General features: G+C 38.7%; 2 protein-coding genes across 3 annotated transcripts; one reads left to right on the plus strand and one right to left on the minus strand.

The window, feature by feature from the left end:
• The first annotated feature begins 233 nt into the window (after nucleotides 1–233).
• Nucleotides 234–76,435, plus strand: coro2aa (coronin 2Aa). 2 transcript variants are annotated; one of them, XM_057843423.1, is made up of 12 exons: nucleotides 234–381; nucleotides 52,791–52,991; nucleotides 54,724–54,840; nucleotides 59,976–60,125; nucleotides 60,192–60,371; nucleotides 60,442–60,558; nucleotides 62,425–62,529; nucleotides 62,604–62,700; nucleotides 67,294–67,406; nucleotides 67,468–67,558; nucleotides 72,810–73,021; nucleotides 73,092–76,435. In XM_057843423.1, exons 1-12 carry the CDS (start codon nucleotides 367–369, stop codon nucleotides 73,227–73,229), a joined length of 1,536 nt encoding a protein of 511 aa, XP_057699406.1. In that variant the 5' UTR covers nucleotides 234–366; the 3' UTR covers nucleotides 73,230–76,435. The 2 variants fall into 2 exon arrangements, with proteins under 2 accessions (XP_057699406.1, XP_057699407.1); XM_057843424.1 differs by lacking the exon at nucleotides 234–381 and adding an exon at nucleotides 24,463–24,655.
• Nucleotides 76,436–85,462: 9,027 nt separating this feature from the next.
• On the minus strand, nucleotides 85,463–107,060 carry anp32b (acidic (leucine-rich) nuclear phosphoprotein 32 family, member B). The gene is made up of 7 exons (XM_057843941.1): nucleotides 106,866–107,060; nucleotides 100,559–100,708; nucleotides 100,379–100,501; nucleotides 95,504–95,693; nucleotides 93,528–93,652; nucleotides 93,391–93,457; nucleotides 85,463–86,169 (listed from the first exon to the last, which is right to left on the minus strand). Exons 1-7 carry the CDS (start codon nucleotides 106,917–106,919, stop codon nucleotides 86,087–86,089), a joined length of 792 nt encoding a protein of 263 aa, XP_057699924.1. The 5' UTR covers nucleotides 106,920–107,060; the 3' UTR covers nucleotides 85,463–86,086.
• Between the last annotated feature and the right edge of the window lie 11,817 nt (nucleotides 107,061–118,877).

Raw genomic sequence — 118,877 nt, forward strand, 5'->3', positions numbered from 1 at the left:
TGTATTGCTTTGTTACTGTATCTTCTGTGATATTTGAATTTCATATCATTTTTAAATCTTAAGACTTACCTTTTTTGTTTTAAATTACAAAGTGCCTTTTTTGAAATGGCGATTTTAATAATTAATAATCGTTGGAAGTAGAGGGAATAAAAGGCCTCGCCCAGCTCCTCTCCCCTCCCTCCCTCCCTCCCTCCTCCCTCAGTGCTCTCCTCATCCTCCCCCCGCCTGCTGCCCTAATCTCCCGGACTCATCAGCGTGTAGCACCGCCGAGAACCAGGATGACACCGGCTCTCCCCTGAAAGGGAATCCGCTTTCCACGGTGCCATCCGCGGGAGGGGGGGAACCGCTGTCCGCCGCCTCCGCCGCATGACCGTCACAAAGGTAAGTACTCTTCTGCCGTGGTTCGCGACAAAGACGACATTTTAGCGGCTGTTACTAAGCACTTTGGCCCACAAGAACCGAACGGAACACGTGCACCTGCTAACTTTAAATGAAGCCCGTTATATTTACAAAAATGAAAATTATCCTGTCATCTCTGCCGGTATGAGTACTTTGAATAAAGCCAAACTAAAAGTGTTTTGTGGTCGCTAGCCAACCATTTTTGTTTGAAAGAATATTTCACTTTTTTAGGGGTAGGAGCAAGGTAAACATTTGTACTTACACTGGCACAAGTAGAATTTTAATCTTAACATTTGAATAATAAAAGTTAGACGAATCCTTTTGACTCAAGAATCTTGAAATTCTGAGGCTTGAAGTTTAGGTAAGGTTTGGCTAGACCCTGTCATTTTTGTATATAGTGTCATTTGGGTCCCTACTATGAATTAAGCTGTATTTTCACTAAAGTTGGACGAATACTCATTCAACCTTTTATTGTGTATTACCAATAGCCATCTATTATAAATTCAAGGGTACAAGGTCTTAAGTTGTATTTATTTTGTTGTGTTGAGGTGGTTGCAGCCCAACGTTGCATTCGTAGGAAGAATTTACGGAGAATAAATTGTCTTTCAGCCAAAACTCAGCGTATTTAATTTCCATCGACATGCGGATACATCCTCTCTCATTGCTGTCTTCACACGCAATCCCACAAATCCAAGTAATCAAAGTCAAACAAAAAGTAATAAAAGTAGCACTTTAGACCAGGGGTCCCCAACGACCGGGCCGCGGACCGGTACTGGTCCGTGGCGCATTTGGTGCCGGGCTGCGCAGAAATAATAAATAATTTATTAACGACTGCGTTCTGGCCGATTGACTTTGGCCTGTGCCGCTTATTACACCAATATCCCTGTCTACTCTTGATATACTATACAACTATAGAATGGGAGGTTGTCGTAGAAATGCATTGATTGGACTGTTAGGAGTACGTCTTGTTTTGTACAGTGGGGAGAATAAGTATTTTATACACTGCCGATATGCTGGTTTTCCCACTTGCAAGCCATGTAGAGGTCTGTAATTTGTATCATAAGTTCTCTTCAACTGTGAGGGACGGAATCTAATACAAAAATCCAGAAAATCACATTGTATAATTTTTAAATAATAAATTTGTATTTAACTGCATGAAATAAGTATTTGATACATTACCAACTAGTAAATATTTCGGCTCTTAGTTCTTTTTTAAGAACCCCTCCTGTTCTCCACTCATTACCGGAAGTAACTGCAACTGTTTGAACTTGTTACCTGTATAAAAGACACCTGTTCACATGCTCAAACAAACAAACTCCAACCTCTCCACAATGGTCAAGACCAAAGAGCTGTGTAAGGACATCAGGGATAAAATAATAGACCTGCACAAGGCTGGGATAGGAAAATAAGCAAGCAGCTTGGTGAGAAGGTAACAACTGTTGGAGCGATTATTAGAAAATGGAAGAAGTTCAAGTTGACGGTCAATCTGCCTCGTTCTGGGGCTCCATGCGAGATCTCACCTCGTGGGGCATCACTGATTATAAGGAAGGTGAGGGATCAGCCCAGAACTACACGGCAGGACCTGGTCAATGACCTGAAGATAGCTGGAACCACAGTCTCGAAGAAAACCATCGGAAACACATTACGCCGTCATGGATTAAAATCCTACAGCGCACGCAAAGTCCCGCCGCTGAAGCCAGTGCATGTCCAGACACGTCTGAAGTTTGCCACTGACCATCTGGATGATCCAGAGGAGCAATGGGAGAAGGTCATGTGGTCGGATGAGACCAAAATTGAACTTTTTGGTCTAAACTCGGCTCGTCGTGTTTGGAGGAAAAAGAAGGATAAGTACAACCCCAAGAACACCATCCCAACTGTGAAACATGGAGGAGGAAACATCATTTTTTGGAGCTGCTTCTCTGCCAAGGGTACAGGACGACTGCACCGTATTGAGGGGAGGATGGATGGGGCTATGTGTCGCCAGATCTTGGCTGACAACCTCCTTCCTTCAGTGAGAGCCCTGAAGATGGGTCGTGGCTGGGTCTTCCAGCATGACAACGACCCAAAACACACAGCCAAGGCAACTAAAGAGTGGCTCCGTAAGAAGCATCTTAAGGTCCTGGAGTGGCCTAGCCAGTCACCAGATCTGAACCCTATAGAAAATCTATGGAGGGAGCTGAAAGTCCGTGTTGCCCGGCAGCAGCCCCGAAACCTATAGGCTCTGAAGAAGATCTGCATGGAGGAGTGGGCCAAAATCCCTGCTGCAGTGTGTGCAAACCTTGTCAAGGACAACAGGAAACGTTTGGTATCTGTAATAGCAAACAAAGGTTTCTGTACCAAATATTAAGTTTGAATTTTGTGATGTATCAAATACTTATTTCATGCAAATAAATGCAAATTTATTATTTAAAAATCATACGACGTGATTTTCTGTTTTTTTTTTTTGTATTAGATTCCGTCCCTGACAGTTGAAGAGAACTTATGATACAAATTACAGACCTCTACATGCTTTGCAAGTGAGAAAACCAGCAAAATCGGCAGTGTATCAAATACTTGTTCTCCCCACTGTAAGTTTTAATCGAGTTAATCACAGCTTAAAAATTAATGAATTGTAATCAATCACAATTCAAACCATCTCTAAAATATGCCATATTTTTCTGTAAATTATTGTTGGATTGGAAAAATAAGACACAAGACGGATATTTTCATTCTACATACTGTACATAAGTACTGTATTTGTTTATTGTAACAATAAATCCACAAGGTGGCATTAACATTCTTTCTGTTAGAGGGATCCACGGATAGAAAGACTTGTTCTTCAAAGATACATTTCAGTACAAGTTATAGTAATTTTATAATAAAACCCCTCTTAATGATTTCATTTTAAGAAAATTTGTTAAAGTTTCAATCAAAAAGTCACATCGGGCTTCCTGCCGTTCTTCCACAGTGTCTTTAACTACGTAAGGTAGTGATTGAAATACACCACAAGGTATCAATGGCGAGTTTTAAATTAGAGATCGAGCCAAGGCAAAGTCTGAGTAGGTTTTATGTGTATTTTGCATAGCTATTTTGATTGGGAATTCCAGTTCTCCTTGCATTGAGCGCTTTTCTTTTTGTGAGCATTATTTTTTTGAGAGATAAGAATTTTTGTTGTGCTTTCACTAAATGATACTGTAGCGACTTAACCGTTCCGCCCAAATGCATGATGGGAAGTTCGGCAACCATGACTGTCAGTTGTGGCTGCAAATGGTATACAGTTTGTTCTGCGTTGTGTTCAATTAGGTGTGTCAAGAAAAATAATCCTGCTCTGCCCAAATGCATGATGGGCAACCATAACTGTCAGTAGTGGCTGCAAATGGTATACAATATGTTCTACGTTGTGTTCAGTTAAGCATGTTATGGAAATGATCGTTTCTTGGTCCGCCCAAATGGATGATGGGAAGTTGGGCAACATTGACTGTTACTTGTAGCTGCCAAAGCTCAAGCCGATTAAAGGCGCAGTCCAATGAATGCGTGTGTCCACTCGCATTTTTCTGCCTTTTTGCTCTAAATGTGCTAAAACGGCGTCATTGTCAACTGTTTGAGGCAACGCATGAACGGGTCATTCCGTGCATGCGTTAATTGCATCAAATATTTTAACGTGATTAATTTTTTTAAAAAAATTACCGCCCGTTAACGCGATACATTTGACAGCCCTAGATGTTTCTAATTAAAATATTTATTATATGAAAATAGTTTTTTTCTGTTCATCACTGTCCACTCTGTTAGTTGTGTTAGTGTCCCTTTAAGAAAATTCCCCATTTATTAATGACATCAATCCTCTGCGATAACATCAAACCGGTGGCGGGAAATTCAACTTTTTTTAAGTTTTATGAAGTACGTTTCGTGTGGCTGATCATAACGTGTCCATTTTTTAAAAGCAATATATGTAATTAAATTGAAATATTTCAAAAGGTTTACTTTTAAAGTCATAGATTTCTCCTAAAATATTGGAACCCTTGGCGGGTCTGTATTATCCGGTATTTTTCTAGACATCAGTTCAACCACTGTCACAAATCACGCTTTTAAATTGAAAATTATCTGGACTTAAACAATCCATGAAAAACACTACTCGCCTATAAAAAAAAACTTGTTTACATTAACCAGACCGCTTTACCCGTTGAGGTTGTACTGATGGCATGTTCATGACATCCATTCTCTCCACCCCACGGGGGTGGTGGTGTTTTCCGCCAGACCACCAGTGGGGCAGATGCTCGGGGGTCCCTATTATGCGTCCCTGCTCGCTCATCTCGCGCCCATGTAAACAAACTTAAAGACAAAAGAACGAGCGGCGCGCGCGTGTAATGACCCGACGCTAACGCTACATCGTGTGGGCGGAGCCTGTTTGCGTACGCGCGTGTGTTTTGCCTCATTTGAACTCTGTCGCTCAACCAAAACGGCAGCACCTGCTGAGTTAATGCAACCCTTGGGTGTAGGAAGGGTAAGGAGCACCATAAATACTATACACACCCCAGCTTCCACCTATTTAACCTGTTGCCCTCTGGCAGGCGCTACAGGGCCGTAACGGCTAAAACAAAGAGACTGAAAAACGGTTGCTTTCTAAGAGCTGTCACTAAAGTTTACACTGAAATGTCATTGCACTCCTAATGCCAAAACATTGTCACAAGCATCTCACCAAGTATATGTTCTGAGACATTTGTCTCGATCTGGGTACTGCATATGCAAAATTTGCACAGTTACATTATAGCATTTTTTTGCATGGTTACATCAAAATTCATGCACAAACTGTCATTTGCACTTACATATCAAGTCAGCCATCTGCCTGCTAGTCTGAGTGCTGTAAATTTTCATATACGCACTGTTACCACAACATCACCACTTGCTGCTCGTCACTTATTCACTTTGTTCCCAATCTGTGTACACTCTAACCTGTGTTTTTATTAGGCATGTGCCGGTATGAGATTTTGACGGTATGATAACCTTAAGCAAAAATACCGCAGCGTCGCGGAGTTGCAATTATAGCTGTCAAATGTGTTATTTTCAGATATATGGGTTAAAAAACAAACTTTTTTCCATTTAACAGGATTTTAAAAATTTTAATGTCGAACTGGACTTGAACAATATATGATCAAATTGGTTTTATGTAAAACACTTGAAAAATATATGATCAAATTGGTTTTATGTAAAACACATACCACTACTACTATTAATTAGGGCTGTCAAAATTATCGCGTTAACGGGCGGTAATTATCACGTTAAAATATTAGACACAATTAACGCACATGTCCTGTTCAAACAGATTAAAATGTACAGTACAGTGTAATGTCCGCTTGTTACTTGTTTTTTGGTGTTTGGCGCCCTCTGCTGGCGCTTGGGTCCAACTGATTTTATGGGTTAGTATGAGTGAGCATTGTGTAATTATTGACATCAACAGTGGCGAGCTACTAGTTTATTTTTTTTGATTGAAAATTTTACAATAAACGAAAACATTAAGAGGGGTTTTAATACAAAATATCTATAACTTGTACTAACATTTATCTTTTAAGAACTACAAGTCTTTCTATCCATGGATCGCTTTAAGAGAATGTTAATAATGTTAATGCCATCTTGTTGATTTGTTATAATAAACAAATACAGTACTTATGTACCATATATTGAATGTATATATCCGTCTTGTCTTATCTTTCCATTCCAACTATAATTTACAGAATATGGCATATTTTATAGATGGTTTGAATTGTGATTAACTACGATTAATTAATTTTTAAGCTGCAATTAACTTGATTAAAAATTTTAATCGTTTGACAGCCCTACTATTAATATTAATAAGTTGAATATTAATGGAGAGCGAGTGTAAGAGACAGAGCGCGTGTGTATGACTCGTATCATTGTTTACAAATTGTACACTCTAGACATGTGCCAATTACCGGTTTCAAGGTAAACCGTGGTATGAAAACGTCACTGTTTCAAAACCACAAACATTTTCTGTCATATTGTCCCTACGGTATTAGCCATTTTTCATGTCCCAAAAAATGCAGGGAGAAATCCTTCGCCTGCAGCTACAAGGCTAAACCCTCCCCCACTGGTTATTGCTCAATGTCAGTGAGTCAGCTGTGCTACACGGTGGCTGTAGGAGGTGAAACTCCTGAACTTTTTTTACACCCATTGAAGAAAACGAAATCGCTGGTCGGGTAATAGCTCGGCGACAGAAAAGTTACAGACGGCCGCGGATTAGGGAAGGAAGGCAAACCGACATGTAAAACATATTTGCGAAGGTTGGCTGCCGAGGAGGCAATACCTCCAAGATGATTTCGCATTAATGCAAAATTAAGTTAAAAAGACTGTCATGTACGTTTCCCACGAGCTATGAATGTCAACTCCAGCATGTCTAGTGTGTCTAGCGAATGGTAAAATGTGTTTTTTTTCTCTCTGGCAACTATCTGTGTTGAGAAAGAGTGTGTGTGTGTATAATGTAAACAAGTTACGAGTCATACACACGTGCTTTTTATGGGGAACAAAATGTAATTATTTTTGTTCTGATAGTATTATTGTTGAGCTGTGGCTGTGGGTTTACGCTCACCTAAAGGACAGCATTTATATTAATTGTATTTAGAATATTTCAGTTTTGTTATTTTTTTAAATACTTATGTTCCAATTTACTAGTATGTTTTGAAAAATAAAAATCCTGTTCAATTGATTTTTTTTAACCCAGATATCTCAAAGTAAAACATTTTAGACCTGTAATTACAGTACAGTGGTACCGTAAAACTGTGATATTTTGGCTTAAGGTTATCATACCGTCAGAATCTCGTACTGGCACATGGCTAGTACACACCCACCCACACACCCTCTCTCAACACAGAAAGTCGCCAGAGAGAAAAAACACCACAGGCTCTATTATGAAAATATTATTTTGAACAGATGCTTATAATGGCGGAAGACTTAACAAAAGTAGGCTAATAGTAGAGAGGAAACTACCGTATTGGCCCGAATATAGGACGATGTTTTTTGCATTGAAATTAGACTGAAAAAGTGGGGTCGTTTTATATTAGCGGTCTAGACATTATACCCATTCACGACGCTAGATGGCGTCAGATATCATTGAATCGATGTTCTGTCATGACAGATCTCAGCTAAGTTTAACCAGTTTGCATTATTTTATTGCAGTGTTTTTCCTTATTCAGATTTGTTTCAAGACTACAGTTACAATTAGACTTCACTTTGATGGTGAATGCAGTTATTGCAATTTTTTTTGTTTATCACAATAGATTGGCTTCTGGATTTCGAAATGTAAATAAACCAATCATTTACGAATGTGATTGCACTTTAGTTTACATATTTAAATGTTCAGATATTAAGATTTGAATGAGGCAAAATAACATGCTTTTCCTCTCAAATATATTGTTATAATCATGTTTCAGATGTTCTGTAATTATTTTCTGTAGAAAAATTAATTTGGTGTTCAAAACGTCTTTTTTTCAAACTTGAGTCTTGAAAAAGAGGGGGTCGTCTTATCATCAGGGCCGTCTTATATTCGGGCCAGTACTGTAGTTAGCCGTCTTCACGTGCTAACTAGCCACGTTATCTGGCTCGTTAACAAGCTTATGTTATAGTATTTGCTTTACCATCGCTAGACTCACTAAACACTAGAGCTGGGAATCTTTGGGGACCTAACGATTCGATTACGATTACGATTCAGAGGCTCTGATTCGATTATAAAACGATTATTGATGCACCCCCCTCCTTTTTTTGTTTGTTTTTTTTTTTTTGTTCATTAGTTCCAAAATTGTTCAAAAATACTCTCAGGCTAAACCAAACTACTATTTCAGTATCAAGTTAACATATAGCAGTAAACAAATATACAAAAATAACATTAAATAAAAAAACTCCAGTCCCCATTCTGTATCAGCAGCTTTAAACTACATTCAATTAATTTAATGTTGTGAATCAACCTTTAAAGTTGTTAAAATTGCTCCCGTTATTCCATAATTTCCCTTTTGTCTACTTTTGACATGTGAAAGTTTTAAAACTATTTTAAAGATAGATTCAAGTCAATATTTTACCGATTTAGGAGTATTTTAGATAAAAAGTTAATTAGGTTTGCTTGGAAGGTTCGCTACAACAGCATTGCAGGGAAGTTTACTGCTTTAAGATGGCGGCCATTTACTAACGCCGGCATCTAGCTTTTTACAGATGTGCTGCTACCGCTACCGAGTCTATATTGCATCTAGTCCTATATAAATGATATCTACCATAACATTATGTAGCTGTACTTGTAGCAGCTTTTCGGCAGCAGTCAGGTATGTTGTTGTGTTTTTTTTTTTATCTCGTGGCATGAGTTGAGCTAGAGCCGTGAGTTGAGCGTTGGCATTACCCGAGGGGCCGGTTAATGAGAAGCATGATGTTTAGCTACTCCCGCTCCGTTCCGTCCCAAAGACCGCGCGGCTCGCTGAGTGTGTTGTACTTCCGCTTTACTCGGCATATTTCAATAATCGGAATTTGGATGTTTGTGAATCGTTCTCGAATCTTCCACGGCCGAATCGCGAATAATCTAAGAATCGGAAATTTTGCACACCTCTACTAAACACGCTGGAGTGAACTCTCGTAGCTGGTGGGAAATGTTCATTACAGTTTGCTTTCCTTAAATTTTGTAAAAAATGACAGATGATCGTCACGTAAATGTGAAATCACGTTGGAGGTGTTGCTTCCTCTGGCAACCACCTTCCGCAAGCATGTCGGCTGTCCTCCCTTCTTTAAGCCGCAGCCATCTGTTTCTATTCGGTAGCCGAAGTACTCCCATACTAGCGACTTTGTCTTTTTAGAGGCATTGTGTCTATTCTACAGCACAGCGACAGACTCACGACAGAGCAACAACCAGTGGGGGAGGGGTTAGCGCTGCGGCTCCAAGCCACAGATTTGTCACTGCATTTTTGGCATATAAAAAATAGCTGACGTGACGTTTTCATACCACGGTAAATCTTCAAACCGGTAACCGGCACATGCCTCGTTTTCATATTAGCATTACTGTACTCTAGGAATTTTAACTCTTAGCCAGATTGCCGGAATCCTGCTAGCCAAATTGCCGGAACCGCGCTTGCGCAATTCCAACGACCTGAGCCGGCACAACCCAACAATCCGGCCAAAAGGCCAAACTCCGCGCGTTCATCTTAGTTTTAACCCCTTGTATTGACTCCATTAAAAGCTGGAATAAGGCTTTGAAACTCAAGTTGACAATTTATTCCAAGTCGACGACAATCCGACAGCAAGGCAAAACAGCAAATTGACCCAGACGAAGAGGAATGCTGGCTCCATGGTCACCATATCACAAGTCAAGATTCCTAAGAAAAAGACCATGCTCTGGTGAGGCGGCTGTGGTCCTGAGGAAGCGTGTATTTGGGCGTTGTTTAGGATTATTGTCTGTTCTGGTTTGGACGGGAGAATTCGGGCGTTACTGTTGTCTGCGCTAAGAGAGTTGAGGATTTTGCCATCCTCAGAGCTGCGTGAGTTCTAAGGTGTTCACTTCTCGGTCGCGGGTTCCTCTGTTATCAGATGTTCCTTGTGGGAGAAGAGGATGTCCTTTCATTGTTCTGGACTGTCCATTGTTGGTTACCAAAAGAGCTAATAGCGTGATTTGGTGGTCCAAATGGGCTTTTAGATGTCTTGGCCATCACCTGCTTGTCTCATCCGTCAGCATGAGTCTCTCCCAGTCAGCTGCATGACTTGCACGTTGGGCTTCTGTAGTCAGCAGGCATCCTGTATCTGTAATGCCCTATCTGCCCATTGTCTTGGCGCTGCAAATTCCAATCACTCAAAGTCCCTACTACTCATAATATCAAATATATATGATGTAAAGTCTATTTATTTTATATTGGATGTGTTAGAGTAATACAAACGGTAAAAATGGGAAAGGATGCTATTCCCTTCAGTACTTTTGCTTTTGTTTTATGTGGTGTGTTATAGCAAAACTTTAAATCTCATTGTACTCTGTACGATGACGGTAAAGGCTTTCTAGTCTAGTCTCTCGTCTAATATAGAGCTTCTATTTCTGGTGTTTTTTCTATTGTAGCCACTTGTGTTTGGAGACTTAACTTCTAGCACTCCAGTTTCTTTCCCTACCGAGCAGCAGGTGCCACTGCCACCCTCATAAAGCACTCACAGGCAGACACACTTTGAGCTTCTCCTTAATGAAAGACTAGACTAGTAGACTAGACTAGTAGAAAGGCAATTTGACCTCATGTAAAAGCCATACAATTCTGTCTTTAGTTCCAAATTTGGAGGCCAAAACTCGATAAACGTAAGTTATCATAAACTTCGACACACCTCCCTATAAAAGTGGTACTCGGGCATCAGTTTCAACACGTTACTCAAACACCATGAGATAAGCTTCACCCTGAGTCAGGACATTTTTCTCCAGACCAGTGCTGACATGTTTTTTTTTTTTGCAATAAATGAGTCAAACGGTGTTAGGACACTCTCTGTTGACTGCAAGCAGTCTTAAGTTTATATTGTAGAATGGCAAATGTCATCTCACAACTGGACAAGAAATAATAAATCAATAAATACAAGGCGCACTTTCATGTGCGCTTGTAAAGGTTGATATGTGAGGCGTGTAGACTGCCAGGCTGTTAACGCATACCTGACATTCTCAAACTTTGTCTAAGCTATGACGCATGTCTTTAGCTATGTAACAAAAAACCAATGCTATAGATACTACCTTTCAGTCAAAATATTAGATATTCCATCTTGGACTGTAAAGTTTTAAAAGTATGCATCGTACTACTGTGTTTTGTGACAGTAGCTTCTCAGCTGCAGGCCCCGCCATTCCCGCACCACTTTTAACTCATCACATACATGATACTCCATGGGGGGGCGGCGAGGGTCAGTGGGATGTGCGGCTGGGAAGAACTTCCATGTAGTGGTCTCACTGCCCTTAGCCGGGCTCGCCTATTTTAATACATACACTGCACTACCTTCCCCTTTTGGTCCCCATTTGGCGACCTTGCATTCACAGTAATGGGGTGGTAGGTGGGTCCCACACTTTTTCTCTATGGCGCGGCCCCCTCTTTGCATGGCCGCTGGTTGCGGAGGACGGGGGGGTATCGAGGCTCTGGTCCTGCGGCGGCTTTTCAGTGCTCTCCTGCTTCCACCTTTTCTGCCCGGGTATCCTCCTTGGGGCCCGACGTGGGTCGCTGGCCGGGTGCCGGTGGGTCGGCGGTAGGAGTGGGAACCTCTTGTTACCTCACGATACGATACGATTTGCGATACAAAGCTCACGATAATGATGATCTGACGATATGGCGATACAACAATTATCGATACATTGGTCAGGTCATCACCCTGAACACACCATCCCCACTGTCAAACATGGTGGTGGCAGCATCATGGTTTGGGCCGGCTTTTCTTCAGCAGGGACAGGGAAGATGGTTAAAATTGACGGGAAGATGGATGCAGCCAAATACAGGAACATTCTGGAAGAAAACCTGTTGGTATCTGCACAAGACCTGAGACTGGGTTGGAGATTTATCTTCCAACAGGACAATGATCCAAAACATAAAGCCAAATCTACAATGGAATGGTTCAAAAATAAACGTATCCAGGTGTTAGAATGGCCAAGTCAAAGTCCAGACCTGAATCCAATCGAGAATCTGTGGAAAGAGCTGAAGACTGCTGTTCACAAACACTCTCCATCCAACCTCACTGAACTCGAGCTGTTTTGCAAGGAAGAATGGGCAAGAATGTCAGTCTCTCGATGTGCAAAACTGATAGAAACATACCCCAAGCGACTTGCAGCTGTAATTGGAGCAAAAGGTGGCGCTACAAAGTATTAACGCAAGGGGGCCGAATAATATTGCACGCCCCACTTTTCAGTTTTTTATTTATTAAAAAAGTTTAAATTATCCAATAAATTTTGTTCCACTTCACGATTGTGTCCCACTTGTTGTTGATTCTTGACAAAAAATTAAAATTTTATATCTTTATGTTTGAAGCCTGAAATGTGGCGAAAGGTTGCAAGGTTCAAGGGGGCCGAATACTTTTGCAAGGCACTGTAGTTAGTGTAGGCATTGACTGTATTTGTTCTTCTTTTCTGTCTCTCTCCTTTTCTAATTCCCTCCACAATTTCATTGTACAACTGTATAATGACAATAAAGGGCTATTCCATTCTATTCTATTGTATTCTATTCTATCTTCCCCCATGATTTGAGGAGAAGTTGTTCTCTTATTTTTCACAGAATGTTTATTTGGAAAACCTTGCAGTTGTTACATTTATCATTGTAAAGCATCCAGTGGGGCATCATAATACAATTAGCCAGATTATCTTCAGTCCACAGCCGCAAATTTTCAGTATTGATTTAAATATTAGTATTGGATATTTGGAGATGGACTATATCAGTTATGTATTAAAAACTAATTATCGGACAACTGTAGTTTTTAGATAGCGGTTTGAGCACACTTCAGAGCTTCAGGTATTATATAACTGGGTATTGTTGTTGGAACACACACAGTAGACCGGTTCCAGACGAACTTTGGGGTCGAGATGCTTCGTAGGGGTCAAACAAATCAAGCATGTATTTTGGTCCAAGGCCATTAACAGTTTTATACTATTGTATAGTATACAATATGTATAATTCAACGTACAAGAAGCCAGTGTAATGATTTCATAACTGGCGTAATATGGTCCACTTTCCCTGTGTTTGTAAGGACTATGGCAGCAGCTTCTCTATTAGCTGCAGCTTTCTGATTGATTTTTTGTGAAGACCTGTAAATATACCGTTGCAATAGTCCAATTGACTAAAAATGAATGCATGGATAAGTTTTTCCATCTCTTGTTTGGACAAAATTAAAGGAAACTCAAAGTAGTGCTATTTAATATTTATACCAAAAAAATGAGTATTTCAGTCTTTAATATGGACTAAATATGATTATTTTGGCAGTGTTCTGCCTCTTTGGTGCTGCTCGTGAGGTCATCCACAACTTGACAGCTGCGCCAGTGTATTTGCGGATTATCTGGTGCTACGCCCACGTGGCACGCACTGCCAGAGGATTACTGCAAATAAAAAAAATAGTGTGTGGATTAGGTCCATGTAGCACATTTGGGTTTGGGTTGGGGTTTTTGGGGGGGGCGGGAAAAAGCACCGTAATCGGATCAGATCTTCTGACGGTGTATCTTTTTCCTTATACCTCATTTACTGCCATCGACATCGATCAACGTCGATTACCCTGAAACATGATCTTTCCATGCCCTTGACTTTCGCCCCGCTTTGTATACAGTCCATATTGTAGCTCTCCAAGTACCATTAGCGAAGCTGTTAGCCGGCGCTTCCTGTATGTTGAGTATCACAAAACATTAATGCGTTTAGCTGATGGAGGAGATCTGATTAGCGTTCTGTGTGTTGTTTACCAGCGAGACCCAAGCCAGTGTAAAGACCGGCGTAGATAATCTCCCCGCCCCCCCTTTCCCGCCCTTGAGCCGCGGAAAGTGAAACTCACCTTGGCGACGGTCGCTATGGTTATCTTTTAGCAAGCTAATTGAAGCGTGGAAGGATGCTTGGTGTCTAATTTGACTTGGCGACCACCAGATTGATTTTTGGGATTGCCTTAGGGTGGCTAAAGTACATTTTCTGTAGGGTTTAAGTCTGGGGAATGACTTAGCAAACATAAAACCTCAACCGTTTTGTCACAAATCAACTTAAACAACTCCAAAACCCTGGATGTATGATTATTGTAAGAAGTGATGTCTCGTTGGCTGTCAAAATTCTCTCTACTCATTATACGCTGCCTTTTAGTGCTATCTATAGGTAAAATGGCGTCTTTATAGATTGAATGCGACAATGCGTGAGTGGGTCGTGCAGCGCATGCGTTAATTATTTAACGTGATTAGTTTAAAAAAATTAATTATCGCCGTTAACGCAATAAATTTGATAGCCCTACTTTAAGCCAAAACTACTCTGGATGAGTGTAAGACATTTTGTCTGTAACGTTAAATACAATTAAAAAAAGATTTAAATTTAAAAAAAAAAATTTTTTTTAAAAGGCATGTCTGATATTTTTTTGCCGATTCCGATACTTTGAAAATGACGTGATCTGACGGGACATCTTTAATTATATTAATAATTACCTTGAATCCTCAACCAAATCACTCTTGACACACTCCTGCCCGCTTTTATGCAGTAAAACCTTGGTCCTATTTCCACCTTAATTCGGCGTTAGAACACAGCATGTGTTTGAGTTTCACAGTGAAAGCCGACTCAACGATCTGCCTGGGTCAGCCCACTATGGGAAGGCGTGGCGCAATCGAGTCTATGCTCTACTGTAAATGCCACAAAAGAATGGCTGTGAATGCTCTAGTTTCAGTGCCATTGACGGCACTAGACGTCCAAACCATTCAAAATGAATTGGGCGTCTATTGCCATCAATGACAGCCAGTAAGCTAACATTTCCTTTTTATTTATTTTTTTAACAGTGACACCTTTTTAAAAGGACATATCGATTCTTGGTGGGAGCATATCGATAACCTTTTAGGCTACAAAGTATCGCAATATATCACGTTTTCAATACATTGTCACACCCCTACTGTCCAATATATGCATGTAATTGACTGGCGACCAATCACGATGGAAAATGAATGGATGGGATTGTTCCCTTCGTTTTCTCCTGAATAGGTAATGTAAAGTGCATTCTCGATTGTGTTCAAGTCTGGGGATTGATTTAGGAAAACCATTATATACAGTATCATTATATACAGTACCATTTACCAGTTCTAAGTTGGTTGTCTGTCTGCTCCACACAGTTGTCTAGCGACCAGTCTGTTATACCTTTCCGAACGGCATGTCAGCCACACTGTGAGATCATGCGTGCGTCATCATGGCTAGCGCTGCACAGGCACGCTAAGCGTAGGTAACTGGCAGGCGTAGCGGTGAGATCACGCTGACACGCTGTACTTTAGCCGTCAAAATGATGAAACGGAGCCTTTTATTTCAGGACTGGAATTCCTCGGCGATCAGGTCGACTCGGAGTTTCGTCACGTCTGTGGAAATTGTTCACAACTGTGATCAAAATCTCCATGTGGAATTTTTCGTTTATTCTTCTAACATTAGGACATTATAACATTATGTTTTCCAACTATGGTTCCTTAAAATGGTGATTTTACTCATAAAACTTTGGCGTGAGTATAAATCGCAATTTGAACAATATTATCACATAATTCTCTCTGTCAACAATGATTCTTAAAGGGATCCTCTATTTTTAAGACAAGTAATTCTTAAAAGATAAATGTTAGGATGAGTTATAATAATTTGATATTAAAACCCCTCTTAATGTTTTTGTCTTAATAAAGTTTTAAAAATTATTTTAATTGATAGGTCGCCATTCTTTTTACGTCGCAGTGCGTGACGTCACCGGTCCCGTTGCCGAAATTCCAGCGTGTCACCCGTTAGCTTTCCCAACATGTCGTCGGTTCTACCCTTCTTATTTGAACCAGATCTGAAAAGTGAAGAGCAGGACAGCACTGTCGGTCATTCACAAGACGAGCTTCAAGGAAAAATGCGTGCAGCAAATACCTGATTAGACAAAAGTTGGGCAAAACTGGTGATGCGAGAGAGTGCTGTTGTGTTGGGAACTCCGGTTGGGAGCGAGAGTGTACGCTGTCCGGTTTTATTAGCAGATATTCAAGGTAAGCATACTGCGTTTTCAAACTTATCCCAATATAATTATGTAGATTGTTAGCATCCAGAGCTGTCGCGTGCTTTACATACAGTACAGGCCAAAGAGCACACCTTGTGTAATCCATGTCTTGTACATTGTAACGCGTGGTAGCTAGGATACGTGTATAAAAGTACCAAAAAAGGGAGAACCTTCCACTATGCACATTTATTCACAAAAAAAAAAAAATTCCACCTTGACCACTCTTCACTCGGGAGCTCAGCAGTAAGCAAACACGCGTTCCCTGACGAACTCCAACATTGTTGTGAGGTCCACGTCAGAGTCACTGTCGTCACTGTAGCGTGCCGTAGTGCTTTAATTATTTAGTATGATTTGGGGAAAACTCCCACGAATAATAGTCAACATAAAAGATAGCAATAGTAATCCAAATCCGCGTTTTTTACTTACTCGAAGATCCAGGAATTAGACCGACGAATCAAAAAAATGGACAGATCCGAAACCAATATTGCAGACGTGGTGGGACTGTCGGATCCAGAAAATAGACGGATCCCTTACTTGACTGAGGATCCAGGAAAAATGTTCGGGCGCCAGTTGTAACGTGTGGTGGGTAGGATACGTGCATACAGGGACCAAAAAGGGGAGAAGCTTCCACTTTTGCACATTTATTCACTAAAAATAATAATTCCACCTTGACCACTTACTTCACTCCCCTTGTTTCCATTTGACTGGAAATTGCTTCCAAAAGCAGCAAATCGTGGCGTTTTACTTCGCGAGTTTAGGCAGCAATAAGCAATTGTTGGAACACGCAAGATACCAATGACGTCATGACTGCGAGCCCGCAAACCATGGCGCCAACTAACGGTCAAAATATGGACTAAATATTATAAAATATTGCCATTGATTTAACATTTTATGTGTTTCTAACAACATATTTTAGTACAAGAGAACAATTGTGGTTTATTAGAGCATACATGTATTTAAGTTAGAGGATCACTTTAAATGTTGAACTATAAAACTTAAGTCTAGCATATTCCAATCGACTTAAAATGACCATTCAATTGTTTCCTAAATGTATTAGTGCAATTTTATGAAAATCCTGTTAAATACACCATTGAGTTTAGTGCAACAGCTATTGATCGACCCCCTGCACTCCTCTCTTGTTTGATCGTGTGAAGGCCACCTCATTTTTTTTTTTTTTTTACACTGGCCTCATCCAGACCAATCAGCTGGCGTCCTCCAATGACCTCTTGCGTAACCTCTGGCTTTGACTGGCGGCCATATGGACAGGCGAGGTTAAGCGCGGGTCCGTTTTTGACTGTAATGATGCTGTTAGGGACACACTGGAACTATAAGTACAATAAGCGAGGTTGGTACGGGTACTTGAAATTCTTGAAAAGGCTTGAATTTTACTGTCGTGGTTTCAAGGTTGGAAAAATGTTTAAATTTTTCCTCTATAATGGAAGTGTTAGGAAAACAATGTTTCTCAGCACCCTGTCTAAAAACACAAATTATTAAATTCTGAAAATCAACTAAGTTGCTTTCCCTTGATTTCCAGCATCACATTGATTACAGTTCATTTGAGTCCGTGCGTGAGTAGGAACGCTTTAACACCGGATGTGACTGCGGCGACACGTTTACGCATATTATCTTTGAAGCCTCGTCACGTGTGTTATTTTGAGATGTGTGGGTTAAAAAAAAAAAACTTTTTTCCATTGAACAGGATTTTTTTTGGGGGGGGGGGGTATAGTATACATAAATTGTAACATAAGTACAATGTTGAGTTAAAATAAGTAAAAAAAATAAAAAATAAATGCAAACACTTTCAAAACAAACCATTACAACAACACTTTAATTAAACAAATACTCGAAGCTGCAAAATTCGATTTGAATGCTTTTTCTAATCGAATACTCGAGTTAATCGATAAATCGTTGCAGCATAATTAGAAACCAGAGCATTCGCAGTCGTTCTGTCCGATTTTCGGGGCATTTACAGGTCACTTGCTGTTCATTTACAGGTCATTTCCTGTTGAGTTTGAGTCACTGCCTATTCATTCGGGTGATTCCCTGGTCACCTCATGTTCTGTAACTCAAAATGAAAAGGAAGTGACCCATAAAATACCCCCAAATCAACAGGAAGTAACTGAAAATCAACAGTTAAATGACCTTAAATGGCCCAAAATGACCCCATTGCCTGGCATTGGCTGCCAATGACGGCCATAGACGTTCAATCCGTTTGAAGTGGGAGGGATGGCAGCGAATGAAGGAATGTTCATTCGCTGCCACCCTCCCAGTTCAAACCGATTGGACGTCTACTAGTGATAAACTCATTCCAATTCACAGCAGAAGCTTGTTTTTCTGTTTATTAGTTGTTTGTAGAATATCCTAGAATGATTTTCTGACCAATGTATCGATAATCGCTGTATCGTCGGATCATCGTTATCGTGAGCTTTGTATCGCAAATCGTATCGTATCGTGAGGTAACAAGAGGTTCCCACTCCTACAAAACACTACGGCTTTTGTCCACCAGTGTCGCTAAAATCAACCAAAACTCAAAAGTTACCCAGAGTCACTTTAAAGTGATCCTCTAACTTAAATACATGTAGGCGCTAATAAACCACAATTGTTCTCTTGTACTAAAATATGTTGTTAGAAACACATAAAATGTCAAATGAATGGCAATATTTTATAACATTTAGTCCATATTTTGACCGTCAGTTGGCGCCATGGTGTGTGGGCTCGCAGTAATGACGTCATTGCGATCTTTCCAAATGTGTAGCGTGTTCAACAATTGCTTATTGCTGCCTAAACCCCCCAAGTAAAATGCCACGACGTGCTGCTTTTGGATGCATTTTCCAGTCAAATGGAAACAAGGGTAGTGAAGTGAGTGGTCAAGATGGAATTATTATTTTTAGTGAATAAATGTGCATAAGTGGAAGCTTCTCCCCCTTTTTGGTCCCTGTATGCACATATCCTACCAACCACGCGTTACAACTGGCGCCCGAACATTTTTCCTGGATCCTCAGTCAAGTAAGGGATCCGTCTATTTTCTGGGTCCGACGGTCCCACCGCGTCTACAATATTGGTTTCGGATCTGTCCATTTTTTTGATTCGTCGGTCCGACAGCGGCTTTTCGGATCGATCTATTTTTTGGAATCGACGGCCTGATCGCGGCTGCGACATTGCCATGGGATCGGTCTAATTCCTGGATCTTCGAGTGAGTAAAAAACACGGATTTGGATTACTATTGCTATCTTTTATGTTGACTGTTCTTCGTGGGAGTTTTCCCCAAATCATACGAAATAATTAAAGCACTATGGCACGCTGCAGTGACGACCGTGACTCTGACATGGACCTTACAACAATGTTGGAGTTCGTCAGGGAACGCTTGTTTGCGTACTGCTGAGCTCCCGAGTGAAGAGTGGTCAAGGTGGAAATATTATTTTTTGTGAATAAAATTTGCATAGGGAAGCTTCTCCCCTTTTTGGTACTTTTATACACGTATCCTAGCTACCACGCGTTACAATGTACAAGACATGGATTACACAAGGTGTGCTCTTTGGCCTGTACTGTATGTAAAGCACACGACAGCTCTGGATGCTAACAATTAGGGTTGTTCCGATCATGTTTTTTTGCTCCCGATCCGATCGTTTTAGTTTGAGTATCTGCCGATCCCGATATTTCCCGATCCGATTGCTTTTTTTTGCTCCCGATTCAATTCCAATCATTCCCCATAATTTTTCCCGATCATATACATTTTGGCAATGCATTAAGAAAAAAATGAGTAAAACTCGAACGAATATATACATTCAACATACAGTACATAAAGACTATTTGTTTATTATGACAATAAATCCTCAAGATGGCATTTACATTCTTTCTGTGAGAGGGATCCACGGATAGAAAGACTTGTGACTTTGTATATTGTGATTAAATATTGCCATCTTGTGTATTTGTTGAGCTTTCAGTAAATGATACTGTAGCCATGCCCAAATGCATGATGGGAAGTGGAACCATTGCTGTGCGTAGTGCTACCAATTGATATATCTTCTCTGCGTTGGGAAATAACATAAGGTGTTAAGAAAAAGATCAGTTGCTACCTTGCTTCCCCTCATTACTTCCCATGATATTTCTAATCATAGGGAGAGGGATTGCAAGCTTTACCCAATTAAAAAAAGGCTCCAAAGGCTGCCAAAATTCACTCTACTCATTTTACACTGCCTTTTATCTCTCCATATAGGTAAAACGGCGCCATTACAGATTGAGCGCAACAATGCGTGAGTGGGTCGTGCGGTGCTTGCATTAATTGCGTTAAATATTTTAACGTGATACATTTTAAAAAAAAAAATATTTACCGCCGTAATCGGGATAAATTTGATAACCCTACCTGAAGCCTAAACTAAAGACTCTGGATGAGTGTAACATATTATGTCTATAACGTTAAATACAATTAGAAAACGATTTAATTAAAAAATATAAATATATATTTAAAAAAAGGCATGGCAGATATCTTTTTGCCGATTCCGATACTTTGAAAATGACGTGATCAGACTGGTGTTCCCAACAGCATACGCCCTCTCGCTCTGTTGTCATTGAGACTTTTGCCCAACTTTTGTCTTATCAGGTATTTGCTGCACGCATTTTTCCCTGAAGCTTGTCTTGTTAATGACCGACAGTGCTGTCCTGCTCCTCACTTTTCAGATCTGGTTCAAATAGGAAGGGACGACGACATGTTGGGAAAGCTAACGAGTTACACGCTGGAATTTCGGCAACGGGCCCGGTGACGTCACGCACTGCGACGTAACAAGAATGGCGACCTATCACTTTACAAACTTTATGAAACAAAAACATTAAGAGGGGCTTTAATAACAAATTATTAAAACTAGAGATGGATCCGGTCCGAGCACGTCATTTTTAAAGTATCGGAATCGGCAAAAAAATATCGGCCACGCCTTTTTTTAATATATATATATTTTTTAATTTAATCGTTTTCTAATTGTATTTAACGTTACAGTCATAATAGGCTTAAGGTAGGGTTATCAAATTTATCCCGATAACGGCGGTAATTAATTTTTTAAAAAATGTCTCACGTTAAAATATTTAACGCAATTAATGCATGCACTGCACGACCCACTCACGCATTGTCTCGCTCAATCTGTAATGGCGCCGTTTGGAGCCTTTTTTTAATTGGCTAAAGCCTTACAATCCCTCTCCCTACGATTAGGAATATCATGGGAAGCAATGTGGGGAAGCAAGGTAGCAATTGATCTTTTTCTTAACACCTTATGTTATTTCACAACGCAGAGAAGATATATCAATTGGTAGCACTACGCACAGTCATGGTTCCTCTTCCCATCATGCATTTGGGCAGGGCTACAGTATCATTTACTGAAAGCTCAACAAATACACTAGATGGCAATATTTAGTCACAATATACAAAGTCACAAGTCTTTCTATCCGTGGATCCCTCTCACAGAAAGAATGTTAATAATGTAAATGCCATCTTGAGGATTTATTGTCATAATAAACAAATACAGTACCTATGTACTGTATGTTGAATGTATATATTAGTCAGAGTTTTATTCATTTTTTTCTTAATGCATTGCCAAAATGTATATGATCGGGAAAAATTGTTCAGGAATGATTGGAATTGAATCGGGAGCAAAAAAAAGCAATCGGATCGGGAAATATTGGGATCGGCAGATACTGTAATTTTCGGACTATAAACCGCTACTTTTTTCCTTCACTTTAAATCCTGCGGCTTATAGTCCAATGAGGCTTATTTGTTGATTTATTTGGGTTAAAAGGTAACACTTTATTTGACAGCGGCACCATAAGTCCGTCATAATTGTGACATGACACCATCATGGGCATTACTGAATGCTTATGACAGATGTCATTAGGTGTTAGCTGGCAAATTAGGACACTAACTTTGTTTATGTCTAGCTTGGGTCTTTTACATCCATTCAAAAGTGAGCTAATTTGCCGGATAACACTAAATGACATCTGTCATTAGCAGTGTTGTTAATCTTACTGAAAAAAAGTAATTAATTATCGTTACAAATTACTTCTCCCAAAAAGTAATTGCGTTAGTAACTCAATTACCTGAATGTAAGAGTAATTAGTTACTTGTCAAAGTAATTGGTGATAATTACTTTTTTTTTTCCCTAAAAAAAAAATGTAAAAAAAAAAAAAAAAAAAAAAAAAAACATTGGCCACACTATGTGAAGTTTTTTGTGAAGGTTTTTGGTACAATTGGCCCGAGCCCAATTCTTTACCCTAATTTACCCTTTACCCTGAATCAACTGTTGAAAGTTGTTAAAATTGCTCCCATTATTGCATTTGTTCCCTTCTCTCTACTTTCGACAAATGAAAGTTTTAAAACTGTTTCATCATTTAAAGATAGATTCAAGTCAAAATTTTGCCGATTTAGAAGTATTTTAGATAAAAAGTTACTTAGGTTCGCTAGGAAGGTTCTCTACAACAGAGCCGTCCTAAAAAGTCTACTGCTTTAAGATGGCGGCTGTCTACTAACGCATTTAGTGCCATGCAGTGTTGTTAATTTTACTTTAAAAAAGTAATTAATTACAGTTACAAATTACTTCTCCCAAAAAGTAATTGCGTTAGTAACTCAGTTACCTGAATGTAAGAGTAATTAGTTACTTGGCAAAGTAACTAGTGATATTTTTTTTTTCTCCAAAAAATAAAAAAATAAAAAAAAACAGGTCACACAATGTGACGCTTAAAGGGTTTGGGGGACAATTGGCCCAAGCCCAATTCTTTACCCTCCACTTAACTAGACACAAGGGTATTGCGATAACTAGCTAGTAACCTTTGCTATGTGTGGAAGTCATTTAAAGTTGTGAATCAATCGTTAAAGTTGTTAAAATTTTTCCCGTTATTGCATTAGTTCCCTTCTGTCTACTTTAAACATGTGTAAGTTTTTAAACTGTTTCATCATTTAAAGATAGATTTAAGTTAAGATTTTGCCGATTTAGGAGCATTTTAGATTTTAAAAAATTACTTAGGTTCGCTAGGAAGGATCTCTACATCAGGGCCTTCCTGAGAGGTCTACTGCTTTAAGATGGCGGCTGTTTACAAACGCATGTAGTCCTTAAAACATGTTGGCAATGCAGCAGTGTCTGTCATCTGCATCTAGTTCTATAATATGATATCTACCGTGTCATATGGGCGTAGTTTGTCGGCTATGGCTGCAGTCAGGTATTATTGGAGCCATCTAGCATCGCGGTTGCAATGGCGTCTTCCCCACTCCTGCTCTGCTCTCGTACCCGTGAGTCCGTTTCTCTCAGACTTTTTTTTATTTAACCAACTTAGTAACGCATAGTAACGCACGCCTTTCCCGCCTCAGTAACGGTAACGGCGTTGCCAAAATGAGAAAAGTAATTAATTAGATTACTCATTACTGAAAAAAATAACGCCGTTAGTAACGCCGTTATATTGTAACGCCGTTATTAACAACACTGGTCATTAGCATTCATGATTGCTCATGACAGTGTCATGTCGTAATTATAATTGTCTAATAACAGTCTTGGCGCGCCACTGTCAAATAAAGTATTGCCAAATACCATAAGTAGCATTTAATGAAACAACTGGAATAGTAACTGAAGAAATAATTAGCACATAACAGGAATTTTGATTGTTATCTACATCTGTAGTGCTGCAACGCATGCTAGGAGGCATGTTGGATGACAACAGTGTTGACAGCAGGTGGCAGCAGAGGTTGACTGTCTACCCCAAGGGAGCAGTGATGGCCAAATGAAGCTTCTTGAAGCAATCAAGCTTTGAACCAATTGGCTGCATGGTGGTTCATTTTGTCTTATGACAGTCGTATGATGCCACTGTCAAATAAAGTGTTACCAGTTAATATCTTTTGGTGCAAATATCCCATAATACAGTGAGGACAGCTGCAGTTTATAGTCCAGTGCGGCTTATCTATGAACAAATGTCGTTTTTGTGTCAAATTTGGTGGGTGGTGGCTTATAGTCAGGTGCACCTGGTACTCAAACTAAAACGATCGGGAGCAAAAAAACATGATCGGAACAACCCTAATTATAACTCATACTAACATTTATCTTTTAAGAATTACTTGTCTTAAAAATAGAGGATCCCTTTAAGGCAAAACATTACGGCTTTTGTCCACCAGTGTCGCTAAAATCAACCAAAACTCAAAAGTTACCAAGAGTTGCTTTAAGCTTTTAAATGCGGTGATTAAAAAAACAAAACAAAAAAAAGCAATTTTGTGTCTCCTGTTTTACCGAACCGTGACTTTGTGTATACCGTCACACCCCGAGATTACACTTCTATCACCGTCCATGGCAGCCAGTGGGTTAAAATGCAAAAAGAGCGAGTCTTTCTCTTCCCCTCCCTCCCTGAAAGGGTGTGTACACACCGGTCTCCCCTCTACTTGTTCACACACGCACTCGCCTTCACGCCGAGTGTGTCTCAATAAAGTGGCGGTGGATGTCACCAAGATAAAGTCAATGTTTCTTCTTCCCCGTGCCGATCCGCTTGGCCCCGGAGACATAACAGCTCGTCCTTCAAGGACCCCTTCCCGCTGAGCTCCCCTCCTCCGGTCAGGGTGAGTCTTATTCTCCTCCCTGGCGAGCGCTTTCATGTCCTGGTGTGACAGGTCAACGTGTGGAATTTGGCGTCGGCTTATTGATCTTTTAAGTCAACTAGTTCAGGACTTTTTTTTTTTTTGCCCTGGAGTGAAACTCCGGATGGGATCGGGAAACCAAAACGGTGCCAACTTTAGTCCTTCGAAACGAGTCGCTCAAGATGGAATGCAATGATGACAATGTCAATGTCTGCTACTTGCTTTGGCACCTTTGGTAGAAATGTGACTTTTTTAGAGAAATGGTTAGAATGTCTGCGCCGCTGATTCATGTCTTGATTTCACGTGTACTTGGGAGTACTTTTTCCACCTACATTCCAAAAACATGGACAGTTGCACTTTGAAATATGAGTTTAATTTATTCAGTGACCACAATTACTTTAAATTAGGGTTCCTATGATTGAGTAATTGACAATTAGTCAGTGTTAAATTAATTGCCAACTAATATTTAAGGATGTACTCATAAATCACCAATTTCATGACAAGTCCATAACGATTCGACTTTATTTAAAAGCCTTGGACCGATTTAATACGATTATCTACACGATTGTGCACAAATTTCACCTAGCCAGGCAATAAAAGCAAATCAAATTGACGTTTTTGACAATTTTGTTCCTGGAGCATATCAGACATTTTGAAGAAACTTTTTGAATATGTTTCGCATTTGATCGGTTGGATTCGATACCTGTTTAACCCTTTAAGCGCCAAAGTTGTAATATTGCGACAAGCAGCATTGTTGTGTTTAACAGGCCAGAACTGCAAATAACGTGTCTCATGTAGTTACTACTTTGCACCAAAAGATGTCAGATGTCTGCCAGAGGTTTGCCAGAGATTTGCCAAACGTTTGACAGATGTTTGCCCAAAGTTTTCCAGAGGCTTGTCAAAAGTTAGCCAAATGTTTGCCAGATGTTTGCCAAAGGTTTGCCAGAGGATTGCCAAAATATTGCCATTGGTCTGCCGAAAGTGTGCCAGATATTTGCCAAATGTTTTCCAGAGGCTTGCCAAATGTTTGCTGAAGGTTTGCTAGAGGTTTGCCCAATGTTTTCCAGAGTCTTGCCAAAGGTTTGCCGGATGTTTGCCAAAGGTTTGCCAGAGGTTTGCCAACAGTTTGCCAGAAGTTTGCCAGAAATTTTCCAGGCGTTTGCCAGAAGTCTGCCAGAGATTTGCCAGATGTTGGCCGGAAGCCATCTTTTGGTGCAAAGTAGTAACTACATGAGGCCCCACATTTTTGGCTCTGGCCTGTTAAAGACAGCAATGTTGTCTGTCGCAATTTTGCAATTCTGCAAATATGGTGTCTCGTGTAGTTACTACTTTGCACCAAAAAAATGGCAGATGTTTCCCTAAGGTTTGCCTGATGTTTGTCAAAGGTTTCCCAGAGGATTGCCAAAATGTTGCCATTGGTCTGCCAAAAGTTTGCCATATATTTGCCAAAAGTTTTCCAGAGGCTTGCAAAATGTTTGCAATAGGTATGCCAAAGGTTTGACAGATGTTTGCCAAAGGTTCGCTAGAGGTTTGCCCAAAGTTTTCCAGAGGCTTGCCATAAGTTTGCCTGAAGTTTGCCAAATGTTTGCCTGACGTTTGCCAGAGGTTTGCCAAAGGTTTGACAGCAGTTTGCCAACAGTTTGCCAGACGTTTGCCGGAAATTTGCCAGTTGTTTGCCAGAAGTCTGCCAGAGGTTTGCCAGATGTTTGCCAGAAGCCATCTTTTGGTGCAAAGTAGTAACTGCATGAGGCCCCATATTTTTGGCTCTGGCCTGTTAAAGACAGCAATGTTGTTCGTCGCAATTTTGCAATCCTGCAAATATGGTGTCTCATGTAGTTACTACTTTGCACCAAAAAAATGGCAGATGTTTGCCTGATGTTTACCAAAGGTTTGCCAGAGGATTGCCAAAATGTTGCCATCGGTCTGCCAAAGTGCGCCATATATTTTCCAAAAGTTTTCCAGAGGCTTGCAAAATGTTTGCAATAGGTATGCCAAAGGTTTGACAGATGTTTGCCGAAGGTTTGCTAGAGGTTTGCCCAAAGTTTTCCAGAGGCTTGCCAAATGTTTGCCATAAGTTTGCCTGAAGTTTGCCAAATGTTTGCCTGACATTTGCCAGACGTTTGCCAGAGGTTTGCCAAAGGTTTGCCAGAAGTTTCCCAAAGGTTTGACAGAGGTTTGCCAACAGTTTGCCAGACCTTTGCCGGAAATTTGCCAGTTGTTTCCCAGAAGTCTGCCAGAGGTTTGCCAGAAGCCATCTTTTGGTGCAAAGTAGTAACTGCATGAGGCCCCATATTTTTGGCTCTGGCCTGTTAAAGACAGCAATGTTGTTCGTCGCAATTTTGCAATCCTGCAAATATGGTGTCTCATGTAGTTACTACTTTGCACCAAAAAATGGCAGATGTTTGCCAATGGTTTGCCTGATGTTTGCCAATGGTTTGCCTGATGTTTGCCAAAGGTTTGCCAGAGGATTGCTAAAATGTTGCCATTGGTCTGCCAAAAGTTTGCCAGATATTTGCCAAAGGTTTTCCAGATGCTTGCTAAAAGTTTGCCATTGGTTTGTCAAAAGTTTGACAGATGTTTGCCGAAGGTTTGCAAAATATTTGTCAGAGGTTTGCCAGATATTTGCCTTAGGTTTTCCAAAAGTTTGCCAGATGTTTGCCATTGATTTGCCATATGTTTGTCAAAACAAAATGTTTGATAGAGGTTGGCCAGAGGTTGGCCATACTTTTGCCAGAGGTCTGCCAAATGTTTGCCAGAATCCATCTTTTGGTGCAAAGTAGTAACTACATAAGGCCCCATATTTTTGGCTCTGGCCTGTTAAAGACAGCGATTTTGCTCGTCGCCATTTTGCGACTTAAACGCTTAAAGGGTTTACAAATGAATATCAATCCAGATCGCTGTATCGCTGCACCCCATTCAAAACAATTTTAACATTTAATTTTCATGTTCCAGTCATGCCCATTTCGCTAAAATTCCACTGTTCACAATCTATTTCAAACATTTACTTTCTGCTAGTACATGTATTGTCCCATTCAGACAAACTTCAATTCTATTTGTATTCCATTTAAGCAGTCACACCAAATCTCTATAGAAGTTACTTTCTTCGATCCATCTTAAAATGTTGTGCTGACCAATAAAAGCCACACATTTGGAGTTGAGTTATTCGGTCGCCATCATAAAACGCACGCCCACTTCGCTCACTCCTGTACGTGTTAATCATTACATCTTTCAGTGTGTTCTCTTCGCCATACGCTTGTAAAAAGAACTTATCTGATCATGGATATAGATAGACGCCACCAGTTATTCATTTATGAGCAAACTATGTCTGATAGGTTCAAAACAGTCATAAATAGCTTTCATGAAAAGACAAATGATAAAGCTGGAGATTCTTTTCAGACAGTTTTGAACATTGTTGTGTTAATCAAAGTCAACAATGTAACACTACCCACTGCGTTTATACGGAACAAGACACAAAGTTTCTGTGCCTATTTGCCCCAAAACTTAAATCTAGTAGCAAACAAGCATTTGAATTAGCAGTGTTTATCCGGTGGCAGCAAACGTCACACCAAGCAGAAAATGATAAACAAACACTGTAGGGTGTGTCTCGATCGATGACCGTTAAGTGACCCTAAATATTGTCAACTTGGGTTAAAAAAAAAAAAATTAAATTAAAGTGTAAAATATTACGACTTCTCGAGAGAGGAGTATTCGGAACTACATGAAAATAGTTGTGCAGTCAAGTCGGTTTTGTTGCAAATTGAAGACCTTAATCTTTACTCAAGCACCACCACACTACTTTTTCCATCCATCCATAATCAGTGTTGTTAATCTTACTTTAAAAAAGTAATTAATTACAGTTACAAATTACTTCTCCCAAAAAGTAATTGCGTTAGTAACTCGGTTACCTGAATGAGAGTAATTAGTTACTTGGCAAAGTAACTGGTGATAATTTTCCTGTTGTTTTTTTTTTCTCAAAAAAAAAAAAGTTTAAAGGGTTTTTTGGGATAATTAGCCCTAGCCCAATTCTTTACCCAAAACTTAACTAGACACAGGGGTATTGCAGATATTGCGATAACTAGATAGTTACCTTTGCTATGTGTGGAAGTCATTTAATGTTGTGAATCAACCGTTAAAGTTGTTAAAATTGCTCCCGTTATTGCATTAGTTCCCTTCTGTCTATTTTCGACATGTGTATCTTTTAAAACTGTTTCATCATTTAAAGATAGATTTAAGTTAAGTTTTGCCGATTTAGGAGTATTTTAGATAATAAAAAGTTACTTAGGTTCACTAGGAAGGTTCTCTACAACTAGGGATGGGAATTGATACGATTTTTATGATTCCGATTCAGTGTTTCCCACAAATGAACGAGACTGTGGCGGGCCGCCACAGTCTCGTTTGGGCCCGCCACAGTCTCGTTTGCCCCTCCGCCGAAAAACAAAAAAAAAGATAATAATCAGATGCGTCAGTCAGCCGATTACACAGCTGTAGCCCACTCCACTCTACTACCCGCGAGAGCGCACGCGTAGTAGTAGAGTAGCTTTTTAGAGTAGTATTTTATTTATTTAAGAGACGCAAGGGGAACAAGTAGGAAGAATGGGAGAACGAGCGAGATAGCGAGAGATAGCGGTCGCATGTCTTCGCAGCACGCTGTTATTTTGTCATTGTTTTTCTGTATTATTGTTACCACAATCAAGTGGGTAAGCAAATACAGACTTCTCTCCTTCTTCCCCATATCCGGGGCATTACAATAGTTTGGATCGGACTTTTCGGCGAAAGTGAGCGGTGGACGGCCGTCTTGGACGGAAAGCAAACTTTGATTGAACTTGCGCGGAAAGGCGGGCCCCAAAATAAAGCCTTGCTCTATTTTCAGAGCGTTGGTCACAGTAAAATATTTATTAGTTCAAGCAGAGTAAAATGATACATATTCACGTTACAAGAACGTCGTTTCCGTGTCCATCGATTGGTAAGAAAAGGCTGTTTGTACGAGTGACGTGTGGGCGCTCCTGTCAGGGGCGACATTTCGCGTGGAGTGGCTATTTTTCGGCACAACACCGGCGCGCCAACTTCAGACAATTACGGCTGACGAAACTTTGATAAATGCCCCCCCCCCCCCCCCCCCCCAATTTCGCGAGCTCTGGGACACTCGAAAAATGACTCTCATACCTCTCCTTGCTAAGTTAACGGTACCTCGTTGTGCGTTTGTGTGGAAATTTAGTTCACGAACAACGGGGAAAAAACTATTCACCTTCTCACCGAATCAAGTAAAAGTCTTTACACGGCTATTAGAATTCCCCCAGTCCTGTAAATGGGTCAGTTGACAGAAGGACTGTTATTGTTGTGGTAATGTAGTACTTACGAGGGTCAAATAAAAAGGAAAAAGGAGGACTACGACGGCGGTCTGAAACCCGTGGCTCTCGGGCCGCATGCGGCTCTTTAGCGCTTTTTTTTTTTTTTTTTTTTAATGGAAAAAGATGGGGAAGGGAAATATATTTTTTGTTTTAATAGGATTTCTAGGAGGACAAACATGACACAAACATTCTTTCAATTCATTAATATTGTAATGAAGTTAAACTTGTGGTGGCATCGTACAACAGAGTAGTCACGTGGTGCGCTATAGGATCCACTGCAGGGAAAATAAACATTTAATCATGAAGGCTAATTATGTATTTCTAGCCAACTTAGTCATTTTTATAGTAGGCTAATATAGCTAGTATTGATAATTATAAGGCTTGTACAAGGCTTTGAATTTTTTGCTGCTCCAGACATACTGAAGTTTTTTTGGGCGGGGGGGTCAAATATGGCTCTTTCAACAGTTTGGGTTGCCAACCCTGAGTCACTACGAGATGTAAGTCGTACTATTGCTACGAGAAAAAAAGTCACATTATTACATAGGGTAACGTAGCTGTAATCAGCTACGCATTTTACATACATGTACCGTAGCTGAGAGCTATAACATTAGCCTAGCTAATGAAATATTTCAAATATATCTTTGTTATGATTCTTCTTGGGGGGAAAAAAATAATGAAGAAAAAAAAAAATTCGCCGTGGCACGACTTGGTGAGGCTGTCCGACTCCGATGCAGCCCACCACCACAGTTTCGAAAAATCCTACGGGAAACACTGCGATTCCATTATCGATATTGCTTGACGATTCGATTCTTTATCAATTCTCTTATCGATTCTAATTTGAGGAAAAAGAAGAACAAAACGTTTTGATTGGCATTGAGTTTGTTTAATCAGAAGTCACAACCTTACTAACTCATAACGAGGTCAAAAGAGGCCCAAAGCCTCAATGTTAACTGTGGCAATACGTGGCAGATACACAAGAATGTGTAACATTTTACTGAAACATTTTTCTAATAGGAAAAAAATATTGGTATATATTGGCATATAGGTCGTTGTTCTGCCTTTGGCAATATGTGTTAAAGCAGGGGTCCTGAAAATTTGTCCTTTGAGGGCCACATAACTTTTCCCTTCTCTGATGAGGAGCCGGGGTCAGTTTGTAACAGAAAAAGTGTGATGATTGCAGGAGTGCCGAAATGTAAAAATTTGTTTTTCAGAAAGCCACAATCAAATAAACCTTCCTGGATTCTTCATGGGACAAAAGTAAAGAAAAATAATAATATAATTTCATGTAATAATAATAAATAATAATAACACTATTAATTAAATAGATAATAACTAAATAACCCTCTCTGAGTTCATCACAGAAAAAGGCCAGGAAATGAATAACATTATTGAGAAAAAAAAATCAAAATGCTCTCTAGTGTTGTTCAGGGGGCCGGACCAAATGTGGAGGTGGGCCGTATTCGGCCCGCGGGCCGTAGTTTGGGGACCCCCATGTTAAAGTATTATTTACCATCTATCTATCCATCCATCATCTTCCGCTTGTTCCGGGTGCTTTCACGCTCAAGTGGGGGCGCCCTTGCGCTTCCTCACGCGAAGAACGTGCTCACTTGAAGAAGAGCGCGCTTACATGCGAAGAAGAAGTGCACATCCAAGCGAGTGAGCGAGTTAGTGAGAGGGAAACACTACAAGCCTATGTTCTTTGTTAATGTTTGCAAAATATCTACAGAGGCAACGCCTGTATGTATCATGTTTTGTGTTGTTTTTGTGTGTTTCCACTCGCGATCAGACACTTAAATCCAGTTGTGTAGTGGTTTGAACGATGTGCTAATGATAGCGAACGCATGCTAACTGTCTATTTATATTACTGTATTAACAGCTAATCATCGCTGATTTACGTTGATGCAAACCTGTTTGTTATTGGGGACGAAATTGATTTGTTTCATTTCTATTTTTAGTTTCACTCTTCAAGTGATGGTTGAATAAAGTCAGCAAATTATACCAACGTCTTCTGCATCGTCATTTGGGAGTTTAGCAGCTGCTGTATAGCCAGGACTGAGCCTCAGCGTCTCGGTGAGGACGGTGCAGTCGTATTCCCTCCCGATGCAGTTATTTCCACCTTGTAATGACTGCAAGTCGCTTTGTTTTAATTTGTCCTCGTGAAGTGAAGACACACTTTCGAGCGTTTCAACCTACATGCTGTCATTGTTATGTTTACGGGTGCAATGCTCGTGCTAAACCATCGTAACCTTTCATTTTCACCCTCTTTCCTTGTGAAGTGTAGCAAACGTTTGGAGCGAGTGGTTCTTAGCGCCATGCTAGTTTGATGCGTCAGGTGTTCTGGACAACAAGACACGTCACGTCACAACGCAATACGTGTCTTTAGGAATCGTTAAAGGGATCGTTACGGCTTTTTCATTGTGATGTCGAGGTCTCGAAACACTAGGAACCGGTTCGGAATTGGAATCGGATTTTGATTCCCATCCCTATCTACAACAGAGCCTTCTTGAGAAGTCTACTGCTTTAAGATGGCGGCTGTTTACTAACGCATCTAGTTCTTTATTATACTTGTTGCTAATGCCACCGTGCCTGTCATTTGCATCTAGTTCTGTATATATGTGATATCTACCGAAGCATCATGTGGGCGTAGTTTGTAGGCTATCGGCTACAGTCAGGTATTATTGGAGCCACCTAGCATAGTAGCATCTTGTTTGCAACGACGTCACACTCCCTTGCCTCCTCCCCACTCCTGCTCTGCTCTCTCATCTCCGTGAGTCTGTCTTTTTCAGACTTTTCTCCCGTCAGTCAACCAACATCGCAACGCATAGTGGCACACGCCTTTCCCGCCTCAGTAACGGTAACGGCGTTGCCAAGATGAGAAAAGTAATTAATTAGATTACTCACTACTGAAGAAAATAACGCCGTTAGTAACGCCGTTATATTCTAACACCGTTATTAACAACACTGTTCATCATCTACCGCTTAATCCGGGTTTGGGTCGTAGGGGCAGCAGCTTTAGCAGGGAAGCCCACACTTCCCTCTCCCCAGCCACTTCAACCAGCTCCTCCGGCGGGATCCCAAGGCATTCTCAGGCCAGCTGAGAGACATAGTCTCTCCAGCGTGTCCTGAGTTGTTCCCGGGGCCTCCGGCTGGGGTGACATGCCCGGAATACCTCTCCAGGGAGGCATCCAAACTGGATGCCCAAGCCACCTCAACTGGCTCCTCTTAACCCGGAGGACTAGTGGCTCGACACCGAGTCCTCTAAGGGAGAGCCCGGACACCCTGTGGAGGAAACTTATTTCAGCTGTTTGTATCCACGATCTTGTTCTTTTGGTCACGACCCACAGCTCGTTACCATAGGTTCAGGTAGGAACGTAGATCGACTGGTAAATCAAGAGCTGCACCTTTTGACTCTGCTCCTTCTTCACCACAACGGACCGTTGCAGTGTCCGCATCATTGCAGAGACTGCACCAATCCACCTGTCAATCTCCCGCTCCTTCATACCTTCACTCGTGAACAAGACCACAAGATACTTGAAATCCTCCGCTTTCGGCAGGATCTCATCACCGACCTGAAGAGGGCACGCTACCCTATTCCAACTGAGGACAATCATCTCGAATTTAGAGGTGCTGATCTTCATCCCGACAGCTTCACACTCAGCTACGAACCGCTCCTGTCAGAGTTGAAGGTCAAGGCTTGATGAAGCCAACAGCACCGCTTCATGCAATGCTGAGGCCACCAAACCAGACCCCTTCAAGGCTTTGGCTGCGCCTAGAAATTCTGTCCATAAAAGTTATGAACAGAATCTGTGACAAACAGCAACCTTGGCGGAGTCCAACCCTCACTGGGAACGGATTCGACTTACTGCCGGCAATGCAGACCAAACTCTAAAACCGGTCGTACAGGGACCGAACAGCCCCTACAAAGGGGCTAGGTACCCCGTACTCCTGAAACGCCACCCCACAGGACTCCCCGAGGGATGCTGTCGAACACCTTCTGCAAATCCACAGAACACATGTAGACTGGTTGGTCGAACTCCTATGCGCCCTGAAGGACCCTGCCGATGGTGTAGAACTGGTCCACTGTTCCACAGCCAGGAGGAAAACCACACTGCTCCTCCTGAATCTGAGATTCGACTTCCTGACAGACCCTCCTCTCCAGAACCCCTGAAAAGACTTTACCAGGGAGGTTGTGGAGTGGGATCTTGTGATCTGTATTTGTAGATTTTCAATTCATTCAAAATTATAATAAACTGCAAAATAAACTGAAGATGCAATATCTGGGATGAGTTGTTCTGCTGATCGGTGTTCTGCCGTGGGTCACTTCCTGTTAATTTAGGGGCATTTACAGATCACTGTTGATTTTGCTTCAGTTCCTGTTAGTTTTCAGGGATTTAGGGGTCACGAACTGTTGATTTTTGTTTTGTTTTTGGCAACCTATTTAACTTTCGTCTTTGGTCTTTCGGATTAAATAGTTATTAGTATTAATCATATTTGAGTCATTTCACAGCATCTTTCTTTTTTAAAACCTTTCTATCAATGTCACGTTATACTTTTGCTAGCTAGCCGCTAGCTCCAATGCCTCTCTTACCTTTTATGCATCACTAAACAAAGTATTTCGCTACCTATTGACCCCTACTGATACGGAAGAGTATTGTATGATTACGGACCATTGAACAGCACAGACATGGCACATTTGCGGTTGCATTAAATAAAAAAATGCCACGGCACAGTGGTTGAAAACCACTGGATTAAACAACATTTCTGTTCCCAGCGGCTGTGTGAAGGATGAATAGTAATAAGTAGGGTTGTTCCGATCATGTTTTTTTGCTCCCGATCCGATCGTTTTAGTTTGAGTATCTGCCGATCCCGATATTTCCCGATCCGATTTCTTTTTTTTTTTTTTTTTTGCTCCCGATTCAATTCCAATCATTCCCGATAATTTTCCCCGATCATATACATTTTGGCAATGCATTAAGAAAAAAAATGAATAAAACTCAACGAATATATACATTCGACATACAGTACATAAGTACTGTATTTGTTTATTATGACAATAAATCCTCAAGATGGCATTTACATAATTAACATTCTTTCTGTGAGAGGGATCCACGGATAGAAAGACTTGTAATTCGTAAAGGAGAAATGTGACTTTGTATATTGTGACTAAATATTGCCATCTAGTATATTTGTTGAGCTTTCAGTAAATGATACTGCAGGCATTTAACTGTTCTGCCCAAATGCATGATGGGAAGTGCAACCATGACTGCGTAGGACACCAATTGATATATCTTCTCTGCGTTGGGAAAGAACATAGGGTGTTAAGAAAATGATCAACTACTACCTTTCTTCCCCACATTGCCTCCCATGTTAATTTTAATTGCTGAGAGAGGTATTGTAAGGCTTTAGCCACATAAACAATGGCTCCAAAGGCTGTCAAAATTCTCTCTACTCATTATACGCTGCCTTTTAGCACTATCTACAGGTAAAACGGCGTCTTTATAGATAACGCGACAATGCGTGAGTGGGTCGTGCAGCGCATGCGTTAATTATTTAACGTGATTAATTTTAAAAAATTCATTTCTGCCGTTAACGCAATAAATTTGATAGCCCTTCTTTAAGCCAAAACTACTCTGGATGAGTGTAAGACATTTTGTCTGTAACATTAAATACAATTAGTAAACGATTTAAATAAAAAATACATATATATTAAAAGGCATGTCCGATATTTTTTTGCCAATTCCGATACTTTGAAAATGACGTGATCGGGATGCCGATCGATCGGGACATCTTTAGTAATAAGGTAATGAATCCAGTTGTGGCTAAACAAAAGCATATGACGGTTAGCAACCGTGTGGCATAGTGTGGCAGCTACGTAAAGTACGTAGCTACTTAATCAGCTAGATTAGCCCAATATTAGCCCCTAATACTGTATCTTACGACCCACATAAAGGCAACTTTATATGGACTTACGATCCGCCAGCTTGTTGTCTCCTGTTGTCTTCCAAAATTATACCTGGGTGACGGCGCTTCAGGTGTTCATTCATGGCCGACGTGCTGGCAGGGTATACAAGCTTGGCATTGTAGAGACTCCACACAACAGTGTACCCTCCTTTGTTTCGTTGAAAATTTGAAATAAGTCCATGCTTTGGTCACTCTGGTGCGCTTTTTTTGGCTTTGTGCCACTTTCCTTGCCTGAATCCCGAGCGTCCGCCATTCTCAACTTTCCACGCATATTTTTTTAACCCTTTACTAACCGTCGATGGGATGGTGTGCTTGTCAACACATTTACTTCATTGAGGACTAGTCGTGACAGCTCTAATAGACCCTACCCACCGACGTCACAAAATCACGTGCTCGCTGTATGGTTCCGCCCACTTGTCCGTCATTTTGTGTCTGTATTATCAATGGTCTCAATTGATCGAGCAATTTATAATGCATTTAATGGAAGACCCGGTGCTTTCGGATGCCGTAAACTCACTTGATGCGTTGCATAAAAGGCGTTATGTGGAAAAGCTTCAGTTTATCCATTCGCCAGATCCATATTTCATGCCTAAATCGATGTTTTTCGACCCGCTGTCTCCACCGTATTTGCCTGACATCTGCTAGCTACCCTGAACTGTACAACTATCTTGTCCACACAAAATCAGCCTATTCTCACGAAAGTTTGAAAAACTTTGAGCTTGGAGGCTTATAAATACTTCGTTGCTGGTTGGGTGAAACAGGTCCTCGTCCACGAAAATTCGGCAGGAATCTATCTTGTGCTTGGAAAGGTGAGTTACGAAATTTTCAATTCAAAATCTTTTGTTATTGCTAACATCCACTGTCAAGTCTAATGTATTTCATGTCGTTTGTCAATGGAGTTAGGGCTTTTAATGTTTATATGGTTTAGCGATAGCACTCTCACTACATACATACGTGTATGTTGTCGGCGATTAGCCTAGCAATGATCTTAATTGTGGTTGTCAGCCCAAAACCCTCTAAATATATATTACATGCATCTTACCAGATATAAAATGACTACTACATAATCTGTGGTAATCGTTTGGAGCCCAGTTTTCTCGTCGAATTGCAGCAGCCCATCTCGCTCTCTTCTCTCCGGGTCTCTCGGAATCCGGTAGAACTTCAAGTCTCTCCGTCTTCTCCGTCTATCTTCTCTGTTATTGCAACCGACCGCCACACACGCCTTCACCATTTTGATTATTAATGTTAACGAGCAGAAAAACACGTCGTAAATAGGAGGAATGTACGTAGCCGTAACAGGGAAACATGATGTGTTGACGGACAATTGGGTGGCACCAGTCAGGAGGAAGGAGTTGTGACGTCAGTCTATACAAACCCCTTCAAGATATAAAAGAGGTGTCTTTCAACTAGTTGTCAGTCGACATACTGTATCATCAAAAATGTTATCAAAATATTTCATAAAGGTTGAAAAGGTACCTAGTGTTGCTTTAAGTTAGTCCTGAAAATTATTGTCAGTCATATTCAAATAGTGAAATGTGCTTTCAAATCGTTAAAATCCCTCAAAAGTACTACCCCTCCCAAATGGATTGGACATTTATCGCCTTCAAAGGCAACGAATGAGTTAACATGATGACTCTACCGAAGCTGCGTGAGATCACCTTCATTTGAATCAGGAGTCCTGGCCAACAATGGAAATCAGAGCTCTTGATGTGGGTTAGCTGAATGTAAGCGCGCAACGTGCCGCTGTGTTGACATCGCATGTAAACTTTGAACTGCCCGCGACTGTTTGGCCAAGAGAGGAGTGGCCGCCCGTGTACTAGATTATGACTTGCTTTAAAACCAGTACGCTCCATATACTGCATCTTTAAACAACATACTGTAGATGCACAAGTACAGTACGCGCCTTTTCTTCCTTCGCTTTGTGAGCCAGACGCGGTCAAAACGTTGTGGAATAAATGAATACATCGAGGATTATTTTGGGTCTTTTTTGATCTGCGTGTAAAAATAGCCACGTTGCTGTTTTTTGTCATCAGGATCTCAGGCGGGCTGCCCGCCTACTGCTGAGACTGCAGCATGCCTGCTTTGGTTTCATCATTAGAATTATACGACATGTAAATTGCTACAGCTGTCTATTAGATTTGGGACAGTACTAAGCAACCTTATGAGTAGCGATTAGCCATTTTGTAGCGCTTGTGAGGATGGATCGGACGAACAGGCTTACCCCCTATTCACAATGTTAGGCAGGTAATAGCAGGTCATTAAATCAAAGGTCATTCAAACACTCGATTGCAAAACGAAACTAAAATGATCACATAACGATAAACTAAACGGCATAACAAGCAGTTATTGAAACAACTAGAACTGCAACTGAAGCAATAATTAGCACAGAACTTGAAGTTTGATTTAGAGCTGCAGCTATCAAATATTTTAGTAATCGAGTAATCGACTGAAAATCCTATCGATTAATCGAGTAATCGGATAAAACATAATTTTTAGGTAAAGAGCAATGGCGTACCGCACGCAGGCTATTTTTAGACCGTGACGTCGCATCGTAAAGCGGAAGTTTAAGCCGAAGTGGGACATTATAGACCCGCCCTCGCATAGACCCAACGTAAAAAGTGCTACTTTTCTCCAGTAATCTTTCAAAAACGAACATGCCGATCACGCATTGCTTTTTTGGAACTTGTAGAAACGACTCTAGACATTACGACACATGAAGGATGTTTCTTCATACTTTTCCGGAAACCAAAAACTCGGGAGGAAAAAATGTGAAGACCTAATCAATTTGCGCGGACTTTAACACCAGCTCGGCGAATCCATTCACGTTTCATATGCAGTAAACATTATGTTGGGTTGGCATGGTCTTTCAGAGGACAAAGAGGTAAGCCATTTTTATATTTTTAACTTATTTTTTTAGCGTAACGTTGTGCCGTACTGCTTCTGTCTGACAATGAATGACCTGAAAAGAATTACAATGGTATCTGACTGCCACTGTTACCGTTTCTGTTATATATATATATAAAAAAACAACTTTAGTAAGGGGGAAGTGTAAATAAATTATAGGATTAAGATGTGTTATCAATGAAAAAATTTAAAGTGTTCGTTGGCTGTCACTGAGTAGCCTTTGCGATCGCTACACAAAGCAAACTAAATTACCCCCAAGAACGTTAAGAGACGTAGGACAACCAGAGGATATATAAGAAAGACAGGGCTGATGGTAAAGGATAGCTTGTTGAATCAGGAGAATGTCACTGTCAGTCGCGTCGATAAAAAAGCTAAAGCTATGCTTAGGTCGGCTCATTTTTTTCGTCTTTTTCACCCTTCGACACTAAAGCCATCTCTTTAACTGAACATTTTTATGTTCTTCCACATATTTGCCAGTCAATTTGGCAACATTGACATCATTTTCGGAGAGAATTGGTAGGTTTAGCGCTGTAAGTATCTCCTTCGTACACGATTTCCATTCATTTCCTATTAGGGACAAACGCTGGCTTGTCCTTACTTAGCAACAGTAGCTAATGTCATGAATATTAATGAGCGGAAGTGACGTGTTGCTTGCGGTACGCCATTATAAATATACATGAGAAAACAAGACATTTCATCTAATATTGAACCATTTCCAGTGAATCAATGTCTTTATTTTTGATGTACATTGTTGAAAACAGCCAACAATTGCCTCTCAGATGTTACTAGAATAAAAAAAAAAGGCCAATTCACTGCTTTCACTCAAAAAACTTTTAGATCTTATCAAAAAAATATATTTATATTCGAGATGTCGATCGGGTCCGATCACGTCATTTTCTAAGTATCGGAATCGGCAAAAAAATATCGGACATGCCTTTTTTTAATATATATTAGAGCTGTCCCGACTAGTCGACATGGTCGACGTCATCGATGACGTAAATCCGTCGACGAGCAAAACATCCCCTCGACGGTTAATGAAGCGTTAAAAAAATATATGCGTGGAAAGTTCAGAATGTCGGACGCTCTGTATGCAAGCGGGGAAAGCGGCACAAAGACAAAAAAGCGCACCAGAGTGTCCAAAACATTGACTTATTTCAAAGAAACAAAGGAGGGTACACGGTTTTGTCCTGTCTCTTCAATGCCAAGCTTGGCTGCACGTCGGCCGAGAATGAACACCTAAAACGCCGTCAACCAGTTTGTAAGTCCATCTAACTAACTAACGACATGTTTTATTGACGTTGCTAAGCCTGTCACGATATGCAATGAGTCCAATTATCGCAGGGCAAATAAAAATGAGGCCGGTAATTTTCACGGCTGTCTTTTATCGCTGCGTACTTGCGTGCGTGCGTGCGTGCATACATTGGTGCGTGCGTGCTGATGGCTCCAGTTCCTTTCTCTTATCAACACGCTGTAGAATTAAAGTTCAGACATACAAAATAAGAAAACCCATCCATATTAAACACTGTAACGTTAGCACTGCTACACTGAGGTGAATGGGGGAAAAAGGCAACTTACTTTAGCCTGCTATAAAACATTGGCAGTTGTCTCGTGAAAGCAAACTTGCGGTTAAAAGGTGACACTTCAAAAAGGAAAAATGGCTGGTTAACAACATTTGCAAACGAAAAAATGACCCCCAAAAAATCTATTACTGACACTACTTGCAATTACAAAAAGTGCTTTTTTGCTGAGTGTAAAGCTGAAGTTAGCGGTTTAGCGAACGTACTTCCGGTAAACATTTCAAATTAAAAGCATGTCATGTTCTTCATATAAATAGCGATTTCTGGAGTTAATCCCACATACTTCAAAATTCAGATTCTACACTAAAAATACCTTTAAAATGACACTCTTTATGAAAAATCTGATTGGCAATGAATAATTATAATTATCATAATACTATTATATATAGTACTATAATATTAATGCGAGGTGTTTTTTTAAGAATTGTTTTGAATCATGTTGGAAAGGAAGTAAGTGTTCTGAATCTGTTTACATGCCATTCTTTTGCACTAGTTAATTCTATCAGCATTTGAACTCGTTTATTTTTTTATTTATTATTGTTATTTACGTATTTATTTGTACTTAAATAAATAATTTACGTGTTCCAATATGTTTTTTGAATTGATAAGCGTCAACAAAAATGTCATTGCTACATTAGTAAAAAAATTCTTTTTTAAATTTTAATTATAAGATTAGTCGACTAATCGTAAAAATAGTCGGCTGACTAATCGGGAGAAAATTAGTCGTTTGGGACAGGCCTAATATATATATATTTTTTAATTAAATCGCTTTCTAATTGTATTTAACGTTACAGACATAATATGTTACACTCATCCAGTCTTTAGTTTAGGCTTAAAGTAGGGTTATCAAATCTATCCCATTAACGGCGGTAATTCATTTTTTAAAAAATTTATCACGTTAAAATATTTAACGCACATAACGTACATAAGTACTGTATTTGTTTATTATAACAACAAATCAACAAGATGGCATTAACATTAACATTCTGTTAAAGCGATCCATGGATATAAAGACTTGTAGTTCTTGAAATATAAATGTTAGTACAAGTTATAATAATTTTATATTAAAACCCCTCTTAATGTTTTCGTTTTAATAAAAATTGTACAATTTTCAATAAAAAAATAAACTAGTAGCTCGCCATTGTTGATGTCAATAATTACACAATGCTCATTGTGCTTACCCATAAATTCAGTCGCACCAAAAAGCCAGCAGAGGGAGACAAAAAACACAAGTAACAAGTGGACATGTCACTGTGCTGTCATTTTAATCTGTTTGAGCGGGGCATGTGCGTTAATTGCGTCAAATATTTTAACATGATTAATTAAAAAAATTAATTACAGCCTGTTAACGCGATAATTTTGACAGCCCTAATATATATATATATATATATATATTTACAGTGGGGAGAACAAGTATTTGATACACTGCCAATGGGAAAACCCATTGGCAGTGTATACAATACTTGTTCTCCCCACTGTATATTGAATTAAATGCAAAGCAACTGACTAAGATGCTCGAAAAATAATTCAGACCCATTATAAAAGTGTTTTTTTTTGTCAATTTCATTCATTTTTGTTGCAGTTTTATTGCTTTACAACTTATATATATATATATTAGGGCTGTCAAAATTATGGCGTTAACAGGCGGTAATTAATTTTTTAAATTAATCACGTTAAAATATTTGACGCAATTAACGCAGATGCCACGCTCAGAGAGATTTAAATAATTGTACAGTCAAACGCTCACTTGTTGTGTTTTATGGAGTTTTGCCGCCCTCTGCTGACGCTTGGGTGCGACTGATTTTATAGGTTTCAGCATCCATGAGCATTGTGTAAGTAATTATTGACATCAACAATGGCCGGCTACTAGTTTATTTTTTGATTGAAAATTTTACAAATTTTATTAAAACGAAAACATTAAGAGGGGTTTTAATATAAAATTTCTATAAATTGTATTAAAATTTTTCTTTCAAGAACCACAAGTCTTTCTATCCATGGATTGCTTTAAGAGAATGTTAATAATGTTAATGCCATCTTGTTGATTTATTGTTATAATAAACAAATACAGTCCCTATGTACCGTATGTTGAACGTGTATATCCATCTTGTGTCTTATCTTTCCATTCCAACAATAATTTACAGAAAAATAAGGCATATTTTATAGATGGTTTGAATTGCGATTGATTACGATTAATTAATTTTTAGGCTGTAATTAACTCGATTAAAAATTTTAATCGTTTGACAGCCCTAATAATATGTAATATATAGGAAAATCAATTACAAACAATGACACTTTTCCGCCACCCTGGCCCCCCCTAAAAATCTGCATTTGCTTTTTGTGTGTTAAAGTTTTACAAAAAATAGATAAGATAATAAATAGATACGATAATAAGAAATTCTGTGCAAAGGAACTTCAGTAAAAAAAAAAAAAAACAGCTCTACCAATGGGGTTTCCCTTATTTTATTTTTTTTTTAAGAGAATTGGCAACCCTAGTTGTAGATGAGTTACTAACAATAAGATAAAGCATACAGAACTAAAACATCATTTTAATCAGGGTTCCCTTTAAGAAAAGCCATAAAATTGCAGCATTGATTCAATGTCAATCACAGCCTTAGCAACTGTTGGAAGAACTGTTTAATGCAAAGCCAGTTGGATGTTGGGATGTGCCAAAAAGCATCTTGGCAGCTTACCCTCCGGGCCGCTAGTGGTTGGACCCAAATGCTGCCGCGGATTATTGCACGTAGCTGAGTGTAAACATAAACCTCTGTCAGGGCACGCTTACAAGGCAGTTGAAGAAGGAGTGGCGTCACTAGTGCTGATTGACCCATGGCCATATTCAAATAATGGTGTTGTTTTTTTATTGCCGAGGGAGCAGGTGGAGTCTTACTGTTGATACTTCCCTTCCGGAATGGATCTAAATAAAACTAGAACTCCAACCGTTTCAGTAACAGTCAGGATCACCTTTACCTGGCGGGCCTAACGAATCTTTGCAGCATTGAGGGGAGACATTCCGAGTTCTCAATGGCGGCCCGAGGGCGGAAGGAGATAGGGGAGAGCGTAAACCGAGACGTGGCGTGTCACTATTCTCATTCTTGCTTTTTGGGGCAATCTTAATTCAAGCTGAAAATATCAGCTAGTTTAGTTCAGCAGCTAGTTCAGCTGGTCTGCAGCAGCTGCTCACTGTGTAGTCCAGGTATTTGGAGTAATACAATATAAAAGACAATGATTCAAAGAGTGTCATTTTTATCATAAGAACAAATGAGGACAAACGGTTAGTTTTCCCTGACTTTAGATTGTCAGGTCAAGTTTTCTGTAGTCAGGTGAAATATCTGTCATATGGTCTCAGACATGCTGACTGACAATGAGGACATATTTCGACAGTGCCGTTCACTATAGTGATGCACGATAATACATTTTTCAACCGATATCGATAACCGATAATTTCCTGCCCCTTCCACCCGATAACCGATAATGTCACGCCGATAATTCAATTCAAATATGTATGTAAAATGTTAAAGTATACAAAGATCAAATGTTACTGTGCAAAAATGTAATTTAGTGCTATTTTTTTCCACATCAAATGTGAACAAGTAGTAAATTCCAGCATCTAAACAATGGCAATGACATTGTGTAATGGTAAGCTTTTGGCAACAATTACTTAGAGAGTAAACACCCAAGTTGCACAAAAATGCCTTTAAAAGTAAGCCATTCCTAACATATATCATATTACTACACTGCAAAAACACCTCCTTAAAGCTAGCAGAATTGGACAAAACTGTTGATTGCGCACATTTGGAGGCTAAATCAAGTATATAATTATCGGATTGCATTATCGGTTGAATTTCGTTTTATCTGGATTATCTGTCTGACGTCATAATTGCCATTATCGGCCGATAATTATCGGTGACCGATATTATCGTGCATCTCTAGTTCACTATATGCCCAAGCCAATGGAAATTCTAGGAAATTTGGTCAGTGTCCTGATGAGTTCAAACTGGACTTGTTGAATTGCACAGCCCTCCCACTTCAAATGGATCGGACGGTCGTGAGTTGACGCTCAACGCTACTTCGCGCTTCCAACTTTGCGCCCTCAGTCCATCACGATTTTTTTTTTTCAATTAGAAAACATAAATAAACTAGGGCTGTCAAAATTATCGCGTTAACGGGCGGTAATTAATTTTTTTAATTAATCACGTTAAAATATTTGACGCAATTAACGCACAAATGCCCGCCAAAACAGATTTAAAATGACAGCACAGTGAAATGTGTACTTGTTGTGTTTTTCGGAGTTTTGGCGCCCTCTGCTGGCGCTTGGGTGCGACTGATTTTATAGGCTTCAGCACCCATGAGCATTGTGTAAGTAATTATTCACATCAACAATGGCGGGCTACTAGTTTATTTTTTGATTGAAAATGTTACAAATTTTATTAAAACGAAAACATGAAGAGGGGTTTTAATATAAAATTTCTATAACTTGTACTAACATTGATCTTTTAAGAACTGCAAGTCTTTCTATCCATGGATCGCTTTAACAGAATGTTAATAATGGTAATGCCATCTTGTTGATTTATTGTTATAATAAAGAAATACGGTTGTTGTATGTTGAATTTATATATACATCTTGTGTCTTATCTTTCCATTCCAATAATAATTTACAAAAAAAATGGCATATTTTAAAGATGGTTTGAATTGCGATTAATTACAATTAATTAATTTTTAAGCTGTAATTAACTCGATTAAAAATTTTAATCGTTTGACACCCCTAAAATAAATAAAGTAGGGCTGTCAAATGATTAAAATTTTTAATCGAGTTAATTACAGCTTAAAAATTAATCTATTATTATTATAAAGTTTTTCTATCCATGGATAGAAAAACTTGTAGTTTTTAAAAGATAAATGTTAGTACAAGTTATAGAAATTTTATATTTAAACCCCTCTTAATGTTTTCGTTTTATTAAAATTTGTAAAATTTTCAATCAAAAAATAAACTAGTAGCTCGCCATTGTTGATGTCAATAATTACACCATGCTCACTCCCCAAACCCATAAAATCATTTGGACCCAAGCGCCAGCAGAGGGCGCCAAACAACAAGTAACAAGCAGACATTACACTGCCGTCATTTTAATCTGTTTGAGCGGGGCATGTGCGTTAATTGCGTCAAATATTTTAACGTGATTCATTTTAAAAATTAATTACCGCCCGTTAACGCAATCATTTTGACAGCCCTAAAATACAGATGAGCTGTCCTGATCCGATCACGTAGTCTCATTCTCCCTCCTGCTTTTCTTTGTCAGGCAGTGCACTGAATTTTTGTTTTCCATGCGATTTTTTTCGTTGTAAATAGAGAATATTAAAAGTTCGTAGATACATATGAAATCCAATTAAACTTCTATCCATCATCTTCCGCTTGTTCCGGGGTGTCCATTTCACAATATTACTAACACTTTGTGATGCAATCACATGTATTATTGGGTTTATATTTAATTAAAGATATTATGAACTCACTGTAAAACAGTCACATTAATGTGTATGACATACACACACATACACACAAGTGCCTGTGACACAAAAATACTAGGGCTGTCAAGCGATTAAAATTTTTAATTGAGTTAATTACAGCTTAAAAATTATTTAATGGTAATTAATTGTAATTAATCGCAATTAATCGCAATTCAAACCATCTATAAAATATGCCATATTTTTCTGTAAAATATTGTTGGAATGGAAAGATAAGAAACAAGATGGATATATACATTCAACATACGGTACATAAGTACTGTATTTGTTTATTATAACAATAAATCAACAAGATGATTGTTAAGAGCATCGTAAAAAAAAGTTGGCATTTTATAGCATTTAAGCTAGCGGACTTTTGCCATGCAAGTTAGCCAATTGTTCTTTTGTTGTACTTAGATCCGCATTTATTTTTTTATACCATTTAAGGCTCAGCTCAGGTATTTTAATTTTTCATGTTCCTTATCCGATTACTCGATTATTCGAACTAACTAGTTCATCGATTAATCGACTACTAAAATAATCGATAGCTACAGCCCTAATATAGTCGAATCGTCTCAAAATATAATTTTAATTCACATAATAATGCTATTAACATTTTTTTATCGTGTCACAGGCACTTTAAACCCATACACATCTGAAATGTTAAGTATGACACTAATTAGCAATGTTTCATAAACCTTCGACCGAGGTTGGCGTATATGAAATAACAGAATGAACTTCTTTGGATTTAGAATCTCCTCAAATGTTTTTTTTGTTTCTTGAATTACGTTAGGGTGACTATATTTTGATTTCCAAAAAAGAGGACACTCAGCCCAGCCTCAACATACTTGAATTTTACTCGAAGTTCACTCAAAGATGCCTATATCACTTTAATATATTTAAAGTGTGCCCCCTCACTCTGGATGGAAAAATGCAGTTTGAAAAAAAATATAAAATAATGACCAAAAAAAAAATACATATACTGTATATATATATATATATATAATATAATGCAGACCCATGGAAATATAGTCCAGTCAATACACATACACACAGTAGACTTATAAATTACTATCACGACAATTGCCCTTGACAAATTGTTATTCCCATTCAATTGATATACTCATTCAATGTTCTAGATTGCACACAAACAATAACCGAAATAAACTGATAAACTATTCAACCAGCATGTTTCCCAACGTAGCAGTTCAAAACTACGTTTCCCATAATGCCTAGCGTGGTTTAGCTTACTGATAGCTAGCTGAGGCAAAAATCAAACTTTGCTACAAAAGTTTATAATCATCGGCAGCGCAACGATGCGACACCAAACGGGATTTTACAGTCAAGGCTCCGACAGAAGTCAACAGTTGCCATTATATACGTATTTATCGTAAAAAACTTAACAATTGGGCAGGCGTTGTGGCCAAATCATCAACCCAATAGATGGCGGTAATGCCTAATGATAGGGGTGAACTGCCAACAAAAACAAGAGGAACGACTTCTTCCCTCCCTTCTAGTAGGAGCCATGTCAACTGCTGCTACCCAGCGGCCGGAGGGATTCTCTTCAAATTGGTCCCGTGAAAAATCAGAAAAACTGGACATTTGTATGAATTTATAATTTTTATAAATTTATGAAACCCGCCCGGACTTGTCCTCTTTTGCCCGGACAAGTCCTACTTTCACGTAGTATCCTGGTGGTCCATGCAGGTTTTATAAATTCATAAAAACATATATATATATATGTTTATGTTTTTTAAGTCATTATTTATTTTATTTTTTTTCAAACTGCATTTTTCCATCCAGAGTGAGGGGGCACACTTTAAAGTGCTTGTGACACGAAAAAGCATGTTTAGTTCATAATACATGTGGTATTTTATGCTCCTGAATGATATGGACCGCTTGGATGTGTGTGGAAGCGATCGCTATATTTATTTAGTTTTTTGAATCCCGCGCCAGGAAAATGAGTGACTTCCGGCTTCGGTCTCGCATTGAGGAGGAGGGCGCTGTGACGTGTACGGTAGAAGACGTCCTCTTCACGCTACAGTGTACTGTTGTGTATGAGGACGAAGGATTCAGCTGATTTTGCGGATTAATACTTTTATTTTTTGCATCACGCCAGCCAAACGGCTGCAGAAAAATCATTCTGTATGCGGGAGAGGCGTATGCGCCTTTTTGGAGTTTCAAAAGGTTCCCATTCACCGTGGATATTTACTGTGGGACCATTGGACTTACAAGGAAGTGAGTAAACATCTTGTTTTGTATTATGTCAAATACGAATACAGTGATTACAAAGTAAACACTATAAAATTCCTTTAAATAAAGGACTACTTACGTTTGATCATTGATAGGCATGTAAAAAGCTATCCTCACGCTAATTAGCAGTTAGCTGTTAGCACGTTAGCTACACAACAATTCCAGCCACCCTCCTCCAGGGAACGAACTGTAAATTGCTCTCCGCCGGGCGGTTTGCCGATCCGCAAAGAAACTCGACAACCGGGTCGTCATGTCAAATAATCCAGGCTAGTTATGTGTGATTTTCCACTTCGAAGACTTTGAAACATCCCTCGGTTCGGGTTAGCATGTCGGCTAGCTGTCACTCCTTCTGGTCTGTTTACATTCTCCGAAGCCGGGGAAGGGAAATGACATATGTCCGATTTAGGTGTCATAAAATATCGTTCGGCAGGTGTGACAGTAAAGGTAAAGTCGACTGTTTTGACCATTATGGAGTAATTTTGCCATGTCGTCTTGAATAAATGGATTTTTATTATTTTATATTCCATTTAGCACAAGTTATTTGTCATGACCATGCCATTTATTTAGCAATTGGGGAAAGTACTTGGGTAAAAAGAATATCCTGTAAAAATATTGAAGTAAAGAGACAGAAACAATGACATTTTGCCGCTCTCTTCGTCGCGTTTTCCTCATTGTGAATAGTTCCCCCTCGACGGGCTGACTGGTCCTTCTCAAGCCATTTATATAGCTATTGGGGAAAATACTTGGATAAAAAGAATATCCTGTAAAAATATTGGGAGTAGAGAGACTGAAACAATGACATTTTGCAGCTCTCTTCGTCTCATTTTCCTCGTTCTGAACAATTCCCCCTCAATGGGCTGAATAGTAAAACCAATGAGCCTAGTCTACCGCTGACGTCATCCACCTGTTGGGGACGCTAAAGCCCTATAATTGTAGGCGTGGCTAACCGGCAGATTAAAAGACTAATTTCTCGTCATCTGCGCTTTGCTAAATTGTTGTATATGGTCGAATCGTCTCAAAATATGATTCTAATTCACATAATAATGCCATTTAAGACTTTTTTTCTGGTGTCGTATGCTCTTTAAATATACTGTATTATAGTGATATAACATCTTTGAGTGAACTTCGAGTAAAATTCAAGTATCTTGAGGCCGGGCTGAGTGTCCTCTTTTTTGGAAATCAAAATATGGTCACCCTACCCTAATTAAGTATCAATTTAGCACATTAGCTTACCTTATGTGCTAATCACTTACACTAGCCAAGGACACAAGTTCGCTAGCCTACTGTTTCCACCGTCTAAAAATGCTAACATCTTTATAGATGCTCATGTCAGTATTCATAAACCTTTTACGTTGAACATACTCATTTAACTACCATTTAAAGTGTTGGCCCATACATAAAAAATATGACTACTAAATGAGCACATTCAACGCAAACACTTCTTATTTTTCCCGCAGTTTTCCCAGCATTCATAATCGATGGTTATCTTGGAAGTGCTGCTTCTTCTAAAGCAGTGTTTGTAACTGGCGGTTCTTTGGGTTAAGGAAGTTGGAAATGACCTCTTCAAAGAGTACGTATTGCACAGCATCGGCACGTTATTTCTTATTACTCGCCAACTCCGCCAAATTTTAATGCCGTATCGGTGAAACACTACAAGAAATCATTAAGTAACAGCGCAGGAGGGGAAATGTAAGGCATGGTTTGACCGGTTTCTCCCTTTCAAGACTTAGGTTTCCGTGTAAGCAGCTGCTTAATGTCAACGTCTTGTCCATCAAAAGCTACTCCGCCCTTAATTCATAAGTAATGAGCATGCAGCCGGCAAGCAGTCCTGCTGGCTGGAGAGCCCCAGTCCCAGTGGACCAGACTCACTTATGCATTGACTATAGTGGATGGGGGGAGGCCACGCCCCAAGACTAGATGCTGTATTTGTGTTCTTGGAAATGTCTTGTCAGGACTGGCCTTTGTCTGCTTTAACAGTGGCTGACTGATTGAATTTGTCGCAAAACCATAAATGCCACATGAAAAATATATTATGTAGGCTGAAGGGAACCGCTCAGTTAAAAAATGAATAGAAAGTGGGAGGAACCAGTTAATCCTTGTCTATACCTTGTCTATAAATTTGGAATTCACAGTAGGAGTCGGATGTTATCTTTAGCGCAGCAGCGATTAGTCGATTAACTGGAGTAATTCGATTACAAAAAAAGCTTCGAATCAAATTTTGCTGCTTTGAGTATTTGTTTAATTAAAGTGGCGTTGTAATGGTGTGTTTTGAAAGTGTCTGCATTTAGTTTTATTGATTTGGTGATTTCTGTGGATGCACTTCCCTCTAGCGGCGACAGTGAAAATAACAACTCATTTAAAACGGCTGAATCCAGCTGCTCCCTGTTAAGACCAACTAAAGCTAAGTTTTTGAGCTCATGAGTTTGAGTTTTTGGGTATATGTTTTTGAATGATTTGTTAAGAGCATTGTGGAAAAAAACAAACATATTATTGCATTGTACAGTTGACCAAATGTCTTACTCTGTTCATTGCAGAGAAGTCTCTCTCACAGTTCATCTAAAATTGTCTTAAACCAGAAGTACATTCAGTAACTTCAAATGCCTATCTGTGGATTTTTCTCCCGAGTTCCATCTCCCTGCCGACGTACTCAATAGCTACGTTCCCTGAGCGAAACATGGGTGGCTCAATCTTTGATAACTTCTGCTCCGAGCTTCCGGCTTAGACAGAACAACATGAAGTGTGGTTGTAGTAAGCAGTGTGTTGACAAAGTTTAAACTGCAAAATCAAACCAGAGGAACCCATGGAATCTCCAAAAATGGATTCAGCACGACGTAGATGAGACTCCGAGACTTTCTGTATTGTGCGTGAACTCCTGGAAGCACCTACAGTGGGGCAAATAAGTATTTAGTCAACCACCAATTGTGCAAGTTCTCCTACTTGAAAAGATTAGAGAGGCCTGTAATTGTCAATATTGGTAAACCTCAACCAAGAGAGACAGAATGTGGGGGAAAAAAACAGAAAATCACATTGTTTGATTTTTAAAGAATTTATTTCCAAATTAGAGTGGAAAATAAATATTTGGTCACCTACAAACAAGCAAGATTTCTGGCTATCAAAGAGGTCTAACGAGGCTCCACTTGTTACCTGTATTAATGGAACCTGTTTTACCTCATTATCTGTATAAAAGACACCTGTCCACAATGTCAGTCAGTCATACTCCAAACTCCACTATGGCCAAGACCAAAAAGCTGTCGAAGGACACCAGAGACAAAATTGTAGACCTGCACCAGGCTAGGAAGACTGAATCTGCAAGAGGTAAAATGCTTGGTGTAAAGAAATCAACTGTGGGAGCAATTATGAGAAAATGGAAGACATACAAGACCACTGTTAATCCCCCTCGATCTGGGGCTCCATGCAAGATCTCACCCCGTGGCGTCAAAATGATAACAAGAACGGTGAGCAAAAATCCCAGAACCACACAGGGGGATCTAGTGAATGACCTACGGAGAGCTAGGACCACAGTAACAGAGGCTACTATCAGTAACACAATGCGCCGCCAGGGACTCAAATCCTGCACTGCCTGACGTGTCCCCCTGCTGAAGCCAGTACACTTCCAGGCCCGTCTGCGGGTCGCTTGAGAGCATTTGGATGATCCAGAAGAGGACTGGGAGAATGTGTTATGGTCGGATTAAACCAAAATAGAACTTTTTGGTAGAAACACAGGTTCTCGTGTTTGGAGGAGAAAGAATACTGAATTGCATCCGAAGAACACCATACCCACTGTGAAGCATGGGAGTGGAAACATCATGCTTGGGGGTTGTTTTTCTGCAAAGGGACCAGGACGACTGATCTGTGTAAAGGAAAGAATGAGTGGGGCCATGTATCGAGAGATTTTGAGTGAAAATCTCCTTCCATCAGCAAGGGCATTGAAGATGAGACGTGGTTGGGTCTTTCAACATGACAAGATCCCAAACACACAGCCAGAGCAACAAAGGAGTGGCTTCGTAAGAAGCATTTCAAGGTCCTGGAGTGGCTTATCTCAACCCCATAGAAAATCTGCGGAGGGAGATGAACGTCTGTGTTGCCCAACGACAGCTTCAAAACATCACTGCTCTAGAGGAGATCTGCATGGAGGAATGGGTCAAAATACCAGCAACAGTGTGTGAAAAGCTTGTGAAGAGTTACAGAAAACATTTGGCCTCTGTTATTGCCAACAAAGGGTACATAGCAAAGTATTGAGATGAACTTTTGTTCTTGACCAAATACTTATTTTCCAACATGATTTGCAAATAAATTCTTTAAAAATCAAACAATGTGATTTTCGGTTTTTTTTTTCCACATTCTGTCTCTCATGGTTGAGGTTTACCTATGTTGACAATTACAGGCCTCTCTAATATTTTCAAGTGGGAGAACTTGCACAATTAGTGGTTGACTAAATACTTATTTGCCCCACTGTATCATACAGAAGCCAAAAAATGGTATAGGCGCAACGCTTGCTGCAATACAGCATTCCTGTATCCGCATCTTTGGTTTCTTTCACCCTATAAATAGAGCATCTTCCTGTTTGTCATCCCTCAGATGTCATGGCGTCCTCAGTACCGCAGCTCCAAGTTCCGGCACGTGTACGGCAAAGCGGCGACCAAGGAGAGCTGCTACGACGGCGTGCCCATCACCCGCAGCGTCCAGGACAACAACTTCTGCGCTGTCAACCCTCGATTCCTCGCCGTCATCACAGAGTGTGCGGGGGGCGGGGCTTTCCTGGTCATCTCGCTCCATCACGTGAGTTTATTCGTTCATCTGATTGCATTGCAGGTGTCAAATTTAAGGTCCGAGGGCGGGATCGGGCCCATCGCATCGTTTTGTGCATGCGGCCAGGGATTGTGAATCATGGGCATCGACTTCATTTCTAGCTCAGGTTAAATTTGAATGCAGTTTCTGTAGTCCTGTAGGACTACAGAAATCAAGAAATAGCTATTGTTTTAAACTTTTTTTTTTTTTAAATTTTAAATTTAATATCATGTAATATTCCATAACACAAAATATCATGAAGCCCCAAAATTTATTTTTTAAAAATTTCCTGCTTACTGTCTTTTTCCCCATTTTTATTTGAATTAAATTAATAAATAAACAAACAAACAAAAATAGAATCTAGTGTTTTTTTCCTTTATTTTTTGACTATAAAAATACAAACTAGATTTATGTTTTTTTACTGTAATTTAAAAAAAAAAAAAAAAAAAAAAAGATAAAAGATTGAAAACTGGAAAATAAATTAATAAAAATTAGAAAATCAATTATTTGAAAAAAAATTCTAGGTTGTAAATGTAGTAAATAGGATTCAATAAAAAATGAAAAATAAGAGTATTTTCTATATATTGTTTTACTTTTTTTTAATAAAAAAAATTAAAACCTAGAATGAAAATTATTTACTGTTTTTCTCTTTTTTTGTTTTAAAAAATCAATAAAAAACTAAAAGATTGAAAATAAATTAATAAAAATTAGAAACTCAAATATTTTTGAAAAAAAATATTCTAGGTTGTAAATGCAATAAATAGGATTCAATAAAAAATGAAAAATAAGAGTATTTTCGATATATTATTTTACTTTTTTTAATCAAAAAAATTAAAACCTAGAATGAAAATTATTTACGTGTTTTCTCTTTTTTTATTTATCTATAAAAAATCAATAAAAAGCTAAAAGATTGAAAATAAATGATTAACAATTAGAAAATCTTTTTCTTTTTAATTTTAGGTTGTAAATGTAGTAAATATAAGTAAATAAAATTTTAAAAAATAAGATCATTTTCTATACTGTATATTTTACATTTTTTTAATTAAAAAATTAAAACCTAGATTGAGAGAGATTATTTGTTTTTGTTTTTTTTTTTTATTAAAAAATGTAAATGAAACCTGAAAATAAATATAAAAGAATAACTAATAATTTCAACATTTTTTAAAAATACGTATTTTTCCCTCCCTCTGATTGATAAATAATTAAATAAAATTAAAAATAATGATTTTTTCTCTTGATTTTTGTGTCTAGTGTTAATGTAAATTAAAAAATATATATTTGCTATATATTTCCCTATATTGCTATATATTTGTTTTTCATTTTATTTTAATTTGACTTTCAACTTTTTGTTTCTTGTGTTAATGTAAATAAAAATAAATAAAACAATTTTAGGTCAAAAAATACAAAATTATAAACTAGATTCAAAGACAATATTTACTACTTTCTCCCTTTTTAAATTAAAAAATGTAAATCAAAACCGTAAATGAATGCTTAAAATAAATGAAAAACTAATTTTCGTAATTAGATCAATTTTAAAAAATTATCATTTCACTTTTTTTTCTCTCCAATATTTATTTGTTGTGTAAATGTAAGTAAATGAAAATAAACAAGAGAACATTTGCAATTTCAAATTGAATCATTTTACAATCAATTAATTGTCGATGAATCTTGTTAGCACACATAATGCAAATGCTCTAATGGCAACATTATCATGATTCCCCAGACGGGTAAAGTGGACCCTCACCACCCGCGAGTGTCGGGCCACCGTGGCAACGTTCTGGACGTGAAATGGAACCCCTTCAATGACTACTGCATCGCTTCCTGCTCCGAGGACTCCACGGTTTGAAATAGCGCACACCTACGCATATACTCGCGCTCTATCGAGACGTCATTCTCTTAAATACGAGGGAGTAGAGGCGAGATCATTTCTGGTGCCTCGCAGAAAAAGCTTTCAAGAGGAACCAGGAGGCATCCCACGCATTCCTCAGGAACAAATCATTGCGTTTTCTCTTATCGCTGGTTCGCTTTCATTCTAATTGCAAAATCATTTTCCAGTTAGAAATACAGTGCCCTCCATAATTATTGGAACCCCTGGTTTCGCTTCCAAAGGCCCTGGGAACCTTGTTAGGGTGCATGGCATCATGAATACTTTGAAATACCAGGACATTTTCAATCAAAATCTGTTGCCCTCTGCCCGAAAGCTGAAGATGGGTCGTCACTGGGTGTTTCAGCAAGACAATGACCCTAAACATATGGCCAAATCTACACAGAAATGGTTGACCAGACACAAAAGCAAGCTCCTCCCATGGCCATCTCAGTCCCCAGACCTTGTTTTGTTGGCAAAAGGGGGTTGTACAAAATATTAACACCAGGGGTGCTAATAATTGTGACACACATTATTTGATGTCAAATAATTATTTCTTTATGTGGGATTTTTCCCCCTCTAAATAAACGCACTTGTATTGAAGGTTGGGTTTTTCTCTTTTTTTTCCATGAAGGTCCCATATTATTTGAATTTTTTAAAAAAATATTAGAAGCTAAAAAACACATCTTTTTCAGGAGTGCCAATAATTATGGAGGGCACTGTATTATTTGCTTGTATGTCTATAGGGCTGCAGCTATTGAATTTTTTAGTAGTCGATTAATTGATGGACTATTTAGTTCGAATAATCGAGTAATCGGATAAGGAACATGAAAAATACTTGAGCTGAGCCTCAAAACGTTTTTTTTTTTTTTTTTTTATGAGGATCTATGTACAACAAAAGAACAATTGGCCAACTTACATAGAAAAAGGTCCGCTAGCTTAAATGCTATAAATGCTTTTTTTTTTTTTTTTTTTTTTACAATGCTCTTAACAAATAGTTCAGATACATATTCCCACAGAAAACGGCTAAATATACCAATAAACTAAATTATGAATGCACTAAAAAACATTAGTTCAAACAAAAACTTAGCTTATGTTGGTCTTAACAGGGAGCAGCTGTATTCAGCCATGTTAAATGAGTTATGTCATATTCACTGTTTCCACTAAAGGGCAGTGTATCCACTCAAATCAATCAAACTAAATGCAAACACTTTCAAAACAGACCATCACAACGCCACTACTTAAACGAATACTCGAGCCAGCAAAATACATTAATGTAATCTAAGTACAACAAAAGAACAATTTTCTAACTTGCAAAGTCCGCTACCTTAAATGCTATACAATGCTAACTTTTTTTAGAGTGCTCTTAAAAAAATCTTTCAAGCACATATTCCCACAAAAAACAGCTAAATATACTTAGAAACCAAATTACGAAGGCATTAAAAAAACATTAGCTCAAACAAAAACTTACCTTATGTCGGTCTTAACAGGGAGCAGTTGGATTGAGCCATGTGAAAAGAGGCAGACCAAAAGGCAGTGTATCCACCCTATTCAATAAAACTAAATGCAAACACTTTCAAAATAAACCATTACAACACCACTTTAATTAATCGAATACTCGAAGCAACAAAATTTAATTCGAATATTTTTTTCTAATCGAATACTCGAGTTAATCGATTAATCGTTGCAGCACTAGATGTCTATCACCTTGAATGGTACCCAATGATATTAGTGAACGGTGCTCACGAAACGTGCATTGACAAAATACATTAACAGGCAAGAATAAGAAAATACTGTGCAATTTGTTGAAATGTTTGGCTCCCTCTAGTAGGGCGCAATTAAAACACCATCCAAGTACAGTTCAGTTGTATTTAACACTTTCGTCGAGCGCTGTGAATGGCAGCCATAGAGTTAACTGAGACACTATTATCGTGGAACATTTTGGTAGCAACTTGTTGGTTCCTTTTTTTTTTTTTTTTTTTCTTAAACATTGACACCTTTTTAAAGCGATATCTCGATTCTTGGCAAGAGCGTATAGACAATATAACACACAATACATTTCAATATTTTGTCACACTCCTAGAATATACAGTGCCCTCCATAATTATTGGCACCCCTGGTTAAGATATGTTTTTTAGCTTCTAATATTATTTTTTTTTATTGAAATAATATGGGACCTTAATGGAAAAAAAGAGGAAAAATCCAACCTTCAATACAAGTGCATTTATTCAGTGGGGAAAAAATCCCACATAAAGAAATAATTATTTGACATCAAATAATGTGTGTCACAATTATTAGCACCTCTGGTGTTAATACTTTGTACAACCCCCTTTTGCCAACAAAACAGCACCTAATCTTCTCTTATAATGTTTCACAAGCTTGATTTTGTGTCTGGTGAACAATTTCTGTGTAGATTTGGCCATATGTTTAGGGTCATTGTCTTGCTGAAAGACCTAGTGACGACCCATCTTCAGCTTTCGGGCAGAGGGCAACAGATTTTGATTTCAAATGTCCTGGTATTTCAAAGCATTCATGATGCCATGCACCCTAACAAGGTTCCCAGGGCCTTTTGGAAGCGAAACAGCCCCACAGCATCACTGACCCACCCTCATACTTCACAGTGGGTATGAGGTGCAAAGCTTTGGTCAGATGAGACCAAGATTGAGCTTTTTGGCAACAAACACTCTAAGTGGGTCTGGCGTGCAACAAAAGATGTGCATGCTGAAAAGCACCTCGTACCCACTGTGAAGTATGGGAAGCCCTTCCACATCTTAACTCCATTTGTCTTCGGCTTGCTCGTAAGCAGGGCCGGCCCAGCCTATACGCAGACTATGCAGCTGCTTAGGGCCCCTGACCACTAGGAGGGCCCCAATCTGGCAATTGTTTAATTTATATTCTATTTTGTTTACTACAGTTTGCTTTATTTGAATTTTGTGAGTTTTGATACTTGATTACAAGCTTAAAAAAATAAAAATTCTTCCTTAACCTCTTTCTTTCCTCTTTTAGAAAAAGGTTTGGCGCTATCTACTGTAAGTACTGACAATCATTTGGGGTGAGAAGTTTGAAGTATGCAGTGTAACAATATCTGATTAATATACAAAATATGGACGTATGGGTTGGATCGCATGTATGGGTTTCACAGGAAATGGTGGGCCAAAAATATGGGCCCCTTTGCATTATTTTGCTCAGGGCCCCCAAATGGCCTGGGCCGGCCCTGCTCGTAAGGGTCAACATTGTTCACATCCTTAAGTTTGATCACATATCTGTTCTTCGCCTTAGTAACGAGTTTGTCTCTTTTTCGAATTGGCAAGTGAAAGTTTAATGTTCCGCGAGCCAGACCTGCTTTCAATATGGCTGCGTTGTTATCAGATCTCACGTGATTCCCCATTCTGTGACGTAAACGCTCGAGCCTAATGGCGCACGTACTCCAGAGCCGGTGTTTTCACACACAAACCGCAACAGCGCGTGCGGCAAACAAACACACGCAAAACAGATGCAGAGGGATATGATGGCAGAGCATTTAGAGGAAAACTTGTCCTTTACTAGGTGGAGATATAAACACTAGGATTGTTCCGATCATGTTTTTTTGCTCCCGATCCAATCCCGATCGTTTAGTTTGAGTATCTGCCGATCCCGATCTTTCCCGATCCGATCGCTTTTTTTTTTTTTTTTGCTCCCGATTCAATTCAATCATTCCCGATAATTTTCCCGATCATCTACATTTTGGCAATGCATTAAGAAAAAAAATGAGTAAAACTAGGATGAATATATACATTCAACATAAAGTACATAAGTACTGTATTTGTTTTTTATGACAATAAATCCTCAAGATGGCATTTACATTATTAACATTCTTTCTGTGAGAGGGATCCACGGCTAGAAAGGCTTGTGACTTTGTATATTGTGACAAAATATTGCCATCTAGTGTATTCGTTGAGCTTTCAGTAAATGATACTGTAGCCATGCCCAAATGCATGATGGGAAGCGGAACCATGACTGTGCGTAGTGCTACCAATTCATATATCTTCTCTGCGTTGGGAAATAACATAAGGTGTTAAGAATAAGATCAATTGTTACCTTGCTTCCCCACATTGCTTCCCATGATATTTCTAATCGGAGGGAGAGTGATTGTAAGGCTTTAGCCATTTAAAAAAAGGCTCTAAAGGCTGCGAAAATTCACTCTACTCATTTTACACTGCCTTTTATCTCTCTATATAGGTAAAACAGCGCCATTACAGATTGAGCGCGACAATGCGTGAGTGGGTCGTGCAGCGCATGCATTAACGTGATACATTTTTGAAAATATTAGTTACCGCCGTTATCGGGATAAATTTGATAACCCTACCTTAAGCCTAAAGTAAAGACTCTGGATAAGTGTAACATATTATGTCTGTAACGTTAAATACAATTAGAAAAACGATTTAATTAAAAAATATATATATATATTAAAAAAAAGCATGGCCGATATTTTTTTGCCGATTCCGATACTTTGAAAATGACGTGATCGGACCCGATCGATCGGCATTCCGATCATCTCTAATAAACTCTATTTCAAGTTGAAATTAAAGGAAGGAACGTGCATGTAAAGTGTAATTTATGTCCCGGGGCAAAGCTTTTGTCGACATCTGTGGTAAGCAATTCAAATCTGTTTATTTTTGTTGCACTTCAAGTGTAGGATAAATCTGTTGCTGGTGAGGTGCAATAAAGATTACAAGGTTCTATAACATAACTACCTGTCGGTTCTTCTCTATTCAACTGACTGGAATACTGCTCAGAAAATTTCAAATTCTTTGACATACAACAACTTCTTTTTAAAGTAACGGAACTTGTTACTTTCCCTGGTTACTAGTTACTTTTACTATAGAGTAATTCAGTTACTAACTCAGTTACTTTTTGGAAGAAGTAGTGAGTAACTATAACGAATTACTTTTTTAAAGTAACGTGCCCAACACTGCTCAGGTGTAATGCAAAACACAGAATTATAGTCAAAATTTAACATAATTGTGCTACCCTACACGTACTAATTAGCAATAGGCTAGCAGCAGATAGCATGTGTTGCAGCCACAGCACTACAGTCGTTGTAGTATGTGCTGATGTTTCTGTTTGTGCAGGTGAAAGTGTGGGAGATCCCTCCTCACGGCCTCTTCAAGAACATGACGGTGCCCTGGAAGGAGCTGCAGGGCCACAGTCGGCGGGTGGGCCTCATCGAGTGGCATCCCACCGCCAACAACATTCTCTTTAGCACAGCGTACGATTACAAGGTAACGAGTCCCGCGCCCGTGTTTCCAATCGGCTCCACTCTAAGCGCGCTTTCCTTCCGCTTCAAGGTGATGATCTGGAACCTGGACTGCCCGGAGCAGGTGATCAAGAATCCCGTGCGGACCATCGGCCACCACGCCGACGTGGTGCTGTCCATGTCCTTCAACGCCGACGCCAGCCTCATGGCCACCACCTGCAAGGACAGGAAGGTGCGACTCATGGAGCCGCGTTCGGGGACGCTGCTGCAGGTAACCGCATGGTTCTTTCCGAGCTTTCGGCGGTCCGTCGCGGGGTTAAAACGTAAACGATCGTTGTCAGGAAGCCAGCTGTAAGACGCACAAGTCCAGTAAGGTCGTGATTCTGGACAACGTCAACAAGCTGCTCACTTCGGGAACGTCCAGATGGAACGATAGACAGGTCGCGCTTTGGGATCTGGTAAGAAACGCTGTCATTCCTTGTTTTGTGTTTTCATGTATTTTTCCATGCCATTTTTCTTAAATTCTATAAAGGCGAGTTTGCCTACTTCATTATACTAAAATTTTCAAAGTATCGGAATCGGCAAAAAAATATCGGACATGCCTTTTTTTAATATATATATATTTTTGAATTAAATCGTTTTCTAATTGTATTTAATGTTACAGACAAAATGTCTTACATTCATCCAGAGTCTTTAGTTTTGGCTTAAAGTAGGGCTATCAAATTTATCGCGTAAACGGCGGTAATTAATTTTTTTTTAATTAATCACGTTAAAATATTTAATCCAATTTACACATGCGCTGCACAACCCACTCACGCATTGTCGCGTTCAATCTATAGTGGTGCCGTTTTACCTATATATAGAGCTAACAGGCAGCGTTAATTGAGTTGAGAGAATTTTGGCAGTCTTTGGAGCCTCTTTTTAACTGGCTAAAGTCTTAAAATCCCTCTCTCAACAATTAGAAATATCGTGGGAAGCAATTTGGGGAAGAACAGTAGTGGTTGATCTTTTCCTTAACACCCCATGTTACTTCCCAACGCAGAGAAGATATATCAATTGGTGCCACTACGCACAGTCACGGTTGCACTTCCCATCATGCATTTGGGCAGAACAGTTAAATGGCTACAGTATCATTTACTGAAAGCTCAACAAATACACTAGATGGCAATATTTAGTCACAATATACAAAGTCACATTTATCCTTTCAGAATTACTTTCTATCCGTGGATCCCTCTCACAGAACGAATGTTAATAATGTAAATGCCATCTTGAGGATTTATTGTCATAATAAACAAATACAGTACTTATGTACCGTATGTTGAATGTATATATTCGTCTGAGTTTTATTCATTTTTTTCTTAATGCATTGCCAAAATGTATATGATCGGGAAAAATTATCGGGAATGATTGGAATTGAATCGGGAGCAAAAAAAAAAAAAGCAATCGGATCGGGAAATATCGGGATCGACAGAAACTCAAACTAAAACGATCGGGATCGGATCGGGAGCAAAAAAACATGATTGGAACAACCCTAATAATTACCTTGAATCCTCGAACAAATGACTCCTGAGACAATCCTTCCTGTTTGTATGCGGTACAGCTTTCGTACTTTTTCAACATAAATCCGGCGTTGGATTGCTGCATGTGTCGCTGCGACCGATTGCGAATAACTGAAGCGGATTGCGGGATGGCACCCTACTTGAAGGCATGTCGCAGTGAAGGTCGAATCTGATTCGTCAGTATCATTATGAAGTCTATGGTCTCCCTTTTTGCGATTGCGTGTTTTTTTGTGCGTTCAATAAACCCTTTTACGCAGCAATCCCAATGTCATAGTCTGTTTGCAGTCTGAAGTGAGCTGGGTTTTCTAACACCGTGGTCAAGCCAGCCAAACTTTCTTTTCAGTTGCGTTCACCTTTCAGGTTTTACCGCCCAGACAGACAACGCATGTGGGTTGAGAGAACAGTTAAATTTTACTGGGGCACTTTTCATGATTGACTTCCACATTACAACATATTGACATAATAATACACAAAGTAATTATTAGTCTTTTGACCTTATTTTGCGTCCATTTGCGAGAGGGTGACGTGTTTTCCAGCCTGACATCACCAAAACAATTCCTAAAAAACACTCATAATCCAGATTTATGAAGCAGTAGTGATGCCTCGTGAAGGTCATATTAGATTTTTGTTGCACCAGAATGAACACAAACAGGTGAAATAACTCAAGTCTGACATCTACTGGGCATATATGAGAACAACAGCATTGGAGAGTTTTTTTGAATAGACATCAATGGTATTCATTTTTTTTCTATTTGCATATTCTAGGACGACTTGTCAGTGCCTTTGTTAGAGGAAAACCTGGACGGTTCGTCAGGGTTCCTCTTCCCGTTCTACGACCCCGACACGCACATGCTGTACCTTGCCGGGAAGGTGAGTTGCCGGGCACCATCGTCGATGTCCACAACTGCTTGTTATTAATTGCGTGTCTACGACGTGTGCTCCAGGGCGACGGGAACATCAGATACTACGAAATCAGCTCGGAAAAGCCATACATCCACTTCCTGACGGAGTACCGATCCAATTTACCTCAGAAAGGGATGGGTAAGCACAAATTATACTTAGTTTTTCAAATTATATTATTTAATAATATTATTAATCATGATATTTTTGGAAAATTGGAAGGTTTTGACGAAATGACATATTTTATTCAATTTTTCCAAAGTATAATAATAAAAAAGAACTTTTATGTATGTATATATTAGGGCTGTCAAACAATTAAAATTCTTAATCGAGTTAATTACAGCTTAAAAATTAATTAATCATAATTAATCGTAATTCAAACCATCTCTAAAATATGCCATATTTTTCTGTAAATTATTGTTGGAATGGAAAGATAAGACACAAGATGGGTATATACATTCAACATACGGTATATAAGGACTGTATTTGTTTATTATAACAATAAATCAACAAGATGACATTAACATTATTAACATTCTGTTAAAGTGATCCATGGATAGAAAGACTTGTAGTTCTTAAAAGAAAAATGTTAGTACAAGTTATAGAAATTTTACATTAAAACCCCTCTTAATGTTTTCGTTTTAATAAAATTTGTAAAATTTTCAATCAAAAAATAAACTAATAGCCCGCCATTGTTGATGTCAATAATTACTTACACAATGCTCATGGGTGCTGAAGCCTATGAAATCAGTCGCACCCAAGCGCCAGCAGAGGGTGGCAAAACTCCATAAAACACAACAAGTGAGCGTTTCACTGTACTAACATTTAAATCTGTCTGAGTGGGGGCATCTGCGTTAATTGCGTCAAATATTTTAACGTGATTAATTTTAAAAATTAATTACCGCCCGTTAACGCGATAATTTTGACAGCCCTAGTATATATTTTTTAAATTGTTTTTAAGTGCTTCAAATGTAATAATTATGATAAGTTCTAAACATGTTACCGTCCCACCAAATTATTTTTAAACAAGAATAATGTAGAAAAATGCTTGTCTTTATTAAATACTTCATTGAGAGAGTCCACTCAAATCTGCTCACGCTGCTCACTTACAAACAACGAGTTGCCGCATCAATAGTTTAACAAGCTAAACAAGAATTGACACATGCAGCGCTTTAAAGTTTCGGCTTGCAAGCTTCTCTGGCAAGATCAAACCTTAACACCTGTCAGTCATTGTAACTTTAACAAGCAACTACAGTGCACTGCCCGATCAAGAAAAGCAGCAGTAGGGAGAGTGAGACTACGTGTTCGGATTGGGACAGCTCTGTAAAATGCTGTATTTATTTTTTTAAATGAAAAAAATCTGCGATGGACTAATGGCGTGTAGTTTGAAGCGCAATGGAGTACTGTATATTTAAATTTATTTTTTCAATTTCTGAAAACATAATTTTCCAGTAAAACACAGTACAAGTTGACGCATGTACATGTAATCGTAGTACGTGTACTTAAAGTACATTTACTCGTAGTCCACGTACTCGTAGTACAAGTACACATACTCGTACTATATGTACTTGTTGTACACAAGTACTCGTCATAAGACAAGTACACATATTTGTTGTACAAGTACACATACTTGTAATACATGTACTTGTAGTAAAGGTACAAGTTACATGTATTCATCATACACGTACCCATTGTGGATCGTAGAGTGCGTGTATTCTTTTACATGTACTCATAGTACAAGTACGCATACTTGTAGTACGTGTATTCATAGTACATGTTCTCATAGTAAATGTACAGTGCCCTCCATAATTATTGGCACCCCTGAAAAAGATGTGTTTTTTAGCTTCGAATATATGTATATATTTTATTCAAATAATATGGGACCTTAATGGAAAAAAAAAGAGAGAAATCCAACCTTTAATACAAGTGCATTCATTCAGTGGGGAAAAAAATCCCACATAAAGAAATAATTATTTGACATCAAATAATGTTTGTCACAATTATTAGTATTCACAGTGGGTATGAGGTGCTTTTCAGCATGCGCTTCTTTCGTGGCACGCCAAACCCACTTAGTGTGTTTGTTGCCAAAAAGCTCAATCTTGGTCTCATCTGACCAAAGCACACGGTCCCAGGCTTCAACTGGGACCGTGTGTACCTCATACCCACTGTGAAGTATGGGGCTGGGTCAGTGATGCTGTGGCCCTGGGAACGTTGTTAGGGTGCATGGCATCATGAATGCTTTGAAATACCAGGACATTTGAAATCAAAATCTGTTGCCCTCTGCCTGAAAGCTGAAGATGGCTCGTCACTGGGTCTTTCAGCAAGACAATGACCTTAAACATATGGCCAAATCTACACAGAAATGGTTGACCAGACACAAAATCAAGCTCCTCCCATGGCCATCTCAGTCCCCAAACCTTGTTTTGTTGGCAAAAGGGGGTTGCACAAAGTATCAACACCAGAGGTGCGAATAATTGTGACACACATTATTTGATGTCAAATAATTTTTTCTTTATGTGGGATTTTTTTCCCCACTGAAAGAATGCACTTGTATTGAAGGTTGGATTTTTCTATTTTTTCCATTAAGGTCCCATATTATTTGAATAAAAAAATAAAATATTAGAAGCTAAAAAACACATCTTTTTCAGGGGTGCCAACAATTATGGAGGGCACTGTACTATGAGTACAAGTACACACACTCGTAGTACATGTATTCGTAATAGTACTTGTAGTAAGGCTACACGTACTCATAGTACATATACTTGTGGTACAAGTATACGTATTTGTTGTAGAAGTACACATACTTGTAGTAAACATACTCATAATACATGGACTAGTAGTAAGGGTACACGTACTCAGCGTACATATACTGGTAGTAAAAGTAAAAGTACACATATTCGTCGTAGATGTACACGTACTCATAGTACAAGTACACATACTTGTAATATGTGTACTCATAGTACATGTACTATGAGTCTAAGTACACGTACTCGTTGTACAAGAACTCAATGTACTCGTACTCATAGTACAAGTATATGAACACCTAGTACAAGTACTCAAAGTACATGTACTTGTACACGTACCCATAGTACAGGTACTTGTAGTAAGGGTACACGTACTCATAGTGCACGTACTCATACACGTTGTGTAAGTGCACATACTCGTAGTACAAGTACACATATTCGTTGTACACGTGCTCGTACTACACGTACTTGTAGTACATGTACACATAGTACAAGCCTCATAGTACGTGTACTTGTAGTACACACGTACTTGTAATACACTGATTTGTTGTACACACATACTCGAAGTACATGTGCTCGTAGTAAACATGCTCGAACACATACGCGTCGTACATGTATTTGTAGTATAAGTACACATACTCGTCGCAGAAGTGCACATACTTGTAGTATATGTACACGTGGTACAAGTACTCAATGTACATGTACTTGTTGTACACATATTTGTAGTACATGTACCTATACTACAAGTTGTGCTGCTACTACTACTACAACTAAAATGGGCTGAGTATTAACTTTTAAAATAGGAAAATCTCAGTTGAACCATTGACACAATGTTAGAAGTAATTCCAAAAATATGTTTCTATTAGAGATGTCCCGATCGATCGAGTCCGATCACGTCATTTTCAAAGTATCGGAATCGGCAAAAAAATATCGGACATGCCTTTTTTTTAATTAAAAAATTTTTTTTTTATTAAATCGTTTTCTAATTGTATTTAACGTTACAGAAATAATATGTTACACTCTTCTAAAGTCTTTAGTTTAAGCTTAAGGTAGGGTTATCAAATTTATCGCGTTGACGGCGAGAATTAATATTTTTTACATTTATCACGTTAAAATATTTAACGCAATTAACGCATGCGCTGCACGACACACTCACGCATTGTCGCGTTGAATCTATATTGGCGCCGTTTTACCTATATATAAAGCTAAAAGGCAGCGTAAAATGAGTAGAGGGAATTTTGGCAGTCTTTGGAGCCTATTTTTTTCAAATGGTTAAAGCCTTACGATCCCTCTCTCAATAATTAGAAATGTCGTGGGAAGCAATGTGGGGAAGAAAGGTATTTGATTGCTAGTTGATCTTTTTCTTAACACCCTATGTTATTTCCCAACGCAGAGAAGATATATCAATTGGTGCCACTACGCACAGTCATGGTTGCACTTCCCATCATGCATTTGGGCATGGCTACAGTATCATTTACTGAAAGCTCAACAAATACACTAGATGGCAATATTTAGTCACAATATACAAAGTCACATTTATCCTTTAAGAATTACAAGTCTTTCTATCCGTGGATCCCTCTCACAGAAAGAATGTTAATAATGTGAATGCCATCTTGGGGATTTATTGTCATAATAAAAAAATACAGTACTTATGTACTGTATGTTGAATGTATATATTCGTCCGAGTTTTATTCATTTTTTTCTTAATGCATTGCCAAAATGTATATGATCGAGAAAAATTATCGGGAATGATTGGAATTGAATCGGGAGCAAAAAAAAAGAAGCAATCGGATCGGGATATATCGGGATCGGCAGATACTCAAACTAAAACGATCGGATCGGGAGCAAAAAAACATGATCGGAACAACCCTAGTTTCTATTAAAATGAAGTGCACATTTTACATAAGGCTCCTTTAACCTCTGCCTTCCGTAAATAAAATTTATGAGATGAAAACGAATGAAATATAAAAACAAAATATTCCAACTTCAGGTGTGATGCCAAAGCGAGGCCTGGACGTGAGTTTGTGCGAAGTGTTTCGTTTCTACAAACTGGTGACCGTCAAGTCCCTCATAGAGCCCCTGTCCATGATCGTGCCTCGCCGGGTGAGTAGCGCGAGTGACCGTCTCCCGGAAAAGTTTGCTTCACGTTTTCCTCCGTTTACAGTCAGAGTCTTACCAGGAGGACATCTACCCCATGACGCCCGGCAACAAGGCCGCCTTGACGGCCGACGAGTGGCTGAGCGGCATCGACAAAGGTCAACATTCTTTCATGAATTGAATACTCTTATTTTGAATTCATTTGTGTACATGTACATTATATTTCTGGCATTGCATTATTGTCATTTTACACAACATTTTGCTCCCAATTTCTAGTTTCTTGTAAAATATTAGCTTTTGTGAGTACTAAAGATGTCCCGATCGATGCCGATCGATCGGGACATGCCGATCGATCGGGTCCGATCAGGTCATTTTCAAAGTATCGGAATCGGCCAAAAAATATCAGACATGCCTTTTTTTAATATATACATAATTTTTAATTAAATCGTTTTCTAATTGTATTTAACGTTACAGACATAATATGTTACACTCATCCAGAGTCTTTAGTTTAGGCTTAAGGTAGGGTTTTCAAATTTATCCTGACAACGGAGGCAATTAATTTTTTAAAAAATGTATCACGTTACAATATTTATCGCAATTAATACATGCGCTGCACGAACCAATCACGAATTGTCGCACTCAATCTGTAATGGCGCCGTTTTACCTATATAGAGAGCTAAAAGGCAGCGTAAAATGAGTAGAGTGAATTTTGGCAGCCTTTGGAGCCTTTTTTTAATTGGCTAAAGCCTTACAATCCCTCCCCCTACGATTAGAAATATCGTAAGGAAGGTAGGTAATAATAGGGAAGCAAGGTAGTAATAGATCTGTTTCTTAACACCCTATGTTAATTCCCAAAGCAGAGAAAATATATCAATTGGTACCGCTACGCACAGTCATGGTTGCACTTCCCATCATGCATTTGGGCAGGGCTACAGTATCATTTACTGAAAGCTCAACAAATACACTAAATGGCAATATTTAGTCACAATCAGAGGTTGCGCTAGACATTTTCGTTGTCTGTCATTTTGACTGACAGGGTCATAAAAACCCGGTCATAGTCTATTTTTACCCGTCACGTAAATTTTTAAAATGATAATGATGACATATTCAATAGTATTTAGTTTTCATTCATTTTTAATTAATATTGTAACGCTTGCTTGGCGGCGAAAAATTAGACACGGAAGTCGTGGTATTTTTCTCCCTTTTTACTCTGCTTACCGCCAACAACTCCGCCCCCAAAGAAAAGGAGGCAACGATATAGACCCCAATCACCAACGTCACACAATGATCTTAATTGTGGTTGTCAGCCCAAAATCTTCTAAATATATATTAAATGCATCTTACCAGATATAAAAAGATTACTACATAGTCTGTGGTGATCGTTTGGTGCCCAGATTTCTTGTCGAATTACAGCAGTCCATCTCGCTCTCATCTTCGGGTCTCTCAGAATACGGTAGAACTTCAAGGCTCTCCGTCTATCTTCTCTGTTACAGCAACCAACCGCCACACACGCCTTCACCATTTTGATTATTAATATTAACGAGCAGAAAAACACACCGTAATAGGAGGCGTGTACGTAGCGGTAATGTGTAAACATGATGAGCTGACACACAATATGGCAGCTCCGGTCAGGGGGGCGGAGTTGTGACGTCATGTGATTGGGGTCTATACACAGGCGGCAATATTGTCCATCAATGGGATGACGCGCTGGCACACCGGGTGCACCAATAAGAACCTCGCGTTGATGTGTCAATCACGGTGCCGCCGCCAGACCCCGGTGACGCTACAATATTCTGACATAATAGCCAACGACGTCATGCATTAAGAGAGACAATAGCTAAATAATATGCTAACTCGCCACCCTGTGGTCTGGGGTGTGAATTGCAACCTGTCAAAATGACGGACGGACTTCAGTTTTTTCCGTCACCGTTTTAAAAAACCGGTCAACAACGGAAAATTTCCGGTTAACGCGACCCCTGGTCACAATATACAAAGCCCCAAGTCTTTCTATCCGTGGATCCCACTCACAGAAAGAATGTTAATAATGTAAATGCCGTCTTGAGGATTTATTGTCACAATAAACAAATACAGTACTTATGTACTGTATGTTGAATGTATATATTCGTCCGAGTTTTATTCATTTTTTTCTTAACGCATTGCCAAAATGTATATGATCGGGAAAAATTATTGGGAATGATTGGAATTTAAATCGGGAGCAAAAAAAAGCAATCGGATCGGGAAATATCGGGATCGGCGGATACTCAAACTAAAACGATCGGGATCGGATCGGGAGAAAAAAACATGATCGGAACAACCCTAGTGAGTACTATAACACATTTTTTAGATTGCTGGATGGAGGGCTCCACATCTTATTAGCTTTGTTGTTCTTGGAGTGGACACTAACTAATATTGCTCTTCCTCCGTTATCTTTGGTCGTATCAGAATTAAATTTGTTCGGCACATTCTAGAGATGTATACGCATCGATCCTTGGAGCCTGATTTTAATTTTTTGTCTCAGGGCTGGTTGATTTAATAACTTGTTAACTTATTGTTGCCTGGGGGTTTGGAGTTAGCCTATTGCGCGATGTGCGCTCATCGGGTGAGCTTATCCTGTCTCTGGGCTGATTTAGGGAATGACTTCGTAATGTATTGACATGACACATTCCCAATTCACTGCGTCATACCTTCCCGAAGGGGGCCGTCCCACACTCCGTTTCATTTATTAGCAGTCGGTCAAATGCAGCGATCTAACGCCAGATTTAGGTTGAAAAAGTACGAAAGCTGTACTGCATACAAACATGAAGGATTGTCTCAGGAGTGATTTGTTCGACGATTCAAGGTGATTATCATATTTTTCGTACCATGAATGCATTTTGAAACGGGAAAAAAAAAATCATTTGGAGAAATTAGCCGCTGCGGCATTGGCATTATACTTGGCAGTATTTATGTAAAATATCTGCTAACTGCCTGTTTTTTTGCTTTAAACCAAGAATCAAGACTGTTTTACGTTCATATCTATAGAATTCAGGAATTTAAGCATTTATTCACAAGAATTTTCAACGCAAAAAGCTTTGTTGTACTAAGGGGGCCGCCACAGTGACTTAAAGACTAGTAGAACATTCAACATATTTACGTAAAATAAATGCTAACTGCAGGTTTTTTAGAATTTTTTTGCTTTTAACCAAGAATCAGGACTGTTTTAAGTCCATATTTATAAAGAATTCAGGGATTTAAGCATTTATTCTCAGATTTTCAATGAAAAAAGCTCTTTGTCCGTGATACGGCGGCCACTAATTTGTTTGCTGAATAGCATCATAGTTAGCAATATTTACGTAAAATAAATGCTAACTGCATGTTTTTTGGTTTTTTTTTGCTGTTAACCAAGAATCAAGACTGTTTTACGTCCATATCTATAAAGAAATCAGGGATTTAAGCATTTATTCACAAGAATTGTCAACAGAAAAAGCTCTTTGTTTACATATTGCAGCCGCTAATTTCCTCACTGACTAGCCTCATAGTTCGCAATATTTACATAAAATAAATGCTACCTGCGCGTTTTTTTTTCTGCTTTTAACTAAGAATTAAGACATTTTGACGTCAATATCTATAAAGAATTTAGGGATTTAAGCATTTATTCAACGGAAAATACTCTTTGTCTGTTATTATGGCAGCCGCTAATTTGCTTACTGACTAGCATCATAGTTTGCAATATTTACATAAAATAAATGCTAACTGCATGTTTTTTTTTTTTTGCTTTTAACCAAAAATTGAGACCGTTTTACATCCATATCTATAAATAATTCAAGGATTTAAGCATTTATTCACAAGAATTGTCACCGGGAAAGCTGTTTACATATGGCGTCCGCCTCATTGAGTGACAGGCTAGCATCGTACTTCGACATAGTTACATAAAATACATGCTAACTGCCCGTTTTTTGTTTTGTTTTACGTCCATATCTATAAAGAAATCAGGGATTTAAGCATTTATTCCCAAGAATTGTCAACTGAAAAAGCTTTTTGTGTCCGTACGGCGGCCACTAATTTCCTCACCGACTAGCCTCATAGTTCGCAATATTTACATAAAATAAATGCTACCTGCGTTTTTTTTTTTTTTTTGCTTTTAACTAAGAATTAAGACATTTTTACGCCAATATCTATCAAGAATTCGGGGATTTAAGCATTTACTCACAAGAAAATTCAACGGAAAATGCTCTTTGTCTGTGATATGGCAGCCGCTAATTTGCTTACTGACTAGCATCATAGTTTGTAATATTTACATAAAATAAATGCTAACTGCATGTTTTTTTTTTGCTTTTAACCAAAAATTGAGACCGTTTTACATCCATATCTATAAAGAATTCAAGGATTTAAGCATTTATTCACAAGAATTTTCACCGGGAAAGCTGTTTACATATGGTGTCCGCCTCATTGAGTGACAGGCTAGCATCGTACTTCGACAGTTACATGAAATACATGCTAACTCCCCCCTTTTTTTTTTTTTGTTTGTTTGTTTTACGTCCATATCTATAAAGAAATCATGGATTTAAGCATTTATTCACAAGAATTGTCAACAGAAAAAGCTTTTTGTTTCCGTACGGCGGCCACTAATTTCCTCACCAACTAGCCTCATAGTTTGCTGTATTTACATAAAATAAATGCTCACTGCACCTTTTTTTTGCTTTTAACTAAGAATTAAGACATTTTTACGCCAATATCTATAAAGAATTCGGGGATTTAAGCATTTATTCACAAGAAAATTCAACGGAAAATGCTCTTTGTCTGGTATATGGCAGCCGCTACTTTGCTTACTGACTAGCATCATAGTTTGTAATATTTACGTAAAATAAATGCTAACTGCACGTTTTTTTTTTTGCTTTTAACGAAAAATTTAGACCGTTTTACATCCATATCTATAAAGATTTCAAGGATTTAAGCATTTATTCACAAGAATTTTCACCGGGAAAGCTGTTTACATATGGCGTCCGCCTCATTGACTTACAGGCTAGCATCGTACTTCGACAGTTACATAAAATACATGCTAACTGCCCAATTTTTGTTTTGTTTTGTTTGTTTTACGTCCATATCTATAAAGATATGATTTGGGGCTGTCATTATGAAGTCTATGGCCGGGCGATCATACTTAATTGACCTTTTGCAAAAGCTCCGCCTCCTTTTAGTTAAAGTTGCTTAGCCGACAAGCTACATACCTCCAGGCGTATACTGGAGTGTTTTAAGTGATTTATTTTGATGCAATGCCACTGCAACATGATAATGTTAGCTGAAAAATAAAAACTAAATAATTTCAAGGCGACCAAAGGAGGTATCCAACGTATCGTTGTCCAAAAAATCGCTATCGATAAACCCTGAGGCACTCTGTTCTTTATCTGTTTAACTGGTTTTGTCGTGCAGGCCCGGTTCTAATGTCGCTGCGACCCGGGCATCCGACCGACGAAACACACGGCGAGACCGACAAAGGCCCGGGCAGGCCCCACGCGCGAACGTACGCTATTCACGAGCGTTCGTCCGCCGCTGACGGCGAGCCGGACGAGAACGGCGGGACGTCGCTCAGCAACGGGCGACGCGACTTCTCCCTCTGTTCGCCACCTAAGACGGAAAATGAGGTAAGGACAGATTTTCATTTTTTCCTGACGTCGCACGCTTTTGACGGCGGGGCTTCGGTGTCGTCGGCAGCTTCGCATCAAGTTCCACAAGCAGCAGGACGAGATCCGGCGGCTGCTGGAGCTTCTGCAGCAGCGTGATGTGCACATCAAGCAACTGGAGCTTCAGATCAACAATATGAAAAACACGCAGCGCAATTCTTCGCTTTAGCAATTTTTTTTCCAGTTCTACACACAGAAGGTGATGTAAATACACTCAGTGATTTTTACCAACACACTTTTTTCTCATTGTCTGCCATTGACAGCGATGGACGTCCAATCCGTTTTGACTGGGAGGGGCGAATAAACGAATGTTTGATAGATTAATGTGTTGATAACTTTGATAGTTTGAGCTGTCGTCTAATTTTGCAGTTAATTGATGAATTACGTAGATTAATCTGTCACCTAGATTTGCGATTAATCTAATTTCTTTCATCATTTTATACTGCGCGTTTTTTCGGCATGCCGCACAGCCCGAACCGTTTGATCGATCGGCACCGGTCAAACATCGAAACGACAGGAATTTATCTGTCGTCTAATTTTGCAGCTAAACCGATTTTGCGATTAATAGATAGATTTGATAGATTCATCTGTTTAATCATTTTGCAGTTAATCAATGGTTTACATAGATTAATCTGTCACCTAATTTTAATCTTAATCTAATTTGTGATTATTTGTGACTCAGTTCATGATTAATCAATTATTTTTATTTATTGAGGCATTTGATAGAATGTTTCAATATAATGTCGCAACCCATCAAATTTTTTGAGAGAAATCTTTCGAATGTTGTTGCTATTTTTTTTAAATTTTGCGATCAATCGACGATTTTGGTAGATTATCCCGTCGTCTAATTTTGTAGTTTATCTAATTTCGAGATAAATCGATAGATTTGATAGATTCATCCGTTGACTCATTTGGCAACCAATCAAATTGTGCGATTAATCGATGGATTTGATAGATTACTCTGTTGATTAATTTTGCAGTAAACTGATGAATTACATAGGTTAATCTGTCACCTAATTTTAATCTTGTGATTATTTGTGACTCAGTTCACGATTAATCTATTTTTTTAATTTATTGAGGCGTTTGCTATATTGTTTCAATATAATGTCGCAACTCATCAAATTTTTCGAGAGAAATCTTTCGAATGTTGTTGCTATTTTTTTTTTTTTTTTTTTTGAGATTAATCGATGATTTTGGGAGATTATCCTGTCGTCTAATTTTGTAGTTCATCTAATTTTGAGATAAATCAATAGATTTGATAGATTCATCCTTTGACTCGTTTGGCAACCAATCAAATTTTGCGATTAATCAATGGATTTGATAGATGACTCTGTTGATTAATTTTGCAGTAAACTGATGAATTACATTGGTTAATCTGTCACCTAATTTTAATCTTAATCTAATTTGTGATTATTTGTGACTCGGTTAACAATTAATCTAATTTTTTTATTTATTGAGGCGTTAGATATATTGTTTCAATATAATGTCGCAACTCATCAAATTTTTTGAGAGAAATCTTTCGAACGTTGTTGCTATTTTTTTATTTTGCGATTAATCGATGATTTTGGGAGATTATCCCGTCGTCTAATTTTGTAGTTCATCTAATTTCGAGATAAATCGATAGATTTGATAGATTCATCCGTTGACTCATTTGGCAACCAATCAAATTTTGCGATTAATCGATGGATTTGATAGATTACTCTGTTGATTAATTTTGCAGTAAACTGATGAATTACATAGGTTAATCTGTCACCTGATTTTAATCCTAATCCAATTTATGATTATTTGTGACTCGGTTCACAAGTAATCTAATTTTTTTGATTTATTGAGGCGTTTGATATATTGTTTCAATATCATGTCGCAACTCATCAAATTTTTTGAGAGAAATCGTTCGAATGTTGTTGCTTTTTTTTATTTTATTTTGCGATTAATCGATGATTTTGGGAGATTATCCCGTCGTCTGATTTTGTAGTTCATCTAATTTTGAGATGAATCGATAGATTTGATAGATTCATCCGTTGACTCATTTGGCAACCAATCAAATTTTGCGATTAATCAATGAGTTTGACGGATTATTCAACTGTATCGACTAATTTTGCGATGAATGGCTGAATTTTGATAGATGAATCTGTCCACCCATTTTTGATTATTCGGTGAATTTTGATGGAAATGAGACGTGAGCATTAACTGCCGAACCTCCCTCTCAAAACGAATTGGACGTCTAGTGCTGTCAATGGCAGGCAATGATTTTTTTCCCCTTTTTTTAAATAACGCAGCTATGCAACTTTTAAAACTTTTTTTAAGGGCTTTTTATGAGCACACAAAAATGATGCGTGATCGTATTCAAACACTTTTTAAGTTCTGAAAAGTACACTGGAAAGAAAAAAATACAATTGTGTGGAAAAAAAAAAGAATAATAAATGTCAAATATTTTCAAGGAGACGTTTGTAATTTTTTATTACAAAATTGAATAGTCATTTTTTTTGCGAAATTACTTGAATTTCCCATTTTTATGATTTTCCTAAAATGAAATACTCTTCTCAAAATTGTAATTTATTCCTGTAATATTTCCACTTTTATTTAATTTTTATGTATTGAAGTAATAATTTATATGCTTCTTTTTTTTAAATCTCAGAAATATAAATATGCACAATATTTTGTGAATGAACCTTTGGAGAAAACATTTTTTGGAAAGCCAAAATATGAAAACAATTTTTTGAGGAAGAAAAAAAATCTTTCATGCTTTTTCAGAATCAACTCAAAATTTTTGTCGATATTAAATGGAATATAGAAAGAATAACAAAATAAAATTGCTTAATTTTGTTTGTCATCACATTTTTAATTCATTCACATTCAATACTTTTATTTTGCCAAATAATGGTCCTAGTTTACTGATAAATTTAAACAAAATTTCGTTAATGTTATTACATTTCTGGAAGTATTCCATCATTTTTCTGTGTAAATTGGCAAAAATTGCAACATGCCTTGAAAAAGTTTACAATATTCAACAAATATGCTGTTATTTTTCTTCTTTTCAGTGTACTGATATTGTGCTTCCACCTTCTTTGCTTTTTTACATAAAAAATTACTGTATAATTTGAAATATTTTCACTCTTTTGATGATCTTTTGCACACTTGGAGAAAACAGTCATCCTCATCTCTCGTTCTTGTGTTGAAATCAGGAAGTCAAGACAAGTGTTTGACATGATAAAAAAAGCTTTCTTGACTGATGTGGCGTCAATGTGAAAAAAAAAATCAATATATATTTAGATTTCACCAATCAGCACCACTTGTTCGCTTCCCTTTGACTTTTCATCTCAGCTGGAGAAAATGTCACGCACATGCAAAAATGCATTATTGTTCACGTTATGTATGTTATTCATTAAAAAATTGTTTTATAAAAAAAAAAAAAATGCACGCTTTAGTTGTCTTATTTGGAATTCTCATAACAATCTTGTTGAAACGAGTTTTTTTTCTAGGCTGAATTGAGTTCACTCTGATCATGTCTGTATTTGAATATACAGTCTATGCATATATACATACAATCACCGGCCACTTTATTATGTACACCATGCTAGTAACAGGTTAGACCCCCTTTTGCCTTCAGAACTGCCTCAATTCTTCGTGGCATAGATTAAACAAGGTGCTGGAAGCATTCCTCGGAGAGTTTGGTCCATATTGACATGATGGCATCACACAGTTGGTGCAGATTTGTCGGTTGCACATCCATGATGCGAATCTCCCGTTCCACCACATCCCAAAGATGCTCTATTGGATTGAGATCTGGTGACTGTGGAGGCCATTTGAGTACAGTGAACTCATTGTCATGTTCAAGAAAGCAGTCTGAGATGATTCCAGCTTTATGACATGGCGCATTATCCTGCTGAAAGTAGCCATCAGAAGTTGGACATGTCTGGTCTAATTTTTATCAGTACATTACAGAAAATAATGAACCTTATCACAATATGCTAATTTTGTATTGAACAGTATAGACCAGGGGTCCCCAAACTTTTTCCTGTGAGGGCCACATAACCCTTCTCTTCTCTGATGAGGGGCCGGGGTCAGTTTGTAACAGAAAAAGTGTGACGATTGCAGGAGTGCCTAAATGTAAAAATGTATTGTTTTTCAGAAAGCCACAATCAAATAACCCTTTCTGGATTCTTCACGGAACCAAAGTAAATAAAATAAAAATGATATAATATAATATAGTATAATATAATATAATATAATTAGGGCTGTCAAATTATTAAAATTTTTAAGCGAGTTAATCACAGCTTAAAAATTAATCGTAATTAATCGCAATTCAAACATCTCTAAAATATGCCTTATTTTTCTGTAAATTATTGTTGGAATGGAAAGATAAGACAAGACGGATATATACATTCAACATACTGTACATAAGTACTGTATTTGTTTATTATAACAATAAATCAACAAGATGGCATTAACATTAATATTCTGTCAAAGCAATCCCTGGATAGAAAGACTTGTAGTTCTTAAAAGATAGATTTTAGTACAAATTATAGAAATTTTATGTTAAAACCCCTCTTAATGTTTTCGTTTTAATAAAATTGGTAAAATTTTCAATCAAAAAAATTAACTAGTAGCTCACCATTGTTGATGTCAAGAATTACACAATGCTCATGGTGCATAAAATCAGTCGCACCCAAGCGCCAGCAGAGGGAGACAAAAAACACAAGTAACAAGTGGACATAACACTGCTGTCATTTTAATCTGTTTGAGCGGGGCATATGCGTTAATTGCTTCAAATATTTTAACGTGATTAATGAAAAAAATTAATTACCGCCCGTTAACGCGATAACTTTGACAGCCCTTAATATCATATCATATCATATATCATATCATATATCATATCATATCATATCATATATCATATCATATCATATCATCAAGGATGCACATAATTTTTTTGCCCAGGTTCTCAGAGGAGGACCTGGAGATGTGACTTGGTCCTCATTGAGCTTGAGAGCCGACCCACCTGATGCGATAAATTTATGACAAGCTTTACTTAGAGCCAATTAACTTTGATTAATTATATTAACAGTTAATGCTTGAATAACATCAACTGGCACAACAAAATTGCCATTACTTTGAAGTGAAATGTAAAGAAATAAACATAAAAGCACCAATTCAAAATAAAGGGCATTATGCGGCTCCCACATTAACTCCAAGCCTTTTTAAAAGTGGGATGTCCTCCTCATAAGACCTCATTGAACGTGCATGTTTAGCTTTGTAAAATGCGAGCAAAAACACGTTTGTCAGTGCATGTCGCTGTTCATTACCTTTATTCCGCCCTATTCCGCCACATGTCCATAGGGCGAGTGGGGTCCTGTTTGACATCGATAGTTTGCTTAATTGCCACATGCTCTCTGTTTTTTTCGTGCTTTTCAAAGTTTGGATGGCTGAAATTCTTTGACCCTACATAAAATGCGTTGCTCTAATCGGCGACATTGGGATTCTCACGGCACATTTTGTACCGCATTTCCGTGCGAGCATCATTCGCTTCTAGCCATGGTACCTCCTGTAGCCACTTTTCAGCAAAAGTCCTTTTTTTCGGTAGCTCCGGTGACGTCTCTGTCGTCTGTCTGTCTTTTGACGGGGGTGGGGGAACACGGAAGTAATTACTCAGTGTGGCCTGCCTCATCGACATTTTGAGAAGTTATTTTCTCGTGTCCGCCGCAAATAGAGTGGTCAGCCATCGGTACGCAAAAGCGTATGGAAGCCGTTGAGGGCCAGCGCGTTTGTCTACGTCCAGTACGCATGTGCGGACCACTTATGTGCACCCCTGAATATAATATAATATAATATAATATAATATAATATAATATCATGTAATATAATATAATAATACTGTATTAATTAAATAGATAATAACCAAATAACCATTGCTCAGTTCTTCACAGAAAAAAGCCAGGACATAAATAACTCTATTGAAAAAAAAAATATAATTTTTTTTTTTTTTTTACAACTTTTGTTTTGTTTTGTTCAGGGGGCCAGACCAAATGTGGCTGCGGGCCGTATCCGGCCCGCGGGCCGTAGTTTGGGGACCCCTGGTATAGACCCTACTCACGTGACGTCACAGCCACGCCCCCGCGCCATGTTGTCCGTATACTCGTCATGTTAATGCATTAGCGCTTCGTAAATTCCTCCTATTATGGCGTGTTTTTCTGCTCGTTAACATTAATAATCAAAATGGTGAAGTCGTGTGTGGCGGTCGGTTGCAAAAACGGAGAAGATAGACGGAGAGACTTGAAGTTTTACCGTATTCCGAAGAGCCGAAGAGGAGACCGAGATTGACTGCTGCAATTCGACGAGAAAACTGGGCTCCAAACGACTACCACAGATTATGTAGTAGTCATTTTACATCTGGTAAGATGCATTTAATATATATTTAGAGGGTTTTGGGCTGACAACCACAATTAAGATCATTGCTAGGCTAATCGCCAACAACATACACTCAGACGTTGTGAATGAACTACCTGAAAATATATCATTATAAGGGGATAATAAGACAGTTGTCATACAATTAATTTACAATTTCACTATTGAGGTCAAAAGCCAAAAAATAAATTCAACTAGGGACAATCTGGAGTAGTGCAATCGCACTTCATATTTATTACATATTATATATGTATGCAGTGAGAGTGCTATCGCTAAACCATATAAACATTAAAAGCTCTAGCTCCATTGGCAAATGACATGAAATACATTACACTTGACAGTGGATGTTAGCAAGAAAAGATTTTGAATTGAAAATTTCGTAACTCACCTTCCCGAGCACAAGATTCCTGCCGAATTTTCGTGTGCGAGGACCTGTTTCACCCAACCAGCAACATAGCATTTATAAGCCTCCAAGCGCTTAAGGTTTTTCAAACTTTCGTGAGAATAGGCTGATTTTGTGTGGACAAGATAGTTGTAAATATCAGGGTCAGGCAAAGACGGCGAAGACAGCGGGTCGAAAAACATCGATTTAGGCATCAAATATGGATCTGGCGAATGGATAAACCGAAGCTTTTCCACATAACGCCTTTTATGCAACGCATCCAATGAGTTTACGGCGTCAGATAACACCGGGGCTTCCATGAATTGCTCTTTAACTTGCACGACTAATTGAAAACAATGAGAATAGGTCTAAAAAATACGGACAATATGGCGGCCGGATACAGCGACACGTCATTTTGTGACGTAGGTGAGTAGGGTCTATACATAAGAGGTGCGTGTGTATATGCAGTACATAGGTTAAAGCTGTTTAATTTAAAAATGTGACATTGAAAAAATTATTTGACATTATTGGTTAATGCTCTTATACTGCATAATGTCTAAATTGTAAATCTAATTCTACACACTATATGTAAAATTTCTATATTATTTTAATGAAAAGGCTTCTTCCCACCCCTTTTCGAACTACATAATTTTTTTAGGGCTGTCAAACGATTAAAATTTTTAATCGAGTTAATTACAGTTTAAAAGTTAATTAATCGTAATTAATCGCAATTCAAACCATCTATAAAATATGCCATATTTTTCTGTAAATTATGTATATATTCTGTAAAATAAATTGTTGGAATGGAAAGATAAGACACAAGATGGATATATACATTCAACATACGGTACATAAGGACTGTAGTGGGCATTTCACTCTACTGTCATTTAAATCTGTCTATGCTGTCCTCACTCCGAAGCGTCTACTTTTTCCAAAGCTAGACAGCTAGTGAACGACGCCTTAATTATCAGACTTCTTCCTTTTTCATCTGATTTATTAATAAAATGGCCTCAAACCATTGTCCTCTTTAGACCGTCGTAAAACTACAAAAAAAAGTACACAAGCATTGCATTAGCAACAACGTTAGCTTAGCACGCTACACAGGTTCACTAAACAAAAACAAAAAGCGTCTCATACAAAAAATATAACATTTCGCTTACTAACATAATATGTACATTCTTTACAACAACCATACTTACGGACAAATCTTGTCCAAGGATCATATAAGCACAACATTACAACGTAGGGGTCAGCCCGAGACGTCGTGCAGCCATATTGAACAGGTAAGAAAACAATAAACCATGTCGCAAAACGACCACAAGAGTTCGCTGTTAGACAGTGCAAAAAGCCTTGCTGTAAAACTTACCAAAAGGCAGAATACTCTCTGAGCGGGACATGTGCGTTAATTGCGTCAAATATTTTAACGTGATTAATTTAAAAAATTAATTACCGCACGTTAACGCGATAATTTTGACAGCCCTAATATTTTTGTTATGTTATCATTATTACTAGAGATGTCCCGATCGATCGGGATCCGATCACGTCATTTTTTCAAAGTATCGGAATCGGCAAAAAAATATCGGACATGCCTTTTTAAAAAATTTTTTTTTTTTTTTATAGGGCTGTCAAAATTATCGGGTTAACGCGCGGTAATTAATTTTTTTAATTAATCACGTTAAAATATTTGACGCAATTAACGCACATGTCCCGCTCAGAGAGTATTCTGCCTTTTGGTAAGTTTTACAGCAAGGCTTTTTGTGCTGTCTAACAGCGAACTCTTGTGGTCGCTTTGCGACATGGTTTATTGTTTTCTTGCCAATTCAATATGGCTGCACGACGTCTCGGGCTGACGCCTACGTTGTAATGTGCTTATATGATCCTTGGACAAGATTTGTCCGTAAGTATGGTTGTTGTAAAGAATGTACATATTATGTTAGGAAGCGAAATGTTATATTTTTTGTATGAGACGCTTTTTGTTTATGTTTAGTGAACCTGTATAGCGTGCTAAGCTAACGTTGTTGCTAATGCAATACTTGAGTACTTTTTTTTGTAGTTTTACGACGGTCTAAAGAGGACAATGGTATGAGGCCATTTTATTAATAAATTAGATGAAAAAGGAAGAAGTCTGATTATTAAGGCGTCGTTCACTAGCTGTCTAGCTTTGGAAAAAGTAGACGCTTCACTGCATTTGATACACTGCCAATGGATTTTCCCATTGGCAGTGTATCAAATACTTGTTCTCCCCACTGTATGTACTGTATGTTGAATGTATATATCCATCTTGTCTTTCCATTCCAACAATTTATTTACAGAATATATATATATAATTTACAGAAAATATGATTAATTACGTTTAATTAATTTTTAAGCTGTAATTAACTCGATTAAAAATTTTAATCGTTTGACAGCCCTAATTTTTTAATTAAATCGTTTTCTAATTGTATTTAACATTACAGACACAATATGTTACACTCATCCAGAGTCTTTAGTTTCGGCTTAAGGTAGGGTTATCAAATTTATCCCGTTAACGGCGGTAAATTTTTATTTTTTTAAATTTATCACGTTAAAATATTTAACGCAATTAACGCATGCGCTGCACGACCCACTGACGCATTGTCGCATTCATTCTGTAATGGCGCCATTTTACCTATATATGTAAAGCTAAAAGGCAGCGTAAAATGAGTAGAGTGAATTTTGGCAGCCTTCTGAGCGTTTTTTTAATTGGCTAAAGCCTTACAATCCCTCGCTACAATTGGAAATATCGTGGGAAGCAATGTGGGGAAGAAAGGTAGTAGTTGATCTTTTTCTTAACACCCTATTTTATTTCCCAACGCAGAGAAGATATATCAATTGGTACCACTACGCACAGTCATGGTTGCACTTCCCATCATGCATTTGGGCAGAACAGTTAAATGGCTACAGTATCATTTACTGAAAGCTCAACAAATACACTAGATGGCAATATTTAGTCTAGAGCTGAAACGAATACTCGAGCAACTTGAGTAACTCGAGTTTAAAAACTGATCCGAGTAGTTTTATTCACCTCGAGTAATCGTTTATTTTGACAGCTCTAAGCATCACGTTTTGCTCAGACTACTTTTAATACGGGACGCGCTGATGTCACGTACGTAGAGGAAGAAGAAGAGAAAAAAAACTTACTGCAGCCGACAGCCGCTAAAAAAGACGCCGACGTTGCTAAATGCTAGCCCGTACGGTGCTAGTTGGTAGCAGGTAGTGTCTGATGAGTCTCATAGAGATCACATGTATGTTGAACTAGATGCAAATTGACAGTCTGGGCAGCGTTAGTAAACAGCCGCCATCTTAAAGCAGTAGAGCGCTAAGCGCTAATAAAGAGCGCTAAGCGCTAATAAATAAGATTAACGTAACGTTAGCCCTGCGGAGGGCTAGGTTTCTATTAATTATGACCACTGTCGATGCTTGGCTAACGTGTCTTACATACAGGCTTTAACATAACATAGCGATGTGGAGTGATGAGGGTGTAAAATAAAAACTCAATAATGCTAACTATCAATTTTAGCTCAGTAGTCATTGCTGAATAAAACACCAAGTAGCACTGGTCCCTAATGTGCTCCAATACAGCCTGTATCATACATTTATTTTGAACACTGCAAAAACTCAAAATCCTATCAGGACTTACAGTTTAGACTAATTTAAAACTTAACTAGAACTTAAAAATGGCTTGTCACAAATAGAAATTCAATGAAAACACGTGGGGAAAAAATCCTAACTTTTAAGTGATGTGTGTTATCAAGCGTAACGGCATTTTTAGGTACATATATATATATATATATATATATTTAATCTAAAGGTTTTTTGAGTGAAAGCAGTGAATTAGTCTTTTTTTTTTTTTTATTTACATCTGAGATGCAATTGTTGGCTGTTTTCAACAATATACTTCAAAAATAAAGACATTGATTGACTGAAAATGGTTCAAGATTAGATGAAATGTCTTGTTTTCTCATGTATATTTATAATTGCTCTTCACCCAAAAACATTTGTTTTATCCGATTACTCGATTAATCGATAGAATTTTCAGTCGATTACTCGATTACTAAAATATTCAATAGCTGCAGCCCTAATTTAGTCACAATATACAAAGTCTCATTTATCCTTTAAGAATTACAAGTCTTTCTCTCCGTGGATCCCTCTCACAGAAAGAATGTTAATAATGTAAATGCCATCTTGAGGATTTATTGTCATAATAAACAAATACAGTACTTATGTACTGTATGTTGAATGTATATATTCGTCCGAGTTTTATTCATTTTTTTCTTAATGCATTGCCAAAATGTATATGATCGGAAAAAATTATCGGGAATGATTGGAATTGAATTGGGAGCAAAAAAAAAAAAGCAATCGGATCGCGAAATATCGGGATCGGCAGATACTCAAAAACGATCAGGATCGGATCGGGAGCAAAAAACATGGTTGGAACAACCCTAATTATTACCACTATTATCAGTTTTTCACCTATTATCAGTTTTTCTTTTATACAGGATGACCCAAAAAAAAACGGGCCCCAACTCTAATTAGGCCCCGTTTCTTAGTGTTTTGTCCGAATGAAATGAAACTTTGGTCATAACTAGTTTATTATATTCAAACATCACATCAAAACACTAGGGTCTTTGGCCTTTTTTTCTCCGTTCTACAGCGTATGTTCTAGATGGCCTCCATTTAGCTCCATGCAATACTTGAGGCGCAGCACGAAGTTGTCCATGACGTTCTTACAGACTGAATTGGTAATGGCTCTCATCTCCTCCCTGATGGCTTTCTTGAGATCCGTGATAGTTCTGGGTTTCCCTGCGTAGACTGTGTCCTTAAGATAGCCCCAAAGAAAAAAATCTGGGGGGCTTAGGTCCGGGCTATGGGGTGCCCACTCAAAATCAATCTTGAGACTGATCGCTTGGCCTCCGAAATTCTCTTTCAGCCAATCTCAGGACAGGTTTGAGGTGTGAGAACTTGCTCCGTCTTGCTGGAACCAGAGCTTGCTCATGAGTGACGGGTAGATGGTCTGGAGCTCATTCTTGAAGGTTTTGAGGACCTCCACATACCGCTCTTTGGTGACTGTCACTGCTGCGCCAGATTCTTAGATGAAGATTGGTCCAATGATGCCTCTGGCCGAGATTGCAGCCCACACCGTGCACTTAGGAGAGTGCAGGGGCTTGGTGGCTACTTCATTAGATGAAGCCCACTTCCATCTTGATGGAAAGGCGAACTCCAAGACAAATGTCTTCTGGGGGTCCTCCAGACCCAATGAAGTAGCGCCTCAAGAAATGCATGGAGCTAAATGGAGGCCATCTAGAACATATGCTGTAGAACGGAGGAAAAAAGGCCAAAGACCCTAGTTTTTTTATGTGATGTTTTGAATATAATAAACTAGTTATGACCAAAGTTTCATTTCATTCGGACAAAACACTAAGAAACGGTGCCGAATTAGAGTTGGGGCCCGTTTTTTTTGGGTCACCCTGTAACTGCTCAAAATTCGAAAAAAATCATTAGCGGCTTTAACTTATTAACTGCCATTGACGACGGTAGACGTCTACTCCAACGCTACCGGAATGCATTATTCGTTAAAACTGTGACACGGGCAAAGCGGAAAATGTTAACATTTTATTTACAAAGTTGTTTTCTTGTCATACAGAAAGTAAAAATGTCGCTACGAACACAACTTGTGCAACAGGTGGCCACGCCGAAAACAAAAATTGCGTGGCTCACTGGCTGCACAGCTGCTATAGCAATAACTTTATTGGGGTGGTGGTGGTTGACGGGGTGTGGGGAGGGAGTGCGAAAGGAAACGACACAAAGAGAGAAATAATAAACCCAGCCAAAAAAAAAAAAAAAAAAAAAGGAAAATTTCAGTCAACAAAATATTAAAAGCACAGACCCAAAAACTAGACCAGTCCCAAAGTCCTCACACGGGATTCAAAATGTGGGTTTTGACAGTGAAATTGTGGAATGCTGAAAGGCGAGGGGTGGCTCTCAGTTCTGTTGTGGAAGGAGGTGCGGCAGGGGGACGGGACGGGAGGAGCAGCTAGGTAAAAAAAGTAGTTTTGCTGGGAGGTGTTGGTGGCGCTTGGTCCACACGAGCCACCCATCCAGTAAAGTCTTGGCCCAAAAAAGAGCTCGGAGCTGGGGGAGCGCGGGGAGAGACGTAGGGATGGTTGCCGGTCGGACGTTCGGGTTGGCGGTTGACTTGGTGGGAGGGGGGTGTCGTGGAAATTCTAGTCGTCCTCTTCGTCATCCTCGTCCTCGTCTTCGTCGTCCGCTTCTCGCTTTCTCTTCTCGCCTTTACCGGTCCCCGTATCTGTAGAAAAAAGACACTTTTTAATAGTAGTGGAAACCTCTTGTTACCTCACGATATGATACGATTTGCGATGCAAAGCTCACGATAACGATAATTTGACAATATGGCGATTAGAGTTGTGCAAAATTTCCGATTCTTAGATTATTCGCGATTCGGCCGTGGAAGATTCGAGAACGATTCACAAACATCCAAATTCCGATTATTGAAATATGCCAAGTAAAGCGGAAGTACAACACACTCTGCGCGCCGCGCGGTCTTCAGGACGGAAAGGAGCGAGAGTAGCTAATCATCATGCTTCTCATTACCCGGCCCCTCGGGTAATGCCAATGCTCAACTCGCGGCTCTCGCTCAACTCATGCCACGAGATAAAAAAAACACAACAACATACCTGACTGCTGCCGAAAAGCTGCTACAAAGTACGGCCACATAATGTTACGGTAGATATCATTTATATAGGACTAGATGCATGATAGATTCGGTAGCGTTAGCAGCACATCTTCAAAAAAGCTAGATGCGGGCGTTAGTAAACGGCCGCCATCTTAAAGCAGTACACTTCCCTGCAAGGCTGTTGTAGCAAACCTTCCAAGCAAACCTAATTAACTTTTTATCTAAAATACTCCTAAATCGGTAAAATATTGACTTGAATCTATCTTTAAAATAGTTTTAAAACTTTCACATGTCGAAAGTAGACAAAAGGGAAATTATGGAATAACGGGAGCAATTTTAACAACTTTAACGGTTGATTCACAACATTCAATTAATTGAATGTAGTTTAAAGCTGCTGATACAGAATGGGGACTGGAGTTTTTTATTTACTGTTATTTTTGTATATTTTTTTACTGCTTGATACTGAAATAGTAGTTTGGTTTAGCCTGAGAGTATTTTTGAACAATTTTGGAACTAATGTACAAAACTTTAAAAAAAAAAAAAAAAAAAAAAGAAGGAGGTGCATCAATAATCGAATCGGAGCCTCTGAATCGTAATCGTAATCGAATCGTTAGGTGCCCAAAGATTCCCAGCTCTAATGGCGATACAGCGATTATCGATACATAGGTCAGGACATCATTCTAGGATTTTCTAGACTAACTGTGAATTGGAATAAGTTTATCACTCGTAGACGTCCAATCCATTTGAAGTGGGAGGGTGGCAGCGAATGAACATTCGTTCATTCGCTGCCACCCTCCCACTTCAAACGGATTGAACGTCTATGGCCGTCAGTGGCAGCCAATGCCAGGCAATGGCGTAATTTTGGGCTATTTAAGGTCATTCACCTGTTGATTTTCAGTTACTTCCTGTTGATTTTGGGGTATTTTACTGGTCACTTCCTGTTTATTTTGACTTACAGAACAGGAAGTGACCTGGGAACAGTGTTGTTAATAACGGTGTTATTTTCTTCAGTAGTGAGTTATCTAATTACTTTTCTCATCTTGGCAACGCCGTTACTGTTACCTAGGTGGCTCCAATAATACCTGACTGTAGCCGGTAGCCTACAAACAACGCCCAAATGATGCTTCGGTAGATATCACATACTGTATATACAGAACTAGATGCAAATGACAGACACGGCTGCATTAGCAAAATATATAATAAAGAACTAGATGCGTTTGTAAACAGCCGCCATTTTAAAACAGTAGCCTTCTCACGAAGGCTCTGTTGAAGCGAACCTAATTAACTTTTTATCTAAAATGCTCCTAAATCAGCAAAATCCTGACTTCCATCTATCTTTAAATGATGAAATTGTTTAAAAACTTAAACATGTCAAAAGTAGACAGAAGGGAACTAATGCAATAACGGGAGCAATTTTAACAACTTTAACGGTTGATTCTAGGGTTGTTCCGATCATGTTTTTTGCTCCCGATCCGATCGTTTTAGTGTGAGTATCTGCCCATCCCGATATTTCCCGATCCGATTGCTTTTTTTTGCTCCCGATTCAAATCCAATCATTCCCGATAATTTTTCCCGATCATATACATTTTGGCAATGCATTAAGAAAAAAATGAATAAAACTCGGACGAATATATACATTCAACATACAATACATAAGTACTGTATTTGTTTATTATGACAATAAATCCTCAAGTTGGCATTTACATTAACATTTTTTCTGTGAGAGGGATCCACGGATAGAAAGACTTGTGACTTTGTATATTGTGACTAAATATTGCCATCTAGCGTATTTGTTGAGCTTTCAGTAAATGATACTGTAGCCATGCCCAAATGCATGATGGGAAGTGGAACCATGACTGTGCGTAGTGCTACCAATTGATATATCTTCTCTGCGTTGGTAAATAACATAAGGTGTTAAGAAAAAGATCAATTGCTACCTTGCTGCCCCATGATATTTCTAATCATAGGGAGAGGGATTGTAAGGCTTTAGCCAATTAAAAATAGGCTCCGAAGGCTGCCAAAATTCACTCTACTCATTTTATGCTGCCTTTTATCTCTCTATATAGGTAAAACGACGCCATTACAGATTGAGCGTGTCAATGCGTGAGTGGGTCGTGCAGCGCATGCATTAATTGCGTTAAATATTTTAACGTGATACATTTTTTAAAAAATTAATTACCGCTGTTATCGGGATAAATTTGATAACCCTACCTTAAGCCTAAACTGAAGACTCTGGATGAGTGTAACATATTATGTCTGTAACGTTAAATACAATTAGAAAACGATTTAATAAAAAAAAATATATATATATATATATTAAAAAAAGGCATGGCCGATATTTTTTTGCCGATTCCGATACTTTGAAAATGACGTGATCGGACCCGATCGATCGGCATCTCTAGTTGATTCACAACATTAAATGACTTCCACACATAGTAAAGGTTACTATCAAGTTATCGCAATATCCACAATACCCCTGTGTCTAGTTAAGTTTAGGGTAAAGAATTGGGCTAAGGCCAATTGTCCCAAAAAACCCTTTAAACTTCACATTGTGTGACCTGTTTTTTTTTTTGTTTAGAAAAAAAAAAACAACAACAAGTTACTTAGTTACTAACACAATTACTTTTTTGGGAGAAGTAATTTGTAACTGTAATTAATTACTTTTTTAAAGTAAGATTAACAACACTGCCTGGGTATCACCCAAATGAATAGGCAGTGACTCAAACTCAACAGGAAATTACCTGTAAATGCCCTGAAAATCGGACAGAATGACTGTGAACGCTCTGGTTTCGAATGAACGAACGTTCCCAGTCTAAACGGATTCGGCGTCGTGCACCGTCAATGCAGCCTTAGAGTTAACTGAGACAATATCATGGTGGATGATTTTGGTAGCAACTTGTTGGTTCCTTTTAATTATCTTTTTAGACACTGACACCTTTTTAAAACGATATCTCGATTCTTGGCAGGCGCATATCGATAACCTTCTGTGATACAAAGTATCATGATATATCACCATTTTAATATTTTGTCACACCCCTAGTCATGACCATACTATTTATTTAGCAATTGGGCAAAAAAATACTTAGGTAAAAATAATAACCTGTAAAAATATTGGAGTGAAGCTGAAATCGTCGACGCCATCATCCAGCTGGGGACGCTTGAGTGTTATAATGACAGGCGTGGCTAAACGGCCATAACGGCAGATTAAAGTGCATGTGACATGAAAAAGCATGTTTATTTCATATTACACGCGGTATTTCATGCTCCTGAATGATATGGACCGCTTGGATGTGTGTGGAAGCGATCGCTATATTTATTTAGTTTTTTTAATCCCGCGCCATGAAAATGAGTGACTTCCGGCTTCGGTCTTGCATTGAGGAGGAGGGCGCTGTGACGTGTACGGTAGAAGGCGTCCTCTTCACTATACAGCGTACTGTTGTGTATGAGGACGAAGGATTCAGCTGATTTTGCGGATTAATACGAATATTTATTGCATCACGCCAGCAGAAAAATCATTCTGTATGAGGGAGAGGCGTATGCGCCTTTTTGGAGTTTCAAAAGGTTCCCATTCATCGTGGATATTGGCCAAAACTAGTCCGACGACTACTGTGGGACCATTGGACTTACGAGGAAGTGAGTAAACATCTTATTTAGTACTATGTCAAATATTAATACAGCTATTACAAAGTAAACACTAAAAACTTTCTTTAAATAAAGGACTACTTACGTTTGATCATTGATAGGCATGTAAAAAGCGCTCCCCATGCACATTAGCAGCACGTTAGCTGCACAACAACTGCAGCCACTCTCCTCCGGGGAACGAACTGTAAATTGCTCTCCGCCGGGCGGTTTGCCGATCCGCGGAGACAATCGACAACCCAGTCGTCATGTCCAATAATCCAGGCTAGTTATGTGTGATTTTCTGCTTGGAAGACTTTGAAACATCACTCGGTTCGGGTTAGCATGTCGGCTAGCTGTCACGCCTTTTGGTTTGTTTATATTCTCCGAAGCCGGGGAAGGGAAATGACATATGTCCGATTTAGGTGTCATAAAATATCGTTCGGGAGGTGCGACAGTAAAGGTGAAGTTGACAGTTTTGACCATTATGGAGTAATTTTGCCATGTCGTCCTGAATAAATGCATTTTTATGATTTCATATTCCATTTAGCACAAGACTGTTATTTGTCATGACCATGCCATTTATTTAGCAATTGGGGAAAATACTTGGATCAAAAGAATATCCTGTAAAAATATTGAAGTAAAGAGACAGAAACAACGACATTTTGCAGCTCTCGTTGCGTTTTCCTCGTTGTGAATAGTTCCCCCTCGACGGGCTGACTGGTCCTTCTCAAGCCATTTATATAGCTATTGGGGAAAAATACTTGGATAAAAAGAATATCCTATAAAAATATTGGAGTAGAGAGACTGAAACAATGACATTTTGCGGCTCTCTTTGTCGCGTTTTCCTCGTTCTGAATAATTCCCCCTCAATGGGCTGAATAGTAAAACCAATGAGCCCAGTCTACCGCTGACGTCATCCACCTGTTGGGGACGCTAAAGCCCTATAATCAGGAGTGCACATAATTTTTTTGCCCAGGTTTCAGAGGAGGACCTGGAGATGCGACTTGGTCCTCATTGAGCTTGAGAGCCGACCCGCCTGATGCGATAAAATTATGACAAGCTTTACTTGGAGCCAATTACCTTAAATTAATTTTATTAACAATTAACACTTGATTCACATCAACTGGCACAACAAAATTGCCACTACTCTGAAGTGAAATGTAAAGACATATACAGGGGTACGCATATTTTTTTTGCCTCCCACATTAACTCCAAGCCTTTGTAAAAGTGGGATATCGACCTCTTAAGAGCTCATTGAACGTGCATGTTTAGCTTTGTGAAATGCGAGCAAAAACACGTTTGTCAGTGCATGGCGCTGTTCTTTATTAATTTTATTCCGCCACTTGTCCATAGGGCGAGTAGGGTCCTGTCTGGCATCGATAGTTTGCTTAATTGCCATCATGCTCTGTTTTTTTTCGTGATTTTCAAAGTTTGGATGGCTGAAATTCTTTGACCCTACATAAAATGCGCTGCTCTTATCAGCGACATTGAGATTCTCACGGCAAGTTTAGCACCACATTTCCATGAGAGCATCATTTGCTTCTAGCCATGGTACCTCCTGCAGCCACTTTTCAGCAAAAGTCCTTTTTTTCGGTAGGTCTGGTGACGTCTCTGTCGTCTGCAGTGGTGTTAATTTTACTTTAAAAAAGTAATTAATTACAGTTACAAAGTACTTCTCCCAAAAAGTAATTGCGTTAGTAACTCAGTTACCTGAATGTAAGAGTAATTAGTTACTTGGAAACGTAACTAGTGGTAATTTTCTTTTTTTTTTCTCAAAAAAAAAAAACACAAAAAACAAAAAACAAAAACAGGTCACGCAATGTGAAGTTTAAAGGGTTTGGGGGACAATTGGCCCTAGCCCAATTCTTTACCCTCCACTTAACTAGACACAAGGGTATTGCGGTAACTAGATAGTAACCTTTGCTATGTGTGGAAGTCATTTAAAGTTGTGAATCAACCGTTAAAGTTGTTAAAATTGCTCCCGTTATTTCATTAGTTCCCTTCTGTCTACTTTAAACATGTGTAAGTTTTAAAACTGTTTCATCATTTAAAGATAGATTTAAGTTAAGATTTTGCCGATTTAGGAGCATTTTAGATTTAAAGAAACAAAAAAAAAAGTTACTTAGGTTCGCTATGAAGGATCTCTACATCAGAGCCTTCCTGAGAGGTCTACTGCTTTAAGATGGCGGCTGTTTACTAACGCATGTAGTCATTAAAACATGTTGCCAATGCAGCTGTGTCTGTCAATTGCATCTAGTTCTATAATATGATATCTACCGTGTCATGTGGGCGTAGTTTGTCGGCTATGGCTACAGTCAAGTATTATTGGAGCCACCTAGCATCGCGGTTGCAACGGCGTCTTTCCCACTCCTGCTCTGCTCTCTCGTCTCCGTGAGTCTGTTTCTCTCTGACTTTTATTCAACCAACTTAGTAACGCATAGTAACGCACGCCTTTCCCGCCTCCAAACGGTAACGGCGTTGCCAAGATAAGAAAAGCAATTAATTAGATTACTCATTACTGAAAAAAATAACGCCGTTAGTAACGCCGTTATATTCTAACGCCGTTATTAACAACACTGGTCGTCTGTCTGTCTTTTGACGGGTGTGGGGGAACACGGAAATAATTATTCAGTCGGACCTGCCTCTTTGACATTTTGAGAATAGATTTTCTCGTGTCCGCCGCAAATACAGTGGTCAGCCATCGGTACGCAAAAGCGTATTGAAGCCGTTGAGGGCCAACGCATTTGTCTACGTCCAGTACGCATGCGCGCATGCGGACCACTTATGTGCACCCCTGCCTATAATGGTAGGCGTGGCTAACCGGCAGATTAAAAGACTAATTTCTCGTCATCTGCGCTTTGCTAAATTGTTGTATATTGTCGAATCGTCTCAAAATATGATTCTAATTCACATAATAATGCCATTTAAGACTTTTTTTCTCATGTCGTATGCTCTTTAAAAGACTAATTTCTCGTCATCTGTGCTTTGCCAAATTGTTGTATTTAGTCAAATCGTCTCAAAATATGATTTTAATTCACATAATAACCCTTTTTAAGATTTTTTTATGCCGATTTTAATTCACATAATAACCCTTTTTAAGATTTTTTTATGCCGTCACAGGCAGTTTTAACTCCCTGTCAAACTAGATTTTATCCCCATCTATGCCAGTGAATGAGTTCAAAAGATTTCTATTGCTGCCCGATTGTTAAATACCTTCATCGTCTTCCTCCTCGTCTTCCTCTTCATCATCTACTTCCCCGTCCAGTCCATAGTCTTCCTCCTAGCATGGAAATTTTTTGGGGTGTCAAATTTGTCTATTTTTTAAAAATCTTATCATATATAGTCTTTACCTCGTCTTCACCGCTAACTTCCTCATCGTCCTCTTCTCCCTCGACCTCTTCCTCATCTTCTTCGTCGTCGTCTTCCTCGTCGAGGTCGTCGTCCTCTCCGTCCTCGTCTTCCTCATCCTCGCCCTCTGGAGGACAAATGATACCACGCGTTTGTATATGGCAGAAAACACAGACAAGACTGAAAAAGCAGTTTCTGCTCTTGCAACCCTCTTTAAAATAAACTGCAGTATTTTAAGCCAAAAGAACTGTTGTGTTTGATAGAACAATATGTCTATATGCTGCTATAGCAGATCCATAGCGCACTGAGCCTCCCAACTATTTTCAATTTGTCCGTTTTACCCTGGAAACCCCCGTTTACAGACGTCGCGCATAAAAAAAAGGTAAGTAATTATATTTATAATTCAAAATGTCTGTCATTTTGAGCTTAGAATCATAAATTGATGTATAATATTCAGTTGAGAAAAAAATGACAAAAAAATTATCCACTCGCATATTTTAACTTTTAAACAAATTACGTCACAATGAAAAATTTGGCGTCTGTAAATAAGTCATGGATACATACCTCATAACTATCGCTGAATTGTATTTTTTTTGTTACTGTAGCATTTTCCCCGATATTTTAGATGATATATACAGTCATTTTCGCACTATAAGGCGCACCTGACTATAAGCCGCCATCCACCAAATTTGGTACGAAAATGGCATTTGTTCATAGATAAGCCGCACTGGACTATAAGCCGCAGCTGTACTCACTGTATTATGGGATATTTACACAAAAAGATATTAAACGGTAACACTTTATTTGACAGCGGCATCATACGACTGTCATAAGACCAGATGAACCACCGTGGATTCATTGCTTCAAGAAGCTTCATTTGGCCATCACTGCTCCCTAAGGGAGACACTCAACCTCTGCTGCCACCTGCTGTCAACACTGTTGTTGTCGAACATGCCTCCTAGCATGCATTGCAGCGCTACAGATGTAAATAACAGTCAAAATTCATGTTCTGTGATAATTATTTCTTCAGTTACTGTTCCAGTTGTTTCATTAATTGCTAGTTATGGTAATTGATAACACTTTATTTGACACTGGCGGCATTAGACTGTCATTAGACAATCATAATTATGACTTTACACTGTCATGAGCATGAACGAATGCTTATGACAGATGTCATTTAGTGTTATCCGGCAAATTATCTCACTTTTGAATGGATGTAAAAATCCAAGCTGGACATAAATGGAATTAGTGACTACATTTGCCGAATAACACTTAATGACATAAGCATTCAGTAATGCCAATGATAGTGTCATGTCATAATTATGATGGTCTTATAACAGTCATATGATCCGCTGTCAAATAAAGTATTAGCTAGTAATCCAAATAAATCAACAAATAAACCACACTGGATTATAAGCCTTAAGATTCAAAATAAAGGAAAAAAGTTGCGGCTTATAGGCCGAAAATTACGGTAATCGTTCCAAACAAAGAAAAATTGAAAATTAACGTTTAAAAGGGTAAATATATGAAAAAGAAAATCTCGACCACTCCACTTGTTGTCTGCGATTTCTGCATCGCAACCCTTGTTATATGACCATGTTTCACCCATAAATCCCCCAAAAATACGGCTGTGGCCGTTCACAGCTGTGTCTTGACACTTGGTGATACATGCTACATGGAGTTTTTGGATCAAAACAAGGTAAGTACTCGATAATATCTCGTTAAAATCGTGGCGTCTTTAATTACACTCTCGCCTCCAGTTAGGGTTTTGCTGTTTAATTTTTTTTTTTATAAATCTGTTCAAAAGTTTTCTTCCCCCAGAAAATTGAGATTTTAAGCTTTCCAGTGATGTATCACACATCCATATAGGACAATTTTGAAATTTGGCCAAATTGAGGGTCTCATAGTGGAACGTCAAGTCACCTTAGTGTTTTCCGCCATATACCTTTTTTCCCCTCCCAGCGTTTGTCCCGCCTACCTTCGTCATCGTCGTCATCCACGACGTCGCCGTCCACCTCCACGTCGGAATCGGACGCCTCCTCGTTCTTGTCGAAGCCGTCCAGGTAAGTGAGCTGCGGCAGCAGTTTGAAGACGCTAGCCTTGTAGTCGCTCATGGAGGTCACTTCGCATTTGAACAGGTCCAGACTTTTCAGGTGTTTCAGCTTTTTCTGACGGATCGATGAGACACCGTTAGAGTTCGTGACAGGTTCAAATACGACAAAAATTAATTATGCATCACCCGGAATGGAATGCGATTGATTAGGGCTGGATCGCTTAATCGATTAACCCGAGTAATTCGATTAGAAAAAAAGCTTCGAACCAAATTTTGCTGCTTCAATGATTTGTTTAATTAGAGTGGCAACGTAATGGTTTGTTTTGAAAGCGTTTGCATAAGTTTTATTCATTTTTACTGGTGCACGATAATTATCGGTCCGATAATTATCGGTCCGATAATAGGAATTATGACGTCATCCCGATAAATCCAATCACATTATTAATAGGACCGATAATATGTACTGTGCTGGCTTTACAGTTTACACACTAGTATGGGAAATCGGTCTGATCATTTGCGGGGCATTGCTGCCACCTGCTGGTCAGAATAATTCACTGCATCTATCTTTTGTCACAGTAGTTTGGTTCATCCACTTACACATTGCGGTGTCTAGTAGTAGCAGCATTGACAATCGTGAATGCCTTCTGTTACGTTTCCGCCTCGGAAATACAGTATATGTAAGTATTTTATGTTCACTATAACATATGGATGTGCAATATATGTTTACCTCTGTGGTGAAGGGTCATATGTAGAAAACTTCATAAGTTGTTGTGTTATAGAAGCCAGCCAATGCTTTAGTAGCTCAAGCTAGTGTGCTATGCTATACATATAATAGTTGTGTATATAAGTGTATTGTGCAGTTTGGTGTCTATTGAGTATTGAATATGTGTATTTTTCTGTTGTACTTTCACAATATTAAGACGAGTGTCTTCCCATAAAAGCAAGAAAAGACCAAGCCTTGTGGTTTATGGAAGTCCACTCATTCTTAGCTGGCTGTCGGGCAGTGCAGAAGTGAAACACTGTTTTGTTCATGTCATTATGAAAAATCTGGTGAGATCAAAGGCAAATCTATGTTAAATCCACCACTTGTCTTTTTTTTTTTTTAAAAAACCTCCAGGTGTTCAAAATTTTAGGTTATACATTTAAAAAATTATATATTTATTATCGGTTACCGATATCGATATCTGCTTTGAGGAGCAGGAAGTTATCGACATCGGTGTCAGTTTCAGAAAATGGATATCGTGTACCCCTGTTCATTTGTGTGGTTATACTGCCCACTAGTGACAACAGTGAATATGAAATAACTCATCTAACATGTTAAGACCAACATAAGGTTGTAAGTTTTTGTTTGAGCTAATATGATTTTATATGCATTCATAATTCAGTTAAGAAGCAAATTTAGCAGTCTTTGGTTTGTATGAACGATTTGTTAAGCCCTTTGAAAAAAAATAGCTTAGCATTTTATAGCATTTAAGCTAGCGGTCTTTTGCTGTGCAAGTTAGCCATTTGTTCTTTTGTTGTACTTAAATCCTCATTTACCGTAATTTTCAGACTATGAGCCGCTACTTTTTCCCTCATTTTGAATCCTGCGGCTTATAGTCCAGTGCAGCTTATTTGTTGATTTATTTGGGTTAATAGGTAACACTTTACTTGACAGTGGCGTCATAAGACCGTGATAATTATGAAACTATCATGGGCATTACTGAATGCTAATGACAGATGTAATTAAGTGTCATCTGGCAAATTATGTCACTAACTTTTACATCCATACAAAAGTGACAGTGTCATGTCATTATTATGATTGTCTTATGACAGTCTTATGGCGCCACTGTCACATCAAGTGTTACCAAATACCATAAGTAGCAATTAATGAAACAACTGGAACAGTAACTGAAGAAATAATTAGCACAGAACATGAATTTTGATTGTTATTTACAACTGTAGCGCTGTAATGCATGCTAGGAGGCATGTTGGACGACAGCAGTCAATTCGTTCAAAGCTTCATAGTGGTTCATTTGGTCTTATGACAGTCTTTTGATGCCACTGTCAAATAATACATAATAATACAGTGAGGACAGGCTTATAGTCCAATGCGGCTTATCTATTAACAACTGTCATTTTCGTGTCAAATTTTGTGGGTGGCGGCTTATGGTCAGGTATGCCTTATAGTCCAAAAAATTCTCTATTTTGATAAACAATTAATCGTTTAAGACCTTCTTCACTGTAAACTTGTCTAAATTCTTGAAATAATAACATATATAACTTCTCAGTGGTAAATATCATCAGATTCCTTCATTACATTTTTGTTAAGTCGAAGTAGGACATGAAAAAAAATTCACTTTTTTGCCAATTTTCAGACATTTTGCTGTCTCAACTAGTTCCTAAATAAGGCTGCAAGAACTATAGGATTAAATCGAATAATAAATTAGTTCCCAACTAATTTAATAATTGACAGTTTTAGACTACAGTAAGGGTAGAAAGCTGTAGTTAAATATTTTGAAGTCTTTTGTCTTCCTTGTTACTTACAACATGCCTAAAAAACTTCAAGGTAAATTGTGAAGGTAATTTTAAAAAATGACATTTATCCGATTCATCGTTTAATTAATCGTCAGATTAATCGATTATGAAAATAATCGTTAGTTGCCGCCCTAGTTCACCTAAATTAAGAAAAATTTGCTTTCAAATAATGTTTTGAACAATCTATTCTTGAATTATGAACATTTCTGACAAAAAAAGCTTTTTAAAAGATTAAATATATTATTTTTTTAAGTTCTTTCAGAAAAATAGCTAGCTGAAAAGAAGCTAATTTCAAAAAATCTAAGTGAGTAAATTTTACTTTAAGCACTGGCTGATAATTTCACTTATTTCTAGTTCATCTACACTGAAAACAAAGGAATCTAAATGATTTCAGGAAGGTGCGTTTTTGCATAAATAACTTAAAAAACTACTGCCCGCAATGGCTTTACCGTTAAGGCTGATTTATGCCTCTGCGTTGCGGCGACGGCGGACCTACGCCGTTAATGCAAACCAGTTTGGACGTGCACCTCCCAAAAAGTCCTGACTACGCGTCACATCAACGTCAAAGGACTGTGATTGGTCCGCTCTAGAGCTGAAACAAATACTCGAGCAACTCGAGTTTAAAAACTGATCCGAGTAATTTTATTCACCTCGAGGAATCGTTTATTTTTGCCAGCTCGAAGCATCACGTTTTGCCCGGACTACTTTTAATGCGGGACAACGCGCTGACGTCACGTGCGTAGAGGAGGAACCAATTAAATTTTTTTTTAAAAAAACTTACCACAGCCGACAGCCGCTACAAACTACGCCGACGTTGCTAAAAACTACGCCCGCATGATGCCAGTGTGGTAGCAGGTAGTGTCCGATGCGTCTCAGATATCGCATGCATTTAGAACTAGATGCAAAATGAAAGACTCGGCCGCGTCTGGGCAGCATTAGTGAACAGCCGCCATCTTTAAGCAGTAGAATTCTCAACGCTAATAAATATAACGTTACTGTCACTCGCTCACATAACGTTAGCCCTTCGGAGGGCTAGGTTTCTATTGATTATGACCACTGTCGTTGTGTGGCTAACTTGTCTTACATACAGGCTTTATTTAATCTGTAATAAGTAATGAGGGTGTAAAATTAAAACACAATAAAGCTAACTATCAGTTTTAGCTGAGTAGTCATTGCTGGATAAAACATTGGTCCCTAATGTGCTCCAATGCAGCAGGTATCATACATTTATTTTGAACACTGCAAAAACTCAAAATCCTATCAGTACTTACAGTTTAGACTAACTTAAAACTTGACTAGAACTTAAAAATAGCTTGACACAAAAGGAAATTCAATTGAAACACGTGGGAAAAACACATAGCTTTCAAGTGATGTGTGTTAGCAAGCGTAATTACATTTTTAGGTAAGAAATATGTTTTTTTTAATAAGATCTAGAAGTTTTTTGAGTGAAAGCAGTGAATTTTTTTTCTAGTCTCATCTGAGATGCAATTGTTGGCTGTCTTCAACAATGTACATCGAAAATAAAGACATTGATTGACTGAAAATGGTTCAATATTGGATTAAATGTCTTTTTTTCTCAGGTGTATTTATAATTGCTCTTTACCTAAAAAAATGTTTTATCCGATTACTAGATTAATCGATAGAATTTTCAGTCGATTACTCGATTACTAAAATATTCGATAGCTGCAGCCCTAGTCCGCTTAGTACGTTGTTTCCGGTTCGGCACAACAACACCACCATTTTCAAACATTCAAACACCTTCGCAAATGTTTTCTGTTTCGCCTATGCCTCAACATTTGTATTAACATTTGTTGTTCAATATTGATTAGCTACAACTCCAAATACATGCGTTCCATCTCCATTGCAGTCTTTGACCGGAGGAAAACTAAAGGAATTCGACAAGAGACCCCCAAAACCGTACACAAAAAAAAAAGGCACACCCCTATAGTGGCTTGGCGGTGAATTACAGAGCAACGCATTACCTAGACGCAGAACTTCAAATGCTCAATGATGACGTAGGGTCTACGCCGTCGCGCCGCCTTCAACAGAACGCAGTGAGAACGACGACCCTTGTCTGACTAGCAACTGTAACTAAGGGGACGGAGCGTTTGCAAAAGGTCAATAGAGTGTTAGCATGAAGCTAGCTGTTTTGTTGGCATCAATCTAGCTGTTTTTCATGCTGCCCTGATATTCAAATTGATCCCACAAAGTCCATACTTCATGAAAAAAAACATGCTAATGATATTAACTCAAAAAATGTTGAAATACACGTGTAGGACTGACCAACGGTTCCAAGGAACTGATCTCCTTCAATTTGTTGCCGGTCAGATTTAGATGCGTGAGGTTGGGTAGTTTCTGCGCTAAGACCTCCAGGCCGCCACTGATCTTGTTGTCGCTCAACTCCAGCTGAAAAAAAATGAAACGTTAAGTCCCGGCCGGCTTCTCGGCGTCAGAGCGTCTTACCTTTTTGAGTTTTTCTAGTCTGGGTATGTTGGAGATTGACGATAAACCGACATCTATCAAACTGAGCGAAACCAGATTGACAAATTCATCTGTGAGGCCTTCAGTGTTTCCGTCGGCCGTTCGGCAGTTGTCGAGGAGAAGTTCTCGGACCTAACGTACAATGGACAAGATAATTGTTGTTAAATAAATACTCCAAAACAGTCGTGTACTTTCTGAAATTTAAGGGAACTTTATTGGAGTCAGATATTTTTAGCAATTTTAGGTGGTCATGGACTAGCTAAGGCCACCATGAGTCATAGTTTTTTTATATTTCTCGGACAAAGAGTTGCAAATGAAGTCTACTTTCTGAAATATTAGCATTAGCCCCATCAGACCCGCATTTTTTTGCTGGGCAAAAAAAAATTTTTTTTAAGAAAAAAAAAGGGGAAAAAAAATATGCGCTGATTTTTACTCCACTCAAATACCAGAACAAAGTGCAATTTTTTGGTCGGGGATATTTCATGGTTTTATTGGTTATTTTTAAAGTTAATGTGTTTTTGATGAGAAATGAGCACGTTACGCTATTCTTTTTGAAGTTTCGTTTGGTCAGCCAATTTCAAAGAGGGCATGCCAAACCTCATGATTTGATTTCGATGGCTAAAGTTTCATCCTATCATCTCCTAGAAGTGACAATAGCAACTAAATTCAGTGTATCTATTGGTTTATGGGTTCATGTCCTTCAGCAGCATGCTTAGATCTGTAGGGGTTAGGAGTTTTAACTATAAATTAACTCAAAACTTTTCCCACCCTAATCGGTTGTGCAACAAAGGGCGCAAATTACTTTGAAAAATTTTGTTTTACATTAGTTTATTAAAAATAAAGTTGGTCATCCAATAGGATTTGAGATTTTTGCTGTCAGTGGACATTCTTTATTCTGCAAAGTTTGTTTCAGTGTTTATATAGTATAAAACATACTGTGAGTATACACTACCGTTCAAAAGTTTGGGGTCACTTTGACCCCAAACTTTTGAACCGTAGTGTATCATATGAGATTTTTTATTATGTACAATCCGGTTCAAAAGTTTGGGGTCTTTTGAATGGTAGTGTATTTTTGCAAAATTCCTATACCTATGGATTACTTTGTTGCTAGTAGCCCTTAACCCTTCCGCTGATCTATATCAATCAAATCCAGTTCAACTGGGGAGTCCGGCATGCCATTGCAGGGTAGCCGCGGAGTCTTAAAAAGTCTTAAATCCAGGCCTTTTAATTTAAAGCCTTACAATGTCTAAAATTCCCCTAAAATCTCATAAAAGGTCCTAAATACGAGGTCTTGAAACTTCAGACTTTGCTTTGATTTAGAACATCCATAAACTCCAGTCCATTTTAAATGTTTGAATTTTGGGGGACAGTGAAACATAACTACAAAGTGGAACTACCTGTGCTGCCTGGTCAGAATTTATAGACCACCACCAGCTATTTCTGGACTGCAAAAACACACCTCCTTTAAAATACTAAAATTATCTTGTTTTCAGTGTAAATCTACTAGAAATAAGTGAAATTATCTGCCAGTGCTTCAAGTACATTTTACTTACTTAGATTTCTTGAAATAAGAAAAATAGCTAACTGAAAATCATCTTAAGACGTATTTTAAGCAATAAATGACTATATTTAATCTTTAAAAAGCTTAGAAATGTCACACATGTTCTTAAATCAGTGTTCAAAACATTATTTGAAAGCATTTTTTTCTGGATTTAGGTAAAAAATGACCAACCTTCAGATGTACTGGCTTAATAAGAACAAATAGGTCTTTATTGTCATTGTAAACAACGTGGAACTCCAGTATAAACATTTAATAAAATAAAAATAGGAAAATATATGCTCTTTAACTATACAGTGTATCACAAAAGTGAGTACACTCCTCGCATTTCAGCAGATATTTAAGTATATCTTTTCATGGGACAACACTGACAAAATGACACTTTCACACAATGAAAAGAAGTCTGTGTGAAGCTTATATAATAAAGTTCATTAATTTTCCCCTCAAAATATAGCCATGAATATCTAAATCCCTGGCAACAAAAGTAAATTGCCTAAGTACCTCTTTGAAAAAACGTACATCCCTAAATGTCTAAATTGAGTACTGCTTGTCATTTTCCCTCCAAAATGTCATGTGACTCGTTACAGGAGTGCTGTCAGCATTGGTGCATAGTTTGAAGAGGTGGGGGGTCAGCCTGTTAGTGCGCAGACCATATGCCGCACTCTACATAAAATTGGTGTGCATGGCTGTCACCCCAGGAGGAAGCCTCTTATGAAGACGGTACACAAGAAAGCCCGCCCGTCTCATCAGACCAAAGGACATGGTTCCAGTAATGCATGTGCTTTGCTGACATGTCTTCAGCAAACTGTTTGCTGGCTTTCATGTGTGCCGTCTTCAGATGAGGCTTCCTCCTGGGGTGACAGCCATGCACACCAATTTGATGTAGAGTGTGGCGTATGGTCTGAGCACTAACAGACTGACACCCACCTCTTCAATCTCTGCAGCAATGCTGACAGCACTCCTGTAACGAGTCACATGACATTTTGGAGGGAAAATGACAAGCAGTATTCAATTTAGACATTTAGGGATGTACGTTTTTTCAAAGAGGTGTACTTACTTTTGTTGCCAAAGCTTTAGATATTAATGGCTATATTTTGAGTTATTTTGAGGGGAAAATAAATTAACTCTCTTATATAAGCTGCACACAGACTACTTTTCATTGTGTCAAATTGTCATTTTGTCTGTGTTGTCCCATGAAAAGCTATACTTAAATATCTTTAGAAATGCGAGGGGTGAATTCACTTTTGTGATACACTGTAAGTGAATAATTACATCTTGCTTAGACTGAAATACTTAGTGTAAATGGAATAATCTGACGCATTAATCTGTTAACTAGTCTTTAACACTCAGAACAAGATGGAGAAAATTATTTGACTAGTTTTGAGAAATCAATCTGATTAAGACGTTATAAACTTGCAGTTTATGCAAGCGCAGTTTTGTGTTGACAGCTTAGTTAGCCTAGCAGCGGATGAAACTAAACAGAACTGAATTACAGCACCGTACTTGCATCCATGGGTAAGTGGTCAACAGCCAGTTTACAAATCTTGATTCACAACAGAGAAATTTGCGAACTAAAGAGAAATAAATTCATATACTTTGCAAGTAATTCCGGGCCTCCAATTTTCCTTGAAGTCTTTTGTACTTTTTCTTGCATTAATGTGAAATTAGAGCAGCACGATAATTATCGGTCCGTTAATTATCGTACCGATAATAAGAATTATGACGTCATCCCAATAAATCTGATAACCTTATTTATCGGCCCGATAATATATATTTTTGGCATGGTGTCGGTGGATTGGGATGTGTGCGTTTGTTTCCACTCCTGTTTTGCCAGTATGCAAAGTTTTGTTACTGTTCTAGAGGCCGTATTTTTCTACCATTGAGTGATAATCCTTACTATGGCAATTAGCAAATGTTTGCATTTTACAGTGTTATATTTACAAGTTCTTGAGAGGCCTTCTGGTTATAAATAGCCTTGCTTGCCAGATTAAGAAAGTTGTTTCATGGACCAAGCCCGCAAAAACCTCCTCTCCTGTTGAACCAAATGTTTTATTTCTTGACAAAGCACAATATCAGTTGGGTATGTTTTAGTTCAGTGCTAATTTTTCAGGGGAACACATCGTCATTTATATTGACTGATTGATTGTGATTGACTCAAATTATATTTATTTGAAAAAATAAATATGGGCTCTTTATTTGAAGTCAAAACTCCTCTTCTCTTTGTTTTGTTCATTATAATAATGTTCATATCTACATGCAAATTCTGGTGAGGTCAAAGTCAAATCTATGCTGAATCCACCACTAGTATTTTTACCTACAGGTGTTCAAAAACTCAGTTGAATATACATTCAAAAATTCTATATATATTATCGGTTATTGTATCGGCCTTGAGGAGCAGAAAGTTATTGATATCGGTTTCAAAAAATGAGAATGGTCTTTGAAAAAAATCATTAAAAGTCTTAAATTTCGCTTGTTGAAACTTGCATTGAAGGCGATTGGGGCGCCACCAGCCCTCCCACTTGAAATGGATCGGACTTCTATCGTCATCAATGTTATGCTGGACTTCCCAGTTAATATTTCAAAACCAGATTCCAATCCCCTGAAAATGACACGATCAACCAGATTCCCGATCACGTGATCAGATCGGGGACATCCCCAATACTGTCGTAATTTTATACTGAATGTGTTTTCTAATAGTCTGCAAAGTAGAAATGTACGGCTACTCCTACTTGGAAAACTGTACAAAAATGAAATTAGTACCGAAAAATATCCTTAAAACGTCATTAATTAAAGTCAACGAGTTATTAATCCCGACAGGTGACGTGTCGGTTAGCTCTTACAAGTTGAACATAACTCTTTAATGCTTCCACATTTGAAAGACGACTAAAAGTTGGTTATTTCTCAGAGTAAAACACAGAAAAATGAATGTCTCGCTTTTTAAAAAGCACATTATCATCACTCGCCGAGTGTTCTGTCGATATACCCGTTCGAACCCCGGGTGGCGTGTTCGTTTCGCCAGTGACATATGCAAAGATTTTTTGAAAGTCGGCTAAGCTACAAGCTAGCCGCCATTGCCCCCTTTTAAACGACGCTGTTCAGTGGACGAGAAGTGTGCGCGGCCGCCATTAAGCCCACGCCGCAGCAACGGACTGGATAGAGAATCCACCCTTTTTTTAAATGCACTTTTCCCGTTTTGTAAACGCTCGGTGAAGAAAACGGAATATTCCACGTCGTCGAGCGAACGGCGCCCTTATTTTTCATTTGACCATATTTTCTGCTACACGTGTGGCGAAAGGGGAAAATATAGCGAACGGAAATTTAGACCCCCCCGAAAAAAAAAAAATCAAAGATGGAGACTGCTCCTTTCTTCCAGACCTTCAAAGACGACAGAATGGCAACATGGCGACCCTGAGGAGAAACAGTATGCCGCTTCGAGCCTCTTTTCCCCCCAAAGAAATACGCGTTGTTAAATTAACAATGTGGAGGTCGACGGCCGTTTTGTCAGTAACAAAAAACATTACGTCGACGTTTTTAGTACTGAGGACAAACAGCGGGCGTTGAGTTTTTGTCTGCCCACGCATGACGCCGCTAGTGTCGGAACTCGTGTCAACACGAGGAAAGGCTTGACTTTCAGGTTAATAAAGCCACCGTGTTAGAACATAAAATCCCGAAAATATGTCGAGTGTGACAACGGTGGCGTTTATTTTAATGACGCCACGCATTTATGTAGTGCTACGGGCTTGCCACTACTATGGCGGATGGGCTAATATGGCGGGAAGACGGCAAATTGGGAGGCAGCTGTATATAATGTGCCACCCGAGCCGTTTTACTGTTAAAACGTTTACCATATAACGTTAAAAATGTATTTTAAACATTAGTAACTCGCAATTCTATGCTTCCCGGTGACTTATTTCCGAGTTTTGCAACACTCCCTTTTCAACTTGGAACATCTTTACAACGTGCCGAATACGTAAATCCTCGACGCCTTTTGTTTTTTAAAAATGAAATCCAAGATAAACGAGTTAATCTTATGTATTTTATCTACGAATCGGCATTTGTCAATAAACATGCTTTATTATATCAATTTTTATCATGCCCGAGTCTGGCTGTTAGCGTTAACCTAGTTAAAATGACGTGACTCCCGAACGGAAATGACTGTTTTTCACATAATAATTTTTCAAAAAAGAAAAAAACGTTTTTAACACGCTTTCTCAGTTTGTGTTTTTTTTTCGGTGAGCCGAAATACCACATGTACATAATGTTCTGTTAAGATGTTAAACATCATGCTAAGTAGCAGCAAACATGGCTACCCGCGTCGGTAGAAAGCCCCACCGAAATGCAGCAAGCATGGGGCAGTATATTTGCTCTAAGTATCCCCGTAAAGAGTGGAATTGTAGTCGGTTGCAGCCAGGCTGGCTCCCGAGCCGGACACACGAGGGTGGTGGCGGCTGCGAAACGGCCAACGCGCCGCAATAACGCCGAAGCTACGGGAGGAAATCGGCGTCTCAAAGTAGCAAGCGAACGCCGCGTTCCCCCCTTCATCCCCGGGCTAGAAGCTCCGCTTCGATCGACGAGAACCGCGCAGTTGTCCGTTACGTTGACCCGACTCGGAAGCAAATTTGAGGGGAGAAAAGTAGCACGCTAAGCTAACGCGGTTAGCCCAGCAGAAAACTAAAGGGCTTTGCTTTCCCGTAGTGTAAAAAAATATATATTTTAAAAAGCACGACTCACTTCAGACGGTTTCTTGTTTCTTAGCTCCAAGTGGATCCTGTTTACCATCAACATGGTGCCCGCCGGAGGTGAAACTTTTCTCGCCGGGGCTTTTTTTGTTTTTCCTCAAGTCCAAAACGTAGAGAGATGCCCTAACGGCGGAGGGAGAATCTAGGGGGGTGGGGGGTAGCCGTGTATAATGAACTGAGCCGACGCTAAGTTAGTCGGAGAGGAGAAACCATGGAGGGAACCCGGACTGAAACAAAATAGAGCGCTCAACAGCGCCACCTGCCACCAGAAACGCCCAGCCCAGCGCCTCCTAAAGGGGGAAACTGCAAAGCCTCACTCGGTGTTATGTTTTCTGCTGCATTTCATTTAAAACTCGTTAGTTTAGCGTCCTAAGGCAATAAACGAATGTTAATACGAAAACCTGCTTAAACTATTCATGAACGAGTTATGATTTCTTTTTCTATTTAATCCTGACAGGGCACTCATTTAACTCATTGACGGTGCAAGACGTCCAATTCTGTTAAACCAGGAAGATTGGCTGTGAATGGGCATGGTTAAGTGCCATCGACGGTGCAAGCCATCGAAATCATTTAGGCTGAGATGGGCGAATTGGACGTCAATGGCATGCAATGAGGTAATGTGCTCACATTTTCTGGCACTCCAAAACATTATATATATTGTATATAGTATGCGATAAATTAGTGTTGCAAGATTAATCGATTAACTCGAGTAACCCGATTGGAAAAAATATTTGAATTACATTTTGCTGCTTCATATATGCGTTTAACAGAAGTGGCCTTGTAATAGTGTGTTTTGAAAGTGTTTAGTTTGATTGATTTGTGTGTTTACACTGCTCTCTAGTGGCAACAGTGAATATGACAACTCATTACAAATGGCTGAATCCAGCTGCTCCCTGGTAAGACCAACATGAACTATTTTTTTGTTTGACCTAATGTTTTTTAATGCATTCGTAATTTAGTTGATAGATATATTTAGCTTTTTTTTTGAGGGAATATGTGTTTGAACCATTTGTTAAGAGCATTGTAAAAAAAAAAAAAAAAAAGTTTAATAGCATTTAAGCTAGCGGACGTTTGCTATGTAAGTTGGCAAATTGTTTTGTGGTACTAAAATTCTCTTTTTTTATACTGTTTGAGGCTCAGGTACAGTATTTTATTTTTTTATGTTCCCTATCCGATTACTTGATTATTCAAACTAATTAGTTAATTGATTAATCAACTACTAAAATAATTGATAGCTGCAGTACTACAGTATATGTGTGTTTATACATATGCACTCACCGGCCAGTTTATTAGGTACACCTGTCCAACTGCTCGTTAAGACTTAATTTCTAATCAGTCAACCACATGGCGGCAACTCAGTGCATTTAGGCATGTTGACATGGTTTGAGACAGTCTCCTGCAGTTCAAACCGAGCATCAGTATGGGGAAGAAAGGTGATTTGAGTGACTTTGAACGTGGCATGGTTGTAGGTGCCAGAAGGGCTGGTCTGAGTATTTCAGAAACTGCTGATCTACTGGGATTTTCACGCACAACCATCTCTAGGGTTTACAGAGAAGGGTCCGAAAAAGAAAAAATATCCAGTGGGCGGAAATGCATTGTTGATGCCAGAGGTCAGAGGAGAATGGCCAGACTGGTTCGAGCTGATAGAAAGGCAACAGTGACTCAAATAACCACCCGTTACAACCAAGGTAGGCAGAAGAGCATCTCTGAATGCACAGTACGTCGAACTTTTAGGCAGATGGGCTACAGCAGCAGAAGACAACGCCGGGTGCCACTCCTTTCAGCTAAGAACAGGAAACTGAGGCTACAATTTGCACAAGCTCATCGAAATTGGACAATAGAAGATTGGAAAAACGTTGTCTGGTCTGTTGAGTCGATTTCTGCTGCGACATTCAGATGGTAGGGTCAGAATTTGGCGTCAACAACATGAAAGCATGGATCCATCCTGCCTTGTATCAACGGTTCAGGCTGGTGGTGGTGGTGTAATGGTGTGGGGAATATTTTCTTGGCACTCTTTGGGCCCCTTGGTACCAATTGAGCGTCGTTGGAACGCCACAGCCTTCCTGAGTATTGTTGCTGACCATTTCCAACCCTTTGTGACCACAATGTACCCAACTTCTGATGGCTACTTTCAGCAGGATAATGCGCCATGTCATAAAGCTGGAATCATCTCAGACTGCTTTCTTGAACATGACAATGAGTTCACTGTACTCAAATGGCCTCCACAGTCACCAGATCTCAATCGAATAGAGTATCTTTGGGATGTGGTGGAAGGGGAGATTCGCATCATGGATGTGCAGCCGACAAATCTACACCAACTGTGTGATGCCATCATGTCAATATGGACCAAACTCTCTGAGGAATGCTTTCAGCATTTTGTTGAATCTATGCCACGAAGAATTGAGGCAGTTCTGAAGGCAAAAGGGGGTCCAACCCGTTACTAGCATGGTGTACCTAATAAAGTGGCCGGTGAGTGTATATTAGGGCTGCAGCGCTCAGTATCAGTAGTTATCGATCTATTGACAACTTAGTTTGAGGAATCGATTAGGAACATTCAATGCGTTGCAGAATAAATTCTAGATGTAAAACGCTTGCTAAGATTGCACTTTCAAAAGTGCATTAAATGCGAACACAAAATAGAATTCCCAAGTGTTTTTCCAAACTATGCAGAATTGCACTTCACATTAATATAAAATACCTGAGCTTAGCCTCAAACTGTATTAAGAAAATAAATAAATTATCTAAGTACAACAACAGAACAATTGGCTAACTTGCACAGCAAAAGTCTGCTAGCTCAAATGCTATAAAATTCTATGGCTGCAGCTATCGAATATTTTAGTAATCGAGTAATCGACTGAAAATTCTATCGAGTAATCGGATAAAACAAATATATTTTTAGGTGAAGAGCAATTATAAATATACATGAGAAAACAAGACATTTCATCTAATCTTGAACCATTTTCAATCAATGTCTTTATTTTCGATGTATATTGTTGAAAACAGCCAACAATTGCATCTCAGATGTAACTAGAATTTAAAAAAAAGACTAATTCACTGCCTTCACTCAAAAAACTTTTATTAAAAAAAAATATATATATATATATATATAATATATATATATATATATACCTAAAAATGCCGTTACGCTTGATAACACACATCACTTAAAAGTTAGGATTTTTTCCCACGTGTTTCAATTGAATTTCTCTTTGTGTCAAGCCATTTTTAAGTTCTAGTTAAGTTTTAAGTTAGTCTAAACTGCAAGTCCTGATAGGATTTTGAGTTTTTGCAGTGTTCAAAATAAATGTATGATACAGGCTGTATTGGAGCACATTAGGGACCAGTGCTACTTGGTGTTTTATCCAGCAACGACTACTGAGCTAAAATTGATAGTTAGCATGATTAAGTTTTTATTTTACACCCTCATCACTCCACCATGCTATGTTATGTTAAAGCCTGTATGTAAGACACGTTAGCCACGCATTGACAGTGGTCATAATTAATTGAAACCTAGCCCTCCGCAGGGCTAACGTTACATGAGCTAGTAGCGACAGTAACATTAATCTTATTTATTAGCGATCAGCGCTCTTTATTAGCGCTTAGCGCTCTACTGTTTTAAGATGGCGGCTGTTTACTAATGCTGCCCAGACGCGGCCAAGTCTGTCATTGTGCATCTAGTTCAACATACATGTGATCTCTATGAGACTTATCAGACGCTACCTGTACCAACGTAGCATCGTGCGGGCTAATATTTAGTAACGTCGGCGTCGTTTGTGGCGGCTGTCGGCTGCAGTAAGTTATTTTTTTTTCCTTCTTCCTCTCCACACGTGACAGCGCGTTGTCCCGCATTAAACGTAGTCCGAGCAAAACGTGATGCTTAGAGCTGTCAAAATAAACGATTACTCGAGGTGAATAAAATTACTCGGATCAGTTTTTAAACTCGAGTTACTCGAGTTGCTCGAGTACTCGTTTCAGCTCTATAAGTTTTTTTTTTTTTTTTCCCCCAATACTCATAAATCGTTCAAACGTTCCCACAAAAATGCTAAATATACCTATAGACTAGATTACGAATGCATTAAAAAACATATTAGCTTTTGTTGGTCTTAACAGGGAGCAGCTGGATTCAGCTATGTCAAATGAGTTATGCCCTATTCACTGTTGCCACTAGAGGTCAGCCACCTAACCACCCAAATCAATCAAATTAAATGCAAACACTTTCAAAACCAACTGTTATAACGCCGCTCTTATTTAACGAATACCTGAAACAGCAAAAATTGAATCGTAGCTTTTTTCTAATTGAATTACTGGAGTTAATCAATTAATCGTTGTATGTATACTGTAAATAAGTGTATATGTCTACATAAAGATTGATGAATCTTCAAATTTTGCAACCAATGTTCTAACTGAAAATTCCCACTTTTTCAAGTATTCAGTTTTCTATACCTGAATTTAATAGAGAATTTACTTCTGCTTTATTTAATCTGAGAAACTTTGGTCATAAATGTGAGTATTCGGATAAATTTAGATTGTTTTTGTGATTTGTTTGTTGAAAAAAAATAAAGATGTGAATCTTGTATTTTAATGCACCAATGGGTGTTTTGTTGTTGTTTTTGCCAAAAAATGTGATAAAATGGCAATTTTCTAGTACATTGATTTGTGTGAATTGTTAAAAAAAATAGAATTTGATGGATGTAAAGCTGAAATAATAAACATTCCATTGGAAATGTTGTTGCATTGTTGTTGCTCATACGATAATTTTGGGGGGACCCCGAGTTACACTGGTTAAAAAAATGTGTTATATTGATGCAAACATTTGTTCTTACACAATCTAACCTCCATTTTTCTGTAAACTCCAGGTTCCTTTTTTTGCCCATCAAGATTTAAAGGGGAAGTTCAGAATTTTTAAACCTCAGTCTTAATTTTTGAATTCGTGAGGGTTTAATTAGTTCGTGGCGTTAATTTCGTCAGTTGTCTGTTTCAGCGCTTCGGAGTGCCTAAGTCAATAGTGCCTGCTTAGCATGCCAATAATAAATGATATTAACAGATCTAACATAGTCGAATAAATTCAAAATGCAGATCAATGTTCAAAATACCCATACCTCCTAAATAATGTCACACCAAACTGTCATAATTCATGTTTATCGGCATGCTACGCAGGCAACATTGACTTGCGCTAGCTTAACGACTCCGGAGCCCTGAAACTAACAAATATTTTAAAAGCAGCACGGAATGTGTTGAAATCAACGCCACTGACTAATTAAACCCCCACTAACTTGAAGATAAGCCCAGTGTGAAAAATTCTAACTTCCCCTTTAATTTTTTGGGTCCAACACAAAATGGTTGCAAATCGATATGTTTAGCAAAGTGGCATGTACAAAATAGGCCAAAATTAACAATTTTTAGCAAAACAACTGACAACTGCGGAGACAGGAGACAAATAGCGATAATGTGGCTTGTGATGTATTGCACCACTGCCCAAATGCTCGAATATGTGAAAATCTGTTAACTATTACAAGCTAATGTTGACAACGATTCAGAAAATGTTATAGAACGATACAAAGGACTGAAAAGTTAATCTGGAATTGGATGAAAATGAAGAATCTGTGTAAAATACCACTGATAGCATGTTTTCCGAAATTTCCAGGTTCGCGGTGGATCTGTAACAGGCACACTTTTGCAAAATAGACAATGTTTATTGATTAGAAAATGCAGAATAAATGAGATTTATTGATTACAATCCCACAAGAGCAAGTGAACAAGTATCAACAAATGTCAACGATAACGGTAGATTTGAGTTTGTCAACCCCAGAATCCCCCCGTTACCGTTACAGCAAAACGAAATGTCCTTTAGCAATGAAAATCGCTTACCGTGACAAATGAGCGGGGAGCCAACACACTCCGGTAAGGTGGCTAAGGAACAAAGCCAGGCGATCCGTACGTGACCCGCTGGCGGACTTCACTGTAAGCGATTTTCATTGCTAACGGACATTTAGGTTTGCTGTAACGGTAACGAGGAAATTCTGGGGTTGACAAACTCAGATCTAGCGTCAAAATTGACATTTGTTGATACTTGTTTGCTTGCTCTTGTGGGATTGTAATCAATAAATCTCATTTATTCTGCATTTTCTAATCAATAAACATTGTCTATTTTGCAAAAGTGTGCCTGTTACTGATTCACCGCGAACCTGGAAATTTCGGAGGAATGAAACTATACAGTGCTGGCCAAAAGTATTGGCACCCCTGCATTTCTGTCAGATAATGCTCAATTTCTCCCAGAAATGATTGCAATTACAAATGCCTTGGTAGTAATATCTTCATTTATTCTGCTTACAATTAAATAACACAAAAGACAATGATTTAAAAAAAAAAAAAATTATCATTTTACACAAAACTCCAAAAATGGGCGGGACAAAAGTATTGGCACCCTCAGCCTAATACTTGGTAGCACAACCTTTGGACAAAATAAGTGCGGTTATCCATCAATGAGATTCTTACAATGCTCTGCTGGAATTTTAGACCATTCTTCTTTGGCCAACTGCTCCAGGTCTCTGAGATTTGAAGGGTGCCATTTTCAGATCTCTCCACAGGTGTTCTATGAGATTCAGATCTGGACTCATTGCTAGCCACTTTAGAAGTCTCCAGTGCTTTCTCTCAAACCGTTTTCTAGTGCTTTTTGAAGTGTGTTTTGGGTCATTGTCCTGCTGGAAGACCCACGACCTCTGAGGAGGACCCAGCTTTCTCACACCGGGCCCTACATCAAGCTGCAAAATTTGTTGGTGGTCTTCAGACTTCGTAATGCCATGCACACAGTCAAGCAGTCCAGTGCCAGAGGGAGCAAAGCAACCCCAAAACATCAGGGAACCTCCTCCACGTTTGACTGTGGGGAACGTGTTCTTTTCTTTGAAGGCCTGTTTTTTTCCCCCTGCAAACTCTACTTTTGTCTTGTCTGACAAGAGAACATTCCTCCAAAACATTTTTGGCTTCCTCAGGTAAGTTTTCGCAAACTCCAGCCTGGCTTTTTTTATGTCTCTGGGTCAGAAGTGGGGTCTTCCTGGGTATCCTACCATAGAGTCCCTTTTCTTTCAGACGCCAACGGATAGTACGGGTTGACACTGTTGTCCTCTCGGACTGCAGGACAGCTTGAACTTGTTTGGATGTTAGTCGAGGTTCTTTATCCACCATTTAGGGAGGTTAACCACAGTGCCATGGGCTTAACCACTTATTGATGACAATGTGCATGGTAGACACAGGAATATTCAGGTCTTTGGAGATGGACTTGTAGCCTTTAGATTGCCTATGCTTCCTCACAATTTTGCTTCTCAAGTCCTCAGACAGTTCTTTGGTCTTCTTTCTTCATGCTCAATGTGGTGCACACAAGGACACTGGACAGAGGTTGAGTCAACTTTAATCCATTATAACTGGCTGCAAGTGTGATTTGGGTGTAGCCACCACCTGTTATGTGCCACGGGTAAGTAACGTGCTGTTAAATACACAAATTATAGAAGCATCACATGATTTTTCAAAGGGTACCAATACTTTTGTCCGGCCCGTTTTTGGAGTGTTGTGTAAAATCAAAATGATTTGATTTTTTTCTGTTCTGTTTTTTTTTTTTTAATTGCAAGCAAAATAAATGAAGATATTTCTACCAAAGCATTTGTAATTTGCAATAACTTTCTGGGAGAAATGGAGCATTATCTGACAGAATTTCCGGGGTGCCAATACTTTTGCCCAGCACTGTAGAAAATTCAGTTACTGGGGGGGGGGAAATGCATGGAGATGCTATCATGCTAGTCAATAAACTAATTTAAACTGGCCACTTATTTCTCAGTTTTAAGGCATTTCCAGCTCACTTCCTGTTTATCTCGCCTCTGCATTTCACATTTCCTCATTAACGTCCTATTGCGGTACTTCTTTCTACCAGAAGATGGCACTGTTTCATGATTCCTTGGCATAGCCCGCATTGTCTTTACACTGCTCATTCATTCACATCAGGAAACGTTCATACTTTTGAGGCTTGTCTAAAATTGACTGGATGATCTGACAGTTAATGATCGCGATTCAGTGCCGTCGATGGCGATAGAATTCAGCAATTAATCGCGGAATGACTCGACACATTAAATACATGGCAAAAGTAGCCGACAAATTAATATCAAACTAGATGCAACTTCATTCAGCAGACTAGAAAATGTAGGTAAACACCTGAGACACTTCCGCTTGGTTTTGAGGCATTTTGGATTCATCAATTAAACGCAAAAATTAGATGAACTGCAACATTACGATTACTCGCTGCCAGCCTCTCCCGTTCTAAACGAATTGGACGTCGATTGCAGCCAGTGGCTAGGTTAAGTGTTGTTTATTCTGCTGGACCAACTCCCTTTTTAGACACACTGGAGGGGCTCAGTGTGCTGTGGGAAGATTGAGAACACACCCCTACAGAGCTACTCCCCCATAGTGTGAGATAAGTGAAGCAGAGTTTCTGTTCGCTGTCAGATGAATATACGACAAAAAACCATAACTAAGAATTCTGTCTCAATTCCAGAGGTGGGTAGTACTGCATTACATACAGTAGCTTTTGGTAAAAAATGTACAAACTGTAAGTAGTTTTACCACGTATTTTTTTACTTAAGTAGATTTCTGAAGAACAAACTTGGCAACTTTCGAGTCATTACATTTTCCCTTTTTATTCAACATATCAAATTTTACTTTATTTTGGTGAGAAATGTCAACAGTGGCTGTACCACTTTCACCAATGAGAAGTCGCAACAAATATCACATGACTTTTTTTATACCAATCAAGACGTAACAATGCAGTCACATAACCACACACAGGCTTGCAGCCGCAAGTCATATATGATCATGCCGGTGTGATCAATGACATTGTGTCTTTAAAGCGCCATAAAAATGAAACTATTTGACATAGACCTAACACTACTGGAAAGCACAGATTTCAAGCTACCTCCGTTTTTATTTGGCACCGATAGAGCACAGAAATGATATGGTCTGTTTAAATTTCATGGTAGAAATGTCTTTTCTCCACCAGAGGGCACTAACGCTCTTTGGACAGGTGATGCTTCATTTCTGTAAATTTTTGTAGTCGGAATTCGATAATTTTTATGTATTTGTTTAGCCGAATATGGTCATGTAATTGGATATAGTACAGTATAACAATAACAACTAGGTCTGCAAGCAGGACTGAACGGGACCTTGCAGTTTGGCGCAACTTGGACATCACGCAAACTCAGACGGCTAGCAGGTCAGGGTAGTAGCCAATCGGCCCCCTCCCATCATCTCATGAGAATCTAACTTGGTCGAAACCCGCCTTTTTTGGGGGGATTAGAAATACATTCACGCACCTAGGAGAATAAAAACCCATTGAAGAGGGTCCTACAAAGACAGGAGGCACTACGGAGCTGTGTGGCCACGCCCTTATTCAAAACCAAAATGAATCTTCTAATTAGGCCTACTCGACTAAGTGTGCCAAATTTCGTGGGTCTATAAGTTGGCTAAGTCCATTAAAAAATCTGATTTCTTTTAATGGCGAACAAAAGATCGTCACGGCAACAGAAAGAAACGTGGACATGGGCCTTAAAATCTAGAATTACAGAAGGTAACTGCAATGATCAACCTAAAAAGAACTGGACATTTATATTTAAAATGAATGACTTTCTGTTGCCACTAGTTGGCGCTGTAGAGTGGCTCCAAATGACCCCTACAGGACCCTTCAGGGTACGACTCTCACCAAGCACGGGAAGTTTGGCGCAGATATGTTGTATGTCTGCCAATTTATGGCTGTTCAAAATTTGTTGAGACAAAATGGCGACGGTCATTTTCACTTTCCTGTTTTGACCCCTCTGCTTCAACGAAACCTAAATATTTTTCATCAGGCACCTGAACACATAGTTTGAGGTCAATTGATTTTTTTTCCCTTGCAGGAGGAGCCTGTCTCGTATTGAAAGGCGTTTCCTGTTCCCAGCAGGGGGCGCCAGGCCTAATGTGTAAAGTTTCAATGCAGTCGTGTTCAGGTTGGGATACCTAACATACATGGAAGATATGAAAAAGATTGAACCTTGGATAAAGGAGTTATCAGTCATTTCCTGTACTTGGCACGTTGGCCGAAAAATGGCCAACTTTGGCACCCCGCCCAGGTCAGACACGTTAATGAAAACTCACCATTTTGAAAACTTAAGATCTCATATGTCTCATGAACAATCTTACCAATTTTGAGGAGGATCAGACTTACTCCCTAGGTGCCAATGTCTCAGATATGCACCCTGTAACTCGATATAAATTTCACGCTCAATCCAAAATTGCCGATTTCCTGTTGGGTTTGGAATATGGGTGCCAGAGACTTTTTGGAACAGTTTTGCACAAAGTATCAAATCCCAAAATTTCATTGCTGTGAAAAAACGTAATAAGAGAGGCCTTTTTGAAAAATCCTTTCCGTCGCCATTAGTTGGTGCTGTAGGGTTGATACAAATGACCCCGAAAGGACCCTTTAGGGCAGGGTTCCCCAAACTTTTTCCTGTGAGGGCCACATAACTTTTCCCTTCTCTGATGAGGGGCCGGGGTCAGTTTGTAACAGAAAAAGTGTGATGATTGCAGGAGTGCCTACATGTAAAAATTTATTGTTTTTCAGAAAGCCACAATCAAATAACCCTTTCTGGATTCTTCACGGAACAAAAGTAAATAATATAATATGATATAGTATAATATAATATAATATAATATAATATAATATAATATAATATAATATATAGGGCTGTCAAACGATTACAATTTTTAATCGAGTTAATCACAGCTTAAAAATTAATTAATCGTGATTAATCGCAATTCACACCATCTATAAAATATGCCGTATTTTTCCGTAAATTATTGTTGGAATGGAAAGATAAGACACAAGACGGATATATACATTCAACATACTGTACATAAGTACTGCATTTGTTTATTATAACAATAGATCAACAAGATGGCATTAACATTATTAACTTTCTGTTAAAGCGATCCATGGATAGAAAGACTTGCAGTTCTTAAAAGATAAATGTTAGTACAAGTTATAGAAATTTTATATTAAAACCCCTCAATGTTTTCGTTTTAATAAAATTTGTAAAATTTTCAAACAAAAAATAAACTAGTAGCTCGCCATTGTTCAGCACCACCAATTCATATGGTGCTGAAAACCATAAAATCAGTTGCACCTAAGCGCCAGCAGAGGGCGACAAAACTCCAAAAACACAAGTAACAAGTGCAGATGACACTGTACTGTCATTTTAATCTGTTTGAGCGGGGCGTGTGCGTTAATTAATTAACGTGATTAATTTTTAAAAATTTATTACCGCCCGTTAACGCGATAATTTAGACAGCCCTAATAATATAATATAATAACACTATTAATTAAAAAAAAAAAAAATTGTTCAGGGGAGCGGACCAAATGTGGAGGTGGGCCGTATCCGACCCGCGGGCGTAGTTTGGGGACCCCTGCTTTAGGGTATGGCTCTCAACAAGCACGGAAAGTTTGGCGCAGATATGTTGTATATCTGCCAAGTTATGACTGTTCAGCACACCGTGAAGATCTTCAACCATTTTTTGACATCATACACTTTCCTGTCACTAGAGGGCTGTCTCTAGCGAACTTGACACATGAACTCTACTCTCGTCCCATCCTGTCGTTCCTCTTCATTTTGCTTTTGCTGCTCGTTTTGTGAAGTATCAACTGGGCTGTCCTACTCATTAATGTTCCGCTCGGGTTCAAATTGGAAGGGCAGAACCAACGACATGTTTATGTAGTTGAAGAGTGACACTATGGTAGTCCGGCAGCGTGGCCCTGCGACGTCAACAACAATGGCGACGTACTAGTTCAACTAATTTTACAAATTTTATCAAAACTAAAACGTTAAGAGGGGTTTTAATATCAAATTATTATAACTCTTACTAACATTTATCTTTTAAGAACAACATGTCTTTCTATCTGTGGTTCCCTTTCAAATAAATCAGACATTGTAAC

The sequence above is a fragment of the Corythoichthys intestinalis genome, chromosome 8 (genome assembly GCF_030265065.1).
Source record: "Corythoichthys intestinalis isolate RoL2023-P3 chromosome 8, ASM3026506v1, whole genome shotgun sequence".
Taxonomy (NCBI): domain Eukaryota; kingdom Metazoa; phylum Chordata; class Actinopteri; order Syngnathiformes; family Syngnathidae; genus Corythoichthys; species Corythoichthys intestinalis.

Coding starts and splice junctions, on each gene's coding strand:
- coro2aa (XM_057843423.1), top strand. Junction 60,126..60,191: donor GCACAGCGTACGATTACAAG/GTAACGAGTCCC, acceptor TTCCGCTTCAAG/GTGATGATCTGGAACCTGGA. Junction 67,407..67,467: donor CCATGATCGTGCCTCGCCGG/GTGAGTAGCGCG, acceptor CTCCGTTTACAG/TCAGAGTCTTACCAGGAGGA.
- anp32b (XM_057843941.1), bottom strand. CDS start 106,919: ATGTTGATGGTAAACAGGATCCACTTGGAGCTAAGAAACAAGAAACCG. Junction 95,694..100,378: donor TCAGTTCCTTGGAACCGTTG/GTCAGTCCTACA, acceptor TCGATCCGTCAG/AAAAAGCTGAAACACCTGAA. Junction 93,653..95,503: donor GGATGACGACGATGACGAAG/GTAGGCGGGACA, acceptor TTTGTCCTCCAG/AGGGCGAGGATGAGGAAGAC.